The following is a 144,179-nucleotide window of genomic DNA, read 5'->3' as shown; positions in this document are numbered from 1 at the left end:
AGTGCCTCATTTGCATGCCTTACTCCTTATTCTGCCCTTAGTTTAACCTGAAGACAAAACAAAAGGTTCCTCAAAATTCAGAGGCTGAATTGAAGAGCTAATCTTTCATTAGCATTCTGGAGGCAGTAATTCCTTTGTGATCTGGTTGTGCTTAGACTTCCTATAACACTGCCTGATTAAAGCTGTGTGTTTGACAAAATAGATTAAGCATGACATCTGCCAGGTGTATAACCCCAGAGGTAAACACCCCAATCTTTGGGAATTTTCATCCAAAAATCTGCCTTTGGCCAAATTTGCAGTTAAATTAGGATCCTGCTGCTTAAACGATATCTGATTTATATTTCAGGGATGAAAACACACATTTTTTTCAATCTACTGCCTACCTAACTTCTACCATGATTAATGCTCACTCCATTTGGGAGTAAGCACAAAAACAAGTGGAAGCTGCAGAAGTTTTTCATGCCACTATTTTTCTCTGGGACTCAATCCCAATGAATCTGTCTCTGCAGAACCCCTGTGACTGGTGTCAGGGCAGACAGGGAGCTGGAGCACGCCAAGAGTGAAGGGATTGCTGCAAGGCACAGGCAGTGCCAATGGTCAGGAAGGAAATTCAGCCCTCTTGCATCTTAACCCAGTGCCTAAGCCACAAATCTGTTGTGTTCTTCATGTGGATTTCGTTTCTTCAGGATGCAAAGCTGTTTGCCTGCAGTCTCCTGTGCCGACTGTCAGAGCAGGGTTGACTTTTTCTTACCAGCCATGTACATGAAGTCCTGTGAGTTGTGCACAGCCTGCTTTACTTTGAGAAAAAGATAATGGAAGAAACTATGTGCAGCCAGTGAAAAAAAATCCTGTCCCTCTCACATACCTGAGTGAGATTTCCACTGGGAAAGACCAAACCATTCTGGGGTTATCTGCCTGTCCAGCCCCTGTAATGTAAAGCTTTTAGATGTTAGATTCAGCAAAGTAAGCAAGATGCCACATTTATCATCAGTAACACCCTCTTGGGAAGCAGAGACAAACAAATTGTCAGGTGTCTCTTCAGGCCACACTGACCACTGTAATAGCTGTGAAAAATAGAATGCTTCTAAAATACCCACATGGAGTGTGTGCTTTCACACAGAAAGAATAAATCAGCCTTTCTTTTCCTGGGCTTTCATTCTGCAGTAATTTTTCACACTTCCTCACACTAAGCCATGACTGCTAAAGTTCATCCTGGAGTAGTTTTGAAACCAGTGGGAATGCTTAATGAAGCACTATCAGTCTAAATACCAGTCCCCACTGCTTTGGTTTGTTGTTGGATTCCTTGCTGGTTTAGCAGCTTGGACACAAGTGTTCTCAGGAGCTGATGCTGCCAGTGTCCTGGAGGCTGCTGGGAGGAAAAAACTTAATTTTGTTCTGGCAGTCCCAGCATTTCAGGAAATCTAACTCAGTTGTGGCAGCATGCAGGGACACTCAGAGATGCAAACAAGCCGCTGTGAAGTGCAGGGTCTGTGCTGGTCCCTGTTGAAGCCTGACAGCTCCAGCCAGGCACGGGCCCGGGTCTGCCTGAGCCAGCAGGGATGGGGCAGGGCTGCCAGCTGAAGGGGAGCAGAGGATGGCCCTGCCTCCTCGGCTCTGGTGTTTTGCTGGGGGCCATTCACTTGAGTATCTGCCCACTTCTTACACAAAGGCAACAATCGCATCTCGTAGGGGTTTCATGGAGTTTGTGCCTTTCTCTTTTTTTTTCCTTGTTCAAGGATCTGCTAGGATTAGTTACTTTTCTTTTGTGGTTGGAAGGAAGAACAGGTTGGATTATTTTCTCTCTTTTGCTGTCAATGGCATGAGGGCTTTCGGTTTCAATCCAGCGGACTGGGGATAGCTCATGGAAAGAGGAAGGTGCTGCAAATTCTCTTCAAGCTGGGCTGTGACTCCACTCACCCATAGTCCTTGAGAGAAATGCCTCCCCTTTTCCTAGCCATGGCCACTGCAGCGGGCTCTGACTCGTGGGCACACTGACCCCAAAGGCAAGAGCTTTTCTCATGGATTGTTAAGCCAAATGACAACTCTCTCTTGGTCTTATCATAGGAATTGGTGTCATTCACTGTGCAGGGAAAGTGTTCTGGAGCCAGCAGCAGAAACCACCTGTGTGTGAGGGGACAAGGTGTGGGTGCCCCACGGGAGCAGGCTGCTGCCAGGGCTCCCTGCTCTCACCACGGCAGCAGTGAGTGCAAACACAAGGCCTGGAGAAGGGGACTGGAGATGGCAGTGCTGGTGTCTCCTCACATCCCCCTCTTCTGTGGAAACAGTGTGAGATACTGGGGAGCTGCTGCTGGGTTTTGGGGTGGGAGCCCCTGCAGACTGTGACCAGAGCAAAGACAGACTTTGGTCTGACAGAAGGAAAAGGGAAATGTGGAGCTGCGTTTACACCAGCTGCTACTCTTGCTGTTGGAAGCTTATTATTATTTTTTTTTTAAAGATGCTTGATGAAAATGCTTCTGGGTAATTTACATTTCTATCCTTTGTGCTCTATAATAAGTAACTCATCTGCATGTAGAGAAGAGACAATTCTTACACACAATTGTCTGCTTGGCATATGATCTGCAAAGTGAATGTAATGGTTTTCTGCTTCTGTGAGCTTTTATTAACAAATAGAGGAAGAAGAGCAGAAAAAAAGAAATTTGGGGAAAATTGCATAGCTATTATGAATATTTAGTTTTTGGTTGCTGGGATTTGGACGTAACTTAGGCCAAAGCTTACTGTTTCAAAAGCTGTAACAATAGTGACTACTCTCGTTTCCAGCAGTTTGAGTTTATTATCTTTCATTATTTTTTTGGAAGCAAAATTAAACAGTTTATTTTTGCTTCCACAGAACCACGATTTTGGCAAAGTGTAGACAACTTGCTGTCTAAACTTTGTTCAAATAAACACTGTCATTTTTTTGCCTCTTAAAACTCACTTGCTGATACGCTCCAGAGTAATTTCATAAGCTCCAAATGACAAAATGAGGAAAATGATGTACATGTTTCCTCAATTGTATCCCAGTGCTGTCTTCATCTGTAGGATTTGCAAGCAAATTGACTTTCAGTCCTATCCTTTTCTGGTATCTTCTCTGCAGCTGACGAGAGATTTGCAAGCAAATGGACCTTTTTGAAAATTTAAAGCAGATTTGCCATTTCACAGTTTGTATCTCTTGCATAAATACATTTTTTCCAGAAGGGTTATAGGAAGTATTATCTGACAGTCCCACTGGCCAGCTTCCTAAAGATTTTGTTTGTTTCCCAGTGTTTAAAAGCATCTATAGTCTTCCTATCTATAGTCTTCCATCTGCCTCGCCATCTCCACCCTCCCCAGAAGCCTCACTTGTCTCACTTCACATGTTTATGATGTCTCTATCATGTAAGCAGGGTGTTTAAAGGGGAGTGAAGTGTATTTAAATCGAATTGTTTTCCCATGGGCGTCATGCTCTATTATCATTAGGGCCGTTGTCACAGCTAAATTTACCAGATACTTTGCAGTAGGAAAACCCAATTCAGTTACTTACAGTCTGGAAGGCTTCAGCAGTTTGGGATAAACTCTGCTCTGCAGAAATCTGTGGTTTAACTCCATGTCACTCCTTTGTTACATCCAATATGTTCAAGGAAAGAGATGGAAGTTCTTTGCAAAGTCTAGGATGTAATTAAAGACTTTATAATAAAGAACGTGCAGAAAGGAGCAAAATAAAGTTTTAAATGGGCCATTTAATGCCAGCATCTTCTAGCATTAGAGAATTTGCCTTTGAAGGAGGGCACCAGTCTCCTCTCCCAGGTAACAAGTGACAGGATGAGAGGAAAAGGCCACAAGTTGTGTCAGGGAAGGTTTAGATTGAACATTATGATTTTTTTTTTTCCCAGATGGGGTTATCAAGCATTGGAACAAGCTGCCCAGGGAAGTGGTGAAGTCATCATGCCTGGGAGTGGTCAAAAAACACATGGATATGGCACTTGAGGACATGGTTTAGTGGTGAGCATGGCAGTGGTAATAGGCTGGCAGCTGAATTTGATGATCCTGGAGGCCTTTTCTCTCCTCAACAATTCTATGATTCTGCTAGATTGACTTAAGACAGATTGTAGGGAAATGGAATTTTTCCAGGATTGTTTTTATTAGTAGCTAGGCCCAGCTCTTTAGCTTATCACATACCCAACACTGAACAATTGTGCTTGCAGGCAACTCCTGTAGGTAAGGACAGGAGTTTTCTTGTTGTCTACAGTCTCCAGCAGTGAAATTTGCAGAGAGGTGATCCAGTTGTAGCTGGAGTGGGAAAATGAAGCATTCCCAATGGAAAGCTTCAAAGGTAGTAGGAAGGCTAGGGAAAATATTCCTGTTTGAAAGCTTTCATGGCGTGTCTCATTTTGGGACAAAACACAGTTCCTTCTTCTTTTCTTATGCCTTCATGTGTTTGTAAAGCTTGTGTCTCTACCTCAGTGCTGTGGCCCCACACTGGACAACTTTGGGATTTTTTCTTATAAGAGAGTAGACAGAGGTTTCCAGACAGGCTGGATTTTCCATGTTATGGACAGGTGGATCTTTCCTGCCTCTGCCCTGGTAGTGTCTCACTATCCCAGCACAGTGCTTGAGGATCCCCATTGCTGCTCAGCCCTGCATTTCCCATCTCAGGCAGCAGGGAGGAAGAGATCACAGCTTCTCAGAGAAGCAAAGAAGTGAAAGATGCATGAAGAAACTATTTTTGTGCAAATTTCATTGATTGCTGCAATAGTTCTGCCTAGGAAAAATATCAGAATCTCATACCAGATCAGTCTTAAAAACTCAAACTGAAATATATCAAGTGAGAGGAATGAGTTTGACCTGACACCCTGACCTGAGCACAGACCAAGTCTTCTTCTTCTGGGTTGTTTTTCTGGACTACAGCTGCAGATATGGAAAGCTGATATTGCAAACACATTGTGTTTATTGATAACCTGCAAGGAATCTTTTTGAGCAACAGAATAAGTGGTCATGCAAATACCAGCCATGGGCAATTGATACACAAATCTACCTGCTGGCTTGATTTTAGTTTCAAACCTGTATGCCTCCCTTCCCCAGCTGGTAAAAATTAAACCTCAGAGCTGCATAGATGTGTTTAGGGAGTATTATCCATTGTCGCAGAGACTGAGCAATCCTTTTCAAGAGTGTTTTCCTGCTGAACACTAGAAAAGAGAACTGGAGGAATTCAAGCTCTTTTTTCCTGTATTGTTGTTGCTTACTGCTAATATGCTTAACAAGGCAAGTGGAACCTGTTTCCCAGTGAGCGGGTGTTGGGCACTGAACCTCCCCACCATCAGCAGGGGCTGGGGCTGCTCAGACTGGTGCAGTGTCTCCAATGTAGCGTGGGGCTCATCCTCTGTCTCACTGGAAGGATCCTCCTAGGGATATGCCAAACTCAGCCCAGCAGGAGCTTGCAATGACACTGAAGAGGAAACACCTAGGAAGGCTCTGTGCTAATTCCAGTTGTGATTATAGCTAGGGGAGTAAATTGCATATGGGGAACATGTTTGTAATGAAATGGGTGGGAGTGGTAAATCAGCACCACCTCTCCTGATGAGGAATGGGCCTTGCAGGCTAATCCAACAAATGCAGTAGGAATAACAGATTACAGAAAGATGAAAGATAGCTCTGGAGTCCTCTACCTTTAATTTGTGTCCCTCATGTCTGCAGAACAGCTTTAATGGAAACAACAGCCATGTATGTCAGGGCTGACTTTGTCCGCAGGGTAAGTCAGGTAAGTGATGGGAAGAGTTATGTGTTCAGGAAGGTGCCAGACTGCTCTCCACACTTGCTTTGCCCTGTGCAACAACAGCAGTACATGACTGGCACTGCCCATATCAGCATGAGAACTCTGCTGGAGGAGGGAGGAAATGGGTTTAAAATAATTTGTTTGAAGAGAGATACTTAATGTGCTGCTCACTTTATTCACTTCCTTCTCTGCAAGAGCTGTCAGACAAGGCTTTCCACCAGTGTGGCTTGGTAGGCTTTCAAAAAGTGTCTCATTCTTTGAGAAAGCACATCTGAGGTTGGTGACAAACAGCTGCAGTTGGGAAATGTTGTAATTGCTGAGAGATGAAACATGTGAAAGGATGGCTTTGTGCTGAATACGTGATTTGCTGAAAATAGTCAAGTCTGTTCTGGTTGCCGGCACATCACCCTCTCTAGGTCACTGTATCTGCACAGAGTACCTTTGGGGGCCCAGAACTGAAACAGAGTCTAAGGTCTGTGCTGGACCTTTGCTAGGTGATGAAATCAGGAAAACTGAGCTGTGCCAATAACCACATGCTCTGTTATGTGACCCACAAGTTGTCCTTCTCAGTCCTGCCAAGTTAAAGCCTTGTCCCTTTAACAGTCCATTTTGGAAAAATCATCCTATGACAATAATCATGTTTCTGGATGGAGATCATCTAAATACAAATATTTTTGCTTTCCAAGTGCTCTGTTTAACTGCAGTGCCTCCTTGACACTGCAGAGCTCTGCAAAGTCACTTTTCTTACTGCTTTCCTAAGACAGTTGCTGACAACATGGGAATGGCCATTCCCATCACTCAGTGGTCCTTCAGTTGTGACCGTACCTGCAAAAGACAGAAGGCATCTGACACAGATTCACACAGCACATGAGGGGACTTCCTAACATTTCAGAGACCAGCACACCTAGCTTTTAGGGACAGATGCAGCTGGAGGGCAGAAACAAGCATATAAGAAAACGTTCTGATTTTACCCTTACAAGGGGCAAACAGAGCAGATGTTTACATCTGGAGGTCAAACTATAAGCACATCAATTCTCCAGCTGAGAAATATCTAACACTCTTATGGAGAGCAGGGGAATGGCTTATAAATCCTATCTTCAGAGTGACTTCACTAACCAACACAAAGCAGAAATGCAAAGACTGACATAAGTGAGCATTCAAAACATGCCATTTTTCTTGGGATGTTCTTCTGAGTGAGATGCACTAATATGGCCAACTGAGCAACCCAGCTAAATTAGGCAATTTCCCTTCTACTCAGTAAGAGGAAGAAAGGGAGGAGGAAGAACAGAAGCCTTAAAAATAAGCCCCCACTATAAACAACATTCAAAAATAATCTTACAGGTTTTATTATTTGAAGTGCCTAATTCCTTCCCTTTGTGAACAAACACAGAGAAAATACTTAACATAGGCAGAATTCTCTTTCCCTGCATTTCACTTTCTGCACGTAAAAGGAAACCAGTTCTCCGAAATAGTTATATTTTTGACATTTGACTAAGCACCCAGAGATGCTAAGAAAAATACATGCAGGGTTTTATGACTAGCCCTTCCATAATGCAGTGTCTGAGGAACAAGTGATGGGGCAAACCAGCAAACAAGGAAAAAAAAAAAAAGGAAAGTCCAAAGCTGCATGCTGCTGTGAACACACTGTCACAGCACACTACTGGCCCCTGTGCTCACAGCTCTGTGTCTGACCCGGGTCAAGTCTCTGCAGCCTCCCAAAAAGACCAGAGAAGCACCAGCAAACACAAAACACACAGGCTTGGCTGGGGGAGCTGAGGAAAAGGCAGTAAATGATTCAGATGGCAGAACCGTCCCTTTGGGAATCACTGGAGGGGACAGTGGGCAGCAGCCGTGCCTGGGGAGGGGCAAGGGGGAGTGGCAGGGAGAAAGGACTGATCAAAACATCCCTGGGGGAGATGAGTGAGCAACTGCCACATCCCGCTGCCCGGTGTCACAGCAGGGAAAGCAGGGCAGGCTCACCCACCGGGCAGCCGGGCCCTGGCACAGCCGTCTGCACTCTGTCCCTGCCTGCTGCCCGGCCACCACCTCTGTGCCACCTGCCTGGCCCACATCCCCTCTGCTGCCTCACTCAGAGGACAGGGTGGAAAAGGGGCTTGCCCATGACTGTGTGTGGCCTTGCTTCTGGCCACCAATGTTTCATTACCGTTCTCTGGTTCTGGAGTGTCCTGTCCATCACTGGGTGGCACTGGGAGGTCACTCTGAGCTGTGGCTCAGAGGTTATTTGATGGGTGCTGTGCATCCTAATGTGCTTCAGCCCCTCAGCAGCACCTTCCCAGCTCTGAAAGTGAGACAGAGAAGCCCCTGGTTTCACTCACAGGCAGGCATTTGGCAAATATAAAGAATCTCATTGGTCCTCTTTGAAGCAACAACTGAATTCCTTTCTTGTTGGTAAAATGCTTTCTCATGAACTTTCCTTTAACTGTAGAGGAAGGTCCCTTTAAAGCTATTAAATAAAGGACAGAAAGTGTTATTTGTGCAAAACTGAACAAGAAACTTTACTAGGATAAAAAAAAAATGGAATTCTTCTTTGCTGTTTGTGTGAGTTATAAAGTCTCTTTTCTGGCTTTTGATAATCCGTTTTCTTTTTGCTGGTGTTTTTCATGTGGACTTAGAGAAATATTACCATTATCTATGCATCCCACAAAGTCAGTTTATATTTATTCACTTTGCCTCTTCCACATCCTTTCTAGCAGAAACAGCACAGTAGCCACAGGGGAGAAAATTACCCAGGCAGATTCTCCATCTGTCTCTTTTTCTATTTCCCAGGGTTATTTGACTGTGCATATTTTTGTGAGTCTTGGTGGATCATTTTTGAATGATGCAATTTGAAACAAAAGAACCCAAACCCACATCTTCATTTAGACAACTATCCAGATGGTCTTAACAAGGCTAACCTTGGCTGTGGCTCTGTTGGGTTGCGTGCCACGGTTTGCTTTGTCTGAGGGAAGACACCGCAGGCTCTGACATTTTTTCCTCATGGTGTTTGAATTCCTGAGTCTGTCCCTTAGAGGTAGAATGGCAGAGTAACCTGAGTTGAAAGGGACCCACAGGGATCAGAGTTGACTCTTCACAGCATAACCCCAAACTCCACACCTTGTCCCTGAGAGCCATGTCCAAACACTCCTTGAACTCTGGCAGACTTAATGCCGTGGACAGGGCTTCCAGGTGATCACGTCACAGAAAAAAGAGCATTGTGAGGAGCCTGAGTAGACACTGGCCAGAGAAATAAAGCAGGAAAATGCAAGATCATGTAGATAGAGGAAGATAAAAATTGGTAATAAAAAAGACAGAGAGTTTGCAGAAATTTGGAACAGAAAAATCCAGGTCAGGAAGAGGTTATGTGAGGAGAAGGCAGAGATCTGAGAGACCATGTGTGTGAAGACAATAAGGGACAGGAGTGAAAAGAAAACCCCAAGTTGGAGGGTCTGTAAGGCTGCAGGACCCTTGCTTTTGGCTGCATTTTTTCTGTGAGGACTCTTACTTGCTTCATTATGAATGAGTTAGATGTATGTTCTCTCTACAAACACTTTGTGAAGTATTGGCTTGGAAACAGTTTTCACAAAGTTACACTCATGGCACTACAAGGGCTCTGGTTGGGCTCCTATTTCCCTCTCCCAGTTCATCAATTTTACCTCTTCTCTTTGACTCTTGTTGCCAAGGTCACAGGTTTGCCAAGCCCAACCCCAAACATCCAGTATCTTTTCCAACTCAAAGCTCTTAGCTCCTCTGAGTCAGTGTGCTCCTGTCAAGAGCAACCTAAAAGAGATATGGAAGTGCCAAAGTCACTGCCATAAATCATGGGTGTCCTAATGCCATTTTCATCTCTGAGAGTGGTCTGCCCTTCGCATCATGTCCTGCCAACATTCCCAAGTGCTGGTCATTTGTTGGTAAAGTACACGCTCTCGAGAGCCCACCCAACACCAGGGGTATTGTGTGCTCATACTGACAACCTGGCACAACTCATCTCCATCACTCCGTCCCGGGGAAAGAAAATGAGCCTGAAACTGAATCAAAGGGATTGCAGTTTGCTGCTGGGGAATGCCACTTGAAATTTTACTCATGCTTGATGTTAGATACTTTTCTCTGGTTGCAGTTGCAGCATATTGCAGAGCTGATTAATTTGGCCACTGTGAGTGATACTCATAAATTTAGCCTGTTTTTCTCTGGTTGAGCTGTGCATGAAATGATCTGGGTTTCTTCAAACGTATTTGTTATTCATAGGGATTCTCAGAATAGTTTGGACCAAGACTTTTCAGTTTGCAACAAGCTCAGGCTGATGATTTGCAATCCACTTTCCACTTTCCATGGTTTATGATTTGTCTTCCAAGTCAAACGCCATTACCTCTGTTTGCCAGGGAGTGACAGAAGCTTTATAAATAGAATAGTAATAAGTATTGAATAATGATTTTGTTTTGTATGGGGTTTTGGCACTACTCCATATAGATCTGGGCATTCTAGAATGCTTTTATGAATACCTTATTTTCCTCATAGTACCGGGACAAGTTCTGGTGTAAATTTGCAAAGCCAGCTGTCTTCAATCCACTTGTCCCTGGAGAATATCTTAATAGCGATGTACTGAATTATGACAAGTTGCCTTGGCCTGTGCCAGCTGCACGTTAATCACTGTTAATGTTTTATGTTCCAAAAGCTGAAAATATGTCAAAGGACAGAGCAAACTAAGACTTTCTGTATAGTTTGCCAACTTGAGACATCAATTTTGCTTCCCTTCAATCTGATAGGAAATTTCCCAAATCATCCAAAGGCTGGGTTCTTAGCTGACTCTTGTCTGGAAGGTGTTGTGACACCTCAGGTCTTGAAAGGTTGTTTTTCTGTTTTAAGAGCTTAGCAAAGTAAATTTCCAATGCCATAACCCAGGCCGAATCCAGGCCATGCCTGGGGCTGCTGCACCATTCCTTTCTCCTGACCTGCAGCAGTGTGTATGAGAGTCATTTCACCCCAGCCTCTTTCAATCCTTGTGACTCTGCAGGCACAAAGAATATATACATTTTAAAATACCTCCAAGCTGACGTGAGTGACTTTATTTAGATTGATGTTGGGGTTTGCCATTGGTTTCCCTGGACTCCTCACAGAGACATCTTAACTCTGTTCCCACTGACTGAAGGACATGACACATTTCTAAGTTTGTGGTTCCCGTGTTCCTGGGAAAGTCCAGAAAGAGATGATCCCTGTTAAGAGTTTGAGAAAGAGAAAAGGGAAAAAAAAGAGATATGGCTCATTTTCCACAACCATGGCTTTCCCTAGTTCATTTCTTCATCCACTTTCCATATGGAGCCAGTAGCAGAAGTCCTTAGTCAGAAAAAATGTTTTCTCTGGTGTGGCTGTTATTCTGCTTATTAAGTTGTTAGTGACATACAGCAAAAACAATGGGAGAAATCAGTGCAGGGGTAACCAGGGCTCTATCTATCCTTTAGTGGCATCAGGTGTTGAATGAATTAATTGCTTGGGTTGAAAGATATTCTGTCTTTTGTTACTATTTTAATGGCATGAACTGGTGTAACAGTATAAATTGGCTGTAATGATGTGGCAAGCCCTTTTTCCCAAAACTCAGTCAGCTTTAGTGGGTTCAATGAAAATACCTGCTTCTGACAAAGGAGTTGGCAACACCCTTCCTTTTGCAAGACCTCCTCTTTGTTTCAGCTGCCATGCTTTGAGTATTTTTTGCTTTCCTGTAGCATTTAAAGACCCCAGGTTTCTGTGTGAGTGCCCCATGCAAGGCATGTTGCTCACACAGTGCCACGGCTGAAATGTGAAGCCCTCCTGAAAGGACATGAACTGGCACCTCTGGAAAGGGTTGCACTCCCCCAGAGGACAGAACCAGCTTGAGTCTGGTCTAATCTGGGGTTCTCACCATCCTGGTTCTCTGTGGGGCATTAATATGCTCTCATCATGACAAGGAATTTATGGATATTGTGGATGTTATGGATGTTATAGAACAGTGTGGGACAGATGCAGAACAACTTTTTCTCTTCCGGGTACCCTCTAACTATGCTTAGGCAAATAATTTCCTTGTGTTCCTTTCCTTAAAACGAAGGCTGAGATAACGCAGTCATTTTGTGGAGTCCTTGGAGATGTGCTGGTGCTTGCCATGGATGAACTGGGTGGGGTTTTTGTAACAGGTGGATCTGGCAGCATTAATGTTTATTTTGCCTCAGCTTCTCTGTGCATTGCTCCTGGCCACAGCAAGGTCCCTCCCTGCACCTCTGTGTTTGTTCTTCTGCTGGAGTAATGCAGTTTTGAGACAGCTCTCAGATCAAAGTTTGCTGGTTAGGTTGCCTTACCCAGTCACTAAAGGCATTAGCTCCAACTTTCTCAAGTCTTGTGAAATCACCACAGCTTTTCCTTTGAACGTGCTGCAGTCAGAGAATGGGAATCCTTCTCATCAAGAGCCTTTGGACATGCTCAGAGTACTTCCAGCACCCCCACAATTCACTATTTTTTAAAAAATATCTTCATTTTTCTGTTTAAAATTATTTTAAAGTGGAGGAACCTCCTACAAGATAAAATACAGGCATTGTCCAGATTCTGCAATAAGGATAAATTATAATCAATAATAGATAATAGATTGCAAGTATTGCAATATTACACAACGTAGATTTACAAGATTTTTCCATATATTTTGAAACAACCACTTTCTCTGCATGATTCAAGAAACAGCTATCCAAGAATGTAATTGGGTTGCTTTAGAGTTAATGTCAGGTATTTGGGTGAGTCAGGTATTTTGGGTGTTCATTCTAGAGTTTGCTCATTCTGTAGCTAAGGCAGGCTGTTGCTGTGTTGGTACAATTCCACGTGGTAAGACAGGAAAGATGGCAGCACCACTGGAAAGGAGTGAAGTAACTTGGATAAAGCAGGAGACAGCTCACTCTGGGACTTTCATTCAACCTCAGCATTTTTCAAGGCTTAGGATCATCATCTAGTTTCTATTTCATGTTAGTAGCAAAGACCTAGAGTCAAACAAATCATAGTTATAACAAAGCACTTATAACCACTGGTTTCCACCTGGAGTCAGTCTGAAAACACAAGTTTTAGGTTGTTTTGAATAGAAGGGTCTCCCAAACCCTCTTTGACGTCTTGTATCCAACCATTCCTGGGCTGGGACAAAGCTTAGAGTCGCATATAATTTTTACTGATCAAAGGTATTTTATTTGTCAAATTACCATTTTCCCTGAACAAGGGTGTATCTTGTTTTGCTCAGAAACCCCCAAAATTCAGAAATCTTGCAAAGCAGAGGATTTCCAAAACATTTTGAAACTTGATGTGCCCTTGGTGAGTGACAGGTGACCTGTGGTTCCATGTATGCTGCTATTTCCTTACAAATTTCCTTCCACTTCTAAGAATGAGCTCAGAGGGAGAGAGAGAACAAACACGGTGTGTGCCTTTAAATGCAAAGCAAGACAGTCTCCAATGTATTTTCTCCTCAGAAGAGGTGATAGGACTGTTGCCCTGGTTTTTCTGAGATTTTTTTAAAGCCTTCTACTTGCTTATAAGATGGAGTCAGTTCTTTAGTTACTGTAGAATATTAAGGGTCAGTTTTTCACTTTCTCACACTTTGGAACATAAACAGCCTTTCTTGTTTTTGTTCACTGTCCTTTGCTTACGTATTTCCAGCCTGAAAATAATGTTGGTTGACAGCTGGTCTGGCCAGTGGGGTGAAGGGGTAGTAACCCCAGAAGCCAATCTGCTACCAGACACACAAAATTATAAAAGGGAAAGAAATAAACAGGCTGGCCCCCTTTTTGGTGGGGAGCAGCTTTTCACTGAAGACCTCTGCCTCTGTGTTGTTGATTTTGCGTTCCAGGCAACAATAGGACCTCTGTACTTTGCAAGGAAAACTTCACAGAGAGGGGAAGGATGAGCAAGGAAGAGAGAAACTTCTTCATCAGGACCTTTATTTTAGATTAACCCATTGCTAGAACTGGGAATAAATGTCTGTTTGTCAAGGTGGCTAGTCAGGATTTAAATCCTGGGTTTGGACATGCTGAGCTGATTATTCAGCTCTGGTCTGCTGTGCATGGCAAATGGTCTTCACCCTGCACTCACACGTGTTTTCCAAGGCAATCTGCTTGCTGGCACTCAGCCTCACAGAGCCATCGTAAATGGCTCTGAGTTGTCATTGTGAATCAGGATAAAAGTGATCCAGCTCCTGCACAGAAAATGGAGATGTGCATTTTGTCCTGATGCGTGTGGTAAGCTTTTCTTGGGCTCGGGCTCACGGTAGCTTTTATCCTTCAAACTGTTCATTATCAGCGTGCTGCAGCAAACCGAATGGGCAGGGATTATGCAACCACCGCCGCCCATTATCTTTTCCCATCTTCTTCTGTCCCTTCAGAAGCAGTAGTGCAGAATTAATTATCATTCCTTTGAAAAGATATCTGAGAACATCATGTGGAACCTCCTCCCGCACAGCTTGCTTTCTGGTCAAAAGTGATTATGTAAAAACATAATTCCATTGTTTCAACTTTGATTGATTCAGACACACTAGGCTTACAGCAATTAAGCTAATATAATGAACAAATCATCAGCAGTTATATGGCAAGTTAACAGGCTATAGCCAAATTGTTAAACTGCAAATGCATAATGCTAAACCTTTTGCTTTTTGAGGACCTGCTAGTTTAAAATCACACCTGGAACCAGATCACTTGTGCCCTTGCAACTGATTTAATTCATGTCTCTTTGCTCTGACACCATCCTGCCCCTCAGCTTTGAATACCAAGACAGAAAACCAGCCTGACTGTGGATGCCTTTCCATCAGGCTTTCTTGTGCTCATGGTAGCCCCTCCTGATGGGGAGTGCTCAGGTTGCAAGCTGGTCTCCTGCCTTCCCATCCTTGTCACTGTCTCATCTGGAACAGAAACTCCAACTCAGTCAAAGCACCCACAGGAGCACAATTCTGTGAGAACACTTGAGAACAGCTGAGCCTAAGGCTATGCTGAAGGAATAGGCATGAAGTGGTAAGTCTATAAATTTTGGCCTTTTGTTTTCACACCATCAAGCAGGGCAGTCAAGCACAGACATATTTATATGTAACAAAACTAGGTAGAAATGCAGGTTCCTAAATTATAACCTTGACTTTTCCCAGCAATCACCTGGAGACACATCTTGAATATATACTCTAGTGATGCAACTTTAAATGCTGGACACAGTTGCTAACACTGGATGCATCCATGGGAAGTTCTCTTTCCTCACCTGCGAACAAAGGTGTTTTGTTACACCCACACATACATCAGCTGATCTTGACAAACAGATGACCTCAACAAAGAGATACTGTCAAGCTTGAGATCTTAATTGTGTATTTCATCCTTGTTGGATATTAGAAAAATACAGATGACAGCTGTAGATCAAAGATTTTTAGTTACCTTCTCAGATTTCTTCCCTGGCAACTATTGCTCTTTTGGGATCTACCCGATTACTCACCAACACTCTCTAGATGCACTTTGGATTTTTGCTCAGAATTTGTCTACTTAGTTGTTCCCTTCCACCAGCTTCCCTTCATTTCTTGATAGTTCATGCCATTTTACAGATGGGGGTGAGAGTTATTTTGATTATCCAGAAAGGACTTCTGCTTTGACCTCCTCACTTCCAAAGGCACACTGGAGGCACTCGGAGCCAAAATGTGTGTGTTTCAGTCCACCTTCTTTCCAGAAAAAGCTATGCTTTGTTTTCAGGAATTTGATAAAACTAGCTTGTATCACCAAGCACTTTAATCCTTAATTTAGTTAGGGTAAAATAAAACAACAATGGCAGGTCATTTAAATTAAACATTTGGAATAAAAAGGAATCCTTACTTTCAAAGGCACTTTGGCAAAGTTACACATTTCCCTGGTCACACTGGGTTTGACCACAGTTTGTCCAGCAAGCAGAATCTCAAAGTGTAATGGGCTTTCCATCCTGTCCCGTCTCAGCTCGTGCCATGCCTGGCTGTCCTTGGGAATTAGTGGATTTGTACTGGAAGATGCAGAGGACTCTGAAAGAGGTTGAATAACACCATCATGCCTGATCAGGTTTTTTGTGTGGTTTTTTTTTTTGTTGTTGTTGTTGTTTTGGTTTTTTGTTTTTTTGTTTTTTTGTTTTTTGGGGTTTTTTTTAATGAACCATAACATTTGGTGAACAATGAAATTATTACTTGCAATTGCTGTGGACTACACACAAGAGCCAATGTGAACTTCTTTCCCTGCCCCATTACTCATTTTGGGGAAAACCTGTGAGTTTGATAAACAGCAGTGACACTTCTGGGGTTGATGGCTTTGTGTCACTGCTCTGGATTCACAGGCCCACTGCACATGGAAGTTTAATGATCACATAAATCCCAGGTGCTGTCTCACCCTTGCTACAGAACCCACCAAATAAATTTATCTCGATGCTCTACTGGCTCCATAGGCATGCTGCAGGCTTTTCCATGATGCTTTTTTCCCCCTCTCCTTTACTACTTTGTTTAAATCAGTGCTCACACCCACAGGTGAAAAAGGGAGGTCATGTGTCCAAGCACAAGTAACGAAAGGGGTTTGCTGCCACTGGACACCAGAGTTTACCCTTACTGAGATGGTGCTGTGACACTAAACTGCTCTGCTAGAGGCACCCAAAGCCAGGCTGCAGAAAGACTGCCTGGGCATGGATGAGCAGGTTCTGTGATGTCCTTCCTTCACTCTCCTTACCTGTCTGCCACCATTTCAACAGCCTGCTTAAAAAGCATCAGCTGAGGAGGTGAGCACCTGCTCAGTCACTTTAGGTGGAAAACATCCTAAAGCCTGATTCAAACAAAACCCCGAGGGCAAATTGATTTATTTCATAGTCAGTGTTTGGGTCAGTGTGAGCAGTATCCATGCTGCTAGTCAGGTAGCGTTCCCAGCATACATCTATGTTTTTCCCAAACCTTGCTTGATTGTTCTGCCACACCTGACTGACCACTCTTTCCCTGGGCTGAGCCTCAGCCCTAGTGCAGAGGATAGCAGGAGACTCCCTGTTTCAGCACTTTGATGGAAAACAGAGATACTCTAGACTTGCCTTAGGTTGCAAGACAAGACCTGACACCCACGAAACATCAGTGGTTTGTCTGGCCTTCCTTATAGCAAACCCAAAGCACTTTACTGGCCCACCCTGCTCCTTGTCCTGCCATCTGTAGCCGGTGCCTGAGGAGAGCAACACCCTGACAGACATACCCACCTCAGAAGCGCCCCTCTGGGTCCCCACTGGGAGGTGTAGATGGATCAAATGGGGGAAATTAACATCTAAGACTGCCTTGCAGCCCCCAGTGTGCAAGGAGGCTCTGAAGAACCCTGGTTGTAGCTGGAAGGGCAGAAGCAACACTGTAGTTGTGGTTAAAGGGCAACACACCCTTGCCTTCTGTGGTCAGGGGACAGGTTTGCTTTCCAAAGAGAACACTGCCTGCAAGTTGAGCAGCAGGAACTTAGTCCCTGCAAAGCATCAGAAAGCAAAGGGAAGAGGCAAGTGCTGCAGCACAAGGGGATAAACAGCACAAAGGTACATGGGGATGGGGAGCAGGTTCAGGAAGCAGAATTCCTCCTTCCCGAGGTCAGGATGTCCTGGAGCATGACAGGAGGGTGTTGGTGACAGCAGAACAAGGTCTGATCAGCTCTACCTGTAATGACTGTTGCTCTCAGCCCTCATGGCCATGAAGTAGTGAGGATGTGTGATCCCTCCTCTGCTCTGGGATAACAGCTCTTGTGAAAACTAGAATTGCCAGTTGTTTGTTTTTTCAGATCATCCAGGACGGTGTTGTCGGGGAACATGGAACTGGGCGGTACAATGCCACCTCTTTCTCTTCAGGGGAGGGACTTCTAAGAAAAAAATATCTTGAAACAGCCCCTGAACATCTGTGCTGCAGGGGACTGAGGGAACAGAGACAAAAGTCACAGAAACAGGGAGCACAGATGAGAATTTGATGGACAAATCCTGTTTCTAGGACAGAAAAAATGCATCAAAACTGACCATCTGTGCAGGAGTTTCTAGCATTTGGTTTGCTGTGGAAGAAGGCAAAGTAACTGCCACCTTTAAAACATCATAATAATAAAATCCCACTGTGCCTCTCTCATTGCAAACATTTTTAATAGCTTTTACATAACCTCCAGACTTGGCCCATTCAAGCAGCCTTGGTTTTCATGAGGGAAGGTAGTCAGGGACAAACTGTGCTCACCAAGTTGATGAACTGTGTAAAAGGCTCCTGAGACATTTTCGCTCCTAACTGATCTCAGAAAGCTTCTGTGACATGTGTCACTACCCACCTTGAGGAGAGCTTGACCCAGGGGGAATGTGAAACAGCAAACTGTGCAACCCCTTGAAAAATCGGTTTGCTTAGGGATAACACAAAATCCCCAAGTGCTGCTCTCCCTCCTCACCTTTCTGCCTCCCAAGTGCTTTGTAAGAGGACACTGCAAGAAGAGTACAGCATCTCAAATGTAGCTGAATTATTCACAGGTTCTGGAGCAAAAGGCTTTCTAGCTATGTAACCATCCTAGAGGACTTCCAGCAAATTCTTCCTGGTTGTTACAGGACAGCTCTGATCTCAGCATGCAGCCGTCTCTTGAGCATCCCTCTTGGTCTGAGTGGATCTTGGGCATTCTTTGAGAAATATGGGGATACAGCCTTCATCAAAGGCCCTGTGAATTCCTCTGTGCCTGACCTGTGTCCTTTTTCATCCTGAATTTTTCAGAACTTGTTTTAACATTTCAGCTGGATCATTTTCCCATTGATTTACTATAATGTGAAAGACCATGTCAGCATTTTCCCATTGGTACTGGTAAAAGTCGTGGTCATTCTCCTAGGAAGTCCTCACCAGCTGTGGCACTGCTGAGGAGCAGCAAGGGAAGAAGTAGATTTTCTTTTCTTTTTCCCCTCAGCACTCTGTTTTGCTCTCCTCCCTAGCTTTGGATGGCATTGATGTTACATCACTGCTCAGTGCACAAGAGCAGCTGCAGGTGCCAGACCTGCCTATTGCCATCTCCAAGAGAGAGTGGCAGGAGTGAGAAGAGGTGGAGTGAGGAAATGTTTGATCACTGTGCTCAGTCTCACAGGGTCTCAGATGTAGGCCTGTTTCTCTTTTTGACTGCCAAGATCTGTCTTGAGAGAGGACATCTGAAACAAAGACAGAAAAGCAGCAGGTCTGAACTCTGCACTGCACTTTGCAAAGGCTTTGAAACATAAGTGGGAAAAAAGTATGGGAAAGGGTTTTTCTTTTCTGTCTTGTTCTTTAATCTGCCCCTGCTATTCTTTTATTTTGATTTTGTCCCTGTTTGCTATATCAGTTCTTGTTATCACGCCCACAGAACTGGATTCTGGACAGAAGCTCTTCACACAGCTCCTGCTTCATGTCAAACTATCAGCATATAAATGTGGCCAAAGCCACCCATCTTGCTAAGGCATGGTCACAGCCCCATGTGTCTAATGCACTAAGGTCAGGCAGTTCCTGATGGACCATGGCCCCATTCAGGCACAGGAGTAAGTCAGCTGCAGTAATCCCAAGCATTGGTACTCATTGCCAGAGCTTCCAAGAGGCACAGAATTGTATATCCAAGACCACTGTGCCATCAGCCAATTGGTTCAGGGGTTAGGCACAGAAAACCCTCTCTGTCTGCAGCCCCACAAACTGCATGTGCAGGTCAAGTCCCGTCCTCCAGCTCTGAGAACTTTCCTCCATCACACCCTAGAACATGGACCCTGTGCTAAACAGGGTGAGAGGCTGTGTCACACACCCACATCTCAGAAGATACTTGGGGAATGAGGGGTGACTTCTGCTTGCCTTGATATTAAGGGAAAATAATCTATATACTTATGTTTTTTCTAGTGTTGTAACCAAGTGACACTGGAAGGGATCATTTCTGCTAGATAAACTTGATTTCTTCTTAATGTTTTCTGATCCTCTGGTGGTCAGGGAGACCAGTGCAGCCTCAGCAATGCTCTGAGATTATGATGTTGGCTACAGCCTACTCCAATGATAGGTGTTTTCCTTTTTCAGTGACCATCCTCAGCTTCCAACGATTTGCTTTGTTCTCCTTGCTGGCTTCCCACCAGGCAGCTGTCCTCAAAATTGCTTCCAAAGTGCCAGTTCTTGGAGCTGGCTCCTTGAAGAAGATCGGGCTGTGCAAACAAGTATTTGCCAGGCAGTCTTAATATATTGTGAATAAGTATGGACAACAGACCTCTTTAGAACTGACGTCCTTTATTTCACTCCTAAGGACAGGTGGCCTTTTTGATGCTACACCTTGCAAAAAACAGCTGTGAAAGCCTGTCTTTTGTTGCTGCTGGGTTGGAGCAGGATTTTGAAGCTTGGTCACAGGCATCAAGGGGCCAGACCTCACCTTTCACTGTAATGTAATTAAATACATGGCATCTGCCTTCCAGATTTACATACAACTGTCTCTGCTGTCAGCTTGTGCTCGAGGGGCTGCCTCTAGAAGACCATGTTTGAGGGAGATGGAGCCTTTCTGATAAAATACTGAGGTGCTCTGCTCCAGTGCCGGTACTCAAGCCAACTCAGCCTAGCACAAATGGGAGATGACTTCAAATGTCATCTCAGTAGCTGGTCAAGATGCACATGAAAATATTTATTGGAACCCTGTTCTGCATTGGTTTTATGGAAATACATACCCACTCTAAAATAACTTTGTTTTCATTATGATCTGCTCCCCTGTTCCCAAATGCTTGTAGCAGGTAGTACATCATTAAAGCCAGAAGCTGATAGAGCTTTCAAGTAATTACTAGTGACAAGTTTAAATAGATAAAATAGAATTTGGTTTCCAATACGGAAAGCTTGCTTTCAAGAGGATTGCTAAGCAGCTCCTCTGTAGATTTCTCGTCTGACTGTAGAAAGCCTTTTACTTGAAAGCTGATTATTCAGTCAGAAAGCAAGCCCCAGTTAGCGTGTAGCTAATGTTTAACTCAAGATGTGCTTTATATTCAAAGGTATTAGCCTGGGAGGGATGCAGTGCCCGAGGAGAGTGATATAAGCACTGATGGATGCACGGGGGAGAAAGTCGATGAGCAGCACAAAGGGATGAATCACAAACATGCCTCCTTGTTCCAGACTGCTCACTCCTCTGGCGATTGTAGTACTAGAACTGTGAGTGTTGGGAGAGGGCAGGTACGGCACACGCTGGGGAGCTGGAGCGTGAGTCAGGGACAGAAGGGAATGGGAGCTCCTGCTGAAGGCTCTCCCAGTAATGTACTGCTGGTAATTTAAGAAATGCCTTCCTTAGAAATGTCCTCGCTGTGAACTCTGAGCTCTATGAACAGGCTTGGGCAGCTTTGTTAATTTGTGTCTTTTACATGAAAAAGCTTTTAATTCCTTTTCCTTGAGGAAGAGCACCATTTAGCAAACAATATGTACCACATATTTTAGCAGGGCTTAGCAGCTGTATACAGGGGGAAAAGGTTTTGATAGGAAATTTTGAAGTTTAATTGTGCAGTCTGGATTGTGCTTTTGCTGTGAATTATTTGGAACTTCTTTATATGATCTCTGGGACAAGCCAGTACATCCCAGACTGAATCAGCACTGGGAACTGCTGTGGGATCTGAAGGGGAACTGGTTTTGGCAGAGAGTTCATCTGGGACCTGTGATGCCATGGAACTCCCCTCAGCTGAACAAGCCTATTCATGAAGTCTTCCCAGGTACCCCCTTCCAGCTCATCATCATTTTTCCTCTAGCTTTCTCTTCATGACACTGCAGCTTGTTTGCAGCAGTGTGTGTTAGTGTGACACATGGAGCCCCAAAATAGCTGTAAATGTTCACATAGGGAAGAAAAGAAGGGGGAATGCAAGGTCTTGTCTTTCTTGTCTTCTTTCTTGGGGGAATCTCCTGCAGATTGTGAAAGAAGAGAGGATCTAGCAAAAGAGCAATAAAAGGCAGAGAAATCAGAGTGCTGACTGCATTGCTGGCATGGTACGTGGTCTTTAAAGCTTTCTCTGTCCATAGTGTGTCTTTCCAGGATGTTGTGAGACGGATGGGACCCACAAAATGTTTTATGTGTCTGTCTCAGGAGGCAACACTAAAGTTTCCCAACAGATGGTGACAGTTTCATGGATGTGACTTGTCAAGTGGACTAGAGCATGCAATGAGAGGAAAGGGAAAGTGAGAGGAATGGTCTAGCTGACTTCTGCCTCTCCTGACCGTGCTGCACTCCTCATCTGCCCTGGTGTAAAATTGAAATGGAGTTTACTGCAATCCAAATAAGTCCAAACAAGAAACACAGAGTATGTCTTTTCCTCACACTCATTAAACTTTCAAGATATATTGAAAAACAAGATAACAAACTCCAAGAATCCTGGGCAGAGAAACTGGGTGTGTGTTAATAAAGTAATGAAGCCAATCTCTAAATTTTGTTGTACTTGTAGCTTTGAGAATCCAGTCTGGTTTATGTTCAGTATATGGGGAAGAAAGGAGAAAATAGACAGCTTTATTTATTTTATCAATAAATGAAATTGTTTTGGGTGGGACTTATAAGTGCTTGGACTAGAGTAAGGAGGGGATATCTTTAGACTTACAGAAGTGAAGGAGTAACATTTTCTAATGATGTTCTTATAGTGTGTTGCAGAGACTTGCTGGAAGCAACCCAGAATCAAATAGGCTTGTTTAATATGTCTATTTTTCTGTTTGCTCCAATCCATCACTCCCGAATTAGTACCAGTGTAGTGAGGATTTGTGAAACTTTTTAATCCGTTAATGTTGTAAGAAAACAAATGCTTTCCTGACTGTTGTACTTCAGCTAGGAAAATGTGAATAAGTCAGTTTAGTTTCTCTTGTTCCTCTCTTCTCCTTTCTTACCCATCTTTGTTCATATTTTCTCTGATTCCCATGCTGGGGCATATGCATTTCTATACATGCAGTGTGTTTCCATGAGTTTTTGTCCAAAGGAAGGTGTTCCATAGTTCCCTTAGGTAATCTTTGAAAGAAGCCTGTGGGATGGTCTTGGGATAAGTGGTCACAAAGTCATGAAGTTCCTGGACCTGCACCCTTCTCCTGCTGGAGAGCAGGACTTGGGGACAACTCAGACACTGATGCTGACCATGGCAAGGTTTTCCAAGGGGTGCTACAGTGCCTGGTTGCCTGGTGCTAGAAGCAAAGCTCTGAAGAAAGGAGAGGAGTGCTGTAAAACCCTCACCTGTCAGTCCTCAGCCATGGCATCAGCTGCCCCTGTCCTCTTCTGGCTCTCCTGAGGCTCTCTCTTCCTCAGCTTCTCTCTTCTCTTTCTGATCTCTCCTAAACCTTCTTTTCCTTGCCTAGTTTGTTTGAATCCCACTTGGAGAGAATATTGGGGGAAGCGGAATATATTGAAAATTAATATCTTGTGGCAGAGACTTCCTATTGTCTTGAAATTTTTTTAACATTCTCTCAGGTATTTGCCTCATTCAAATCCTGAAGGACTGCTCCACCTCTAGGTAAAACAATTCAATGCACGTATCTCCAGGCTCCTTGTCTTTCTGCTAAAGAATAACCTTCAATCCATTCTGTCCAATGATTAGTTGTTATATAAGGGTGGAGAAATGGAAGGATGCACAGCAAGCTTACACAAATAGTACAGAATCTTCTCAGGTTCTCTGTACAGTGAGCAAGGCTCTACATGGTGCCAGGGTTTTCTCTTTCCTCTCACAATACCCTGGCCATTTCACCCTGAGCAGTGGGGCAAGAGGGAAGGAGTGAGAAACTGCTTAGTTTAGCTGTACGAAATGGGGCCTCTTCCATGATTCATTTCTTCAAGATGCAAAAGCTTCCAGAGAGAATTAGGATGATGTAGACATTTCCATCTGTGCATACTGAGCTTGAGATATCCTATGGAAGTCAGTTTATTAAAAGTTCCCAATATTTTCCATTCTGCCAGGTGATCTCCATAAGGATGTCTCTGTGTGTACCCCAAAGTCACTGTGGGGAGCACTCACTGCCAGTGCACATTCCACAGCCTGTGCACAACCAGGTCTTTCCCTTCAGAACACCTTTCCAACAGCATAAAAAGCTTGGGTGTTTTTGTTTTGTAATCCAGAGGCTCCAGTCTGATGTTTAACACAGGCCTGTTAAAATCTGGTGGAAATTGCCTGGGAGTTATTGTTCCTTTTTATTAAAAAAGGTAAACAAACCCTGAGAGATGTAAGTGAGGTAGCACCATGCGTGACTATTTGATAAGAAGGTTTGTGAGGTTGTAATTCCCATGGCACCACCCAGCTTCTGCCTGCTATTGGTGGTTAATTATAGCATCCACAGGGCTCCCAGCAGTGGAGCAGAGGGACACAGCATGGCCTCTTTCTGTTAGACTTTTCCCCTGCCTCAGCCTCCACTTCCCCTCCTGCCTGGAAGATAAAGAAGCAAATCCCAATTTAGTCATCAAGGTCTGAGACGTGCAATGAATAATTCAATTCCTCATCTTCACACATGGACTCAGCTGTATAAACAAACTCAGCTGTTTCTGCAAAGCAGGCAAATATATTTCCCGGTGTTTTTTGGGAATGGGATATATTGCTGTAGTTGGAAGGTGTGAGACTTACAGAGGGAGGGGTCAGGAAAGCTTTGCTGGTGAAGCAGCAGGGTGAAAAGCCAGAGAGCCCTGGCTGCCAGACCTGGAGCTGGGGCACCAGGAGACCCCCAGCCTATCGATCAGGACATCATGCCAGCAGGAACTCTGAGCTGCGCGGCTGAGGCGCATGTGGGACCGAGGGAAATGCTGACATTTGCCTCCCACAGTTCTTCCTGACACTCTGTTCGACATGTCTGCTTTGTGAAAGCCACCAGACCCCAAAAGGTATGAAATTAGTCAGGTTTGTGCACAAAGGTACAGCTCCAAGAGCCTCTTGGCCACAACAGACATGCGGAGGTTTCAGTAGGTGTGAGAATGTTGCCGGACCCCTGAGTCAGCACAGCTGCAAACTGGGGTGAGAATGAACTTTTATTTCCAGCAAAGCAGATGAGACTCGGTGTGCAGAGGCTGGCTGATCAGCAAGGGCAGTCACAGTGTCACTTACAGGCTGTTGGCTGACTCAGCTGTGACAGTGGGTGAGTGCAGAAATGCCTTAGCACTTCCCTGTGCCTCGGGAAGGGGTCTTTGGGTGAGGGTGCTCTCTTTGTGGAGTTAATCCATTCGTGCCTGCAGTGTTGCCTGGGACGTGTGCACACACTCGAATTTGGCTCTAACATGGCCTCTGATGAACCTTTTCTCTATTATTGCCATTCATCTGTCACACACTGGTATGTGTGTCTTGATGCTGCCTACATTTATCAGATACTAAGTGCTGTGAATCATCTTCCATCTCCTGAACAGAAAACTGCAATATTAATGGAGGGCAGCATCCCCTGTGAAATCATAAGTGAGCTGGAAGGAATGACCATCCCATGGGTATCAAACAGTGGAATTAAAATTTACACAGGCTAAGTACACATCTCCAGGCTCTGCTGGGTCTAACCTGCCAGCTCTTGTGGATTTTAAATTTAATCGTTATTCTGGATACTGTGAGATTTCTTCTTGGCTTGAAATCTGGAGAACAATGTAACCAGCAAGATGAGCCAAGATCTTGATACAAAAGGGAGATGCTGTCTCCCTCTACTTATTTAATTTTGAGAAGTAGGACTTGGTTCTTAGTATCAACACACCCTGTGGATCTTGTTACAAGGTTTTGGAAAAAAAAGGCTCTGAATGCATAATCAAAATTGGAAGTTTGAGTTTCTGGCTGGGTAGGTTGCCACTTTTCCTGGCTTGGGGTTTCCTTGTGCTGTCTTTCATTGCTTGTTGCAAAACATGTCAACTCATTGCCTGGCAGACACCAAGAGCGGAGCTGTGTCAAAGCATTAGCCTGCAAGGTCAGGAAGCCTCTACTACAGGAGTTTATTTGCAGTGTACAAACATGCAAGAACCAATTCCTAAGCAGAGATAGACTCAAGGGACAATCAGTCACAGCCAGAAATGGATCTCAGGCCTGGGGAGTGCAGTAGCAGATGGGTTTGGTGTGGTGATGGGGATATTTCTGCAGGAGAGCTGTGTCACACCACCTGAGGCAGCGAGCCCCAGGCAGGACAGTCGTGACACCCAGTGGTCCTGGGCTCTCAGATGGTCACAGCTCAGAGTGGCTCCTCTGCCTGTCATTCACGGGCAGATGTGTCCCACGGCATCCTTGCAGCATGCACAGCCTGGCTGCACCAGGCAGTCGGCTCAGTGAGCTCCTTGGCATGTCCGGCTGCAGGGACAAGCTTCAGCAGCCACCAACAGGGACCTCTGGGAGCATCTCACACCTCCTTCCCTGCCTATGCATCTTCCTCTGGGAGCATCTCACACCTCCTTCCCTGCCTATGCATCTTCCATGGGAGCTGGGCAAATCCAAAGTGTGCAGCCAGGCTGCAGCCAGCATCTCAAGGCCCTCGTCACCAGTCCCACAGGTACCACCTGTGAGTGTCTCAGGGTGTCTCCTATATTTTCCACAGTATTTTCCTGCTCACTGCACTTGGGAGGGGAATCCTTTGTGTCTGGCTGAAAATCACTCAGAGGACAAGTCCTCTGAAGGTGCAAAACAGGAGTTATCAGTGGATGCTGATAATCTCCCGGTTAATGTCCCAGGGGTAAAGGTCTGGGACGGGCACTTGAAATCTCCTGCGCTTGGTTAAATTGCTCTGAGCTTTGGGGGCTGAGAAACTGGGTTGGCTGTCCCCTGGGAAGTGTCTCACATTAGTGTCCTGTAACTGCTCTGGAAATAAAACTGGGTGTTTGCACAAGGCTGAGGCCAGGGGGGCACGAATGGGTTAACCCACAGCAGCTCAAAAGTCGTTCCAGTTTCCAAAAGTTGTGAATACACAATTCAATTTCCAGAAGCCATTAAGCCCACCCAGCAACAACAGATTTACTCCTGGCCTCCATGTGGGCCGTTCTCTCACATGATGAAACACCTACCCTTTTGATACACAGCCTGCTCCTTTCTCACACCTCTCGGTGAAGGCTCTGCTTCCTGGGCTGCTCCTGCTGCTGTGCACTTTGCTCCAAGGTTTTACCTCAAGCTCAGAGTCTCCCTGTGTGTGGCAAAAGCCTTTGCTGTGCATGGTGCACGTAAAGGTAAAAGCCACCCACCCAGCTGAAAGGCAAATGTCACCTGGTGTTACGTGTTCATTGCACAAAAAAAGACAGAGTCCTTATGCCTGGCGTCTCCCTCTGAAATAAATGTGTCTTTCTTCTCCACTTTCCTTAAACTGAAGGAAGGTGTATGGCTTGCTATATGTATAGGGAGAGACAACAGATGAAAGAGGGCTCTCATGGCAGTGCTGGGTCATGCTTAGGCAAGGTTTTCCTTCTCCTTATGAACTGGAAGAGCAGAGAAATAGAGCAATGTGATAGTCATTCACTTACTCTTGGCCCCCCTTCATGTTCTATGGCCCAAATTTGCCCCTTCTTGCCCCAGTCTCCCCACTCCTCGTGGGCATTACTGCCAGCGTGGGAAGGGAGGGCCAAGCCACTGTACACTGCATGCTGGTGGCAGCCTCTCCCACATCACCTGGCACAGGATCCTGCTGCTGGGTCTCCCAGCCCTGCTCCATTCTGGTGATTTGGAAGTATTTGCTAACAGCAGTGACAAACTTCCTGGTCCAGCCCTAAGCACTATTTCCCAAACAATTATTCTGCACCATATCAGCTCTTCACAGCCCTGATTTTCCTGACTGAGAGACAGCTAATTAAAGCAACAGGCACAGCATAGATTTGTTGCTGAACAGGTAAAACTTAATAAACAGCAATGACATTGATTCATTAGTATCTCCCTCTGTTATGTTTCTCTTTTCTTCACTGAAACTAGGGGGAACAGGAAAGAAAGACTGAGAAGGAGGGAATTAAGGAGACAAGGAAGCCATTCAAAGCAGGTGGGATCCTCGTCCTGTGGAGGCAGTAGCTCAGCTGAACCAAGGACCTCCAGCAGCATCCCACTCATGTGGCCCTGATGATGCTTGGCCATGGTGGGACCTGGCAGATGCAGCCATTGCCTTCCCCACTTCTTCCTGCATCCTCTGCCCACCCCTCCTAGGAGAGAGCTGCTGCTTTTCATCCCTGGAGCCAGCCCTGAATGTAGGTAGATGGAAATTGCCCAGACAGTGGTGTGTGGGCTGTGAGCCCTTCCCCAGCGTGGGCTGGCTGGAGCCAGTGACCCGTTTGGCGGCTCCGAGTGCGAGCTGGCTGTGGCAGGCAAGGGAGAGACCTTTTCCCACACAGGGTGCTGCCCTGCATTTTTTTCTCCTTCCCTCATCCCAGCTGTCATCACCTTCCTCTGCAAAAAGGAACATCTTGTTGTAAGCAGGATTTTCCCCCCTCCCCCACTAGCAGGCAGGAGTGCTGGGTCTTTTCCAAAGGTCTTGTGCCACATCTGCTCCCTTGAAGGATATTCATCCTTGTATCAGAGTCCTTCTCCTACCACATCACCCATTAAAGTCTGGGATTCCTGATCTCTTTGGGAGGCTGAAGGTTCCTTTCTGAAGCGCCATAATCTCCATGTGTGGGTAGCCCAGAGATGTTCCTGCCTGGCTAAACCCATTTGTATGAATAATTATGTCTGTGGAAGCATGAACAATGTCAAGAGTCTGATCTCCAGAACCAGAGGACTGGTGTCTGACTAGGTCAGAGAGCTCCAGATGAGCTCACAGACTCATTTGAGTGGCAAATTTTTAGTGTGAGAAGGATGTAAGTTCATCTCCCACTCAGCTGATGAACTCAAAGACTGCAGGGATAGTGGTGGTCCAGGGGGCATCTCAGAGGCCTTCGACCAAGCTTCACCACAAGTGGTCTATCCCAGGGATACCACACCCTCATTTTTGGGCAGGATACTGCTTTCAGGCTTTGTTCCCCATCCCATCATAGGGAAAATAGCTCTTATTTCAGGAAGGAAAAGAGAAACATATGGAGTCCCAGCACCCAAGAGAAGTCTACCAATACCAAATGGAGGCGTGGTGTGTTTGTGGGGACAGACAGTGCATGTACAGAGAGAGACCACCCAGTGCCTTTCACACAAGTCTCACACCTTAACTGTTACCAACACACAGTAGTGTGGGGAAAATGTGGGCTTTTTTCAAATAGCTTTAGTGGGAGGGGACTTAAGAGATCATTTTGTTCCTAAGAAAGTCATCCCACACTTGCAGTGCTATCAGAGAGATGCCATGAGGACATGCTTCTCATGGAGAGGGAAGAAGAAGACCCATTCCATAGGTAAAATCAGGAAAAAGCTTAAGGTAGAAAGGTACAGCTATTTGGAGAGGGAAGCCAGCTGGATGTTATCACATGGGTCACAAGATAGAGGTAGGTGTGTCCTAAACAAAACACCTGAGAGAAAACTGATGCTATAAGAGGATGGCTGGTTGCTGCTGTTTCCTTTTCACTGCTGTTCAGGAGGTTTTTCAGGCTCCTGAGATTCACAGAGTTGGTCTCTTGTGTCTTTCTTTGGAGAAGCTGTCCCTCATTGTAGAGTTTGGAGAAGGAGTACTGTTTATCAGGTTTGGCTTTTAGTAGAGAAGTTGTACTTCCCCACTAAGGGTGGAGAAGAATGGAACAAGTGGAACTCCACTTTAGGGTGGAGTACGATGTAATAATCATCATTTTATTTTATAGACTCATTTTATAGACTATAATTAGGACGTCATCTTGTTTTTTCTGCTATTATAAAGGGAAATTATTAAGTTACTTACAGTCCAAAAGAGTGTTAACTTGACTTTTATACCCAAAAGGTATTAGGTGGTGGCTGGAAGGAAGTGGTTGCTATCAAATCAAACTGTTCAGGATAACTTTGGGATCTATGTGGATGGGCTAGAAGAGTACCCTTGTGGCTCTTTCTGGCTGGCTAACAGTAACCAGAGCTCAGTCAGGGTTTAAGGCAAGTTAAAAGTGGAACTTTTTAAACTTGTGCTGTGCAGGGAATCAGGGAAGGCTGTGACAGTTCATACTCATGCTCCCCTCTAGTCTTGAAAAATATGGTTTCAAAGCTGTTAATGACAAGATGATCTTGTTAAAAATTAAAAAAGACTGTGTTGTTTTCAAGCTCCCCAAGAATGTGAGCAAAAGAATACAGAACTTATGAAAAATTAAGCAAAACTATGAGATGACACCTTTAAAACGTGCTTGTACTCTCCATTTATTGGCGTGGACAAATATAAGAAAGTCTGAAAACACAGAAATGTGTACTAGCATTAGTCTTCTCTTGGATATTTTTTTAAGCCAGCAATTTTTTAATACCAGATTCCCATAAAGGAGGTAGAAACCTCCAAAGAAAATGTTTTAACTGCCACTAATGATAATAATATTTAAAAATTCATCAAAATCCATAGTTATTGCCTAGACAAGTGAAAGAGTTAAAATATGATATCAATATTTAGTGTGCAAAACATGGCGAGTTAGGGGTTCTGGAGCACTAATACTCACCAATTGTCCTTCACTGGACCATAATCTGCTCCCTGAGTTATTCTGTCCAGTGCAGTAATACTTTTCTGAGGGGTGAGGCAGCTTTGTGACCTCCACTTCTTTAAAAATTGCAGGGGGAACCTGTCCAGGAGAGAAGAAAGTGATCTTCGTCTGCAAGGGAACCCCATCAAGTTGAGGAGTCCATAAACCCTCTGAGATGAGGTAAGCACTTGTGTTTGGGCTGGTTCCTGGTTGTTTGGTGTTTCAGGTGGTGACTTGTGCCCGAGCAGAACCTGCAAAACCAGCAAATCCCGGCGAGGATGCTGCTGCTACTGCCGCACTGAGCAGCGCTCCACGGCTGCATGAGCAATGTCTTGCTCTAATTATAGTTTAGGGACCAGGAGGAGATGTTTCCATGTGTATTCACACAGTGCTTGCTTGCTTGTCTAACACAGCAGCTCTTCAGGGAAGATCATTTCAGTGGTTGTTTTTTTGCCAGCTCAGAAGTTCTTGAGTTATCAAATAGTAAATAATTTCAATGAATAATGGCACAAATGAGAGAAATCTAAAGACATGAAAAGAAAAAAGCTGTGAATTTGTACCATCTGTCCCTGGAAATGGAGAATGATAGGGACAGATACAAAGCTATCTGCAGATGAGATCCTAATTTACTTCAAGGAAAATTCTGTATCTTTTGTGGTCTTAAATGCGTATGAAAAGATGAAAAAGAGTTTTGCTTCAGTGCGCAGCATTTTCTGCTTGGTTCAGAGACAGGCTCTTCAAAAAGAGAGCAGAAAACTAACCAAGCCGACACAACTATCTCTCAAAACCTTTTATTTTTTTTCCTTTAACAATGGTTTTTTCAAATACTGGAATCGCTGGGTGCCACTCAGGTGCGAATCGCTGCTGTCCAGGGGCTGTAGTGACAAAATTTTAACAAACACTGTCACCTTCTGGGCACGCCGCAGCAGTGCAGCTTCCGACCCGGCATCCTGCAAGGAAGGCTGCTTCCCCCTGCCCGGGAGAGCCACTGCCCCTCCTGACTCGGAAACTTTTCTGATGTTCCACCAAGCCTAGATCCACTGGCTTGATCACTCTAGAAAAAGGAGCTTTGTGTCTTCGGGTGAATTTAGTACTGAGCGGCTTTGGTTTCTGTTTGTTTGTAGTTTCATGCTTAGAAACCCTGTCTGAGTGGGATTTGCGCAAAACCTTTGCGGGTTTTTTTTTTGTTTTTTTTTTTTTCACTTCTTGGTACATTTTGCTACTTAAAAATGTAAGCAATATGTGGTGCCCAGGGTGTTGAGCTCACAGCTAATCCTACATCCTGCCTTTGTCATGCTCCCTGGGCAGGAAGATCCATTGTTTCAGCCCCACTGGACCCACTGGAGATGCTTGGGATGCAGTGGGAGGGTAACCCTCTGCTATGGGATGACACCTCCCATCAGTTCAGCCAGTGTCATACATGGCTGAGCTTGGCCACGGGTCAGAGCTGGTTTAAAAACCCACTAGAATTCCGTTTTCATTCTCCTCCCTCACCTAGGCTATAATTTGGAGGTTTAGCAGAACCTAAGTATTCATTTATAAGACTCTTGAAGGCTTTCAGTCCTCTTGTGGCCATCTGGTTTCTCAGTGGCTGGTTGGTGAACAAGCAGGATATTGGCACACTGGGCATTCCCTCTGTGGAGCAGAGCTCCTTGGTATCTGTAGCTGTGTTTACCAGTTTATAAATAATTCTTTGTATTGTGGTTGACTTGCCCAGCCTTGTGTTGTCTAAAGCCAAGCCAAATGGGCAGTGGGAGGAACGGCTTTCCTCCTCCTTGGGCCAAAGGGAGTTGCTGAATGCTCTTTTGTTTAATAATTATCACAATAATAGAGTTTGGTGCCGAAAAGATGGACCTTCAGGACCTGGCTGACCAGGAAAGGCTTTGCTGGGACTCCTGGGGTGAGTGAATGTCAGGACACTCTCTGTGATGTCTGTTTTGAGGAAATAGCAGCAGCAGCCTACAGCTAAGAGAGGATGAGGGAAAATGGTGTGGCAATGTGCGTGGGTTTGTCTTTCATTCTTTTGACCCTTGGTTTGTCAAACATCGGACATTTGTACTTCCTTGGATGCAATAGTGTCTTGGAAAGACACACATTTGCAAATCTGATTTTATTCTCCTGATTGGAAGACCCCCCCAGTGTTTTGAGTTTAGGCTGACTGCTGACTCCAGAAGGGATAGGAGAGGGTAGCAAGAAACTGGTCAGGGAAACTGGTCTTGCCTCTGTGCTGCTCCAGGCACTTGGTTTGTATCTTTACTCAGCATGCTCTTCCTTGTGCAGGGATTTTTTTGCCTGCGTTCCTGTGGTGCTGGTGTTTATCACCAGCTACACTGCAGTGGTACAGGGGGAAAGGTCTGGATCTTCTGTATGAGCACCTATTTTCACAGAACCGTGCCTCTGGCAAGAATGTTGAGCCTATTTCAGCAATGCTATGTTTTTCCTCTCTCTTCCCAACAACACTTTATTTAAATCATGGCCTACTTTTGAAAGATATGTAGAAGACATTCCTGGTTTTATAAGGAGTCTAGCTGAAAGCCAGTTTAGAGCACTTAAGAGCCTCATTTTCCACAACTGTATGGAGCCTCATAGGACTACTCAAACTCGTGGGCTCCTCCTATTCAGAAACACTAGAAACAGCTCCTGGCCCAAAGCAGTACTTCACAGAGCACTTGCATGTATTTTTTTCCTCCTTGTCCCCACAAAGATTGTTTTACCTGATCTAAGAGCCCAGATCAAGCAGCCACCCCTCTGTGTGGGGCTACCTCCCCGTGTGACCACCCAGCACCAGGCTGATTATGTTTGGCAGCTTAAATGGCTATAAACCCCCTCCAGGGGTAGCAGAGGTGTGATGGGCAGCAAAGCTGCCAGATTTGGGGGTTGACATCTGGGAGCCTTGAGGAGCTGTTTTATGGATGCAGTTTGGATCTGAGTAAGGGAATTTTGGCCATCTCCACTGTACTGGGGGTGCTGCAGTGGAACCAGGTGGTGTGACCCCATGCCTGCCTGTCCCTCCCCTGCCCAGCAGTGGTCCCCCACCCTTGTCCTCTGCCAGTCTGGAGCAATCCCTCCTGGTCTTGTGGAGCAATCCTGCTGTCCAGTGCTCACTCTGTGACCAAATCATAAGGTATTTTTCTACCTCTAGAGGACACTGTGTCCTTCCATATGCTCACTTCTCTGCTGTGCTCTGGAGGCATCAGCTCTGATCAGTGGCAGCCTGCCAGGGGTTGCACAAGTTTGTGGTGGGCCGGGACCATCATACCCAGATTGGGAAGGGTGGTCATGAAGGCTTGATTGGCTCTGTCACCAGCTGCTGTGTGTCAGGGACACTTATCCCTCTTCACCTGCTCTGTTCATAGTTCTACAGGCCCTGCTGGCTTCTGGGCTTGGACAGAGTGAGGCAGGGACTTGAAAGGGCTTTGTAGGTGTGGGAAAGCATCTTGCTCTCAGCACACATCTGTCCAGAGGTCACCTGGATTTTGCTTTTGCAGTACAATGTGGGGACTTCCTTCCTTGTGGGGCTTTCTTCATTATGGGTCTGTGATTTTGATCCCACTTCTGTTCCCCACACCCATGATAGCTGGCAAATGGGGAGCTGTCAGGCTGAACAGAAGCCTAGGGAGGACATCTCTTACTGGAAGACTGCACATATTTTCATCTGCTTTCTTGTCTGTTCATAAGCCTTGCTGGCTTGGACTTGACTTTTTTTTCCAGTCTTAACTAATTCTGATATTTTGCATTACAGTAGGGAAACTTCACTGTAAAGATGCCTTGTGCTAGTCAAAAAACTTATGGAGTTAGCAGAATGATCTTTGAAATGCATTGGTGGTCGATCAGGAGATGTTAGTTTCCTTGGAAGCAGCCAGTGAGGTGTGCCATAATACAGCTGCAGTGCTGCTGAGAGAGGTGCTAAACACAGCTTCAAGTTTTTGGTGCCATGGGTCTCATGGGGTCACTTTGCCCCTGCTTGCAAGTCCCAGATGGTTTTTTTCTGTCAGACTCCTCTGAAGGACTCACCAGCAGAGCCAGACTGTGATGTTCTGGGCTGGACACATTGGGGTGTCCCCTCTGCCGTGATGATAAGCTCCAGCAGCAGTTTTGGAGATAACAGTGGTCCCCTCTCAGCAGGTGTATAAGCAACATTGGATGCCCAGATGCAGGGTTCATATTTTTGAGTCTTGTGGAGCCTCTTGCAGCTGAAGACATGTCCTGGCTTTGAATCTGAAGACATGACATACCTGACAGTAGAGCAAGGTTGTTTCATTTTAATTGAATCAGAAATGAGGCTGTTTTGGAGAAGGAGGATTCCTCTTCCAATCCAAAGCTTGGGCATGGTTTGTGTATCCATGGATAAAAAAGGGTTGGGTTCTTCCCACCAACTGCCCTTCCTATGAAGTACATTTCCAGCTTTAAGTGAAATCTGAACTGTTTCAGGTCTTTTCCAGAAATCCATTGAAACCTGCCACTGAAAGGAAAATCAGACAAGATTCAAAGGTTGAGTCCTGATAGGCCCTCAGGCTGCTACTGAATTTTGTGTTTGGCATGTTGCTGGTGTCAATCCATAGGCTGCAGAGCAGGAAAGTAGATGGGAGGTTGAGGGTGAGAGATCATACAAGGGGAATGATTTTTTTATATACAAGGGAGGATGAAAATTTTCTTCAAATCATCCAGCTTTTCTTTCTGTGGAGAAAGTGGAAAGAGGTGAATGTGGAAAGCAATGGATTGCTGTGTCCAAGTGCCTTTTGTAATTACCACAGTTGGGTAAATTTTTATTTTCCAAGCATTTTATGAGGAGCAGGAGTGTAAAAACTGTGCAAGTGGTAAACCTATACAAGACAGCAGTGGTGAAGGTAGAAACTGATTGTATTGCTCCAGCTTTGGAGGTACAAAAGCCATCTGCAGGAGTCCTTAAGGAGTAGGAAGGGATGGGGGTCACTGTTTCCTACTAAATGCAGACACTCAGGTGTATTAGTGTGTTGTTGCAGACATGCCCCGTTTTCCAGTGCTATTTTGCTACCCTGTGCCCCTGATCCCCCCTTCTGCCTCCCAGGGGGGTGGAGGTGGTGTGGAGGCAGCAGCCTGGGTGTGGAATGCAGGCACTGACCTTTCCCACAAACGCTTTTCTCTGCAGCCCTCGGGACATCTGCTGGCCCTGGAGAGCCTTGGAACAATGAGGGTTTCCTGGCCCTCTGTGTGGTTTTTCCTCTTATAGGAAAATATATGCTAGAATATTTGTTTTCCAGTGGGTCTTTTTCCCCAGTGTTAGCATGTGTGTCTTGTCTGTGAGGGTGCCTGCAAGGCTGGACAGTCATGGTGAAAATAAGACCACTCAGACAGGGATTTGTAGGGACAAGCTCTCTTGTTTCAAGGGCAATGCCCTGCATGGAGGGAGTCCCTGCACAGCTGGAGTTTGCCCAGCTGTGCTTCTCACATGAGTTGGGCAGGTTTCTCTCACCAGTGGGATTCCTCAGGGTGTTTTTTTTTCTTCTCTTGCTGTTCTCTGTCCTTGTACCATACCCAGTCCAATGCCACTCATAGTTTGACTTGCTGCAGAATCATTGCCTTCCATCCACATCTTTCCCTGAGCTAGATAACTTATTTGGTGAAACCATATCTCTGAGACAGACATCTGTTTTGAAAACGATGCTGGCAGAGCTATTGCTTTGCTTTTTAGCATGTGCCCATCATGGTATACCCTGAGTCAGCCTGGCTCGAGTGTCATGGGTAATTTTTTACTGCTGCTCATCACATTTTTTAGACCACTTTCCTCCTGTGAAGACATACGTATTCTGTGATCTTGTTGCTTCTTACTAAACTAAGCAAATAAACCACTTTAAATTCCACTATAAGGCAGCTGCTGAAACACATTTGTGGGTTGTGGGATTTTTTACACCCTCTCCATTTTTTTTTCAAAAGCTTTTTTTTTTTCAAAGTGTAAACCAGGACTGGGCAAAACGTTTCAGTATTTTGACTTGCCAAAACTCTGTACAGAGTCAAACTAATGATAAGATGTTTTTTAATTGTTTTTAATACTCACATTATGAATGTGAGTGTTATGAATGATAACACTTAGCATTCTTTTAAGTATGGTTCCTAACTCAAGTACACTGATTAAATCCTTTCCCCAAAAATATCATTGCCTAAGGTTTGATTAAAGCTGTGAGGAATGTGTGTGAAAGCGTTTCTGGTAAGTCATTGTTCATGGGAGCTGGGAATCATCACTGTTTACATTTTTTTAAATTTTCCCAAAAGATCCGAGGTGCAGTATGGAGAACTTCAGTTTCTACGGGAGCCAGCTGAGTCAAGCAGCTGTGGGGAGGAGGGACAGCGTGGATTTTTGGAGCAGTGCTCTCTAGAACTGCAAGAGGGAATATTTTTAAATGCAGACTCCTGTCCATGCACTGATGCTCCCCCATACAAGTAACAGAGGTAGAACCCAGCCACGCTGCTTCTCTGTGGCTGCCGTCTCATGGGGCATCCTCTGGCTGGCATTTGATTGACTGGGAGGAAGCAGGATTTCGTGTTCACTACGAGAAGCCCATTCATTTGGTAACACTATCTGTGGTCCTCTTTGAAATCCCCCAAGCAACTGCTGGTAGCCGGGTCCCAGGAAAAGCGATCCGGCAGGAGCGGCCCGTGGGGAGGCCAGTTGCCTAGCGCTGGGCTCCGTGTTGGGAAACAGTTGGCCCAGCCATCAGACTGGCTCAGCTAAATGAATTAAGTAATTGCACAGCCCTGCCGAGAATATTAGTGAGGAATTTCCATATTGCAGCTCTTGGTATTCCCGCCTCACGGCCCCGTTACCACAAATACAAGGCCTTGGCTGAGCAGGCAGTAATTTGATATTAAATGAGGTTCTTATTAAGCAGATGCAATGAAACAGGGCAGAGTTTTATGTTGCGTTAGTCATCAAAACGCTTTTTATTAGCATTCATTAGGATGAGGCATAACTGAGTGCAGGGTATTCTTTAGCCAAGGCCTGACCCTCCGAAAGGAGGGTAATTAAGGAGCTAAAAGCTTGGGAATAGGAGCTAGGGCCACACACAGCATGAGTACATCGGCTCAATCTCTCCCTCTTCTGGGAACCGCCTCTGCAAAGAGGCCGTGAGGAAACTTGGGGCATGGCCCACTCTGCCTGGGGATGGAACTCCTCCTTGTCTCATTCTCCAGGTGTTAATTTGACAAATCACAAAGCCCTCTTGGAAAGCAAACCATACGCACAGGCACACGTTGCTCTTTCCTTTGGACTGAGTGTATCAGGCCATGGGAATAATGTTGAGGGTTTTGTTATCTTGTTTTTAGGGGATCATGGAGCTTCATAGGAAAGGTGGTATAAAAGAAGGTAAAATGTCTGACTCTTAATTTTGACCACTTAATAAATGTGTACAAATGTGTGTGATTGTCAAAGCTGGCTCCACCAAGGTGGCAGTAGCCATGTTAGTGGCTTCCCTACAGGGATGCTTTTGCTTCATCAGGGAAACAGATTCTAGAACTGGTGGAAAAGCCACCCAGAAGTCAGAAGTGCCTCTCTGCCAGCCCAGGCTCATTTTGTAACAGTAAACTGTGGACTGTGTTATCCAGCTTGCTTTTGTCCTGTTTAGGTTTCTCTGTTTTAGGCTTTGTCTCCATTTCTCCTGAGCCTGTGCACTGTGATCAATCAATTGTTCTGCCTCCTCTCTGCACAATTTAGTCCTCCCTCTGTATTAAATGCCCTAGGCCTTTTACTCATGAGATGCTCCCTCAAGCTGCATTTTTTTCTCTTGGTTTTCTATCATCTGGCAGGATTCAGCAAAAAGTAAAGTGATAATTTTATTAGAATTCCCAATGCTTGGTGTGCACTTGAGTTTGTGGTGGGTGGCTTGTGTCTCATTTGCAGTGAGCTGAGCACTTGTGCCCTCTGTCCTGAACATGCTCTGGTCCTCTTGGGTTTGAAAACATCCCCAAAGCCTAATTGGTTTGGACGGGATAGAATTTGGCTGGTTCTGAGGCCTTGGCAAAGCTCCTCTCCTAAATAAATGTGGTGATAAGTGACCACTGCAAGCTCTTGTGAGTCATCATGAAGACTCAGGGGTACCCTCTTGTCTAGACCACTCCCTAGCTCTGTGAAGGCAGACACTGGGGTCCTCTGCCTCTCCAAAACTGAAGTGTGGGTTTCACCTGTGAAAGGAGACTAGGGATCTGGGTATATTCCCTGTTTTAAAAAAGGAGAAGCGAAAGCTTTGTGTTGAGCAAACTGCACTAACAAGCTGCTGGGTCTGCCTGTAACACTGGTTCTTGCAACAGCATCCACTGGGCAGCTGTCACTTTGGGGGAGGAGAGGAATGAGAGGGGAAAAAATCATTCAGTGAGAGGTGCCTTTTTGGTTGGAGTAGAAGCAGCCCATTCTTTTCCCAAACTATGGGAAAGGAAATGTCTTGATATTGAAGATGAAGAAAGGCTGCACCTGCAGCGGGAATGTGACAGGAGTTGAATGAGGTCAAAACAAAACAACCCCCTCAGTAACCTTGGCACTTGGAGGAGTCCCTGGGCTTTATTTTGCACTTCTGCTGCTCACGAACCTCTTGCAGCTGCCGGGACCTGGCAGTGGTGGCTGCCTGCATCCCGACAGCCAGCATAAGGGAACCTGGAGCAGCTCTGGCTTTCCACAGCCCTAGTTCTGCTTCCAGCAGTGTGTGTAGGACTGGCTGTGTCTCTCTGGCACCAAATGTACAGACACTGATCTGGGAACAGAGATATTTGAAGACTATTTCCTAGAGGGAAAGGGTTTCTTTATTTTTTCTGCTCTAATACACTAATGAAAATCAAACAAGACTGTACTTACAGGGGCAGCTTGGAGTGTGCACAAAGATCTGAGGGTAGGTGTAAGAGGGGCAGTGAACCAAATCCAAGCATGGAAAACTAAGTCTTTAGGGGTAAATTACTAAAACCATACAGTATGCTGGCTGCAAGGGTTTTCTTGGATTGCAGTAGTCTTAGTTCTGGCAGATGCAAGGAGCAGTTCAAATATTTCCTTTTTATTCCTCTTCAGCAATTGTTCTTCAAGCCCTGTGTTGTTAAAATCTCCTAGTACCACTGTTATCTTTGGATAAAATAAACAAATTTTATCCAGTGTGAGGTGTTTGCTATTGGACATTTATGTTTGAGCTGTGCTGGTTGACTTGTTGGTGACATGTGGTCAGTTGTCTTCATGTTGAACCTTATAACCCATAATCAATATAACCCTCGTAATCAAGAGGTACTTGCAGACACCAAGCCTTTCCAGAGGGAAAGGAGCAAAAAAGTAGCAGATGAACCTGGAAGGATAGTCTTGAAAAACAAACAGGGAGAAGTTACTTCTTAAGCCATGGAGCTTTTGTAGGTGATGAGCATTCCTAGGAAACTTGGGCATATGGTTACTATCTTATAGTTAAATAAGTGAGGAACATTTCAGTTTAATCTTCAGTTGTGTTCAACTCTCTGTGAAGCTTGAGACAGATTGTTTGATTGTACCTGTCTGAGGCCTCTGATTCCCCATCATCTTCATTTTCATTGCTTAAAAAATTTATTGATCTCAAAGCAGCCATGGACAGTTTCAAGTGTTATCACAGCAAATAGCACAGGGCAGAAACATATTTGGGAAACCCCATGGGTATGGTTCCCATTACAAACTTGTGTGATATGCTTCATTTGGTCCAGAGCTGAAAGACTCCTTATCAAACTTCAAAACAAATAAATTTTAAAAATACCATTTTTCTGGCATCAATACTCCAGAGCAGGAGGTTAAAATTTATTTTCCCCAGTTATGTGTGCCAATGAATATTTGACTTCTGAAAGTTCACAGAGAGTGAAAACCAAAGGTCAGGATCACATCTGAACTGAATTCTGTCTTAAAGGTGGATGGTTATCCATGGAAATAAGTTTGTGGTATTTTCCTAGCTCCTAGAATAATAATAATAGAAAAAATCTTAAATTCGTCATCAATTTGCTTTTTAATATTTCTCTTTCTGCGTGTGATTGCTTTACTGCCTTTCTCCTTGGTACCTCTCCTAAAGCTTCATCCTCATCTGTGACAGTGGTGCTAAAATACTGAGGTGACAAAACTGGACAGCCCTTGATTTTCCACTTCCAAGTGCTCTCTGTGGGCAGCGCAGCCTGTGGCATTTCCCTGTTTGGATAGCTGTTAGATCACATTACCTGCCTGTCCTCTGGCATTGTAGCAGTAACCTGGCACGGCAGCTCTTTCAGTGCTATTTCCCTTCGCTACCTGGCACCAGTCACACAACATTTTTATATACTGAATTATTTATGGACTCATAATTATTTAGCATCAATATGTCAATGTTACAATGCCCCTGTTGGCTATAAAGGAGCAAAATCTTTCTTTAATTAAAATTACATGGTCTGTGTCAACTTTCCTTGGACCTAACCCTTTAAAACTGAGTTGGGAGTTTGAATTCCATCCTACCAAATACCTGTGTTTTAAGCAAAGACTACATACAGAGCTTTCTTTCAGTGAGACTGCTCTTGGAAGCCAATAATTTTATGTGTTTTAGGGAGGTTTATGTTATACTGGGGAGTTTACAATGGACTTCATTGAACTGTAGACCACAGTGGCAGTATTTTTTTTATAAGTAACTTCTAATAAGGAGGAAGCAGTGTATAATTCAGACTGTCAGTGCTCCTGTCTAAAGACAAAAGCTTAAGAGGCCTCAGTGATGGTTTGAAAATCTGCTGAATATTGAGGGCAAACTGGTGATGAAGATAATCAATTGGTTTGTTTTAAATAATGCAGAGTGGTCCTTTTTGAAAAAATATTGCATCATTTGGCATTGTAGAAATACATTGAACCACCATGTAATTTAATTACACGACCACCCTGCAAGCTCCGTGAGCCATATTCAGTCCTGGCATAAGCGGGTGCAAATCCCTCTGGGAATTGCACCCGCTCATGCCAAAGCTAAATATGATCCAGTGTTGTTTTCCCTCCTCCCTGAGAGCTGGAAGGTATGGAGATCCACTTCATACTGTGCTGTTCTTGGAGGTATTAACTTTTTTCCACATGCAGAGCAACTCTATAGTTGATGTTGAACTGACTTTTGCTGCAATTGTCAGGAGAAAACCAAAAAAGGCTCCTGAGCACGGTATACAAAGGCAGTTGATGAGTATTAAGGTTATCATAACCAGAAAGCAAAGTCCATCATTTCCTAAGTCACGTCTGCTATGGAAACAGCACTGACCCTTTGCAGAGAGGGACCAGAAGAGAGCAACCATTACATATTATCAAGACTGCTCCCTTGATGTCATGCTTGTGATGCACAGCTTTCATCTGATGCTCAAAGAAGTAAATAATTTGTAAATTAATTGTAATTGTAAAACTAATTCTGTATTTGCCCAGGATCTTTGCTTCATTCAAGGTATGAGGCTGCCACTCTCACTTCAAGCTGACTTTTACTTCTTGAGCAGTCTCCTCAAACGGAATGAAAAAAGTTTTTTAAGAAAATTTCCATGTGCTCCATGCCTGTGCCACCCAGCTCCCCCTTAACTTTTTTCTTCCTACCTTGTAATACATGCAGGTTAATTAGCACTTTTAGATTTATCTTCAAATCCAGAGGCCTTCTTTCCAGATGGAGAAAAAGACATTTCAGAACGGATAAGAATATTTGGGAGATGGCTCTTCTGAGGGGGAATACTTTTTTCAGCTTTATTTTAAAGTAAAACCTTTTACCTGCTCCAAGTTAACCTCTTGCTGTACAGGTGTGATGTGTGAAACCCCACAGAGCCCAGAGGTGGCACAGAGCAGTGTAGAAGGTACAGGGAAGGTGGCTCAAAGTTTTCAGTCTTGCAGGACATCTTGAATAGCTTGATCAGCCACAGTGAGCCAACATGTGCATGCCAGGCAGAGGGACAGAGCCCTGGACCTTTCCACTTCTAGAACTTGATTTTAAACATTTGACTGAGATGGAAATCAAGTAAGAATTACATATGATGTATTCTGTGAGGAATGGCTAGTGTCAGGAGAAGCCTTGTTCTTTCCAAACATTGAGAAACGAGAATCTCTATTGAGTGCAGAGACAATGAAAGGCAAAAAACACATCAAACAAGTACCCAAAGTTTATAAAATAGGCACGTAGTCATGACCTTCCTCCAGTTACAAAGGCATGTGCACGCACACACCAGCCTTTAACTTCAACAGGAGTTGCTCACATGTGTCTTTGGACAGATCTTGTCCCTAAACTGATTTATGCCAAAGGAAACTTGGGCTCTGATTCAGGTTCAAATCAGGTTCAGCGTGGAAAATCTTGAACTTGGAGTCAGACCCTAAAGCAGCCCTTTAGAGAGGCAAACAAACAGACCAGACCAGCTTTTCTCCCTAGCTGGAGCTCTAGCCTTGTGCTCGGGTCTAGCACGCCCTTCTGCCTCCCTCCTCACTGAAACACAATTATTTTTAAAGAGATCTTGATTCCACCCAGGAGAATACAGCACAGGCAATTGGCTAGCAATGGTGCCTTGGAGCTCAGCCACCTGGGGCAAGTGTGAGACTGCACATGGAGGGAAAAGGAGAGAGCAGCAAGTGACAGAGAGACCCTTTTGCTGCAAGAGCCTGGGAGACTGAGCCCAGAGACTCCCAGAGGCTCAAATCTCATCTCCTTAAAGGGGCCAACACCATGATATTTAAACTAAACAGGCTGCTGTCGCTGTTTAATTTGGGGGAATTTTGTTTATTTTGTTTTGCTATTTTTAACACAAGTAGATGTCATCATGCACTTATTTCTGTATTGTCTCTTGCTGACAGTGAAGAATGGATTTCTGTGATGATTATGCATGACTGGGCAAAGACTGGACTTTGACCTTTTATTCCCAAACAATGGTGACCTGTCCTTTTCCTGACAAAACAGGGAAGGTACTTAAATTAGATTTATCTGCTTCTCTTCCTACAGCATGTTGCTCGCTCTTGGTGAAAGCTTCTAAGTAACCAAATTAAAATGTAGTGCGCTGTTACAGCTAAGGACATCCAGTTAAAATTCACTCTAGAGTAAATCCCAGCCCAGTCAGTTTAGGAGTGGCCCAAGCAAATATCTGTAAGCAGTTCAACCCACTGCCTGTCACTGAGAAGTAGTGGGCACCCCAAACCTGGGTTCACAGAGTTGCACTTGTGTTTCAGAGCCCACCCTGCCCCAGCACAATGACCAGACTGACGTCCTCATCAGGGTATTGGCAAATGCAATCTCATTTTGGATAATATATTTTTGTATTTATTGAGAAAAGTCTTGTAAGACTTCTACTAAACTGTTTGCTGGGGCTTTGTTTTGATTTAGTTTTGTTTTTTACTTTTTCACTTCTCCTGATAAGCACTGTGCAGGCTGAAAACCAGTTTTGGGAACTCACCCCAAAAGTCCTTTCTTTTCAACAGATTTGGATTCACATCAAATATAGATGTGTGTCTCATTTGGGAGCATATCCGTCCTGTGCTTCTCAATGCAGCTAGAATCAGTCTATCTCTTGATTTCCAAACACTTACACCCCTCAAAACTGACCCGTTTTCAAAGAGGACAACCACCTGTAATACTTATTTGACAACAGGTCTTGAAGGATTTCTTACTGCTTTTCTCAGGTGCTAGCAATGCCATGGAGCCAAATATTTGTTAAGGATCACTCTCTCTAGCATAGTTGTGTTTTTTAAAAGGCTCTCAGTTCATCTGTGAAAAGCATATGAGCAGCTTGACTAAATATTACTTTTGAATTTTCCATGTTCCTGTCATGTTGCAGAGGCATTTGCCATCAACTCCTCTCTTGGGTTTCCATGTCTCTATACCCTTATTTAAGCTAAAATCTGATCACCACCCATTATGCAGGAATGTATTCAGGTGAATCCTAAATAAGGAATTCTTTTCTTCTTGCACATCTTATTCTATATTTTCTCAATTTCAAGGGGTAGATGACCATTAAAAATTTAGAAGTGAGTGCTTCCAGGAAGCTGCTCATTTTTGTTTTTATTTCCTCTCTGTTCACTCTGCAAATAAAGTCCAGAAGTTCAATGAGGAAAATCAAGCATATAAGTGTATAGTCTGTGCAATAGATAGCACCATTGTAATCTGTCCCAAGAAAGAGTTGCCTATTGCTGTGTTTCTGCAGGACCTGCCCCACTCATTTTCCTCTGCCAGGAAACGTAGCTGTTGTTCTTGCTGTATCCTGCCTTGGACAAGAGTTGAAACTTCTTGCAATTTCTCTTGAGCAAATTACATTCACAGATTTACAAATGACTTCGTATATCAACCCTGAATACTGTCATGAAGAAAGTGGAAGATATGAAATCAGGGAAGAAAGGTGAATCCAAGTTAATATGAAAAGCTTCCCATGAATACGTGGTGATTTGAAAATGTGCTTGTTTCTTGTTGATTTTCTGTCTGGCCTCATTATCCCTACCATATTCCATTTCTCTGTTTCCTGTTCTGAGCCTTGCTTGTTACATCCTTTTGAGGTCAACATGACAGGTTTTTGAAGAACAAGGTGGTGAGTTAACACAGCACTTTTTGTAGCATTCAGAGAGATGTCAGGCGTCATAATTTCCAAATAAATTTTTTAGACTTGCACGCCAACTGACTTTACTGCAGTATCTGTGAGCTTCAGTGTCTAGAGATGATAGAGTCAGAGGAAAACTCAGGCATGGACCTTTCTTCAGGGACCTTTCTTCAGGGAGGTACTGCCAGAAAGGTTCTAAAGAGAGCCAGTGGTAAGGGACTGAGTTGTGATGCTGGCGTCCACCCATCAGGAATGATGACAGATCCATCAACTTGTTTTATTTCAGCCATTAACAGGAAGAGCGCCTTCTTTAAATAGCCCTATAGTAGCAATTAAAACTATTGCCTAAATCAAAAGCAATCACCCAAGTGTTTATTTATACAGCTGGAATACTTAGTGTCAGTGCTGTATAGCTCTGCAACCAGCGAACTTTATCTTTAATCAGTGGGTGAGCAGGAATGACTTGGTGAAAATAGTAGGGAAAACTCAAGCTGTAGAGTAGCACAGGATCATTAATTTCATCGGGTCAAGCAGTCAGTGTCTTCAGCTGAATCTGTTTGTTTTAACTTCACTGGATTTAGCTCTTGGTGTCTTCAGCTGAAAACCATTTGTGTACTGTAACAATCATGTTCTTTATCCTGGAGCCTTGTCTACTGGCTGCTTTCTACTGCTGTGGTAGGATTCACCTGAAAGCAGAGCTCTACCAAGGCTGACGTTGTCCAGAAATATAAGAAGGTGTTATCCTTAAGCCAAAGTGTTTGCAGTCCAAATATTTGGCAGGGAAATGAGAGGTAAATAGTCCTCCTGCAGGTAATACCCAGCTAAAAGTGGGGCTGGGGTGAAAGCTGTAACCTCTGACTCCCAGCCCTGTGTCTTATCTGCTTGCACAGTCAGCTTCTAAGGCAGTGTGCCAACTTTTTCTTGAGAACTATTGCAAGGAGGGCTAAGTGTTCAAATAGAAAATGCTCATTCCCATTTAAAAGCTGAGGGAAGAGAGGAAAAGAAACGCTAGGCATTTGCAGTCAACCCATGGGAAGTTCTGGGCAACATGGAGAAAAGGGATGTTGGAGCTCGTTCTAGACCTTATTGCAGGAGATCCTCTAAGAGAGGACGGGCTGAAGTCTTCTGGTAGCTGCCCACACATGGTGCAAAGCTGTCTCAGCCTGACAACATGCCCAGAAAAGTGTGTGGATGCAGGCAGGGAGCTCCTGGCACCGCGTTTAGTCTTAAATATTTAACCAGGGCGCCACTTTGCCTGAGCAGTGTAAGGGGGCTGGACCTGTGAACTGCTTCATAAGGGAGAAGAGGTTTTCAAAAGCACTAAAGGGGCATTTAAGCTGTTACCTTTCAGCAACACCTTTGAAATCTCTCCTAACTAAGCCCTAACTTCACAGAAGCACAAGGTGATTTTCGGTTTGGGATCTGCCCCTTGTTCAGCAGCAAAGGGTGTTTGCTAAAAAACCACCCACCATTCCAGGCATGATGCTGCAACCTCCCAGCAGGATGAATAATGTTTAACAGTGTGAATTTTATTAATTTTGGCTTTGAGGGCCCCACAAGTCTCCAAGTTCATAGACAAAACCTCCCAAAATACCCAGTGAAAGTGCAAAACCAGAATTATCTTTGCATTCAGTGCACCCCTGAAATTTACTGGCTGTTTATTTTGCAAGCTGCTACTGCTGGGAGAAGTCCTATAAATAACCTTGACAATGTGTGGGTTCTAGGAAGAAAATCATTGTGTAGATAATGATCCATTTGTAGCCTAGAGGCTATGTGAGATCTCTGCTTGCTATTTCTTCCTGTGTTTATCCAGGAGAAGCTACCTCTGAGAGTTGGGTAAAAGAAAGTGGGGTATGTTCTTGCTAATGTTGAGGTGACGGATAGTCAAATTTTTTTCTTACATAGGCAAGGGCTGAATGTAAATCAATTTTATGTAAATAAACAATAAATGTAAATAAATCATCCAAACCAGCAAACTTCAGTCCTAAACCCCTGGAAGATTATTTTGGAGGAATATAGCAGAGAGAGACACCAATTTGTCGATGTACAGTAGATCCTTCACTCCAGCAGCTCACATAGTTCCCTGAAATAGTCCCATGTGGTTTTGATTATACTTGTGTTACTCCTGGTTAAAGACTCGCTTGTCAACATGACCAGGCCACCTCAAACAGATCTTACTGATTTTTTTTTTTTCTGGTAAGAGAGGCTGCCAAGGGAGAAAAAAGATGATACAGAGGAATATTGTGGGTTTTTTGCTGCACCTTTGAGAAGAGAGACCAGAGTAAGGAAGACAACCTGAAGTTAAAATAAAATACAGATGGAAAATTAAAGGATTCCCTACTGAATTCACATACTTTTAACTGCTTAAAAAAAAACCCCAACATATTCAGTCTTTTTGTAGTGGAACGTCATTCATCTCCATTTCTCAAACCCCAGATTGTTGTTTTTTTTATCAGGCACAAAATACATTTTTAAACCCTTTTAGCAGAACTACCAGTGATGTATATAGCAAGATTTTGTGCTTCTGATATCTCAGGATTTACAGGCATGATCTCAGTGAACACTGAAGTGGGATGAGTGACTTGAAGGTGCAGTCATGGAGTGAGCACATGCCCATATTGCCACAATATCTCTTCTGGGGGTTTGGTTGGTTCAGTTCACCGTGAGGTTTAGTTGCAGACATTTCCAGCTGTTTCCCAGGGTTATTCTCCATTAATGAGTTATTTTTATGTAGAAAAGTTGCTCAGAAACATTTTTTTTCCAATAAAACAGCTTCCTCTAACCACAAGCATGTAATACGATGGCTTACAAGAGCTGAGCCAAACAATGTGTTTATCCCTTTTCTTTCACGTGCTTCCAGTGATCTCCTGCCTCATTCCAGATTCTTGTTTGTTTATGGAAATGGACTCAAGGAATCTGACTTGCCTAGAAGACTGTTGTGACTGCAGTCCTAGGCCACCTTTTGATTTTTCAGGTCCAGTATCAGCCAGGTTTTCACCCCTTGAAATACTGCAGCCAGAGATAACTTACCCATCAAATCCTGCCAAGTGCTAATAGGAGAAGTGACTGCCAAAAGGGCAGGGAGACCTTTTGTATCCCCACAGCCATGCAGTCAGTTCTGACTGATGGGGAGAGGAGGGACATGCAAATGAAAACAAAACACTGTTGACCCTAATTCACCTTCTGGCTCCATCACAGTGCATGGAGCACCTGCAAAGCTGCCTGCTGAGTTCTGGCTGTGTATTCACCCTTTTTGCTGTTGACAAAGAGTTGGGCAGTGCTCCACAGGAGATCTTTGTTGGAAACTGCCCTGATGCTGTGGATATCCCTGAACAGCACAAAAGGAATGGTTGGTTGGCCATGGGTGTTCTGGCCTCTGTATCTCATGCACATGATGGGATTGGAGGGTCCCAGAATGTAGGGGATGCTCTGCCTTTAAATGTTGAGCAACCACTGAAAAGCCATCACACACTGGCCTGTCTTATTTCTTCCTGCTGCTGAAATAGGAGTGCTTATTACAGTCCAGGCTCTGGATCCACTGGGGAGCCTGAGAAGGATCCCAGAGCCTGGGAAGCTGGATGTTGAACGTCTTTGCAGCCCAAATCCTATTTTAAGTTACTTCCTTTTTATAGCATTATTTCCAGGTGGGGGGATGTATTTCTGTGCATTGAGTCTCCTGTTTTTCTTCCTTGATAGGAGTTTTAAATAGCATGCAAGAATTGTCAGGGGGTAGGTCATTTAACTATTTAGAAGTTATTTTTAACGTAACTTGCAGAATTTGTGACCTGGCGGGGCCACAGGCTGAGCTGGGTAGTGACACTTGGTCCCAGCCCCATGGTGCCCCCCTGGTCCCTTGCTGTTCCCTTGTTCTAATGCCATGTCCCCATGCTTTCCCATGCTAGAGGGAGGTGCCTTCAAGGGTGGTCTCATGGGTACAATCAAGCAAACCTGAGCAGAAGGCTGGGCCACTGCACTTCCCCATGAGGATAATAGTGATCTCTTCCCTACCTCTTGTTTTCAAAACATTAAGAAGGACTGGGAGTTTACAAGAGTTGTGCTGAGGCAAAAGACAATCTGTATGGTTGGATTAAGTCCTCTCTTTCCTCGCCTTTGGAAAGGAAAGCTTGCAATGTGTTATTTCACCTTAGACTTCAATACTGTCAGGTCTTTACAAAGAAGTAAAGCTGCAGTGGAGAATAGGCTGGGCTCTGATTTTGGCCTGATGCAGACCATATCATCTCCCTCAGGCTGTTGAGATGATGGTGTCATTTGACTTGGTCTATGCTGTGTCTCACTGTTGTCTCCATCAGTGCATCCATCTCTTAATCATCACCACCTTTTCTGTCTTGGAAAGATTTTTTATCTAATGACACTGCCAGCTAAAGCTCATTGCTTCTTCTGCCGTGTCCACCTAGAGGCCTAGCACAAACAGGCAAGTAATGTCTTTTTGCTTTCTCTCTGTTTTTACTCTTACCGAAATTTGCCTTTTTTTCTGTTTCACCACAGATGCGTGAATAAGCAGCAGATTTAGTTTAGAAGGTCTTTACTCTGCTCTACTTATTGGCTACTTTGGGCAGTGTCCTTATTATTTAGACTCTTTTTCAAGATGTATTCCACACTTCATCCAAGTCCAATGGTTGATTTAATTGTTGAGGGTTTTTTAATTTTTTTTTTAACTTTTTTTTTGACAAACATTTCCTTTTCCAGTTTTCAACACAGATGTCATAGGTATTTGATAGAACCATGGAACCATCTAATATTTTGAGTTGGATGGAGTTGGTTGGAAGTGACCTTAAAGATTATCTAATTCCAACCTCTGCCATGGGCAGAGATTTCTGTGTATCTCTGTGTTTTCACTGTGTGTGTTGGTTACCCATTTGACTGGCTGTACTTCAACCCAAAAGTTGTAACTTTTACACGAAGGTAATTTGTGAAGTCAGCATGGAAAGCAGCCCTGAACTTGGTCTTTGCTGAGGAACAGATTCTCATGGTTGCCTTTTCTTTTTTTTGCCAAAGACAACCACAAGATCTGTGCCTGCAGTGCATTTCCCCTTTCCCCCCTTCTCTTTTTAGCTCCACAGTGAGACTTTTGTGAGCCAAAAACTTCTGGTAAGAGTGGCTCCGCTGAACATTTTAATGAGAAATGTCGTTTGCCCTGCCAGGAACTAATGAAGCAAATTAAGCATGATCAGTTGCCAGAAAAGCACTGGAGATAGTGGTGGTCCTTTGCAAGGTGGCACACCAGAAGAGCTCCTCTGCCAAGCAAAGTAGGTTACATACTGCTGCAGACCTACAGAGCTGGAGGCTGGCTCTTCGTAGGGCATTACAGAACTCAAGTTATATGTAATTTATCTGGGGTGTTGTCTTGAGTGGTTTGTTTTGGTAAAGAAGCTGACTATATGCTTTGCATGTGCTATGGGGCTTTGTGTTTATTGTGCACACGTGAATTGTGGCAGATGGACACTGGGCATCTTTGCATTAGTTGTTGCTACTTGTCTTTGACCTACAGGTTAATAAATGGGTGCTGAAAAAGTCCTAGTATGTGTGGGTGTCTGGGAGCCATAAAGCAGCTTTTCTGTTCTTGAATGCACCCTCTTCTTAGCATCTTTTTGCAATGTGCTGAGGAAATACTTTACACTATTCTTTAATGTGCTTGTCAGTACTACCAGTTGGGATGGAGGAAGAGAAATCAGCTACAAGCCCAAGAGCCATGTTTGAAGCCCTTTCATTTGGCATCTTCTGAAACACCAGCTGACCCCTACATGCCCTGGCAGGTTGGTCTTCCATGAGACCCAAGTGACAGTCATGATCAGCTGAAAAGGACAGAGAAAAGGCAATTCTGGCTTTAAAGCAGGACGTAAGTGGGACAAGGACACAGAAGTATCCCTCCTGGAGAGCTGAGCCAAGCTCACCACCATGTGAGCTGTGAGATGGGCAGCCACCCTCTTCCCTCTCTTCCCTCCCTAGACTGTGAAGAAGAGGTTGATGGCGGCTCTGGGAGTTTTCTTCCCCCAACTTTTGGCCACCCATGGCAAGCCAGACTTGCTTGTGAGCAAGGCCGTGAGGAAGACTCCTGTCTACTGCCTTTTGTGAGATGTGGAGGTGGGAGGAGCTCTCAGTGCCTGCTTTGCATCTACAGTGCTTCTCCATCCTATTGGACACACGATGAGCCCAGTCCCTGGGGTTTTGCATGGGAAGGGAAACTGTTCCTTGCAATTGCTGTCTTGCCCAGGTGAGGGGTATGGACAGCCCATCAGTGGGCACAGGATGCAGAGAAGATGCTTTTTCCCTCTGACCAGCTGTGTGTGTCTCCATAGGGGGAGGGTGAGTGCTTTGATCAGATGCCAGGCAGTGGGGTGATGGGGGGAAGGTCTCCTGGCAGGATCCATGAGGACATTAGTTTGATTTAATGTCAGTGAGAATGGGTCAGATCCTGTTTGCCACTGTGATCTGTGGTGTTGTTATGGGTTGTGTCTTGCAGCAGAGACGTTTCATGTGATTTTATTCAGGCTCTACCCTCAGGGTCTCAGTCATCTCAGTGCTGTGTTCTCTTCTTTCCTTTGCAGCTATGACAGCAGCAATCAAATACTACCAACCAAATTTCTCAGTGCAAAATATCTCTAATCCAGGACACTATATAATTTTTTTTTCTTATTTTTTTACTATTTCTCTTGGGAAGAGAAAGATGAAGGTTTTATTGTGGGTTTTCCATTTTTATGTATGATGAATTAAAATAATATTATAGAAACTTTCTATAAAGAATAGGAAAAAAGTTTGAGAGTGGAAAATACCAATTGCTGAACCAAGACAGGGGATATGGGAGGAAAAATTGCAAGTATAGTAGTCTGACTATTTCTTTGAAGTCTGACACATATCTGTGACAAAAAATGATCACAGGAAAATATTTCAGCTGTATTAAAATAGCCATGCAAGAAAAGAAATGCAGCAGACAAGACTTATTGCTTGGAATATGGAAGAAACTGCCAAAGTCATAAAGCCAAGAAAGGTACATGAATTCTGCAGGGGCTGAAAAATTCTTTTATGGTAGCATTAGTAAGCTCTAGGTAGGGTCATATTTCCTGAGTGTGCCTCTGCAGGTCCTGTAGGTGATGTGGTTTTTCCTTTGAGCTGGGCAGAGATTAGTTTTCTTGTCCCACAGAACTTTGAGATTTCAGAACATGTTCCTTTTCTACACAGGGAAAAAAAGCTGCAACCTTTCCACATGCTTTGTTGAGAATAAAAATAAAAGAGAGATGGAGATAGAGAGAAAAGAGATAAATGCTCTCTGATATAATTTCTTCCCCACCAACCCTTTCTAAGGACTGCCAATAGTACCACAAGAATTCCTTGTACTTGCAGGGTCTCAAGCCTGCCTCTTCCCTGCCTTTCTTCCACCATTTATGGGAATACCTCAAAATGCTGCTTGATTCTTCAACATCAAGTCTCTCATTGAGATGGAGCCTAAAGGGAGCCCCTTCTGTCCCTGGTTAGTGCCCAAAACCTTGGTTCTCTTCTTTTTACTTGCTGTTCTGCTCTAGGAAATAAGATGGTTTTGCTGACAATATTGATTTGAAACTGCTACTCAGATGTAAAAATGTTAAGGTTTCAATGATTTCCCTTTTTTCTTTAAAAAAAAAATTAAAATCACATTTTAAAATAATTATCTGGACCTGTTTCAATTTTTTTCTTTTTGATATTTCCCTCTGTACCTTTTTTTGAGTGGCTCACATGAAAAGAGGAGATTCCAGATGTGTGTGGTCCACTTTGAGCAAGAGTAGTTTTTTCGTTGAAGGAGTCAAGGACAGGTCATAAAAGAATTCTTGCTATGTAGGTGTGATTTATACCTTTTATACCTCTTGAGCCAAGGTTGCTTTTGTGCTGTGTAGCAATACACAACAAAACAACCACCTTCCTTCCCTCTTCTTTTTTGAATGCTAAATCTCACTGTCTGATGGCCAAGTGCAGAAACCAGTCTAAGTCATTGGGAAGACCTGTGGCAAGTACTTTTTTGGATCAAGAGCCACCAGTCTGGTGTTGCATTGGTTCCGGTGACATCTTAATCATTCTCTGGTTTCTTCCAAGCTTTTACTATGACCTTGCTGCTGTGTCCTTGTTTCTCAGAGCTGTGGGCTTTTTACAGTCACAGAGGGTCTTCTGTGCAGGTGGATGAGTGTGTGATCACAGGCTGGCCACCAGAGCACCACCCAGGAAACACCTCTGTGTGACTTTTCACCTATGATCCCAAGGGGTTTTCTTCCCATGTCACTGTCTTCTCATCTCCTAGAGTTCTCTTTCTGTATGTATGATTTTTTTTGGTGGTTTTTTTTTTGTTTGTTTGGTGGGTTTTTTGTTTTGTTTTGTGGGTTGTTTGTTTGTAGTTGTTGTTGTTTTGGGGGGTTTTTTGGGGTTGGTTTTTTTTGGGTTTTTTTGCCATGGGAAATACTGGAGGTGGTAAAGATTCACAATTTTGTTACCAGCCACTTGAATTTGACTATAGGCTAGTGTGTGGCTATGTTTTAAAGAGTCACTGCTCTCCGTAGTCTTGCAACCTGCTTATCCCACTTTATATCCTGTTACATGACCCTGCTCCAATATTCTTCCCCCATCTTCTTTCTTCTCCAAGGATTTTCTAAATGACTCTAATCAGAGATGACTATAGAAGAAGGGAAAGGTCATCTGCCTGAAATGCAGCCGAGGTGGTGGTGCTGGGGTGTGCACAAGAGTAATGGGATCAGTAGGAAACTGCTGTAATTGTCTGCCAGGGTTTGAAGTGTGTCTTACAAGTGATTCCTTCTGGTCAGGAGAAGAGAGGACCACAGGAGGAATGATTAGTTAGGGGGGACAGGGTGTTTGAGGGCAGACTTTGAAGACTGGTCTTAATGGATGGTTTAAGTGGTTTTAATGGATTTTGAGGATTTGCTTCAGAGGAGAAGGATTACAAGTGACATTAACTGTGAGTCCAACCGTGTGCTTGGTATGGCTCATTTTGGGGAGTCATTGAGGAGTTTTATTTAAGTATGTAAATACAGGGAAGTGTCAAGAAGGGAGACATTTGCCATAGGTCTATCATATAAATATTTGCACTGAGAGGATGAACTTCACTAGCTGCTGTGTAAATGATGACATTCACTGCTGCAAGAGCACTCTGATAACTGATTTTGGCACTGGGCTCGGGCTGCAAACACCTCTTTCTCTGCTTTTCATTGTCTTGGTAGCAAAAACCTGGGATGTAGGCTCAGGACCTGGGAATGCTGGACAGGATGCCAAAGCAGTCTAGGCTGTGCAAGCAGATGAAACCAAGGGGAGTTTCACTGGTGATGCTTGGGCCATGTGCTGCTTGTTGCTGGTGACTGCATGTGGCTTAAGCGTCCTCTTCTGGCGTGTCTTGAGGCATTTCACTGCACCTGCCTGGTTTTGGTGCTGCCCTGGGCACAGGCTGGTGAGAGGCACGGTCAGAGAGGTGCTGTGCAGATGAGGTGGACACCTCTGTACCATCTCTGCCTATGGATACTCTGAGGTGCATCAGCAGCTGGCTCACAGCACCAGGAGACCCCAAAAGGCAGCACAGAGGACGGCAGAGGAGCTTCAAGAGGGAGAGAGGACTCTGTCTTATGCAGAGACCAGGTCATTCATGGTCATCTCAGGCAAAGGTGGCACAAGGATGACACCTGGACACCACCATCAGGCACACGTGAGAGCCGAGCTGCTCGGGCATCCAGCACCAGCCTCACAACCCTGCTGGCCGGGGGGTTCTGGCCACACCAGTGGGGAGGACATCCCAGTGCCCATGGCCAAACCCAAGTGTCACTGCAGGCACCCAGAGGAGCCAGGCAGTGAGGGCACAGCACCTGGGGGAATTGCAAACAAAACAGCTGGGGCTGCTGGGAAGCAGTGGCTGCTGCTCTCATTCCTCTGCTGAATTTGAAAGCTGAATTGTGGTCCTCGTGTGACAAAGAACCGTGAAGGCTCCGGCTGTCACAACACTTGTGGTGCAGATGGGAGGAGCAGTTACATAGTAAAACTGCCTTGTATTTGCTCTTACTCTTTTTTTAGTAGCTATTTCATAAACAGATTTAGGTTAAGGCTTTCATTTTTATTAAGCTTTAAAACTGTAGTTTTCTTTTAAACACTGTTTCATGTTGTCATGTGAGTAAATTAGGGTTACTTTTGGAAACACCTGAACTTCTACAGTGAAGAATCATAACCCAGGAGCACACCCTGACTTTGCCCGAAAGGTGGCCAGAGACATGGTGGCTTACCTGGTTTTGTCAGCAGATGGCCACAAAATGAGATGATTTGCGTGCACAGGAAATTTTAGGCTCCTCTGGGTATAAATCACCAAACTACTGACCAAAAGTTAACATGTCCTTTTGGTGATAAATGAATTGTCTTGAAGCTGGACTGACAGCCAGTCTGAATGCTGCCACAGGCCTCCTTCTGGATTCCCCAGGAAGCTCCCTGGTAGGCTGAAGAAGTTAAAAAATGTGAATTAACACTATAGTTGCCATAGCTTTTCAAGCAGAGATGGAAAAGACTGTTTATTCCCTCAAAAATGTGCTGGCCTCCAAAATAGAAGCAACAGTGTCTATGACATTGCATTATTCTTCCACTAATTTGTACCTTTACCTACTCCAAGAGAGACAAATTTAAGTCGTGACTTGCATTTTTTCTTTTCTATTTCTGCAAATATGAGTAATTAATGGCTCAGAGTAATGAAAATAATATCACTTAATCATCTGACATTGAATATTTTTTTCCTAATGACTTGGCTAGTCTGTGCTTAAGAATATCCTGTGGATCATTTCTGACTCAGTCCCCGCATGTTTTCCGTCATGGTGCTGTAAAGGCAGGCAGAACTCCTATGAGCAAATCAGCAGGAAAAAGCCAGGCTGTCTGAAAGGAAGCAGAATCGAGGAGTGCAATCATTAAGCTTCAGAAAAGACTGTCAGGCACGTGCAGTGTGACTTGCTCCAAATGCATTTCATAACAATTTTGTTACTCACCTAATTCAGGAGACATGTGAGTGACTCTTGCAAAACTATAAAACCACCACCCTTTGTTTTTTTCCTGTTACCTGCAAGAGAAAACCTGTGCATTATTAATGTGATAAATCAAAGGTACTTCCATCAGTTTTTATTCTTTTTTCATGTATTCCATTAGGAACCTATGTTGATCTGATACTGTGGAACAAATTACTATTTTCTGGGCAAGCAAGTAATGTGTATAAGCCTGAAAAGAGGACACAGTATAGAGTATAATGTGAGGAAATGTTTTCTCTTTGGCATATTTAGTGTTGAACTCAGATGACTATGTGTTAGGTTCCTGCATAGCCTCAGAGAAAGGCATATATTTGCTCAAGGGGAAAAAAAAGCCACCATGAATGAACTTAGGTATCCAACAAACCGTGTTTCTTCTCTTTCTGCTCTGTAAATGGAAAACCTTTCCTCTGATTTTGCCTCATGCAGGTAAATAGACCAGGCTTTTGCTGAGCTGGGTTGTCCTTTGACAAGGTGTCTGGATCTGTTAATCCTCTTCCTATACCTCACAGTGCCGCTTAGAGTCCCTCAAAAATGTCCTGTATTGCTCCAGTGGATGATGCAGTATTTCTGGAATACCTAAAGCTGAGCAGAACAGCCAGTCCCATCCTGAGCACGTGCAGAGCAGCCATAGGGCCAGCAATTACTTTGTTTTCCTGCTCCAGCAACCTCTGCCTGTAATGCTTTTACAAAGGGCCAGCTGTGAAAATGAGATTCTTTGATAAATGATGTTATTCGTCATTTTTTTCTCTCGACAACTGGTTAACTGGGTGTCTTTTTTTCCCTTAAACTTTTCCACTTGAGAAGGCTTTGCCAGGGCACAGGAAGGTGCTCTTGGCTTAGTGTCAGAAGTGTGAGCAAACTTCCCTACAGATTTTTTTCTTCTCACTAGGCTTCTTAATATTTAGATGCATCACTCATTCATTCTCTGCTTTGTGGCAAAGTCTGGAAATACATTAAAGCAACTGAATATTTTCTGGGAAATTATTAGTTCTGGAATGAATGTGACAGATTTCATCATGTGTTTGGCTGAACTCTGCCTGAGTGACTAACTGCTCTGGGAGAATTTTCCAATTGTCCTCCGTGAAAGTCAACCTCTTTGAATTAATTCAGCATCCTCTATTTTGATTAAGTATGTGTCAGCTCATTGTTAGTGTGGCAGAGATATGGGGCTGCTTGTTTTCCTTTTATTATTATACAAACAAACTAATTATGAGTCACGAACAATACATGCCCTCAGGGCGTGATAAGGGACGTGAATGATAAAGCATTAACTGCTCTATGTGCAGGTTTCTCTTGTGAGTTAAGCAAGCAGGGACCCAGTAAATGAAATAAAATACTTTCTTTCTCCAATATCTTAACAATTCCTCCTTTCCAAGGGAAACTGTGATCTTTCAAACCCTTGTTGTACTGAAATAGGAGGTGAAAGAGAAAGAGGAGTCCTCTGCGCAGTAGGCATTACAAGCTCAGTCTGTTATCTCATCCTGACTGTGATGTCTTCCTTCAGATTCCCTGTTTTCAATTTATTTGCAGTGTGGTTCCTTCCTGTCCTCAGTACTAAGATTTATTTGACAGCATTTGGAACAAATGTGTGTTCATGCTACCCTACCACCCTGAAACATGCTGCCATGGCTCTTTCTAATGGGCCAGAAGTTGAGCCTTTCCTGCTGTACCCTCGTAAAAGAGAAAACATCAAGACACACGATACATAGAATATCTTGGGAGCCACAAAAGCATATGTTTTCTGTTCTGGAAAAAGTGTTGTTATTTGGTGCTAATTTCTCTGCTTTTTCTTGCATCTGTTGGACAAACACTTTGTCCATGGCAATCCGTGTAAGATAACAAACTCGCTGCAGGGTGTCTGAGTATATGGAAGAAAAATAACACAGGAACTTGCAGAAAGAGCAACCAGGTGCAGATGGAGCTGAAGCAGAAATATTGGTGACAGATGTTCTTCCTGGCCCACTGGAGGAGTATGCACCAGACAGCATCTTCATCATGCTGTGTGACATCTCCTGCCTCGGAGAAGTGAGACGTTACATGATGACTTTTACAACTGCCTGAGGCTGCCAGAGGAGGGGAAGGGCTGCAGCACCTCTGCCTGTAAACACCTTCTCCCGAGCCACTCATAAAGAGAGGGAAGGCTCTTTGGAGAAAGCATGCACCAGCAGATTACACTGTTGACTTGAGAAGCCTGGCAACACCCTCCTTACAAACACCTTCCTCACCAGGCAGGACACTGTAAATAATGGAGGAACCCATGGTTATATTTGACCAGAACAGAAAATGAGACAGATGTCCACACCTCCAGAAAAAGAGCTCTTCTATTTCACATGAGGTTGTACATGGTGGGCTTTACCTTTCTAGAGAGTCAGGACTTGGAGCATTTCTCTACATCTTCATTAGTAAATGGTGTAAATGCCTTAAGAAATGGGTGAAATGGGTAACATGCAACTTCCTAAGCTCAGAAACCTTTCTTCCTCACTTCCAAATTGATAATAAATCCTCCTTCTAACTCCTCCGAGGGTCTAAGGTAGCTCAGTCCTTCTCAGGCTCTGGAGGAATATATCAAAAGACAGGAAAGGGATCCAAAGGAGGCTCTAACCCTTAGCTGCAGTAAGAAGTTTATTTCAGGTGGTGTCCAGAGGGCATGCACAGAGGAACAGGGTCTTTTCTCAGCACTTGGGAGGGTGGGGCAATTGGCACACGGCCAATGGGGCCAGAAAGGGAAGGAATGGTCAAACTACATGGCACAAGCTCTAGGGGTCCCCGAGGGGGGAGAAACCATTCCCACAGGGGAATGTAACACCAAATCTCTCCGGAGGAGAAGCCAAGAGAAGGAAAGCCTTAGGCTGTAAGACATTTTGCTGCCCTAATTACCTTAGATTTTCCATTCCCTGTTAAGTTATTACAAGATATGTACAGAATACTTTGGTGGGTCCTGAAGACAAAACAAAGATTTATTTTGTTTTTTGGTGTAAAAAAGAAGAGTCTGACTTTACAGATTGAAAGTTAGCATTTTGAGCATTTGTATCATTTGACCCTCTGTTCTTCTATGGATCTAAATATTAGATGAAGTCTTTTCAAATGATGATTGTAAAATAATATTTGCATTAGCAATCAAGAGGCAGAGCTCCATCCTACATGCGTTTTCTCTTCTTGCCTCAAAATTCCTCTCTTACTGTGGAAAATCTCCTTTCACTAATGACCCCTCAGTTATTTTGCAGGGAACTGACTGCAGAATGGGTGGGTGGACCCTCTATAAGAAAAAAAGTAAAAAGTAAAAAATTAAGATTAAATTTACAAAAGTTAGCAATGGAGAAGGCAACATGATTCAGACTGACTTTGCTTAGAGCTTGAGCTGAGAACCAAACAAGAAGCTGATGCTTCCACCTCTTCCTATTGCTATTTCAGAACAGGAAAGCGTTTATCAGTGTGCAGCCCTTTGCAGAGCAGCCTCCACCACAAAGACTGTATTCGGAGTTTTCATTTTTCATTGGGGTTTTCCCTTTTTAATTTTTCAAATTTTAAATATAATAAGAAAGCAGGCTTCATGCATCTAAAAACAAGGTGCTGAGGGTTTTCTTACACTTCTCAGAAGTGTTTTTTAAAAATCCAACTGTAGTTTTTAAAAGGAAATATTAACAGGATTGTGAGAAATTGACAACACGTTTAATAAATGTCAGAGAGAAACATGAAATAGCTTGTCACTGGTTTTGGACATTTTTGCAAAATTGCTTCTCTAGACCAAGAAACCTCAGGTTAGGTTAAAAGCTCCTTGGTTAAAGAATGAAAAACAGTTTTCCTTGCTCCAAAACAAAAGCATCATGATAATCAAAATGTTGCCATTTCACCTCACTGTTAAAAAGGTCACATTTTTGGCTGCAGGCTGTGCTGCAAAGCAATCTGCTTGGTCACTTGAGTGGGTTGGCTTGGATCAGGAAAAATCCTGAACTGGGACAGTAGAGAGAGAAAGGGAAAGAGCATTGCTGCCTGAGGAAGGAACAGAGATTTAATAACACTCACTGCTCATTTGTACAGCATTAAGGCAAGAAGGAGAAAACAAAGCCCCTTCCAGGATCCCCACAATAGTTTGGAAGGCATTTTGAAGAGGCTGATTGTTCTTTTTCATATCACCAGTTGTGACCAGCGTGAACCGTGGTCACAACTGTGGGGTGACGCAATGGCGTCACCCCCACTTGCCAAGAACAATGGAAGGGATGTGCAAGACCATACTAAAATTTACACCAGGATGGCAGACACATTCATGCTTGGCTGTTCTTTGAGGGCCGTCCATGCAGTTAAGTTCTGTTTTACTAAAAAAACCCCCAAACAACCCAAAACACAAAACAAACTCTTTGATGGGTGAAGGGAGGTGACAGGAGCACAGAGCAAGAAATGTGTGTGTGAGTATCAGTGTGTGGAGCAGAAGGGAATAGTCTCTGGTGTGCTTAGTCATATGTAGCTGCAGCTGAGGGAGGAGGAAAGTGTTATTTCTGAGCTGGAAACTGCTGGCATTTGCCTTGCATATGACTTTACCTGCCTCTGTTGGTGGTGGCCAGGCTGGCGGTGGTGGTGACCTGGTGACCTGCCAGGTCTAGGTGGTGACAGAGCCGCATGGAGCTCAACTCACCTCCACCTTTTTGGGAAAGAGAATGAGAGGCTGTGCCTCCTCTTATAAGCAGAGGTGTGCCAGAGGAGGGAGACGGACCCAGATCTGCAGTGGGCAGGTGCCCTGGATAGATGAGCAGGGTGCACTGTCATCCACATCATTTCTTCACACATGAACTCTAAGCTGGGGAACAACAACAACAACAACAAAAGATTGCAATTGGCCTGAGAGAAGGGCTGTGAAAAATTGGAACTTCGAGGAAGAAAGAAGATTTCCACTGTCATGGTTGTGCCAGACTCCTGGTGCTCTGGTTCAATCAGCACCAGTTTTTTCTTGAGCCACGAGTACTCACTGTCCTGAGCAAGGAGAATTGTGCTTGAAAGGGGCCTCCAACCGCCAGAGCTGAGGGGACCGATTGGGAATGTACAAGGACTGGGAACAATGTGACCCCCTCCAGCTGGGAGTCATCAGGTGGGGGCAAGGGGAAAAGGACAGATCCACACGTGAAGGGAAAAGAGAAAGAATAGACCAAGGGCTGGTTGTTGCAGGTGGGAGAAGGAATTCTGATAGTGGGATTCAAAAGTGTGAGTGGTTCTCATGTCAGCTGTTTTCTAAGGGTATTGCATTTTCTTGGACACATTTGTTCACATCTCTTCTTTACGTAGGGATCTCCTAGGGTTCTGTAGTCCAAGCAAATCTGGAAAGTTGATGGGGTTTTTTCACCAGGTAAAGAGAGACCGTTCTTGGGTTTTACCTTGATGTTTGTCTTCAGGGAAAATACGAGGCTTTTTTTTCTTTGCATTCCTCCTCTGAAATGTACTAGGCTTTTCCTCCTGTTCTGTAAGCAGCTGCCCCTTGGGATAGAAAAAGGAAATTAAACAGCTAATGGTTATACTTTAATTAGGCTTTATTGGAGTTAGTGCAGCTTATGCTCTGCATATGTGCTGCAGAGAGTTAGACACTTTAAAAATCCTGTCCTTGCTATTATGAGTTTATGAGAAAGGAAGCCCAAGGAAGATCAATACATCCTCTGTGTAGATTACAAATGGTTCATGACGTATGTCCACAGGAGCTGTTTTTAGTGAGGGTAGTCTAGTTATTATGGATTTGACATGAACTTGGCCTGGTGCCCTGAGGGAATGCAATGTAGGCATAATTTGGTCTTCCTGTAATTGTCTATTTAACTTGGCAATCCAGAGTAATTTTTTCCTGTGAAATGAGACCGAGACGTCACTAAAGCGGCGCTCAGATTAATTAATGAGACATAATAATGCTCCTAATAAAAGCTCATGAGCTGAGTCCTCTTCCCTCCCCTTTCCTGCCCTTCCCTGCTATCCTCCCCCTGCTGAGAGTGCAGCTTCCCAGGAATCCATGAGTCACACTTCGTAAAGGAGTTTCTTCTTTAGTTGACGCAAACAATACAGCGGAGAAAAATAATAAGTGCAGAACCATCTGTTTGATGAAGTCCTTGACATTTTATTTCATTTCCCCCTATTGCATATTAAAGGAAGTAAATAGAAAAACATTTGCTAATTATACCACTGTTTACTGATTGCTGGGGCGGCTTTTATCATATTTATCAGAAGTGCTAGCTTGTTGTGCAGTCCCAGCTTCAGCATTCTCCTTTCTGCTTTGGGCAAGAGGAGCACAACAGGAGTCCTGGGTGCTCAGCCAGGTTTTTGAGTCCTTCACCTCTGAGCAGTTCACAAAGGAGTGGAAATGTGCTGCTTCCCTGCAGGCTGGAAACCTGGGAAAGGTAGTGGAACCTGCTGGTTTAAGGTAATTTGCTGCGTTAATGAAAGAGCCTGAAGCCAAAACTCTGCCTCTGAGGTTGGATATTGGGAGGGAATGGTTGCCATTTCCTTTCTTGGGCCCAGGATTTTGTGCTAAATGCCCTGACTTTGTGTTAGTGCTCAGTAAAGCTTGCCAGGGAGGCCAAATGGCAGCCCTTTGCTATGACTTTGATAGGGTGAGGAGCAGCTGCCATCTGATACTATGAAGGAAATCTCCAGAACGTGTTGTTCCCCCTGTCTCCTTCCCAATACTTTGGATCATGCTCTTGTTACCCCATCTGGGTCCCTTTGTAAGGTATAATTTTATGGCTTAAGAGTGGTCCATGGACAGTACAAGGTCTGAACACTAAAATACAAAGCCTCATCCCTCCTTCAGCTGGGATTTGGATTTGGCTAATGGACAAAGCAAGCCAACGCTGTTTGAAAACAAACTGGAGGCCAAAGGCCAGTTATACTGTGTAGCTATTTCCTCTGCAAAATCTAAGCTATTAGCACTCATTAAAAGTGACAACAATGAATCAAATCTCTGAACCAAAGCACTTTTTCTCCCACCATGCCATGTAAGGCCAGCACAAGAGCTACTTGGCCTAGCCCATTGGTGGGAAGGGAAAATTTGCAGGGCCAAGGAGGACACGGTGACCTTATCTAGGGATGAGGACACCAGGATATTCAAAACCACCACTTTGGATGAGAATTCAGAGATGATGAAAGAATCTATTTCTGGATTTTGACTTGGGTACAACAGACCTGATGAATTTTCCAGTCCACCATTTGGACAGATTTAAGGGATTTTATAACTTACAATTCCATGAAGATTCTATCAGTAATGCTGGTCATCCTGATGGGCTGGATGTTTTGACTCTCCTCTCTAACATCAGCTCATTCAGACAGGTTTATATTCCTAGTGCCATAAAACTCTCAGTTTAGAGCACAAACAGTGGAAGATATATTTCTCCATGACTACTACCCATGGTAACACACATGCTAGCTTGACTCCAAGGGGTGCGTGTTGCATGTTGGATGGCCTCTCAAATGTCACTGTGAAAGGAGTCATTTTAAAGCTAGAGGAAGATGGCTGTCTGATTGTGAAGGAGATATCAGGATTCACACCACTGCTTGAAGCAACCAGCACATGAAAATTGTTTGCTATAGGAGGTTCCAAGTAAGAGTCATCTTCCAATCTCCAGGGTAACAAATCTGGGAAAGTTCAAAACTGGCCCACTGACTGGAATTCATTTGTTGATAATTGACTACACAAAGTATCCTATACAGATAACTTCATAAAGCACTTAGATCTTCAGAGAAGTAGAATTCTGCAGTACTGTGGGGCCTCTGGCTCTCTGCTCATCTTATTTGAAGAAATCTTGGTGCTTGCAGTAATGGCCTTAGCTGTTAGGTAAAAGTGCCTGTGTGTTTCCTCATTTGTGGTATCACTCACTTTGTCTGGTGATCTTTGCACCCCTCTGTCTGCAGTGATCACCCCCTGCAGTGCTGCAGGCGGGGGCAGAGTGGCTGGAAAGCTGCCTTTCCACCTGAAAGTGGAAAAGGATGTGGGGGTGCTGGTTGACAGTGGCTGAGCCATGTGCCCAGGTGGCCAAGGAAGCCACTATTGACAACAGTGTGTCCAGGAAGACCAGGGCAGAGATTTATGCCAGCAAGGGTGGATGAGACAGATGATCCCTTATTTTTGTCATCCGTCCCTTACTGTTCTAGTTGTGAAAGAGCTGTGTGCCTCTGGCTGACCATCAGCTTATTCAGAGGCAAGATTTTGTAGAGAGAAGCACAAGGCTGAGGTGCAGCCCTGGGCCATGGGACAGGCAGAGCTGCAGGGGCTGCAGGAGAGGCGAGGAGGACACGCTGACAGCTTCCCCACCAGTTGATTAGTGGTGCTGGCATGCCTTCAGAGGAGGTCAGCTCCTGTGCCCACTGGAGGAGATCCACAGCTGCTCCCAGCAGAAGGAAGAGGAGGAAGGAAGGGGGCTTTATGCAGCCACAGTAACTCCTCAGGCGCTCTGCACACCAGCTGGATCCCACTCGCCGATGGAGAAGGGCTATATCACTCCTGCAAAAAATGCTTCCCTTGCATGGGCTTGACTTGGATGCATTGGTGTAATTCCTGGGTTTGACATTCCTCTGTTTGGGAGCTAACATAAGCAAATACACCCTTTTGATCCTCCATGCAGCTTTGTGATACTATACACGCAGCTCCAAGCTTTCTTTCACAGATGTCAGATTCAGCTGCCACAGGGGATCTCCGGGAGAAACTGTATTGTGTGTTTTTAAAGGAAAATTACCCAATTATTTTGATGGAGTTAATGTGGAGATGGTGACCTTTACATTCAAAACTGTAGTGCTGCAAATGTTCCAAATGCATTATGTGCTCTGCTAACACTGCTGACAGGTTCTGCATGATTAATAGTGTTTATAAAGCGTGTACAAGAGTTTGGGAAGCCTAGGATGGAAGACCTGGTATGGGATTTATTTTGCACTGAACATGATAAATATACAGTTGGCCTTGGAATATTTTTTTTTCTTTCGAGAAATTACTTAATGATGGAAGAGAAAATCACTAATTCATTACATGAACTGCTTAATTTTTCTTGTAAGAAAAATAAAAGCAGAACATTGGTAATGGCTGGTCCAATATGTACATTTAGATTGATCACTTTCAAAGGAAGACTGATGTTTTTAATACATGTTTTTTGCTTCAAGACTGGCCTGGTTTCTACTTCTCTGGAAGGAACACTTCTGTCAACTGCACCATGTTGTGGTGTTGCCAGGAACCACACACAGCTTGGAGGAAATTTCAGGGTGAGCCTGACATATAGGTAAGAGAGGCAGGTGTTTGAATAGAGGGAAAAGGGCTAAGGTTTCCCATTTGTGCTACTGTGGGGATGTTTTTCAACAAATAGACAAACAAGTTACTGTGCCTCAAGAGACATCTAGGAAAGACTCACTCTCAGCTTGATTTCCTAACAAAACATCATGGCTTGTTCTTGAACTGCTTTCTTTTTCTTGTGCTATTCTCTCAGCACATCTAAGCTCTGGATTCTCCTTTTCCCCACCTGGTGCTGTGGCAGGGATCCTTGCCCCTGCCCACATGGCACACTGCTCTGCACAAAGCCGTGGCCCTGCATCATGGTTCTAGTTTAAAAAGGCTGTGTAACTCAGAAGACTGCTGAGGAGCCTTTTCTCGTTCCCAGCAGCCTGAGCTGAGAGAAGCAGCCTCTGTAGGCCAACCTATAGGGCAGTGCAGAGGGAAAGGGGGGCTCTGAGTTCCCATGCAGGCACCCACAGAGCTCCACATGGAGGGCTTCTGCATGGGTGGATGGACTGACACACTAGTTGGACTTCAAATTGTGATAATGTAATGTTTACAGCTGCAAATTTTCAGGTCAGGAAGCCAGATAATTTCTACATCACTTTGTGGCTAATACTGCACCAGCATAGATACACTTCATTGAATCCAATGATTTCGTATTTACAGGCTTAGACAGTGACTAACACTAAAGATCCTTTATGCCATTCTGGCAAGGGAAAGGTTGGTCAGGAAAAAGTGCAAATTTGGAGGACTCTGGATATGTGTTAGGGGTGGTGGTGGTGCTGCTGCATTGACAATTGGACTAGAAGATCTGGAAAGCCTCTTCCAAGTTTTACCCAGTGCAGGCATAGTCAGGACTTAAATTTAACCTCCTTTCTTTTCCTTCTGAAACAAGAATTTCCCATCAGCACTCTGCCCATTGCCTCACTGGAATGGGATCCATAGTTTGGACATGCTGACATTGTTGGTGATCTGGGCTCTCCTCCCTCAGTCAGCAGCTACAAGTGTCTCTTGGTGTAGGGATCCAGGGATTGCTAAGAAGATCAGGGAGCAGGAGATGTTTTCTCTCCTTGCCAGTGGAACTGGCTGCTCAGTTGGGTTCAGCAGGTCCTGTTAGAGGAAATGTTCCAAAAGGCTGTTTCTCAGAACAGGGATAGGACAGTTTTCTTTCCAGTGCCAATATTCTTCAGGAACACTGGGAGACAAGAACAAGAACAGATAAGAACAGAGGCAAGGGATTTGAAAGCCTTTGTTGTCTGCTGGAACTCCCTTTCAATGCATCTCTTGAGAATGTGGCACAGTGGTTTGACTGGAGCTCCTGTGTTTCCTCTATGCTGGAACCATCTTCCATGCTGATGGAAGTCACCGTTTTAAAACACCAGTGCCACGTACCTGAAACTCCATTATTTGCATTCCCACAGAGCAGAGAAAGGCACCAAGCACTTGTGAAGACCTTTTCATACCTTTGAGAGAGGTCTGCAGCAAAGCAGAAATAGGAGCTCTGCTTTGTGTCTTTGGTGGCTGTCAGATTTCATAGGGAAAAGAAGAATTGTAGACAACAACAAAAAAAAGGAGCAGAGATAAAAAAATGGGAAGGCTCAGAGGAAAAAAGAATATTTGGAAGAGAATAGGAATTAGAGATCTGGCAGTTATCTATAGTATCACAAGCTAAGACCCTGATAATGCCTGTAAGGTCTCTAATATCATAAGATGTGGCTTTGTGCTTCTAACTTGATTGTCTGGCTTTAGAACAGGTACTGCCCAAGAATGGACCCAAACCTTCCTCTGTGTTTTTAACCTTACTTCTTTCTACTTCACTGTCAAGGTAGCCAAAAAGGGAGCTGTTTGGAAAAAGTGCAAATTTTCTTCACACTCACTGTGTAGTTTCTTAGAGCTGTTGGAGAAGGATGAAGAGACTTTTATGTAAATTAGCAAAGTATGAGCATTAATCTTGTTCTTTTAATTTTACCACACACATTAAAAATAATAATAATCCACAAATGTTTTCTGCTTTAACTTTTCACTGAGCCAGAACTTGCCAGAGGTACTCAATACTTTGACTGTTAGCTCTGCATTAGCTGCCATACTGATTTTAGAAGGCTCAGGGGAAAAACAAAAGCATCTATAAAGGCATTCTAATTTTTAACATAAGCTTGGGCTTTGATTGTAAAATGTATCTCATTTGGTCATCTTGTTTTTTAAACTTCATACCATTCCCTAAATTCATCACTTGCTGCAGCTGCTCAGCACTTAGCACCTGTACGTTTACCCCTGAGAGACTCCAGACTGAACCAGAAGATTTTATTGGTGTTGAGGCTAATGGCTGAACTTTCAAGATTTGTTTTTCAAATAAATGCACTTTTTTCCACATTATACTTTCAGCAAGCTGAAATGGTTAAGAGGTTGCTTATGAGAAACCCACCATAAGGTCTTTTAACATAGGGATCTAAAGAGAACCAGATTGAATTCCCTTTACAGAGTGAGAGTTTTTAAAGAACAAACATTTAATGAGTATCTCATTTCTGTATTAAATAGTGAGGGTCTTTTGACTGATCTTAATGAAGAAAGCAAGGGAGGGGTTCTTCTTTGTGCTGTACTGCAAAAGAGTGGGAATTGAATTTGCCTCTGTGGTTCTTTTTTATTTTTGAGGGCACTTGGAATTTCCATTTTTTCTGTCCGTATGCACTGTTTTTATAAACTTTCTTATCCTTAGAGTCTAGGAGTGTTTAGATCCTACTCTGTCACATACACAGATATTCTGCTTGTGCTTGAGGGTATGATTATTGTTATTAATAAAGAAAAGCCATTAGGAGAAGAGTACCAGTCTGAAACACTGCTTGTTCCAAATGTTAAGAGCAGTTTGAGGATAGATCTGGAGCAGAAGCTCTATGGAGCTGATGTGGGTGAGGAACTGGATCCCAAATGCCTGTATAAGATGAAAAATGGCTGGAAGCCTGGGCCCCAAAGCTGTTCTCATCCCTCTTTACTCTCTGCCTTGGCAGCTCACTGAAGAAGGCGGGGATAAATACGGTGGCTCTCTAAACACAAGCAAGGGTGGCCTAAATGTCACAGCCAAATGAGCTCTGGTAACATGGGACCTGCCACTCTTTCAGTCTTCCTAGTGTTCAGCACAAATGGCCCACAGCAAGGCAATTTGGTATTTCTTTGTAGTGGGACTCTAAACTAGAACTATAGATCCCAAACATTTTTTCAGATGGTCTTCTGCAAAGACAAGTTTACAGGGTAGATATTTTCCAGCTAACCAAAATCCTGCTCACAGGAAAAATCACACATCATGAACAAGCAAAATCAGAGCTAATAATGGTTCAGGCTCTTGGGTAATATGCAGGTATGGCTTTAGAATCCATCCAGTTTTGAACAGCTGCACTTTAGCCATAATGTAAGCAGTGGTAATAGTTTTTCACCAATTATGTGACATTTGTATTTGATTTGCCCAGATCTAATCAAACCTGTCATTACCTTCTCAAATGGTAACTGCATTTAGTGAGTTTCCCTGTCTTGTTTGACTAAAATCTGATACAAGATAAAGACTACATGCCTAAAGTTAATATATATTACCTTTCTGATGTTGCTACATGCAGCTGCAATAAATAGTAATTTTTCCACAATACAAATCTTTTATCTATGATGTTTTATTATTTACAGCCCTTTCCCCCTCTGGTTTCAATATTTTTCACCTATATATATCTTCTTCTGCAGAGAACAGTACTTACAAAATATTGACATATTTATTATTTATGTTATTAGGTCCTTCTTGCATTTGAGCCAGAACAATAAACAGTACTAACATCTTTGACTGTTACTTGGAGATTTTTGGATGACTTCATCATGTAGTATGAATCCATCATGAATCACTTCACCTGAAGGGAGCATGAGGGAAGAGGAAACTATTATTAGGCAATATATTATCAAATGAACTGTAACGATTTCCAAGATCTCTTCAGAGAATATTCTGCCTGAACAGTACTTTCCTCTCAAAGAATTATGATAAACAATTTTTTTTTTTTTTTTTTTTTTACAATCACACTGTAAACCATTGCTGGAATATTTTATTGAAAGTACTATTAGTCTTTATTCCTGGTACAGCTGAAAATCTGCTCTCTCAGCTTTCATTCCAGGGAGAAAGCATCTCTCCCTGTCCTGATGTGACTGTGAGATGACCTATTCCAAATCCACCCCATTTCAGACTTCTGGATGCGTTTGTTCAGTATAGCTATATTTGAATTTCCTTCTCACTTCCCAGAGCGCCTGCCATGCCCTGAGGGAAATACCTTAGCTGTCTTTCTCACAGAAAGCCATACATGTTTTGGCTTCCTCTAGACACAGAAAGTGCTTAGCATACTTGTGGAAAATAAGTGCAGGTTAGGGATGTGTGTGCAAGATTAGATAACAAGATCCACTGCCTCCCAGGGGAGTTAATTAAAGAATGCTCCATAACAAGTGCATTAGTCACCATTAGTCCCACCTCAATCCCAGCAGCAAGTATTCCTTCTTTTCTTAAGTCTTTATGTTTACCCAGTTGATGTGAACATGGAAAGGCCTTTGAATCCTGTGTGGGATGGTTAATTTACTGATGTTGTGTATCCTGTATTTGGGATCCTGTGATAGATTTTTCTCAACTGCTGTCCACAAGAGAGCTCATCTGGAAATACTTTTAACCCTTCCTTACTGGTGGACTATTCACTTGTGACTGCTGTGGGGAGATTTCTGTGAAGTAAGGAAAAGCCCTTTTTCTAGTGTGAGGAAAAAGCAGATTGCGTAGTGGCTCAGAGAAAGGCAGTTTTTATGGGATATAAGGATTTACTTGGAAAATGCCTTGGATTCTTACTCAAATGATTGCCTCTTCTTGCGTACTGAGAAACAAAAATCCCCAATCATTAGATAAGCTTACCTTTTGCAAAGATTTTGCAAGGCTGTTTTTTTTGTGTGTGTGTTGTTTTGTTCTGGTTTTTTAGGTCAGTATAGATGAGGTCTGATGCCAGTGAAGCCAACTGAATGTAAAAAACTCAGTGCAAAACTGGTGCAAATGGGAGTTCAACAGTGTTTTTTTCCTGAGGCGTCCTTGTTCCCTATGGAATTAGCCAATACTTCTAGAAAGAAATCTGTTCTCACTGTGAATGGGGAAAGAAGGCAGAAGACAGCTGCCAAAAGCTGTGAAATCCTATCCCACACTTCCCACTGCCCTGCTTCTAAAAGATCTCTTAAATACTCTGTTTTAGAAGAAACAGCAAACATTCACTTTTTTTTTGTCTTTCTTTCTGTCTGTAAAAACAAACTTTTCCAGGGCAAGACCTAAATCCTCTTTGACCTCTCCCATCTTCAGATTCCACATTTCAGTGGTGTTTTGAATTTTGGGTCTGAATGTTTTTATTTTCCCTCCCTGGAATGCACTTTTTAATGATGACCTAGTGCTGATGTTTTTTCTTTTTTCATCTTTAGTTGATAGAAATGAGAATTTAAATCTTTATTTGGGTTTTATTTACTGTTGTCTCTCCTCTCTCCTCTTTATTTTTTGGAGATGCTTGGTTGTGTTTGCAAGTGGGCTCTTTGCATGTGCCTCTCTCTCTCTCTGTTGGTACTGACTTTTTAAATTATATGCTATGTACTAAAGCACTCTAGGACCTTATAGAAGGTCATAATTCAAGTTAGGGCTCCTTCAGACCAGGACACCAACTTAAGCAAAGGATTCATGTGCAGCACATGAATAATACTCTGTGAATGGGGCAAGAGATATTTCTCTTACGAGAAGACTTTGATTACATGTGAATTAATGTCACAGTACAAACTCTGAGCCTGCACCTGCAGTGCTGGCAGGTTGTCAGGATCCTCAGTGCTACAGCCTACTGGTAAATTATGGCTGTGCTATTGCCAGGTGTGTTATCACCTTTATCCATCCACTTACTGCCTTAATGCTGCAAATGTTACCCTGCCGATGCTCTTCTGCTGGCATCCTCTAGGAACCAGCAGTAAATCTCCTATTTGCTCTGTCACTTTTCTGTTTCAAAGTATTGCCCTGCTGTCCCCTGACTTTCTAGGTGTTTTCCTTGCAAAGGTGTTTTCCTTGCTCGTTTCTCCTCACACCTTTTGCTGCCTTGGATTGGGAGCTTGCAGAGCTCCACTTGCACCTTCTGAAATCAAAACCTGGGCCGGTTTGGACCAACACAGGGGTTAAAACAGCCACTCTGGATTCTGGGGCACTGCTTTGACCACAGGCAATTATCTGAAGGAGATGTTTATCTTTCAGAAGTCTTGGCATTACATTCTTCTTCGTCAATAAATTAGGTTTGTGCCTTAAAAACTTTGAATCACTCCACAAATAGAAAAATCATAAGCTATGTTTTGCAGGGATTTTAGTTTAATCAGAGTTGCTGGTGGAATGAATGTTGTTTGCTTGCTACGTGTGGTTTCTGGGATGGGATTTTTCAGTGGTTTTACCATTGTAGGGCAGGCTGTATCATCTTCTCATGGTGTCAGACTTCATCAGGATGAATATCACCCTTTTCCATTTGACTTTTCTGGTAAATTCATTATTGGCCTACTCACAGTAAGAAAAGCTAAGGGAAGGCTCTACCATAATCTCTGTAAAATGAATGCTGCCTCTATTTTGCAGTCTTTGGCAATCTGACAAAGGGAGATTGAGTATTAACTTTTTTTTTCTTTAGTATTTCATATTCAGGTGATGATCCCAAAGCTGAGGAAACTCAAACATTGCTATGGTATACAAACTGAGATATACCTCTTGCATGCAACAGGACTTTGCAGGCACAATATGATTTCACTATTGTTTTCTGGAATAGACAGATTAATATATTTTTAGGTTACAGTAAACCCTTTTGATTACCTAGTCTGATCCATTTTATTACAAAAGCCAGAGATTTCAAGCAGTGATTCTGGCCTTTCGCCCAACAAATTCTTTTCAATCGGAAATTTTAAATTGGAGGTACATTTGCTTTTCAGTTAGAGACTCCAAAAAATAGAAAATTTCCCATTATAATACGTTCCAAGGAACTTATTCACATCATTAAAAGCTTACAGTTTACCTCCCACTGAAAGGTTTGCCAGCTCCCAAATTCCAACCAGTGCATCTTCATTTTCAACTACTGAAGAAGAGGCTTTTATTAGATCTCTTTTCTTCACAGAGGTATTGGGAGCAAGGCAGACGGCAAAATATCTCTTAGCTTCTTCTTTCCTATGCCCCATATATTGCCTTCATTGTGGTTCTCATGGTAAAGGTGGGTTTAAATGGTGACCACATTGCATTGTGGCCTGGGCAGAGTACAGCCCATGACATGCTGTGTATGGGTCTGCAAAGCTGGGAAATACGTGGCCTGGGCTGAGTTCCATGATTTCATGGTTGCACCAGTGGCTCAAGCTAAACCCAGTATGTTTTCAAGAAATTCCTTTAATGGAAGTGGAGATAAAACCTCATTCTTGTGACTCTTTCTACTTTGCATTGTCAAGAGGCTTTGTAAAGCACAAGCACCCCTCTCCTGCAGGCAGGCAGGAGGCTGGACTACAGCAATCCCCATCCTTCCCAGCTTAGGTGTGTGCTTCTGTGCCTCTGGCAAATCAAAGGCCAGCACCACTGGGAAGGTGACCTCCTGTGCTGAAAGGGACAGTGTCCCTGCAGCATCCCATGGGGAGCAGGGGAAAACGTGTGCTCTTTATGCCCAGGAGCTGACTCGTGGGCCAGCTGTGCTCTGAAGCAGAGCAGAGATGAGGTACAGCATGGATCAGGAGAGAATGGGATTGGTGTGATGAGAAGGGAGGCAGGAAATCAAGTGCTTTGTGTGTTCCAGAAAGCGGGTGCAGAGTGTGAAGCTGACGACAGGGTGGGAAACTGGGAAGACAAGGGTTGTAGGTCTTGAGAAAAGGGAATACTAATGGGGAAAAAGAAAAAGCAGCGGGAAAGAAGGGAAGGCAAAGCCTGCACAATTACTGAGACCACCATGAGGTTCAGCAGATGGTGCTGCTGGTGGGTCTCTGCCACGTCTTAGCAGAATGGGGGTTTTGTCCTCCCTGCTGTGTTTTCTTTTAATTGAAAGGCTACCTACCACCATGTCCTGCATAAACAATGGCATGTTACCAGAAAAATATCCTTTCATAGGGATTTTACCTCTCCCATCTAAGCTGCCATGTGTGTTTGATGCACAAGTTAGCAGGTCTCTCCCCAGAAGTAGCTCCATTTTGGGAATGGGCAAAGTGATTTTGGTATAGGGCCCCACTGTCCCTTTGCAGTGCCTTGGCAACCCATGAGATAAAAGGCAGTGTGTATGAGTAGAATGAGTATGAAAGCTTGTTTTCTGCATGGGCTATTGGCTGGCTACAGCATGTGCAGAGGCATGCTCACCATTTCTCTTGCTGTCTCACTTACTTTGACATAAAGCACAGATAGACTCTGCTTTAAGGACTAACAGAGAGCTGTTAGGTGATCTGGCATTTTCAATTCCTTCTGAGTGCCAAGAACCCTGTTCCAAGTTGCTTAAGATAACCAGATGTTTAAGTGACCCAAACGCTTTTATAAGTGGTACTGCAGTTTGTTCAGAGCTGTGTGACGTTTTGGGTGTCCTTTATTCTGCTTTGGCTCTTTTCCCTGGAGATTTCCCATGAACTTCAAAAAAAGATCTGGTCAATTGCCATTTGAAAAATTAAGTTTTATTCCTTAACCTAATAAATGGAAGGCCGATTGGCCAATGTGATTTATGGTAATTTATTTTCCATTCAGCACTTCCCAGCTTTCTTGTATGTGACTCAATGGCGTGCTCTTCTTGATAAAATGTTTTGGGCAAAGACAAATAAGAAGGGGAAAGGAGGGAGAGAGGGAAGGTGCTTGAAAAGTGCTAGAAGATTTGGAGGAATTCCTCTGTGGGGAAAAACAACAAAGAAAGGTACCAGGAAACCAAGTATTAATTTCCCGCACCACCATTAGCCTGACACCTGTTAGCCCTGACCATTACCCAGAGCTGAGGGGGAAAAGGCTAATCTCTACCACATTTATATCAACAAACTCAAACAAAAAGGCTGCCTAATTATCCCATTGAACCTGTGTCAGCTTTAAGGCCGGCTCAGTTTCCCAGGCTGGCTGCCTGCCAGCACCAGCAAGCTGGGGTTCATAAGCTGCATGCTAATGACAACATCCTTTCATTCCAGCAGCAGCATAATTGCCAAAAGCAGTTTACAGGCTCATTATTTTTATGGTCATATTTCAGAAGATGAAGTCAAAGGTCAGCCCAGGGTTTACTTGGCAATGCATTGGAAATAGTTGGTTTAGCAGGGATTGCATCTCAGTGATAACAGTGGGACACCTAAAATAGCTGCCAGTTTTTTCTGAGCTGTTAAGGAGAGGATAACTGAGGAAGGAAGCAAAAATGACAAAGATGGACAGAATATGGCTAAATATTTAGTGGCTCTGCTATGCCTCTTTTGCTTCTGCTGCTGGTGGTACTTGCTTCGCAGTAGTCAGACTGACTTGATGCTATGACATTCAAAGCCAAAGGATTCATTTGCCTATGCAAGACGCAAAGTTAAATTCATAGATATTGGTCTGAAGATTAATTTCTCTCAAGCATTTCAGCTGAAAGGAGTGAAGGGAATGGTTGTTGCAGAGTTTTTATCTTCCTTTTTATGCAGGAGCTTGATATTTGGCTTTGAATTTGCCTGCACCTAAAACTTCTCTGGGTTTTGAGTTCTTTGCTCACATTTGATCAGTGATAGAGCTGGTTTCAGTGGCAGACATTGGATTTGGACCAGAGCTTTCCTACAATAGCACTGACTGCTCAGGTCAACTGTCTTTGTTCAAAACAAAGTCAGCTCAGTTTCCTCTGGCCACACATTGCACTGGCAATAAATGACATCACGTACAATTTAAAAACAACAACAACAACTCCCACTTTTCTTTGTTAATTTTAAAAACAAACAAACAAAAAACAACAGTAAAAAAATGTGTTGTATTTCAAATCTTTGGTTTTTTGGCCAGTGATAAAATTTGACAGTGACAGCTTTAGGGAGTAATAGTGAGGAGAACAGGTAAGTCAACCCTCAACTATTATCCAAATGCCTTTGGAGCAGTGCACAAGGAATTAAAGACACTCTTGGATTTCTGGCTCTTTGTGCTGGGATTTCCTTGCCAAGCTGTGAATGTTTGAGTAGGAAACCCAAGCAGACTCTCTCCCATGCTCTCCAGGGCATGTCCTGTGGCAGGATGAGGGGTGTGTGGTGTCTGTGGTGCTCCTGGACCACAGGCAGCTGCTGTGAATTGCTGCTGGAGAATAGGGAGACCCAACATGTGATACTAAACTTTACTGACTCCTTTAAATGCCCACGTGAATGCACCAGCTTGAATGAGTGTCACGGGCCTGGGTTTTATTGTAATATTCCTTGGCTGCAGGGGCTGACTACTGAGATGTATATTCACATGTAAAGCAGTAAGAATACAATTAACAGTGACACATGGAGAAAATCACTGTCAGTTGGCATTAGTTTGATGATTAATGTGATTTTTTTTATTAACATGCTTTCTCCCCATCCATGCTGGAGTTGTCTCATCCTAACCTCTGGGAGTAGGAAAGTAAGATCTACATATTTTTCTGTTTCTGTGGTTTCTATGACTGTCAGTCTGGCACCAGCACATAATTCTCAGAGAATATCACACTGCTGCTCTCTGGGTGGGTGGAAAGGAAAGAAAGCAAGCACAGAGGGAAAGAGCTGTGTGTACAAATATAACATCATAAGGAAAACCAGGCATCCCTTACAACTCATCCTTCTGTTTCTAAGTATACTGACTTCCAGGTGGACCAAATGACCACTACCCAGTAATATATGTCTCTCATACAGAAACTTCAAAATGAGAATTGGGCAAAATACCTTGCGTTTCAAATGCAGAAACCACCATATCTGTCTGAATGTGGAATCCAAATGGTGTCACTCCTCTGTCTCAAATATCAAACCCTTGTACTTCCAACAAACACTGAAGACAACTTCCCATTTCACAGAAAGCACAAACAAAATGCAAAATAGTCAGAAACAGAAACCACACATTCAAACACAAAGTTAAGGAAAAAGTACATGAAAGGCACAGAAGAAGTGTTACAAAAGCACTTCTCCCAGCTTTACTGTGTGTATTAAAAAAAGCAAATGAAAACAACATCTCTCTTTAAACTACGGTTGAATTGTATTTACTACAGTAAAACTACAGCAGCTTGGTGCATTATATAATAAAAAATCCAGTTTATTAAGTCGAATAGTAAAACTATAGTCAGTCTTTGCTCTAACACAGTAATGTGGCAAATCATGCTGACTGCAGCTTTATAGTTTCTTTAGCATCTGCAGTTAGTTACAGCAGTTTTACTATCTACATTTCAATATACTCTTCTGATTAAAACTCCTCATAGTTTTTTTATTAGGTTTTCGGTCTACATATGTTTGATTTACCCCGACATTGTGAAATAGAGAATGTTGCTTTGAAAGTTCCCTTGATGTTTTGAATTGTGGGTAAAACACAGAAATAGGAATAGGACAACGTGAGGAAGTGAAAATCCTCTTGAACCTCCACTGTAGTATATCAATCCATGGGGGTAACTTATGGTAGGTACGACGGCTTATGGTAGAAACCAGTTTTCCTCCCAGGCAGCTGGGTCTGGTCACTGAGAGACAAAGAAGCCAGATGAGGCTTGGCAGGGGCCAGCTGGCTAATTCTTGTACCTTGGTGTTGCAACTTGCATAGTCCTGTGAGTGTTGTAAGAAGATATGGAGCAATTCTGTTGGGATTAATGGCTAGAAAATTCTACTGATTTCTCTGTCAAGACAGTTGACTTATGTTTGAGCTGAACATGGAATTCTGGCTCAAAAACTAGAGGCATGGGTTAGCCTGGGAGATAAGGGACCAAAAGTATCTAGACATTTTAGATCCCTTGGCTACAGCATTGGAGATTCCAGTGAGGATCACTCATCTCTTCCAAAATCAATACCGGGACCTCAGTGTTGCACTGCCTATACTTAGGTAAGGCCTTGAGAAGGAAGAGCCAGTGGATATTAGGAACTTATTACTGTGTTTATTAAATTCCAATTTCCTGCCTTTCACCAAGTTTTCCCTTCTCTTGGTTGCTGGCTAGCTGTCCTCATCCATAATATATTTAATGTTCCTGTTTAAGTGTCCTCCACTTAAAAAAGAAACAGCTTGGCTTCAGAGAAGTAAGTGGAAAATATCCTGTAGATGTGGCTTGGGGAAAGAAATGGGGCAAATATCAGCTTGTAAAGATGCTCTCTATGAAGTGGCCCTGACAGGGAAGCTTCCTGTGGTTCATGGAGATTGCCATGGAGAGCACAGAGGGGTCTGCACAACCACAGTGTCACAGAGTCATATTTTGGGAGCAGGGATACCATCCCAGCCTTCATGTGAATTCACCTCCCACGGGACAGCACAAAAGCCCAGAAGCAGAGGCCAGTCGTGTCTGCTTCCAGAGACCCTTCATGACTGGGTAGAGCATGCCAGGTTTACAGCCTTCTGCTTGATCCACATGAACTGCACCCATTCCTCACTGCCCAGCAGGGAGCAGCAATTATGGGGCCCTCCTCTGTTTTGTATTCCCATCTTTGTCACCGATGGTCCCCAGGGTGGCTGAAAGGCGATGAGACACCTTGTGTCTGTCAGCCCTCTCCTAATGGACACCACAAAGGCTACAGGAAGCTCTTTTGAGGAGCAGGATGTGGACAATACATTTCAGCAGACACAAGAACCTGAATGCCATCCACCTGGAGGAGGGGATAACAGCCAAACTGAAAACTCTCAGGATGCCCTGTCTCTAAGAGGCTATCAATCCAGAATTAGCGGAAACAACAGTTGTACAGTTTAGATACTCACTTGTTTCAAATCAGAGAGCCATGCCAGGGACCTCTGTGCCTTTCTTTGTTACCTTTTCTCTGGGGACCTTCTGGTTTTGGCAAAAATAATAAACAAGGGGTTTTATGGGTCATGCTGTAGCTTTAGAAAAGGCAAGACGTGCTTTCTAGCAGTCGTGTGACAGTTGTGAGTGATCTAAAACTTTTTCCCTTGTTCTCTGTCTGAAGAACTTAGACAAAGAAGAAAATCTCATTTATATTCTTCCTTTCTGCCTCACTGTAAAGCTTCTGACCCGCAGTGAGTCCTCCCCTCTGCATTGCTGCATTGAGCTTGAAAAAACCACTATGTGGTGCCTTTGGTCTCCCTCTAACCAGGACAAAGAATGCCAGCGGAGGTCCTGTCACAAGTTTTCTGCAAATAAACAGAAAACAACATCAGGACAATGTAGGATCTTTTCCTTTACCTGTAGTACAAGCTCTGATAAAATATTTTAAGTGGTCTTTCCTATACTTTAACTAAAACATTAATTCTTTTTAGAAGTTGACTGGTTTGGGGTTTTTTTATGCATCTGTTTTTTTCATTCTCATCTGAAAGATCATTAATCATGCAGCTGTGTTCAGGTCAAACTTTTTCTAGTTTTGGACCCATTTTTGTGTTATTGCAGTACAGCTTTTAGCAGTGCTATATGTCAGGCTTTAAGGCAAATAATGAAGAATTATTATAATTATAAATAAGAGAATTCTAAGTTAAAGATACTGTCCCCATCCTAAGCCAGCTCAGAGTGAAGGCTAACACCACTCACTGGCATAGACACAAAAGCCAGTTTAGTCGCTCTTAGACAACAAGTGAATTTTTGAATGCATTTTAGAGTTTTTTGGTGGGTTTTTTGTGGTTTTTTGTTGGGTTTTTTTTTTTTTTTCCAAAGACAAGGGTGGTTTTTTCTGATCCTTCAGTCATTCCACAGACAGATGATAACACCACAAATCTTCTCTGGATCTTCTCTTGAAATTTCACTAAGACTTACAAAATATCATAGGTTGGCAATGTCCCAAGAGCTACTTTTCAGATTAGAGTTGTGTTTTTTAAAATTATAATAAAGACCTTAAATTGAACATTCCAGGGGCAGAGGATCCAATTTGCTAAACAGAGAAATGAAACAGCCTAAGATGGAACTAAAGCTCATTTTGTTGCTTCAGATACTGATGATGTAAGGAAACCTGGCTGCCAGGTTTTATTTGAAATGATTGTGCTACACGTCCCTCTTCCTCTCCATCTTTGAGGAATGTTTACAAGTGTCTCATGTAAAATTCAAGTCCCAAAGTTTATCTGCAACTGAATCTTTTGTTTGCAACTGCTTTAAAATGGAGGTGGAGTCCTGTGCGTTGACACCAGTAAAACCATTAGATAAACAAACCTTTATTTCCTACATTTCCTTAAGACTTAAGATCCTGCCTTATTTTTTCTTCCTCCTAATGCTCCACTCATTAACAGGTTCATTTGATTCTTTCCTTGGGAATTCACCAGAGTTTGCCCTCAATCTCAGGGCAAATAGTTTATAAGTGACCTGCCGGATGGTGTTCGTTAACTGCCTCAGTCCCAATGGGACACTGATATCCCCTTAATTAGGATGTGAAGGGAAAAACCTCCAAGTGCTCCAAGATGATTTGGGAAAGCTAACTGAGAAAGCCTAGCTGTTTGTCTTCCAAGGTTCAGGGCAAAAGTGGAAAGGGAACAGGAAAAAATCCCACATCAGGAGTGAAAAGGAAAAACAGAAACATTGGGATGACAGCTGTGCATTCTGCCATGGTTTTTTCTGTTGATCACAGGGGTATTTTGTGTGTGCTGTAATAGAAATGATGAGTTGAACTCTCCTAAGAGTTATATTGGGGTACAGCATGAAAGCACTTTCACATCTTTTCCATTCCCCCCTGATGCAGAAACCCAACAGCGGGGCTCAGCAGAGCAGCAATGCTCCTTGCCTTGTAGAAAGTACTTGTTTATTCAGACTGGTCCTCTTGAAAGATAAAAGCAATGAGGGGCTGTACATGGTCAGTTGGACACCAGTTTGCTGAATCAGCTGCAGTTTGGTGAGGCACAGGAGATCAAGCCCTAATATCCTTTGCCTGTGGAAAGCTGGAGAATTGGGGCAGGAGAATTTTACTTTGAAGTCATAGCTTAAGAAAATCAGTCCGTTCAGCACCTCCACTGGGAATGTGTTTACCTTTAAGCACCTCTAACAAGCCCTGCATTCCCACAGAAGCTTTTCTGAGCCGTGTTTGTTGTTCCAGCCACAGGTGATATTACATGTGTCTCTTGTGCTTGGTACATTTGGTTGAGATTTAACACACTACTGTATATTAATAATCCTGTACTGTAGTAACATCCAGGTTATTCCCCATAACACAGAACAGATGGTTACACCTTGGAAAATAGTGCTTTATCATGCAGTTCTGGGAAGGATTGATTTTTGATCTTATTCCTCTTCATTAGGAAAATGTCTTCACCTTTCAGTACTTTCTGATGACTGTGACATGATCCATTAATGTCCTGTTTATGCATTTCCCATTTTTCAGCCCTCCCTGAAAGGAGAGGTGTGTGTGGATCCTCTCTCTCTCCCACTCTATAGTACCAGGCTGCTGAGCCATGGTCCCTCCTGGCCCAGGCAGGGAAATTGCAGAACACCCTGTTCAGAGATTCCAGCCAACAGCAGTACCATGCAAGGGCACTGCTCTTCTCAGCCTGGGGAGATGGAGTCTATACAGGAGCTGGAATGAACTGACAAATATCTGTGCCTGGCACTATGGACTGCCAAAGGTGCCCATGAAATGGGGTTGACTACAGTTTCAAGGATGTCTCTTCAAGGTTTCTTAAGGTCCTCATTATGGTGGAGTGTGCCCCAGCCAGCAGTGTGTGAGCAGCTCAGGAGGCAGGGTAGTGTTGTGAGCAGGGGGCTCTGCAGGGTGTGTTACTTGCTGGCTTTGTTTTTATTCTGCATAAAACTTTGCTTGATTCTTCACACCTGGGGTATCTCTGGGTCTCTAGCCCACACAGAATGGCTTTAGCCCACCCTTAAACAACTGCCCAAGCCCCACTGAAATGGCTCTGAATTCCTGCAGACCTGAGCCAAGCAGATCTCAACCCCACACGTCTGCTAAGCAGGGAAAATGAGTGTGCTTTGGCTTCACCTGCTCAGTTCTCACCAGCACTAAGCTTTGCAGATATAATCCTTAAATATCAACACTGGGCAGTTGGAGATAATCTATTATTTAAGGCCTTTCATGTGTTTCTTGAACACTGATTTAACTGCTTAGCTTCCTGTACCCAGCATGTTTCTAAGGGCTTGTCCTGATTGCTTGTATTCTTTACAAGCACATTGCAGACCTGACTGGGTGCTGTGTGTTACTTTTGAGGACAAATTGACATATATTAGATCTGCTTGCTCTCTATTTTTACTATCACAAGTTTCCCAAAGAGGCAAAAGTAGCCCACCCTACAACCTTTGCACCTTCAACCTCTCCAGCTATTACTAATGGTCCTCTTTCTCCTTCCTCTGCTTGAGCCTGGTCTTCCTGGATGGGAATTACCTCCCCTCCACCCCCACCTCTTTTATTATTTCCAAGACACACTATGCATGAAACTGCAAACACCTGGCAGACATTCCAGGGAGCGATCTGTAGTGCTGCCTGCCCTGCACAGGCATCTGAGCTGAACCTCGTTTTAGGGATCCCAGAGGTCCTCTCAATCAATAATCCATGTATTTTTATGAGAGCTAGATTATGGGGATTTGCAAAGGGGTTGATTAAGTAATGCTTCAAAGAGCAGTTACTACTAACACCTGCAGCATTAATAGGGATCTATTAATAGAAAGTGCACGATTTAGTAATAATCCCTTATTCATACAAATGCCCCTTGATTTATGCCTGTCAGAAAAGACAATACTTTCCATATATCCAGCTGGATTTAGATAGATGTGACTTCAACATCTGGCTAAGTGATGACATTTCAACTGTGCAGACGTCATGCAGGGGGCCCAGAACAGTTAGCTAGAAAAGGGATAATAATCATGCTCCTTGCATTGCTCACCACCTGCACGTTCACACTGTGTGGAAATGGTTTCCTGTGCTGATCTGTCTCAGGTGGTTATCTGCAGGTGCCCCAGTGAGACAGTCTGAGCACTGTCAATCACTGCCCAGGCACCAGGGAAACCAGCACTGACTCTTTTGTTGGCTGGATGAGGCTGGACACAGACTCAATGTCTGGCTATAGCCTATCGTACCAGAGTCCTGGAAATGTAGAGCTGATGGGTTTCCTCCACAAAAAAAAAAAAAATTAGACTTTTGACCTAATATAGGATGTGCATAGAGATCTCTTTTCAGAACAAGAAAAGAGCTTCACATAACTGACTGCAAACTCTGAAAGGCAGGTCTCTCAAGCTAGTACTAACATCTTGTACTTAGCCAGTACCTCTGCCTAAATCTGTGCTACCATTTGAAGCATGAAGGGCCATCAGGGGGTGAAATTAACCCATTGCACTTGTGTGATACTGAATTTTGTCTCTGTTGCTTGTCTTCCTCATACTAGTTAATTGGAGATTGTGTAAAGCTCTTCCTCACAATAATTTTGCTCTTTCTTAAGGTGACTGCGCTCTGCTGGATTGCTCTCTGTTGCACAAATGGAACAGGACCAGAAAACACATTCATACATAGATGGCTTGCAGTTTTTCCAAAGGCAAATTCTTAGTGCTGCAAGGAAATAAAAGGGATAGATACATTCCAGATGAGTCTGTCACCCTCCATGAACAAGGTTCTCTGGTTTCCAATGGATTTTGACAGTGTTACTTTCTCCTAGTTCTAGAAATAATCTCTCCCACTCCCATTAGGACCTGTACTTTTCACTTCTTTATGCTTGCTCTGGATTTATGCCATTATCCCTAAGAGCAGACTGGATACTCTACAGTTTCTGGACAGCTTAATTAAGGGCTGGATCTCAGCATAAATCCACGCAAAACTCTTTATTGTTTGCTTTTGTTTTGCTTTCAAGGCAGAGATCATGATGACAGGTCACTCCTGGATACTCTATAAATTATCTAGGGGGAAAAAAGTAATTTTTCAATGACATGTAGCTGTTACTCCAAAACAAACTTTGATATACTCTGGGTAAAGTCTGTAGGGAATGTCCAGGCACTTCAAAATCCTGTCGTTTTTCTTGTCTGTTTGAGTGGGAAGCAGTTTTGTTTTGTTTCGTGACGTTCCCCATTCCAGCACACGGCACAATTCCTGCCTCCACAAGGCACCAGGCCAGGGCTGCCTTTCTCCAGCTTCAGTGCTCCCAGAAATGCTGAATGTCACCTGGCTGTGGCTAAGGCAGCCAGTGGTGGGTGAAGGTTCACACTGATTCATGCTGGACTCAGAATAGCTCTTCTGTCACTATCTATAAGCTCTGCTTTTTCTCCATGCATGGGAACAGTCATCATGAGTGGTTCTGCTCACCTGACACCCTATACACTTTCAAAAGCAGAGCTTTGCTTGGGGCATATGGACCCAGTGCCCAGATTTCAACCATCAAAAGAAGGGAAATCATGTTAGTGTGAAAATGGAGGCATAATTCAGTGGTTGAAATGAAAAAAAGTTAGCCTGGGTTTAACTGTCCTGCTCTCCAGGTGAAAGAGACTTTTTAAGGAGGCTTTTAAAGTCAATAAACTTTGACTTTATGTCAGGTTTAAACATAGGTAAAATGGGCTTATTTCTTTCTCATCACCCCCTTTGGGCAACAAAGGGAGCAAATTTATCCACTTCTTCCTCCCACATGCCTTGCAGCACAACACTTTTAGACATCTAACATTATCAGAGGAAAGCCTACTCTACCACATATTCCACAATAATTCATTGTGTTAAAAAGGAGAGACAACAAAAATGTCCTGTTCATTAGTAAGGACTCACTGACAAATATCATTGTACTCAAAATAATGGTGTGAGGGGCTCTAGGAAAAGATCTGGTCTTTCTCCTGAGCATAGAAAACTCAAGCATACCTAGACCACTTCTGTCCTTTGTTGCATCACATCCTGAGCAGGGTGTATCCCATACTCCATGGAGGGGCCATAATGAGATAGAATAGATCAAATTAGCATGGAATGTATGTACCCATGGGATTGGGATCCTGTAACATGCAAGAAACAGGCAAACAAGTAACACAGAAGAAAGATACTCCTATTCTTCGATACACGTCCTGCTTTATTAATGAGTAAGGAAAAGCTATCCTTACCCTTTGGAATGCGTAACATAGGCTAAGGCCTTGTATCTTCATCAAGCAGAATTTGCTGATGGCTGCTGAGACAGCTTTTTTGATGGGGTTTCTTAAGTATGGGTTGTCTCTTTCTTCCTGCTGGACTGTGCTCTTAGCAAGTGACTTGTTGGTAGTTTAAGAATTTCTGTCATGGGGCAACTGAGCCACAAAAATTCTACTGCTACAAAGCAGGTAAAGCATAAGGGTTTTTTTGGGGTGGGTGGTTTGTTGTTGTTCTTGTTTTTGTTGTTGCTTTTGTTGTTGGGGGGGGTTGGCTTTTTTTTTTTTTTTTTTTTTTTTTTTTGAAATCCTTTAATGGTTCTACTTTTTTTTTTTAATGATTTATGTCCAGACTCTGCATTCCCTGCAGGTCATGAGAGATGCAATGTGTTCAGCAGTGATGCCTGCTGGAGGAGTTTCTGTCTGCTGCTTGTCACCATAAGTGATGTGCTGCTAAGCAAAGAGCCACAATTAGTCTGGATGGTGTTTGTCACTGCCTTCAAGAGGAAATCTCTTATCTAGAAGCTGGGGGAGAGCTTTCCAAATTCACTGGCTTACGCAAGCCAGCTAGAGCTTATCGCTTCCCATGTGTCCTGCTCTGTCTGTGGAACACATCCATCCAGGCTCTGAGATCTTCCTTCATGCAAAGTATTTCAAAAAGTCTCTTTTTTACCAAAAAACCCAAACAAACAAAACAAGCAAATACACAAACAAACAAACATCCCCTGAGGGTTCTGGGGTTTGTTCTTTAGTGCATTGCATCCTGAGCAGGGTATATCCCAGACTCCATAGAAGGGCCATAGAGAGCAAGGAGGCCAAATGGATGAAGTTAGGCTGGAATGTATGCAATCATGAGATTAAGATCCTGTACTATGCAAGAAATGTGCAAACAAGAAACATAGAAGAAAGATGCTCCTGAAAACCTGAGGGGCTTTTTGGTGTGGGAAAGAGACACCTATCTTTTGCACTCTTCTTTTTATCAGACCTTTCAAATTCCAACAGGAATTGAACAATTACTACTAGGAAAACCTTAAAATAAATAGGATGGTAACTTCCCCTACAATCTCCTACCCTTCATTCAGGCAGGGTATAAATGTCCAGGAGAGATGACTTTTGGGTGTAGAGATTTGAACCAGTCTGTTTTTAAACACTTTCCACTCTGGAAGGTGGCAGTGGGTTCCCCATGGGTACAGCTGGCATCACACAGGTGGGAGGGAGAGCTGCAGCCTGGCAAACACACCTTGGACATCCATGCCCTGAAGGTGGTAAGTGGGAGAAGAACAAAGGCAGCAATCTTGGCCCTGCATGAGGAAAAGCTTCTCTGTGCTGCACTTGAGTAATTGATTCTCCTTACCTGAGCCCAGCCCTCCCCCCGAAAAACCACACATAAATGGAGAGGAAACAGGATCCAGCCCTCCCCAGGGTCAGCAAGCATCCTTGTAAAACAGGGACTTTATGGGATGAAGGAGAGCAAGTTGTAGGGACTCCATCTGTGCAATAAAATACTTAAATATGCTCTGGGACCAAATCAATAACTCTTCATTTAAGCCAGGCTTGCTTCTGTTTTCATTTTTATTAATATTGCCCAGTATTATGAAGACCAAAAGTTAGTAATCCAGCCAGCTTCTCTGGCTTTCTACCCACTGACCATCAATGCAATCGGTTTTAAACCTCCTCCCCACAGCAGGTTTTGCCTCAGTTTGCCTGTCCACAGCCAGGACAAAACCCTTGTCTGACTAAACAATAGTGACTGCAAAAGAGCTCTGGACAGCAGGAGACCATACACTGGAAGGACACTGGAAAAGGACTGTAACTTTGAGTCCAGAGAGGTATGGTGATTAAGGCAAACTGAAAATCTGTTCTTGAGGACTGTAACATCAATTATATTGCATCCATTTAGACAGGATTTTAAACTCTGCTGGTCATTGATAGATCAGAGCTCTCCCTGCTGTAAAGAAGCACAGCTCTGTTGGCTTTCTTCTCTATGAGATGAAAATGCTTCCAGAGTAGATGAGAACAAGGTTTAAGTGTGTTGTGTTGTAGAATGAAGGCAAAAGGTGGATTACAAGTTATAGGATTGCTCCAAGGGAAATATGTCCATTTCAGGAAGATTTCTGTTGGCTTAGAAGCCACCATTTCTTGCTAGGAATGTGTTTACAGGAAAATATCTTGTTATGTTTTATGTTTATGTCTTGAAGACTCCTGAGTGTATCTGATTTTGTTCAAATTTTCAAAATGTGAGTACAGTCTTTCCACTTGCATCAGTTTTGGTTATTTTGTTGGGCTTTTTTTCCTTTTACCTGCTTTGTTTTAAAAGCTGGCTTTCCTGGGAGGCAGCATAGAAGGTCAAATTCCAAACATGTCAATTCCTATGATTCAAAGTTTGAAACATTCTCTGGCAGTTATTGCAGGAGAACCATGCTCAAGTCACATGCTTTTAAGAGATGCGTTGTGCTCACTGCTCAGCTCCTTTGTGGATGATTGTGACCTCTCAAAAATTTCATTTTAATCTCTGACTGAAGTTACAGGGACAGCACCCCATGGGAGGTTCCTTTTTATGACCCTTGCACAGCAAGAAGCTGCTGCTGAAGAGCTCAAAACAAGAGGAGGCTACAGACTGCAACATTCTGCTTCGAATTTCTAATATCCTGAAGCTTGAGGGGGATTCAGTTCCTAGGTTTTATTCATCTCAGTCTCTCTTTAGAGCTACAAACAAAATTCAGGGTGGTTTTTTTTCTGTTGCTGTAGTCTTTTACTGAAGCATCAAGAACTCCAGGGACTGATGTTTCTCTGTACACAGGGTTTCCAGTAACATGATGTGAGGGGGTCTTTCTGTTAAAGGAGCACAAGTTGCCTGATCTAAAGATACTCTGCTGTTCTGCTGCTGTTCCGGGTGTGCAGTCTGCACAAAAGAGGATTCTCAGCAATGAGCTGAGGTAAACACTGCTGCCAGCATCTCCCCTTCCTCCTCCCCTTGTTTCTTCGATTAGGCCAAGCCTTCCGAGCCCTATGGTTTTTTATGTGTATTTACATATCCCTCTATTTGCAATGCTGTCTGGAATGTGTTAGAGTTGTTACTCCAGACACGGGTGAGATGAACGAAGCCATCAGAAAGTTGTACCAGATTCCTGCCAGCTCTCACAGCACAGGTGGGCACGTGAATGGCTCAGTTGGGCCCTGGAGCATGAAAAAGTTTACTGGTTTGATTCTCCCCTTTTATCTGAAGGAGCATTTTCTAAATTAAAATGTTTATATTACTGAGCTCTTTAGAGTATAAAATAGACTTGGCCAACAGAACTTAGTAATGCTGCGTGTTTATAAATTTACTCAGCTGTGTACTGAGCCATGTCCCTTCTAAAATAAAAAAAACAAAAAGTTAGGCAGTTGCTTACTAACCCCTAACGCATTTTAATATTAAGGAACCCAACCTATTTCTTTGGCTGCTGCTGTATAAAATGAGATCACTGCTGGCTGCCGATGCACAGTAGAGCAGGACTGTTGAAGAGTGTCTGCTGATAATAAGCATATCTATTCACAGCTGATAATACCAGTTAGCGCTTCTGTAGCACTTTGGTGCACACTCTCAAAGCACTTCTCATTTCAGTAATACTCTTCAATCCCCTCACCATGCCAGGAGAGCTGAAAGAAACCTTGTTTGAGTCACACATGTAAGAGGCCACACAGTGAAGAAGCCAAGGAGAAAATTCCCTGACATTGATTGGAATACACTATTAATTTTAAGCTTTTATTGCAGTCCTTCCAAACCATCTCCAGCACTTTCAGGGTATCTTATTTTACAACATTTTGCACAGATCTGCCTGCTAGAATAGAATAGGACCACTTTCAGAGATTCAGTTCAGTGGAAAGTTATGTTCCACCTCCAGGACATTAATCAGTGTGTTTATTTAAGCTTAAATGCTTGAGATGTACTTGCCTTATCAAAAGTGTGCTGACTACACTAACAAATGCCTTCTTCTGGAACTGCAGCTCTGTATCACCTGCCAGCACTCCCTATTCTTTGCACTAATTACAGGCTCCTCTCTAGGGGTTGGAAGTTGCCTTTGGTCTGCTTCAGGGTCCAGCGTTTCAGATGTTAAATCAAACCACCTGTGTCTGTAAAATGGATAGAGATCTCAGGCAAGCTGGTCATCTTTCATGCTCTTTCCATTCCTTCCGCTTTGGGCAGAAACACAAAGCTTTTATCCTCTCTTGTGCTATCGTGATGCCTCTAGCCCTGGAAGGAGAGAGGCATTTCAGCCTTGAAGGATGAACTGAGGGGAAATGCAATTGAAAACCTGTTTTCGTTTTGACTCATTTAAATAATCGTTTGGGCTCTGGCAAAATTGTGCAGAATTATTTTATTTTGTTCAACCCATTCCCCTGAGTCTGTCACTTGTGGATAAGGACTGCTCTCTTTCCAGCTGATAGAAGGAACCCAACGCTGTGCTAAATACAGCATTTCTGTGATAATGCTGTCAGAAAGGTACGGCTAATGGGGATTTTTTTGTTGTTGTTGATGTTTTGCCTTTTGTTCCTTTTTTTTTTTTTTGAAAATGGTTGATTGCCTAAAGAAGACTTTTGCAGGAATACACTGATCTTGGCAGATGTGTGTCATTGGAAAGGCTTCTTAGGAACACGGTGGAATTTTTATCTGGAGCCACTCACAGAACAATGAACTTATACTTCCCATATACTCAGAAGGTGCTCTGACAAATCAGCCTTTTACATCCCTGTGTAAGTGCCCTATAACTGACCTACCATACCTCATCTTCTGCTTCTCATGTAGCTTTTTGAATGCTTTTGTTTCCTATTCCACAGTAGGATTAAATCTCCTAGGGAGAGAAAAGCACTTGCAAGCTAATTCTGCTTCAGTGGGCTGTACAAGACCTTCTAGCCAGCTCAAGACCTCAAATCCCAGCTCTTTTAGGGCATACCAAGCATGCCCATGGAGTACAGTAATTTTGGTTTGCAGCTTCACTGTGCTTGCTTCACCACCATGTCAGTGTCTTTTCACTCCAAGCTTCATGGAGCCTTCTCTTCATGCTCCCACTATGCTGCTGCAGCAAAGAGTGGGAATTCTGGCCCACAACCAATGTTTTTCTCATGAAAAGTGTTGAGAGATCGTTAGGGACCATCCAGACCAGACAAAACTCTCATTTTTAGAGCTTCATCTAAAACACCCACCCACTGTGAAGTGAATGGGGCTGAATTTATCTTGAGGAAGATAAAGGCTGAGTCAGCCCAGCTGGGACTTGGACCTGTGGTTAGAGAAAAGTTAGGCACACCACATTTGAAGGTTAAACCACTAAGACATCCCCATGAGCTAAGGTAAACATACCATCATTTACCCTTCCTATCTTTTGCTGGCCAAGCTATGCATTATGCGCATAGCAAAATATGCCTATAACTGAACTGCTGGGACAAACATGGGAGACTTGAACAAAGCTGAAGTGCACTCTGGCTGGTTGCATGTACAGAAGTTCTCATTAAAGGCACAGGAATTCATTCCTGGAGGGGTCTTCCACCTCCACCACAGACTGAGTCTGAGGCTCTGCCCCAAACCCGCTCTTGGGGCAGAGCAGATTCTTTTCACCTTGGCAATGCCAAAGCACTTCAAGCTGCTGCTTTGTCTGAATCCACTGATGGGGAAGGCAAATCAGGGCTGGGAAGATTGTTCTGAAGGGAATACAAGTCAGCTACACTTAAGACTGCAGAAGAGAAGCTGTTCAGGCTTAGTGCCTAACATAACAGGAGGAGAAACCGGGTCAGGAGCCATTGCCCTCCAGAAGCTCAGTCCTCCTGCTGAAGTCAAGAGGGAAATTATCATTGACTGCAGTGGGACAGGAACTAAGCCTTGGAGAGTAAAAAGGAGAAGTGCTGTTAGTGGGGCTGGCTTATAAAAGCCTTCACCTCCTGCTTTCTCCATGTTGTTTCTCCAAGCAGCGCTCCCCGCCAGCAGCTGTGTTTGCTCTGTCGAGACTCACCCATCCAGAGTAATTCACCTTGATCTCCTCACTGAGGAACTGATGGGAAAAAGAGGTCAGGCGCTGAGAACCATGAAAAGAAACAGTATCCGCAGATGGGACTGCATTCCCGTTTTTTCCATCTGCTTTCTGGTACCCGGGTCTTTCATTCGGGAGCCAGTGGTGGTGATGTTCTGCTACAGAACACTTTGCATGCCCACCTTTACCCCCGTCCCCTCAACTCCTCCATCCACTGCACCATGCTGCCTTCTGTAATTTATTGTCTGTGCATCAGATTCAAAGCACTTCAGCTGAGGAGTATCAAACATGTGCTGGATAATTTAATTCTTGTTTAACACTAAAAACAAAACGTTCATTATTTTTTAGACAAATTATTAAGTTCCAGGCTTTGTTTTGTTTTTGCAAGACATTAATATCCATTAAAACTCAGTATGCTTTCCAGGTGCATGGTTTCCTCTCTGAAAATGATTTCTTCTTTGAGTATGTGTTTAAGAAAAGTCTGTACCTCTAGCTCTGCTCACAGGATCCTTTCTCTTTAAATGTACATGAATATGTTTGCCTTGGCTGTAGAGACCAGGCAGTACACAAAACGTATTCTATACCCTGTGCTTTGCCAGGTGAACTTCAGCAAGTTCATCCTTATCCCAAGCTTCATTTTTCTGAATGTGAAATGGGGATAATGTGGAAAAAACTATCCCACCTCATGTGAAAGCTCTAGATGAGGGTGTTAGAGTGCACATTATCCCCAGTTCTCCACCGTGTCAGTGGCTGTGATGTAACACACAGGAGAGGCTTCCTGTTTTTTCAAGGTATGCATGTTTTCTTCAGGACTGATGTAGTCTCTCCCTACAAGCCCCACATTTGGTCTATCTTCATATACTAGCATGAAGCAGGAGATCATAGTGAGGACAAAATTCATTTCTAATTAATGAGAAATCCATCTCAAAAGACCACAACCCCATCTTCCCTTCCCTGAGCATGCAGACTTTGTTGCACAGGAATGCCAGATCCAGGCAACAGGTAGACCAGGATGATCCCTTGGGACAAGGCAGGCTCTCTGCTCACAAAGATGGATATGTTGCCCGATTCCATATCCCTCTTTCTTATCCTGCAGACCTGTTTGGAGGAGGGCTGTGGGTAAGCAGCACAGAGGTTGCTCCGTGGCAGCCCTGGTCCCCATTTCCCTGCAGTGATGTCTCTGTGGCTGGGTCCTGCTGTCCGCCACCCTCTGGGTATGAAAGGCGAGAGCTCCGCTCGCCCACTCGGTGCTAAGTTGTTGATGTGCAGCAGAGAGCTGTTAACAGAGCAAAGGCCATCCTGGGCAGCCCCTGAGGAGCAAATGTGCTGCCCGGCCAGCAGCTGCTGGAGGTCAGGTTTCAGAATCACCTGTTCTGGCTGCAAATGCAGGAACTTGCCTGTCAGCCACTGTCTTGTAATTACACCAGACTCATCTGCACTCTCCTTGGCTGCATCCTAATTGAGGTTTAACAGGTTTTGTCCTGGGTGTTTGAAAAACAGTCTCCCCTCAGTTAAGAATCAAGGCAATTAACATAGTACTCGGGTTGATTTATAACAGCAAATGCTTTACACTCAGCTGTAAAGTCACACGTACAGTACAAATTGCTGCAGGAGCTTGACACCGCCTTGTTCCACTGGCAGTGGAGCTGCAAAGGGCAGTTCCTCCCAGGTCACTAAAAGTAGCTGTGAGATCAAAGAGCATTCCTGGTGCAGCCTCCAATACCTCCAGCCCATGGCAAACCCAAATGGAGCAAATGCAGAAATTGAAAGTTGTCTCTGACAGATTGTTGATCAAGCTTTAGCCCTTCTTTAACTATATTTATCTTTAACAAGCCCATGATATACATTCAGAACAAAATGGGTGAGGGATACTCTCCTCATTGCTTGCTACTAATAAGAAAAAGATTTCCTAAATATGAAAAGCATTAGTCTCAGCATAATGTTTCTTTTATGCAAGCATCTGTGATTGCAATGGAACTATGGAGTAATGCTAACACAGAAGCAATGACCAGAACAAACTTTCAGAATAATGGCTCCAAAGACTTTTCATGGCTTACTGTAAAGTATTTATTAATTTGGTTAAGAGATGGCCTTGTGCCATATCCTGAATCTGACTGTGTGTAAGAGTTTCTCTGGATACTCCCTGGAAAGATTTACCATTCCCATTAAATGATAATGGGAAATTTCAAAAAGCAGATCAAAAGATGGGCATATTCAGAGAAGAAAATGCTATCTGAGACTGCTGTCTTCCTTCCTTAGTTATGGTCACGTACAACAGATTTAACTCTGGCCTTAATGTTGCAGTTGGGACTTTGTTTTTTCTGGAGCCATTTGCAATCTGAAAAGACATCCAATTTGCTAAGCAGAGGCTGTTTGTAACTGTGGGAAGCAAAGCTCATTTCTCCACTGAGGCCAATTTTTCTGTGCCTTCACTCTAACCACTTCTTGGTTTGCTGCTATTTTTAATTGCAATGTAGCTAAAATAAATAAAATGCTTGCCTACATGAGGAAAAGGAACAGCTTCAACTTCCAAAATGGAGAAGGGTAATGACATTGTAATTTGCTCATCTGTGGGAGGCTGAGATGACAGTTCCTTATCCTCCTGGCTTCCTTTGACCAGAAGATCCTCCCCTTTATGCCCACATATGCCTGCTCATAACCAGACACCTCAAAGAAGCACACCAGAAAGAGATGCCTTAAATGCAACACTCCTGTGAATTTACAGCACCAGACCTCTTGGACAACTTGGACCAGGCCCATCAGTCTCTGAACTATCATCCTCCCTAAAGAGACTGCACAGAAAACATTAAGTACTCAGCAATACATCAGCAAGGCTAGAACAGCTTCAGTGTAATAACATGAATCACTCTTTGGCCATACGCTCCAGTGTCTGCTCCTTTCCTGAGGAGCCTGTTGGAATATTGTGGTATTTAGAGCACTGGGAGATAGAGCTAGGTTTGTGCCGTGACTACTGGATGATAAATGATTAATTACAAACTTGCTGAGCTGTGCACCCCAGCAATACTACACATTGACTTCTATGTTGGCGGTTTTTCCAGACAACTGCCAATGCCCCAGTGAAATCCTGTAATACGAGGTACCAGCAGAGCCTGAATGTCAGTAAGGCATCAATGCTTCTGCGAAGAAACTCTTTTTCCCCTCCTAAATCTACTATTTTGTTATTTTGCTCTAAATCAAAGCTGTGACCAACAAGGTCTGGCAAGGTCTGGTCAACCAAGTATTGGTTATTTTTCATATTCCTGCTATCCACTGAATATTTATTTGTTATCTGTTTTGTTTCTGGTTTGTTGCAATAACAGCTAACCTCTAGCACTTGTTTTGGAAAGGTGGAGGAATCTCCCATTTAGGCTTTACTGAGCTGATCCTAGCCTGCATCTGAAGTAAGCAAGCCAAGACATTGGCTACATTTTTATTAGTGTTGTTTTTGTCATTACTGATAGCACTGCTGAAAAACAAGGCAGAGTTAAATGACCACTGAGGAATGTTTTCTTTTTCCTAATATAACACCAGCCTACAGGGACTTGGAAAAAGATTTAGATGAGTAGTGTCCAGTAACACTGAGCACCTTCCAAACAGAGTATTTTGGTGAAAGTTGTTCGTTACTTATTTAATAAAGATCATGTGCCCTGTTATAAGCATCAGAATGGCAGTCCATTAATCTTGGAAGAAATTTTCCCTCCAATTCGGATCTTGACTTGAGGTGGAGGGAAAGGGGGCAGGGAATAGCCGTTGAGGGTTTTTTCCACTTTCAGGAGAATGGCATGTTCCTCAGGGAGACAGTAAATTGAAATTAAGGCTGTTTCAGTTGGCCTACAGGATATGCCTGCAAATGTAGACATATCGAAATGGTGAAAAAGTCTGTCTGTGCCCATTCATATAAAGTGAATGGGTTGTAATGTTCTCTAGCCCTTGGGAACGGTGGCTAGATTGAGGAAAGAAGGCAGGAAGAATGAGATGGATTTGACATAAGTATATTTAAGTGCACTGAAGGCTTTCTCTCCTCCCTGTGGTTTAATGGTATATTCCGCTGGGGTCTACAAGGAAGAAAGAGAGTGAATCCCTACAGCTTTTCTTTTTAAGGATAACAAATCTTAAAACAGGTGTGAGCACAGAAAGATCCTCTTACTTGTTGTTTTTAAGCCCTTCTCAGCCAGCAGGCACTCTGTGTGTATTATTATCATTCCACAGAGTGATTGCTGGGGAGAGGGGACTTGGAGTGGAAGAGGAGCTGGAAAAAATAAATGACTGCAAATGAATAATATGAACTAAGTATGCTGGTCATGCTCTATGAAATTTATTATACTGTGGTTACCAAGAAGACATATTAGCCAGACTAAAAAGAGCAGAAAATAAAAGGTTGCAGTGTAGGGAAATACCTTCTTGCCTCTTGGCAACGTGCGAAACAAGGGAATAAGCGTGACGGGAGCTCAGGCTGCTGAGCAACTTCCCTGGATGAGGGGGCAGGCTTAGGCTGACTGAGCACAGAAAGGTGTGCTCTGAATTTGCTTTCAGTAAAATATCAAGTGTGTGGATATGGGCAGAGAGGGCTCTGTTAGATGCTTTGTCTGTGGCCAGCGAAGAGGCAGCTTTTCCTGGTGGTTGCTGGTCCTGCCACTGCCACCTCCCTGTGGGACACAGGAGAGGTGGCAGCACTACCTCAGCTGGCATTTCTAGAAACCACTAAATGAAGTCCTCAGGGTGCTCCCTCCAGGAAGACCCAAAACGGCACACTCACTGACCAGAACCCTCTTTGCATGACTCGCGCTTGCAGTGCACCCTGAGGATTTCAAAATATGTTCTGGGGATTTCAAAATAGATGCCTCAGTGAGGACACACTGATATCTCTCTCATCTTCCCCTTCCCCTCCCCTCTGGGGAAGACTTGGGCAAAGAGAGCCAGCTCCAGTTGTCTCTTTAAGAGTCCTAACAAGGCTTATGCGTCTTTCTCACCTGTGGGAGGAATGTTGTCTAAAGTTAGGACAAAAACCTTAAGGGGTATTAAAAGCAAAGTACATGTCACTGACTCTCTGAGTTTTTTGAAAATGTTTCCTGGGTGATTTTGCCATGGTTCTCGTTATCCTGGTGAGGATTAAACAGTCAGTAACTTTTAGGACAGTGATCAGCTGAACTTCAGGAGTTCACAGTATGGTAACTCTTAATAAACAGGAAATAAAATTAACTTCCTTACTTCCATTCCAAAATGTTTACCAAAATGAAGAGAATAAATCTCTAACTCCAGAACAGACTGCCCCAAGTAGTTGGACCTTTGAAACTTGGAAGGCAACTTTACAACCTTTGCCCATATATTTCTGCCCCCCTTCAAAAGTCTGGCAAGTTTGCAGAGGTTTCCCCTTATAGTTGTGAATTTCACATGGAAATGTAATGGTTTCATCAGGAGTTTTGTATTTCAGCTGTAATAAAAGAAGAGATAGGAATCAAAGACAGTTGTTCCAAGGGAGTGGAGTCTGTAGTGTATAATTACAAGTCCCTCAGCCAAGGGCAGATGCTTGAACTATTTCAATTCTTTTATTACTCTCCTGAATGCAGCCAGCGAAATGTTCCTAACATACAAGGCTGTGATTGCCTTTCTTGTTTTCTTTCTCTTTTTTCCTTTTGTTTGTCCTTTGGACAGGCAGGGAGAAAACAATACTCTCGCCCTGGACAGTACCCAGCAACATTATTCTTCAGTGAAAGGAATTCCCACCTCTAGAAAGTTAACACCATTTTAATTCCAGGCAAAATTTCGTGGTTTTGCCATGAGCTACCTGAGAAGTTTTTTTGGCTATGAACGAGGGGGACCACCATGATTACCTTCAGTCAGTCTTAAGTGCAAACCCTAGAAAGTATGGCACAGAAGTTTAAAACATCAGGGTTTGGATGCAACGCTGTTTTACTGCACATAATCTCTGCTTAATTAGTTGGTCTCTGTGCTACCATTGACACAAATGTAAAACAGTCCCACCGTTTAAATTTCATTGTTGTTGACACAAGTGGGAAGGGTATTCTGAGTCTGTATTTCTAATGAGGATTTGTCTTAGGCCAGCTAAAGTGGACCTGGATTTCCTTTCTCTGGTTTGTATCAGCAGTTGTCTCCATTACATGCTATAACTCTTGCATGTAGCTTTTTCAGCCTGGCATAAGGACAATGGGTAACCCAAATATCTATATTGTCCCTGCACCCTATAATGGTATTACAATGACAATTTTATTACTCTCATAAAATTTTTTGCAACTTCCCCACAGCACATTGTAATTTCACCAATGGTTGTAAAAGGTCTTAAATTATATTTGTAGAAAATTGAGATGAATGGGTTTTAGTATTAATGCATTTCTCATTGTGTAATAAGAATTTTTGTCCCTTTCCTTTTGCCAAGTGCAGAGAAAAAGCAACTCAGTTCAAGTATTTGTCAACTCCCATTAGAAACATTTAATACTAATAAAATTTATGGATTTAGTTTCCAAAGGATACTGCCAGCGAAGTTCATGATTACTAAATCAGTACTTAAATACAACCATTGTTCACCTTATAAATTTATGTATGTTGTTTGACATATATAAAGTGCAGCTTTGGAGGCTGAGTCAGCAGTGGAGGAGCTGTTTGCTTAATTCGAGCTTATAAATGAAAGGAAAATTTATTACTAATAAAGCAGCAGCAATATGTAAGACCTTCCATAAATGTTTCCTAGGTATGGTGGGCAAAATACATCCTGAACCAAAGAGCAGGTGGAGCTTCCAAGTTAAGCCACAGGTACTGAGAGCAAGCAGAGCTTCATAGATTTTGCTCTGTTGCCTCTTCCCAATGTGAGAGAAATCAGCCTATATAAGGATAAGGCTGTGAGGTGTGAGATGTGAGGTATGGGCATCCTGGGGTGTGCAGTTACCAGTGTGAAGTTTCAGACTGTCTGCTCACTTATCTATGTTAAAAGCTCTTGTCAAAGTGAAGAGAGTGCAGTGGAGTCCCAAGCAGTGAAGTGCGAAGGTACAGTTTGAGTTGGCTGCAGTCCATGCAGCTGTGATGAAACAGGAGAGGGAAAAAAAAGATGGCATCAAGGGAAGGGTAAATTCTGCTCTTGACATCTTCAGCACTGAAAAAATATTGCAGAGGGAGAGAGGAAGAAAGATGAACATCTTGATTTTTATTACACATAAACGCAGCACCATTTCCGAAGCAAGAGTATGAAAACAAGTTTCTGTTCGTGCTCTATTTTTGCTTGTCATTTTAGTCCTTTCTGAAGTTTTCAAATTCAGGCAAATCCACCTGCAAGGCACTAATGAATTTATCATTTGAAATACAGTCAAAGAAAAGTCACTAAAGAAGACCAACTTTGGGAGAAAAATAATTGGCTCGGGCAGGACAGGACATTGCTAAAAATACAGAGGGAGCAGAGCCCATTGTATTTGCAGAAGAATCTTCTGCAGACTTTATGTTTTCAATTTTGACTACATTTATTCAGCTGGCTGCAGCTTTTTATTTCTGTATGTTTTGATACTCTTTTATTATTATTTTGGATAATAATTCTAACTTCTCTGGCTAGGACACTCAGGTTTTTTTCTCTATTTTGTTCCACATATGGGGAGAAAAATAATTGATGCTGTAACTCCCTGAGGCTCACTGAGTGCCTGGGAGAAAAACGGCAACTGCATTTCATCTGAAAAAATGTTGCTTGAATGAAAAACAAAAAGCTGAAGCCCCATGTTTGGAGCAAATGTGCTTTAACTAATGGATCCCAGTGTATTATTAACTCACAGTAACTCATAAATATGACAAGTGTTTTTTTCTTTTTACACCAGCGTCCAATTAGAGCCAAATGACGCCGCGTCGCTTGCGGCTGAGCGGATGTCCCTGAAGGGTGCTTATCTCCTGAAGGATTGTCCTCAGCCGTGAGCCTGGGTGGGGAGGCAAGAGGGGAAGAGGGTGGCGGGAGCAAGCCGTGAACACGAGGAGACATCGGAGCAGAGCTCCGGCGCACGCGGTGCGGAGCCCAGCGCCGTCCATCGCCACGCCCGGAGCTGGGACCCGCGGCCGTAAAGATGACAGCAAGGAGGAGAAAACCAGGCCTGCAGGGCTGCAGTGGGAGCAGGGAAGGGTGGGAGAGGAAGGGCTGAAGAGGGAAATATGGAAGGAAAGTTTCCTGACAAATGACTTTGTATTTTCTGGTTTCGTTTCTGGCACGCGGAAGGAAATGCTCTGTGTTTTCTTAAGGAAGTGCAAATTTCTCCACTTCATCCATTTTAAATCCTCGCCCTTAGGCCTTTTGTACTGAAGCATAAAGTTTGGAGGCCTTAAATGCTCATAACGTTTCCCTGTAGAATTTAGCCTCAGAAACCTACTAACAATTCTGGAGAGCTCAAAAGGAAAACCATTTTACAGCAATTTGGCAAGATCCATTTATAGGGGGGTTCATATGGAGCATCAATTTATTCTCATGGTTTCTTTACCATATTTGATGAAATATAAGATGCAATTGGAACAAGCGGCTAAAGAAAAAAGGCCATAAACTTTGAAATGGTGTTGTAAAACACACAGTGTGTTAACGTGAAATAAGTTACAGACTTAAAAGAATTTACAATGGCTTGCTCATATAATAGTTGTACAATAGACTTGAAAGTTGCAGATGTTTTCTTGTAGATCTGGTATTTTAATACACGTTCTCCTTCAGTGAAACTGTGAGATTTGTATCTGGATAATAATAACTTAGTGACACTGGAAAACAGAGTTAAGGAAAACTAGTAAAAGGGGGAGGGGGAGAAACCAAACAAAAATAGAGATCTCAATGATTGTTCCCTTTAGTGATACTCTATTTGTGCATGGAAAAAGCACTAAGTTTGCAAGTCAGTCGAACAATCAGGTTTCTTCCGCTTTCCCAGATCACTCAGTGGCCCTCATCCTGCAAGTGGGATGTGTTTCCCAGGACTCTTCACTTTTAGGATGGGACTAGAGCAGGAAACAGAGAGAAGCTAGGAGAGGAGACAAATCCTGAGACCCAGTGCTAACATGTAGTCCTCTCCTGCACAGGTCCCACAGCAACCAAAGCCTGTTGCAAACTGCCAGGGGGCATTTTCATCTCAAAGGGCATTTTCCAAGCCCACAGGACTCTTTTTGATGAAACCATTGCAATTTTTATTTATATTTGGGATCCTCAATTAAAGCATGGTCTTTTAGTATATCACTGTATAACAACAAAGATTTAAATTTTAATCTGCAGAGCAGTGGCATGGAGAAAAACCAGCAGCATCTCGTTTTCAGCTGTGCTGTGTCAGCCTCACGGACCAGTACATGATCCTAATGCTCCCACCTCCCTGTGGAGTTGCTGTGACCTTTGCAACTTCATGCCTAGAGGAATCAAACCCAGCTCTTAGTGCTGGCTATCATTTGCTCCTGAGTGTGGACACATCTTTCTGCGATTGGAAAGGATTGCAGGAGGGCTGATGAGCCCTGTGACTGACAGCATCTTTGCCAGGCAGTGCTGGTTCAGAGCAGAAAGGTAATGTTTAGTTGTTAGCTTCCCTAGAAAAAAGGACTTAGCCAGGATTTGTGTACAAAAATTTGGAAGAGAGAAGGATGTGCAGCATGGTCCCTGAGTGATGATGAAATTCTCTCTGAGGGCTGTATCAGTGTAGAACCTGCACAACGGGGCTTGAGCTGTTCTACTTCTGTGCATATTTATACTATTCACTAACAAAATAGGGATGTACTGCTTAAAAAAACCACCAAAACCCCAAAAAATGAAGAAAAGATTTGTGCTTAGTTCTTTGCTGACATTTCAAAATTTGTCATCAGTTCTTCCCTGACACCTAGTCTGGGTGCAGTGTAGATGTGGGACACATTGTGCAATGTGGATGCATCAAAAGGAGAGAGAACAAGGGAGAGGAAGGGGAAGCAGGCAGACTTCTCCTAGTCTAGTTCTAGTTCTTGAAGAACACCTTGCCCAAATTTCCTCTGCCATCAGTGGAGGTACTTAGAGAATCCAGTTCCCTACTTTGGCCACAGGTTGAGGTTTCTAATGTGAGGGAGACAGGTCTAATCCAACAGCAGGACTTCTGCTCCAAGGCCTAGTTCCTGTCACATAAAGGCCAAAAGAAGGATCTGGAAGCAAAATCAGGGCAGCTCCCTGTCTTATTCCTTGAGGACAAAGCAAGCTTTTGATGGAGAGAAGGAAATGAGTTGCAGTTCTCTCAGCTCCACCCTAGGTACTAACCTAGGTTGTCAGGCTTCTGCTAATAACTGCAGGCTGGGCTTCGGAGCATATTGGGTGACTAATTCCTGCAAAGAAGACAGTGCAAGGAGCCTTGGTGCACTATTTTGCTTAATAGCTCTATTGAGTAAGTTTTCTTGTACAGGGAAACCCTTACATAGTGGAGAAAAACTACTTTTTCAAGTAGGAAGAAAATAGCGGAAGCTGCTGAAATTAAACTGTGCAGAAAAACATTCCCCATTATTTTCTTCAACCACATTGTTTTGCTTTTTAATAGACATTTGGAAATGTTCTGTTTCTAGAGAGAACATTCATATGAATCTGCTACCGGAAGCAAATGTCACAGAAAATCTACCACAGGATTAGAGAAGTCAGGAAAAGGGAAATCAGTCAAGTCAATATTGATAGGCACAAATCTCTGTTTAGTTTAGTTTTATGTCCCACAAAGAAGGGGAAGGGAGGAGAGAGTGCCAGAGAGTCTTTCTGCATGCAGTGTTTGCTTTTATTGGTAAGGATTTCCAGGATTTAAGTTCCCATCCTGATTCCTGAAAGAGAGAGAAGTTAAAAAAAAAAGTGGTCCATAAACTTCTTGTCACAAACACTCTGAAAGGCAACCACCCACTGGAGTCATGTGTTATGAGTGTTTGAAAAGATTAAGCAATTTCAGCCACCTGATTGTCTTGCAAATACCCTTTTATTATAGTTGTGAGCTTAGGGAGAGGAATACCAGGAGAAACCTCATACACCAGAGCAGAGCAGGTTTTAACACCACATAGCTGCTCCTGATTTGCATCCTAGGATGAGAACTGGTCATTACATTTAAACCCACAACATCAGTAATAAATGTATCGTGTGTGTGTGCTCTGCTTTTCACACTCCCTCTATAATCTGATTCAAGCACATGTGTGCTCTATTCAGCAGAGACCTATTTTTTTCCCTTGTATAGTTCAGGCCTGAGGTCACCTACAATATGAGACAATGCCAGTACAATATTTCTTTGTATCAGACTTGCCAAAACACCACAACTCTCCACTGTGTTTAAAAAGAGGGAAAAAAAAGAGAAAGAAACCACAAAGAATTTTTATTTTCTACAACTCCAATCAGGAGGCAGAAGAAGCTGCCAAATTATATGATAGAAACTCCTACGCACAGAACCCAGTAGAGTTGTAAACTGAACTTCTGTAGCTTTTCAATTGTAAATCCAGATGCTTTTATCCACAATTCTTCTCAATGACCTTTCACTTGAAAGTCAATTTGTCAGTCTACTTACAGTGTCTGAAGAAATCATCAAAGCCACAACACCGAGTCATTCTGAAGATGTTCCCTGCGCAACTGCGAGGTTGCTACACTTGTTTCCTGAGCTGGGGTGCTCACAGCTTGCCTCTGCCTGCAGGATTTGAACACGCTGCTCGCTTCAACCAACAGCAGCACCATACAGCCTCACCCCTCCTAATCTAAAGAGAGCAAGAAGGGAAGGAAAATGATCCCGAAGCACAAAATCAAAGCCATTTCTAGTCCCTACAGCGACCTCCATCGAGGGAACTCCCTTAGTTAAATGTGGGTCCTTTATGCAGTTAAACAACTTGGGTTACTCTGAAAGCAAACATAGCAAACATGCAGTGGAAATCATTAGGTAAATTTAATAAATCTCTAACACAGATGAACTTGGCCTCTGGCTGCAGGGATGGGTGCACAGCCTAGTGCTGGGCTTGGACCCCCCCCAGCTGAGAGCACTGACACTGAATTCCCCACCCAGGTGGAGGAGCAGCACAAGGGATACTGCTGTCAGCATCCAGTCCCAGTCACTGCAGCACTCCCTGGCAGAGAAAACACAGAAACATCCACTTGGAAGAAGAATCCAAGAGCTCAGATATGCTTCCTTCTTCCTCTCTTGGGCTTGAAAAACAGTTTTCAGAATTTCCAAAGTTCAGGCTTAGTTGTGTTTCTGGGGTTTTCTAGGTCTGGATGAGCCAGAAATATGTGAAAGCAATATTTGGTGAGGGTTGGATACTCTTACTTTGTTTTTGTGGTCTACACAGGACCTTCCACACTGTGAGGATATAAAAAAGAACAAGGAAAGTTGCTTGCTGTGGGAGAGTATTTTAATGTGTGGTTTCTAATACGGAGGAAGTTTACATGTAAGTTTTGAGAAAAAGCTTCTGGCTGGTTCTAATTATCACCTACCAGCTGATTCCATCAATTCTAAGGGTGGTTACACTCCCAAGTGTTGATTAATTTTACTGTTATTAATTCCTGTTTATTTTAAGTGCTGACAATGTAATCAGGCTGATGAAGAAAACAGAACTAAAACTCCTGCACTGCTGAGGTCACAGGCTACAGGACAGGAATCAGCAAACAGATGACATGACTGGGTTTGAAGAAAGTGCTGATATTTTCAGAAGATATTTCCCTCTTCCTCTTTTAGCAATGGTGGGGGTAAACACATGTAACTGGTGGGAGCTTCTGTTCATGAGTCATGAGGAGAAAGGATTCAGGGGCACAGAAAAAGGAGCAAAAGATACAAAGAGCAAGAAAAGCTGGCTGGCAGTCTCCAAATGAGGAAGACTAGGAGAGAAAGAATGAAAAAATTTTACAGCATCAGGTGGTGCAGAGCTGCCCAGGGTGAGGGCCACCAGAGCCGTGCATTTCTGGTGGGAAGAACAAGACTTGATCTTTGGGAAACGAAATCTCTGTCTTTGGACTAATTGTCCAGTTACTAATGAAAATATTTAACACTGGATGGGAAAAAGGCCAGTAAAGATGATAGTTATTCCCAGAGATGAGAAAATCAGTCAGGATAGAGCTGAACTTGCCCTCAGCTAACACCCAAACCTTATATGGAATAGAATGAAAAATGCCTCAGGTTTTGAAAAGAAAAAGAAACTGAGTGAGTTTGGAAGTAGAAGTACAGGAGTATCATGAAGAAATCTTCTATGACTGGCTCAGTCAAAAACAAGCAGTATTGGAAAGCTCACTAGAGAGTCTGTGTTTGTGTGATTCCAGTCTGATTTCTACAAGAAAAAGGGGTCAAAAGTTTATCCAAAGTTTAACCAGTATCTGAACTTTCCAGAGCTGAGCTGAAGTGAACCTCTAACCCAAATCACTCCTCCAAATGTGATGCTATTTAGACCCATTTTTTCAGTTAACCCACTTCATGCTCAGCTAATGCCTTCACCCTGTCTGCTCTTGCTTACTGACTTGCACCTTTGGAGTTAATATCTCTGCTGTGGGAATGCAGAGACTGAGGCCAAAGTCATCGTGAAAGGCATTAAAACACACTCTCCTCCCACTTGCTTTCCTTGTACTCTTTCCACTCGCTACTTTGACGTGCACATGAAATTATTTTGTCTGTCCTTTGCAGTCAGGTACGTGGTCCAGCAGGGTGGATGTGGGCTGGACAGCTGCACTCACCCAGGCTGTTGTGGCTGCTTCTTTCCCCGGCAGTCCTTTGATCTCAGTGCTATGTGGTGCTTTCTTGCCTTGCTCTTGGGTCCTAACCAGTGCCTTTGCTTTTTTACTGCCCGGCCTCAGGGGCACGGTGCTCTCTTTGTATCCCTCCACTTCAAGGAAAGCCCAGCATGAGAAAGCCGTGGCTGGAAAAGCACACAGGCACGGTGCCTGCTGAACAGAGGAGGAAGTGCAGGGTCCAAGGGGCAGACTGAGATGGGGACATCACTGCTTTTACCCCAGAGTGCCTCCACTGTCATCCATAGGTTCTACCCAGGGCTCCTCTGCAACACCTGTACCTCACCAAAATAAGAAGAGCAGTACATTCCACCTCTTGCATGTCTCAGTGCAAGGTGCAGTTTGAAATAGCAGAACCGTGTTTCAAACCAGACAGGCCAGCCTAAGAAACAAAATAAGTTCTTGTGAAGCAATCCTCACACAATTTAACAGTTATATCTGCAGAGGTGCTGCTTCTTCACAGCCATGAGTCACATATCCTGCAGCAAAAATATTGTGGGCTTCCACATAGACATGAGATTAAATCATCAAAATTATTTGCCTCTGAGAGAGAAAAACCTGAAAAGTGAAGTCCAAAGCTGTATAAATTTAGGATCCCAAACTCAGCTCAGAATTTAATCCTTATGTTTAATCTGTAGATTGAAAAATATATTAAAAGCAGGAAGGCTCTGAATTTTATTCCAACATATACTGGAAATGTATCCCCCCAAAAAATTGCTCAGATTCCCTTAGGCTATTGTATTTTTCTAGCTGACTTTCCTGTTTCAATAGCAAGAAGAGATGCAACTTATAAAAAGATGCCACTTCTGTTCTGTCAAATACTGCACATTCCAGAGAGCTTGCTCATGCAACATCCTTCCCTGTGGAGCTGCTGCCTAACTTTCCCAAAGCCGATATTAATATCACAGACCATTATAATACTGTTATTTTCATGGAAGCCTGGGAGGAAGTCACGTGGCATTAATTGGTCCCTGGTGCCCATAAGGTCTCCATTTAGTTTGTTGTTTTTACTTGCATAAGCAGCAATGAAGTGAAAAGCTGAGGAAGTAGCAGTAATTGTCTTAAATGAGTAATATTTTAGTACCTGATTTTTTAATGAATAATTGTTCCTCTTAATTGGAAGAATGTATTTATTAGGCGGTTTGAGGGGACACACACACCCATTCTCCAACAGCCAAACTGTGTTTTCACACCTTCTCTGCACTGCAAGGGCTGGACTTCAAGGGTACCAGTGACAGTGTCCTCTGTCTGATGCCTTTGGGCCAGGCATTATCCCAGCTCCCCTGTCAGGGAGGAGCAGGGTGTGGTGGCTGTGCAGGCATCTTCCTCTGCCTGTGTGCTTTGCTGACAAACTGAACACAGTATTAAAACACACACACACACGCACACAAGACCAGCACAAGGGGCCTTTCTTGCCAAATATTTCTGCTCCTCTCACCTGCCAGTTCAAAGCAAGCTCCACTCTTCCCCTGGTGCTGCTGCCTATTAACCAGATGTGCCCAGTTTTGAGACAGCCAGAGCCAAGAGTGTCAAACTGCTCTGGCTAAAAGCTTGGCAGCACGAGTGCCTGTGTGTGCTCGGGAAACAGGGCGCCCTGTGTCCCACTGTGAGCAGCACCAGTGCAGCAGAGAGGTGGGGGAAAGCACAATCCTGCAGGCAAAGGGCCTTTCATTTATTCGCAGAACTGTTTAAAAAGATTGTTCCTGCCAAACATTATTTTCAGCAGCAGATTTCACATTAAACTTTTTTTTTTCTTTGTCACAATGCATACTTTCTGGTAAATGTTTTAACTTTTCCTAAGAAATGTTACTGTCAGCTCACAGGAACAGGAATTTGCTTGCCTCAATCTCCTCAGTGATTTAGAAGTCCCAGCTAAACACTTCCCCCAATATCATCCTCAGGGAGGACTGCCACAATGCACCATGACCTTCCTTCAACACAGGGACTGCTTGCAGGTTAGGAGGAATGCACAATGTCAGTCAGCTGGGAATGTGCTCATCCATTCACATGAATCCATACCTGAGGCAACTAATCCCCACAAAATATCATAGCAGCATTTCCTAATTGAAACTTTCTTCTTTCCAACACCCCCCAACCCCAAAGTATTTACAAGTGGTGGTATTTTGGATAAAACCCCAGGCTTTCAACTGTCTGTGAGAAAAAAGGTATTTTGCCACATTTTTTAATGGAAAAATGGTATTTGTATATTTTTGTACCTACATTTCTCAGTCTACAATTGATATAAAAGAAAACCTCTGGTGGAGTGAGTAAAAGACTGCATCCCTCTAATCTACTGAATCCTGAAACTGTCCTGATGGTTTTGACCACTGACATTGTGAGACATTCAGTGCTGGACATTTTAGCAATAGCCCCCAGCTTTTCCTATGTTTACTTCAGCTGCTTTCAGAGCTCTCCTCTTGCCAAAATGCTCAGCTTCTCCTCTTCCCATCAGAAAAGGGTTCCTGTCTCATCCTCTACTTGCATACTACAGTCATGCCTAATCAATATAAAAAAAATCTTAGTAGTATCAAGAACCAAATATTAGTGCTGATGGAAATGTTTTCAGCAGGTTGACACTTCACTAGGCAATGCTCCTGAGCAATGCTCTCAGAGCCTCTGAGAAGTTACAGACTATCCATGCCCCAGCTCTTCCAGCCTTCTTCCAAGGTCCTGCCCCTTAAAATCATGGAATTGTTTAGATTGGAAAATACTTTTAGGATCATTAGATCCAACCATAAACCCAGCACAGCCAAGGCAACCACCACTAACCATGTCTGTAAGCACCACATCTACACATCCTTTAAATAACTCCAGGGATGGTGAATCCATCTCTTCCCTGGGCAGCCTGTTCCAGTGCTTCACAACTCTTTCAGTCAAGAATTTTTGCAAATATCCAATTAGACTTCCCTGACTGTAATTTGAGACCATTTTCTCCTGTCCTCCTTTGGGTGACCAAGGAACCCATTAGAAGCAAAAAGTCCTTACAAAAGAAAAGGCTGGGGTTTTTATCTGAAATCAGCCATTTCAGTGCAATTCCATTCCATAAAGATCTGAAGGCTTTTTTGTTTTTATTCCAAAGCTGAATGAAAACAATTTTGAACTTCAACAGTTGTTACAAAATGGAATTGTCATCTTGTGGACAGCACCACTGAGCATATGGTGTTACTGTCAAATAAATCTCGTTTAATATCAAAATGAATAACATTGCACTGATTGCATTCTACAGTATATTTTTAACTCACTCAAGCCCTATCTTTTCTCATCTAAATAGACCTTTCAGAGAATCTCAGAGATTTCCTGCAGAGCTGAGTCTATTTTATTGTGCAATGTATTTTGCTAAGCAAGCTATCAACTTTGTTACAGCATTTGCATTGCTTTGCAAGGACAACCACAACAGGAAGCAGTATGTTTTCTTCCTCTTCCTGGGAGCCTTAGACAACTTGCAAGAATGTTTGTCCACCAAACTTGACAATTTGTCATTCAGTTTTGCTGTTCCAAGTAGTTTGGATTATCTGGACAAATATTCTCATTTTCTTTCTTAGGTGCTCAGTCACATCAAAATATCTCTGCATTGTTAATGTGCATTTAAATATTTGCTGAAGAAAGATCCTTAGATATCCAACCTTGGTTGGCTAATTGTGGAAAATTGTGCCTTCACTCCTGCAAATTTCTTACCAATGTGAAATTCTCTGTAGGTTTCAAATCTAAGGTAAAAAAATGTATTTTAACATCTTTGAACTTGATATGACTGTGAGGTATAGCAGTGTAACTATGTCCATTACACCTGAGCAGAGCTAAGGTTCAGGGAGCTGAAAACTCACAGCCCTGAATATTTTGGTGCCTTTAATTTCAAACCTTGTTTGCAGAGCTGAACAAATATAGGTCTTGAAAGTTATCCAGAAAAATCAAGAGCAAACTAGAGAAGTGACCTGAGGCTTCTCAGCACTCAGCTCAGGTGAGGCAAACACCTGCATCAACTGTACCTTCCTCATCCTAAGAATGCCTAGTTGTCTAGTAAGCTATGAAGCTAAAGCACTACACTTCCACCCTGCATTCTTTTATTTTTAAAAGATATAGAATACTTCTTCTGCAGTTTGCTTGCATTCAATTTTATTTTAAAACTTTTTTGTTCTTTCTGAAATAGGAACTGCTTGCATACAGACCAAGCTGAACAAGTCATTTCAGCTTCCTCTGTCTCAATTTCTATTTATGGACAGCGAGAACAATGAATCTTCTGTAAAAGTACTGATTACCTATGGATAAAAAGAGAGTGGTTCAGTCAAATTTTACCTGACACATCCTGGTATAGACCACACGTTTTTTCTCTGTACCTATGTTTTGTGTCAAGAGGTACAGGAAAATTTCCATTCACAACTTTGCATCCTGATTTAAGGAACTACATTTTTATCTGGTATTAACAGGCATAGTTCCATCCACAAAGCTCTAACAACCAGGAGACCTATGACTGTAGAAAGCAGGAAAAGCATGTACAGCACTTCCCAGAGTTTTCTGCTGACTTGAGCTCCTTTTGTCCTATACTTTACAGGAGGCCCAAGCTAAATAGGACACCAGAGGGCAAAGGGCAAAGGAATGATACTAATTCACAGACAACCTCATAAAACTATTCTTTTAGGCCCTATAAGAAGTTTAACTGTCTGCCAAATGGGTGAGGTCACTATGAACAGTCAGCAAGTCTTGCTATACAAGAAAAAGGTGTATTCAAATTTTGCTTAAATCAGTAGAGGGGTAAGTTCAGTAGTGGGGATCACAGCCTGGCCACTGCACACCTATTTCCTGATCAGGCAGTCATCACAAGTGGACTAATTTGTGCCTCAGTCTTAACTTAATGGTGTTCACAGGTTAAGAAAATACACGTGATCTAAAGGTTGTTCCTTAGGATGCTGATTCCCAGTTCAGCAAAACACTTCAGGATGTGAAAGTGTCATAGGTTTAGTTTGTCATTATCTGCTGCTTCATACAGAAAGGACCTGCCTTGCACACAGGGAAAGAGCCTTTTGCACTACTGTGAGTCAGGATGCTCTCAGTGTTTCCTTTTCTTCACATAAGCTATCTCATGAAGTAAATAAAAAGGATTGCTGGAGAACTCCACCAGCTCTTCCCTTTTCAATGGGGAAGAAAACATTGCTTTCCTCCCTACAGCTTCTTGAATCTCATAAATACATCATTTGCATACCAGATTACTGTTTGGTTCCAGATCATAATTTGTTTGAGTATATATTCACTTTTGTATTTTGTCATAACTTCCCCATTCCACATTTATCAAACAAAGCTTAGCTAACAGCTTGGTTTTTGTTTGTTTGGTGTGGCATGGGGGTTTTTTACAACCACAAAGATTATTTATTTATTTATTTGGCAAATGGTAAGATTTTTTTTCTCACATAATTTTCATTGTTCTCTTTTCCAGTTCTCTTCCACTCTTGCTAAATGCATCAGTCCATTAAGCAATGAGCCTGTTACCTCTCCATAGCCTCCCAAACAAGGATCACTTCATCTGTCACAAAGATTCAACAGTGAAGTGGTTAGCATTTTGTACTGCTACTTTGTTACAGGAACAATAAGGATAGTTTTATGAGGTTGTTTGTGAATTATCATCTGTAATTTTCCCTTTGTCATCTGCTCACTCTGTGTGAGACCTTTGGCAAGAGCAGAAGCAAGTGCAACTGAATATAAAACCTCGGGAAATGCTGCGCCTGATTTTGTTTTGCTCAACAGCTGAAAGAAAAGGGAGCAGCTTCAATGATGGTGCTAAGATTATGAATGGCAGGTGAGGATTAAATAATTCAGCCAGATGAGATAATTAGTGTACATATGATCTGATGCAAATAGGGAAAACCAAGCTTACCAAGCTCCTCAGAATCACTGCCTGGTTAAATAGGGTTGATCCGGGATCTGAATGCTCAAGTTTTGATGTGGTAAACCCTCTTGGCTGAGAAAGTGGCTCTGAGAGGTCCAGAATTAATGGAGTCAAGCCCAAGGAGTCCTTGCAAGTGCAAATTTTTTGAATGCCACAACAACTCAGCTCATTAGTTTTTCCTCGATAAGAATATTAGCATGGTCCCTTTAGGCCTTCTGTCCTCCCCAGTTTCTATTGAACTGCCAGATTCAAAAGTAACTGATGAGAAGGACAAGCAAATACTCACTCATGCACTCATACCCACAAACACACACAAAGAACACAATCACATAAACTCCATTTCCTTAGGAAGTAAGACAAAAAGTGAAATCAGTGTTTACATGAGCAGCCAGGCTTTGAAAGGCTTTCAGCCAGGCCCCTGTCTTCTCTAAATCAGTGTGGAGGGCAATGGAGCAGCACCAATTTGCACCAGTTTGGGTCACCTGGCTCTATTCTTGACTAGTCCATTGTATATCCCATCTTCGCAAAATGAAAATGTCAGGGGTTTGAGACTGGGATCAAAGATGTGTTGGAAAGAAGGTTTTCTAGGGAATTGAAAACCCACAAGGGATAGAGCATGAAGGCTAAATAATATTATTTTAAAGTAATGGCTACAACATTTTCAGGAAGTTTGCTTTCCCTGGATACATCCCATTTTAAGGCATCACTGTTCAGTCTCATAAAGAAGGCTATTGCTGACAAAATAACCTCTAGCTCTTTTTTGCTGTTTCAATTACTGCATTGATCAATCTGAAATGTCTGTTTGCTTGACATTTCAGATTGAGACTGAGAGCATAAATTATCTGAAATGTGATACAGCGTTGCAAGATGATTTGAAGCACTCTTTACATCTTTTTTCCTTTCTTCAGAAGGAATTGTGTTGAGCCAAAAAAGAAAATTAAACATGATTCAGGGAAGCACCTACAACTGTTATAGCCTGCCTTGATTCAGTGTCCTAAATAAAACTACTATGTTATGTTCCATTTAATAACAAAACCAAAATAAAAAAAAGGAAAAATAAAGGAACCACCAAGTAAGTTCTTCTGCCCACAGTTTATTAAGCTGCCTTTGTCCCCAAGTGATTTATCTTTCAGACCTTTGCTGTGGAATTTCTGTATATATAATTGTGTTTCCACTGTGTATAAGAATTTTTAGAGCAAACCATTGTCAGGCAGGACCCTGAGACAGACGTGCAAGTTATATTTATTTCTACATTTCATATCCTTCCAGGTAACTGAAAATTTTAGCTAAGGTCTTTGTAAAGAGACAAAAAATGAGGCCCAAAGTGAATTAAGATTCATGCCCTCTATGATGTAAAAATTAGCTCTTAAGAAAAGAATGTAATCTAAAATGGCAAGTAAATGTGTTTGTAGTGTGTTCAGTGTAGCAAAAGTCAGTTATGTGTCCAAGCATTTATTAATTGACTTTACTGCACAGTGACTGAGCACTGGAACAGGTTGCCCAGAGAGGTTGTGGAGTCTCCCTCAGTGGGGATATTCACAAACCATCTGGACACAATCCTGTGCCCTGTGCTCTGAGATGACCCTGCTTGAGCAGGCAGATTGTACCAGATGACCCGCTGTGGTCCCTCCCAACCTGACACACTCTGTGATTGTGTGATTCCATGTTCTGCACAGGTCAAATGTATCTCCTGTAATGCCAAAAACCTCCATAATTCATATGTCAAAGCATGGCATATATGAAAATGATAACGAAATTTTGCTCAAGTTTTTCATTACCTAACAAACTATAGGCTTTTCTCAGTTTGTTCCTACTTTCTTCACTGTTGCAAGAACCACAGTAGAGAAATTAGGATTGTACCTCCTTGGCCATATTTTGATCCAAGAAATCATACTTCCATGTACATGAATTTGTAACCACTTGGTCATTGGTTATGACAAAGCACAAATTATCTTATTCCTTGCCCCACACCCAGATCAAATTCAAGAAACTTCATGTTAAGTCTCTGCACTCTGTTGTTTCTTCTACTGACAGTGTGTGAGTAGAATCTGTCTTTCCAGGAACTCCTGGGAATGTCTTCTAAAGAGACGTTTCATACTCTACAAAATAGTTTTCCTTCAGGAAAACTTGTAAAATAGAGCTGGCATCAGCTCAAAATCCAGATCAATGCACCCTTAGACTCTTGTAGATGTTCAGGCACGTCTTTGAAATCTGGCCACTCTCTCATGTGCTTGATAACAGTAAATTCATGCTGAAAGTGCCTCTGAGGAACTTTATGAAGTGGCTAATGGGCATCATTTCAGCTGTTCCTCCTCCTGCCAACAATGCCAGCACCCTGATGCAGTGTGAAACAGCATGCCCTGTGTTGTTCAACTCTCTCTTCACTGCTGCTTCCTCATGAATCCAAATACCCTTCCAGCATTTCTCACAAGGACACCTTGTTACCCACTGCAATCTGAACATATGTAAGTATGGTTGATACTGAAGAACTCCTTGTGCAGACTGTCTCCTACCTTTCAGAACACTTCCAAAATATCTGCCCCAGTTGTTAAAGAAAATGAAGCAGTGTGGATAGGAAAATTGTCTGCAAAGATGCAATGTTTGGCTTCTTTCCTCAGATCCAGAATGTACTATGTGTTCCTTGGATAATGGACAACGTGTTGGGTAGTTCCAGATAAGGTATCCAATAACTCTATTTTGTGTCCCCACTTTTTTTGCCCTCGTTCCAGAGAAAATTGGAAAATTGCCTGAGAAATAATTTTATTGTGTGGAGAGTTACTATGAAAACGTACTCTGCTATTTTTCATTGACCTCTGAAATGAACTCCCTAATTAAGTGCAAATGGGAAACTGACTTGGAGCAGGTTGTCTCTAATCTTGGACAAGACAGACACAGTAAAGTTTATGAACTTGATAGACTGAAGCTGCCAAAAGTCAATTTTGCTTTTCTTCCATTCACTGCACATAGAATATCTATAACATGTTGCTGAAAAATATAAAAAAGGGGATTCCTTAGACATCTGTTTGCACTGAAAGTATTAAAAATAAAGAGAAAGGCAGATGATATTCCAGATGATAAACATTTGTGAAAATTAATCTTTTATGCAGTAGCTTTTATCTTCTTAAAGAGTCTTTTCTTCTTAATGAGTTGCACCGTTACGTAAGAAATTGCACTCATATAAAAAAATAGTTCTTATATACTGTGAAACTTATTTCTCCTGAACTTGCATATAGGGGAGCAGTAAACAGAGAAAAAGAAGACTAAAATAGACTGTAATATGCAAATTTCAGTTCTTGCTAAAAGTGAACCTTTATGAAAGTTTATGGTGAAGTTATAGGAAAAAATGAGTTCATTACAAACGATATGTGTACGTATGCAGGCAGAGCTACCAGAGATTTGCCGCTTCAAAAATGATGAACAAAAGTTTATGGCACTGTCTCACACGGATACGCCAGGCCAAGAGGGAAGTGATGTAAGAAGAAGGAACCCGCCACAGGGGTGCTCTCCTGTTATGTGGGGCTATTGGTCGGAGGCAGGAATGACAGGATTCACCAAGGGTCATCAACAAACAGCACGATTTATTGTTTGGAACCTTCTTATACAGGGGGTAGGGTAGGTAATCCTATGGGGTGCAGTGCCTCCAGGGGATCCCTGTGTGTGCCCTACACTCATGCAAGGCACCAATGCAGTGAGCAGGTGCTGGAGCTCCTTCAGCTCAGCCTCAGTCACTGCTCCCTTTGCCCAGTCTTGCTTCTGCTCTGTTTATAAACTGACTTGTGCTTCACCCTTGTTTCATGGCCTTGATCTCAAGGCTAAATCCACTCTTGTCATCCCTACAACGTTCTTTCAGCTCTTGTGCTTCAGCAGGGAGAGGGCACTGCCAAGGCAGATCTGCCATCAGGCCAGGGGACTACAGAGGGGTTCTCTTACTACTAAACTGTAGGGCATTAAGAGTAATGGAAAGCAAGAGGAATCCAAATACAACTGTGAAAGCTAAGATAACTGAAATGTGGGCCAGAGAATGAATTTAGCTTCTGTCTGAAATTTTCAGGTTTTTTTTTTCCAGACCTCTGGCTACAGTTATGTGTCTGCGTTTCTGGCAAAAAACAGAAGTAGCTCTGCTCATATCAGTGTGAATCTGATGGAAGATCGGGCTCAGACTCAAGAGATTTATCCATCTGTTTTATCCAAAAGTATGTAGTCATCATAATCTGAAATGCGTTTTTACCCATTCATGTACATTAAAATGCTGTTAAGTAAGAGAGATATGAAGTCTTTTCACCAACCCTCATAGCACATCTGCTGGAAAGATCACCTTTCATCAGAAAGGAACGCTTTCTTTATAAGTGACAAAACTCCTCTGAAATTCTTATTTCCCTGGGATGTATTTTTCCCTAGGAAAAAAAATTACTTTTGCCCCACGGGTCTTTCCTAATAAGACCTTCATTTGGCTCCTTGACTTTACCCTTCATTAGTGACCTGTCAGGCTTCTTGGGAGTAAAAATAAAGGGTCATTTTCCCCTTTTAAATTTGCAAGCAGAGACAATCTAGAAAGTGGATTTACAAATGTGTGAGGAAACTGATGCTTCTCTCACAGACCTTTGTGGTAACTGACAAATTTACACCAATGCAAGTGATGTGAAAAAGAATATCTGCAGTGCTTTAGGATGAAGAAATAGGGCAAGAAATGGCAAGTGACATGAGAAGGGTCATTAAGGGTAGGAATTTACCCCCTCTTCTGCACTGCTGTGGATATGAATATTTACCTCATCCAGCTTTGCATTCAAGAGTTAAGTATCCAAATGTGAGTGCATATTGCATGTAGCATAACTAAGGGCTGATTTCAGAGTTTTTTGAATACAAGGAGAGCAGGGCTTCTTCTCTAGCATAGATTTACTATCTGCCATTTGGCAAAGACCTAACTTTCCACTTTTAGCGCTCTCTCTTACAAAATGCTGAATGGCCTCAATTCTGTTGGTGCCTGGAACCTTGTACCACACAGCCCCAAACCATGGTAACATGATGTGCATAACTAAAGTGGTATCTCACAAAAACACAGATGATTCTTGCACTGAAGATCAGTAGCGGTCACACATAGGCAGGAGTGAGAAGACACTGCTGTAAAAGCTGCATGTAGAAACCATATCTGAATTTTCCTCTGCTACAGAGCTGCTCCCTAAAACTACTTTCAATAACAAGCATCATCATTTGGTCTAGAGGATCAAAACCTGACATGCAAGTCCATCTGTGCCATTCAAAGCCCTCATGCTGGCCAACTTCTTAAATCTACTCTATTTTGGTTTATGTGTATATTAATACTTAGGATTACACCACTTAAGTCTTAGTACATTTCCCCTGTAAGTCAACCTTGGCTTTATTTGTCCTGACTTTTTCTTGATTTTGGCTCTATTGTGCTCTTTCCCTCCAAATTTAATATAAAGGAGTTCCTCACATTTATGGAGCAAACACCTGCTGAAGTCTCTTGGGCATCTTGAGTCCAAGAAGAACAATAAAAAAGGCTTATCTTGAATGTAGGATTTGGTAAACTGATTTCTAGTAATAGGCAGAAGTGCATCATGATTCCAAATCAGGGTTTTCCCCAGAGTGAGCCCCGAATGTGAGGTGCCATGAGAGCGTGAGAACACTTACCTAATAAACAAGAGATCCCTCTGACAGTTTCCCCACTGGTTTTTCACCTCATAAATATGTCACTTTGACTCCATACTTATTTTTAAGAATTTTTCCACCAACTCTGATGAGATGGAACTGTCCTGGAAGTATTTAAAGACTGAGCTAGTCTTCCATTTGTTCTTTTGTTTGAGATAAAAAGTATTAATAAAAAGAATCAGGAGCCGTTTTAGGCTCAGATATATTGGACCATCATGTCCCATCTTCATTTTGTCCTGAAGAGACTGGTTCTATGTTCAGGTGCTGCCATGTGAGAGAGAGAGTGTTATGTTGGAGTTTATCTCTGGGCTTTCAGAGCTGCAAATGCTTTGGAGAAACAGCAAGCAGTGGAATGAAAAGACTGAGAATCTATTTCAGATTCTTGCAGATTTCCTCTGTTGCTCTATAGGCAAACATTCAGGTCCAGGTTTTTAAAAGTCATCTATTAGGTATTTAGCAAATTGATTCTGAAAGAGTGATGGTTTGTACAACATCCAACTGCTAATGTTGCACTCTCTCAGTTCATGGCTCCTACGGGATTCTGCAGCATGCCCTATAAATACTGACTTTCTATACCAAATTAATATATTTTTAGTGTTTTTTAAAATAAATGTTAGCTTTTCTTCACATCATAATAAATCTAAACTTGATGCTGAACATGCATACATTATTCAAAGGAGGACAGTGATTACTGGAAGACTTCCAAATAGGAAGGGCTGAAAAGATTGGAACTGTTCAGTTTAGAGGAAAAAGGCTAATACAAGGAACACAAAGAAGAAATAATAACTAAAAAAAATAATAGAAGGAATAAAGATTATTGGTGCTTTGCATTTCTTTATACTTCAAAAGGGCCAATTGATCATCTTTTAACAATTGGCTAGATTGACTGCCAGACTAAATGAACTTCTTGAATCCCACTGGGTAATTCCTAGACAGACACGGAAATGTGATGTGTGATGCAGGCCAAACTGAGGTCCTACAAATGTCTTCTCAGTCATTACTCATTTTAAGGGAGTGCAATGCACTCTTAAAGATTTGTAAAGTGCTTGATATTCTCTTATACAGGGTCTGAAAAATCATCAGTGTGTGCGAGAGCATGTGTGTTTGCACATGATTCTTTAAGAGGGTTTTAATTTATGGACAGAGACTTTTGCACACAAAAAACCACAACCATACATAGTTTCATGTCCTCCTGAATTAATCCATCTGGCCAGATCTCGGTGTCATGCACTGGATTCATTCTGATAACGAAAGAGGAAAACAGAAGGACTAGCAAAGCAAAATGGAAAGTACAAGTTAATGTGGGGAAGCTGAAGGTGTCTGGAGCCAGTCAAGAGAAAATGTATTTCAGAGGGTCAGATTTTGTCCCAGTATCCACCCAGCAGAACTCCTGACAGAGTTCCGTCAGAGCAGTACCTGCACCATGTGATGGGGAAGCTTGCACACAATCCCTAATAGTCCCCAGGCAGCTATCTTCTGTCTTCTTTGCCTTGTTTTCCCTGCTGTCGCCACAGCAGCAGCTGTGATTATGTGCCATGTGCAATAACAGCTTGATCCTGTCACATTTCTGTCATGCCTTGACATTAGCTTCAAAAGCAGTGATCCTCCATCTTAAACTGAAGTTATAAAACTAGGTCCCTCCCATGGGAATAAGTATGATAAATAGAGGATATTGGTTAAAAAAACAGGGGAAGGTAAGGTTCCTTAAATATTGCTAGCTTGGGAGTTCAGCCCTATAGTTAAAGAGCACTTGACAAAAGTGTTTCTATGCTTAAAACAAGATTTTAGCAAATGAGGCAATATTTCATCAGGGTTTATTTATCATCATATTCAGTATGATTGAGTTTAGTAAAGGAGATAAATACAGGGTCTAATTGTTCAAATATCAACCAGCTGGTACACAGGCAGCCTTTTTAGTGCTGCTTAAACAGCAAAATTTGGTCTCCTTTTACTCAGAGAAAGTCAGAGTTGCTCACAGAAATGGCTGTGGTCACAAAAGCCATCTTACTTACTGCTTGCCAAGGGAACTCATCCCAACCCCCAGGAGTTTTCTGTGCCTGTGCTGTCATTGCCAGCAAGCTGTAGAAAAGCATTAAAAGGAAGATGTGTGGCGAGAAATTGAGAATGGGCTTAAAACTCCTCAAAAAGCAGTTGCTGAGGACCAAACCTGACATCAGATGGCTGCAGATGTGAAAGTTGTCTCACCCCAGTTTTCACTCAAAGCTTTTCTCTTACATGAAATAAATTCATAGATTCAAGCAATACAGAGCTGCAAAGCAAGGGCTGTACCTTACTCAGAAACTCATATAATTTCTTCCATGTCCTTCCCCTTACCTTTCTCTCAGATTTAATAGTCTCTGCCTCCTGAGCACAGTGAAATTCAACGTTGCTGATCATGATTTTAATGCCTCCATCTTCAATCCCCTCAGTTAGATTCCTGCTGACTTCAGCAGCACACATTCAGGCTTCAGTGATGCCTTCTTAAATACCATTTTTTATATGTGCTCATCTGTTAACCTGTTCTTCCTCCTCCCAGTGGCTATTACTGCAACAGAGATTGAATGTAAGGACAAGACCTTGAAAAGGACCATGATATTCTTGGTTTCACTTGTTGGTACATAAAAAATTTGAGAGTGTGGGACTGCTTTCCAGGTACACAAACCACCTGCCAAGGTCTGCGTGGACTTTATCAGGAAAATGGCTCAGTTCTCTGCTTGTGCCTGACTAGTCCAAAGGACTTTTCTCTAGTCCAGATCAAGATCTGCAACCATTTATAGAACTGCTCAGGAAATTAAATTTCTTTTTCTCTGAAAAAATGCATACTTTTTTTATTTCAGCAAACTTAACCCCAAAGACCAGAAAAGGCAGCCTACCAAGCCCTGCTGTTTCCATTACTGAAAGCAAAACAAAAACCTCCAAAAAACCAAAACCATATTTAATTTGCTCGCAACCTAAAATGCTGTTCCTAAATCTGAGTTTGTTTCTTTTAAAGTTCCTCATTGCTAAAAATTTTCATCTAGCTTTTAATGAGCAGGGCCCTGAACCTGTTGTTATGATCAAGTGATCAAAATATTAATTTAACATTTAAGTGATCAAAATATGCATTTCCCCAGACAATCTCTTGTGTAGGAATAATCTACACAAAGCTACAGAAAAAAAAAATAAAAGGGGGAGAGCATAAAAAAGACATTGAATAGCAGACAGCAGATTTTCTCCGCATAGACATCTATAAATCAACAGACTTCCAGTTTAAACAAAGCTTATTAGAAGGAGTCTCTCCTGTTACATACTCTTTTTGGGTTCAAACAGTACAGATAAAGATGCAATACCTGTTTCTTTCCACAGCACCCAGGACAAACAGTGCTGACCTTCCTCAGCATTTTCATGCAGCAGTATTGACCTGTTCCTCTAAAACCACTAATCCTTGACTACTTCTGAATGACATAGAATATTAAAAGAGATTTCCTCCTGAGCCCAGTAAAGAGCTTGAAATCCTTCCAACTCTGCTAGCCTGCTAATCCTTAAATTATATATGTTTTTTTAATCTGGTCTAAGTGGGTGTCTCTGCTTTTAGTCACTGACAGACATGCTTTCATTTTGGTCACTGTTATCCTGGAATTTCTTCAGCTGTACAGTGAGTGGTAAGATACCTCTCTCTGCTCATCATGTGTGGCTACCCTAAAAAAAGTAGACTGAGTTTGATTTTTTTTGAAATGAGTGCTTAGAAACAGTCCTGGGACTGCAGAAAAAGACCTCCCAGAGATTTAGGCTTCAAATAACAATTCTTTGAGTTTTCTAGAACATCCTGGAACTTTATTTAGGCTCAAATTTAGTGCCTAGATTTCCCAAGCTTAGGGATTTACCTGTGGCTTGTAGGGCCAGTACTGGGAACCTGCAGGCATTCAGTCCACTGGAAAATTGAGCCACTTATCTAAATCCAGCCTGCAGAAATCTAATCTTAGCCAGAAGTTTGCACCATTTGTCAGCACACAACTCTTCTTCCTCCTCTCAGAATTTTTCCAGATTGCATGTATCACATTTCATTAGAGACTCCTCTCAATTTTTGTATAGCTTAGCTTTTTTTTTTTTTTTTTTTTTTTTTTTTTTTTTTTTTTTTGGTTGTTGTTGCTGGTTTTGATTGTCTTTGGTTGTTGTTGGTTTTGACCAGCTCTGTCAAGAGATTTCATAAGGTAAGTTCATTAAACTTGAGGAAGTTGCCACACTGACAGTTTTCAGTATGTTGTGAAAGGTGTAGTGACTTGGAAAGTCTGACTCGTTGTCAAAATGAAATGTGCTAGTGCTGTGTGTAAAAACCCACTGGCCCCTCAGGGAAAACAATGAAAATATTCAGCAAAGATACAAGCCTGCCTTTGTATTGTGCATTTTCTGTTTCTCCTCTTCTATCTTTTTGCTGTGGAGGCCCTCTGATAGAAAATTAAGGTTTTATTTTTTTTATTTCCTTGGTAGAGCAGAGCATGGAACTTGTCTCAGTAGCAAAACCAGCCAAACATGGGAGCATAACTGCTCAAAGTAGTTAAGCTTCCCTCACTTACAAGCAATCTGAGGTGTCTAGAGGAGCTGTGTTGCATGGCAGCCTTCTCTGCAGAGTCCAAATCCTGGTCCATGCACTGACTCACACCAGGGCCCTCATGTACTCCTAGGGATTCCCAAGATGTCTGGGACTGAACATCTGTGCTAGAGCAAGTTCCTCCAGGACCTAGGTCTGTGAAAAGGTTCCCTGCCACCATACCTGTTGTAAGGGGTTTCTTACATCAGACACTTAACTACAAGTGTTTATACTGGTTCCTACATCTAAGTGTATTGCACAGGAATGAAAATCACCTTTTATAAGCCAGAGAAACTACCAAGGAGAGAGAGGCAGGGGAATCATCTTGCCTTCCTTGTGTCCACCTTCACCACTGTGGAACAGGAGCAGTTGCTGGTGAACTGTTAACCCTCCCCTGCTCCTGAACAAGATAAAAGCCATTTATCCTTAAGGGCTTGCCTTTTTCTCTAGGTGATTCCCTGAATCTGAGCAATGCACGTGGCTTTGCATAAGACTGAGCTCTACCTGCGTGTGCCTACAAGGTACAGACTACACCAAGCTCCTGAAGGAGGCAGTTACTCCCTCTCCCAGTTTGGTGATCGATTTGCCCATACGAAATCCCTGGCGCTGCTCTTTGTGGGAAGTGCTGTAGGAGGGACCATACACAGTTCTTCAGAGGACAAAACTTCACCTTGACTTGTACCTTAAACCTTTAAGAACAAGCTGAGAGATCCTGCAGCCAAAGAAAGGGGACAGTGCTGCAGAAGCAGCAGCGTACTTCTCCTTCCTTTCAGTCACATTGTTGTCTTGCAAGAAGACTGATCAGTGCCTTCAAAGACCTCAGTGAAACTAATGATAAAGCATTCTTTTTTTTTTAAACTGAACCTGGGTTTCCCCTCTCTGTTTCTATCTAAGTGTACAAGGTACATTGGAATGTCAGAGTGCATTTTGAGGGGAGAAAAACCTTCCTAACTGCAGTGGCTGATCAAGTTGGACCCTAACAAAGATGAGCTTGCTCACTTGACTTTTCTTTCTGAAAAGTTGCCATTATTTTCCCTAATCCATATTAGAAAGTTCCTCAAGATTGTTTATGCCCAGTCTCAGCTACTCTTGTGACAGCTTTCTGGAGATGGGGATGGTGCTGGTTGTACCCAGGGTGAACTGCTGGTCCTTGCACTTTAGCCCAAATGCACCTCTGGGGGATGAACCACTATTAAAAAATGAGTCTGTGCTGACTCCTGAAAGGAAGATTAACAGGTAGAAGTTCAAGATGACTTTGCCTGGCAATGCTTGCCCTGCCCTGCCATTACCAGACAAATAGCAGCACAAAATCTTCAGTGATAAGGCAGTGTGTTCTATGAAGCAGGAAGCATAAATTACACAAACAAACAGTGGACCTTTAAAAGCCAGTATTGTGAAAGACTTTTGCTGACTTCAAAACACATTCTCCTTTGAATTTTTCCTCATCTCTTCAGTTTGTACTCATTGTTCTTAAGAAACCCAAAGAAGCAATACCAATAAAGTTGCATCAGATGACACTAAAACCAGAAGGAAGTCAAAGCCAAATAAGCCTGTTAGAAATGAAATTGGCTTTTTTTTCCTTTTTCTCTGAGGAGCTAGTTATCCTCTATTGCTAAAGCAAGAGGGGCTATTGATAAAGCATCTGGGAGAAGACAGTAGTTTTCTTTCTGTTGCTACCCTGCTGCAGCTCTGACTTTCAGTGCAGCAGGTGCACGTGTCAGCATGGTGTCCTCCCTTTACCCCGAAGGAAACCATAAAGGAAATTTAGGTGGGGGTGGCTGACACAGCTGTCTGTCAATTGCTGCTAATCCACTAGGGGCCATTGTGACACAGAGTAAAGGGTGCTCGGCAGAGCATTGCACTCCAGTGCTGCTCGGGCTGTCCTCTTTGCTCAGCTCACAGTGATGAGTCGAGGAGTTTATTTAGTGGCTGTTCAAGGAGCAGCAGAGCGGAGAAGTGATTCCTCTGGATGCTGGGAAATTTCCTATGAATTATGGAGGAAATTCATATTTATGGAGGAAATTTCCTATGAATTAGGGAGGAAATTCTATTGGGCAGGAGCATTGACTTGTGCACGTAGTTCATGTTCCAGCAACGTGGAGTGTATCTTGCTGTGGCATTTTGGACACCATGTGCAGTACTGGACAATTATTTGAAATCTAGAAATATTCCTGACAACTTCTTTTTTATTTACAGTGTTTTAAAAAAAGTGACGGCCTAAGGATTGTTGAGGAAATACTGTGATAGCTGTTAGAAGTCAACTAGTTTGCACTCTGTCACTCATCTGTAAAAATTGGTGAAGAAAAAGGTGATTTTTGAAGAAAGCTCTGCTGGGATGGATGGTGAGCTGTCGGAAAATTTAAATTTCTTAGTGATGCAAAGAGAATCCTGGCAACTGGAGAAGGGGACAAATATGGCTGTCAGGGGATAAGGCAATAGTCAGAAAGGAAGAAAAAGGGATATCCACAGGGGCAAGGCTTCTTGCCATATAAGCTTGTACATCAGAGGGCAGACAAGTGATGATCTCTAACAACTCCTAGGCCAGCTGTCAGAATAAAGACCTGATGTATTTTGTCATTTCCATTTATCCCTGCAGCTACCTGAAGACACAGAAACAGCACTGAAATGTTTTTAAGTCTGTCAACCCACTCTGGTCTTCCATTGAAGAGGAACAGTGCCAGATTGGCTAATTAACATTAGTGAGATGATTCTTCAATTTTTTTCTGCTATGTACTATACACTGCAAAACACACGCAAGACTTTTCTTAAAAATAAATACATATAAGAGGATATTATTTTAGAAATCAACATAGAAAGCTTTAACAGCTGCATTAAAAAAATACCAGAAGGAGAGAGACAGTGCAGTGTCATTGTGGCAAAGAGATTGTTTCTTGTGGTTGCAATAACATAACCTTTATTGTGCTGGGATTTAGGGAAGAGCAAGCCTAATGAGCCTTTTTCTGATCTTCCTGAGAGTGCATAACTCAGGAACAATTCCACTGTAGTCAACAAACCTGATAATCATGTCAGTTGATGTATGTGGATGTAGGCTCAGGCTCCCTGTCACAGGGAAAACATGGAGATTGCCTTTCTTACCTCTTTTACTTGAAGCACCTGGAAACGAATTCCTGTGTGGAAAATACATCTCTGGAAAACAGGATAGCAGGATGTCTGAAGGGACTGATCCCACTTGTTTTTAAGGTATTGGCTGCTCACTGTGTGAGGGTGTTGGGAAACCTGGTCAGAGAGTGGTTGTCAACATCAAGTTGAAAATTAAGGAAAGCGGAGAAAACTGATTTATTACTCAAAAATTAATTTTCTTATTTATAAAAGTTTACACATATGTGTTTTCAGACAAGAATATTCCAAGGAGTATGAGAGAAAGAGAGTGCAAAGATAGGATTTTTTTTTTGCTAGATAGGCAGGATTTTTTTAAAATAGAAATACATTAACTTAATGAATAAAGCATTGAGTGTGCACTGTAGGCCCTTTGTTTTTAAAGATTTAGAAAGCTAATATACTATGAATCCAGCCATATAATCCTGTGTTCAAAAAATGTGAAATAATAATAACAATATAACCTCATTCTCTGTATTTCCTCATTTCCTTAGGGCCACAGTTTCAAAAGGACTTAAAAAACATAGCAACAACGCATTCCAACACTTCCCTCTGATTATGGGAAAGCACCCTGCCCTCCGAGCCTAGGTAAGTGTTGACATGCTCAATACCTCCAGCCTTTTCCTCCACAAGCTGTCAGAGGAATGGGTCACATGTGTGTGTCACAGGGGTCAGGTCTTTATTTCAGCTTTTGGGCCTGCTCCAGCAAGCTTTGAGAACCAGGCTTGGGCCGTGTTATCTGAAGAGGTTTCATGGGTTTGCACTGAAATACTGTGTGGTACTTTGCCCTGCTACCAATAAGGTCTGAGGAGTTGAACTCCCCTACAAATTTGGATATTGAGCTGTCTGCACAAGAGTCCATTTCCTTTTAAACTCAAAGGCAGAGCCCCAAGTTGGTCTCCTAAGTGACCTTGTCCTGTGGTGACACCACCCCACCTTACCCAGGCAGATTCCTGTATGTGCGTGGCAGCCCTGGGCTCTCCCTGGGCTTAGGGAGGACCTCAGGGATCTATCAGCATGGAGCTGCTGGAAGATGGATGGCTCAGAGAAAAGTGAGGGGAGAGTCAGATTTTGTTGGAAGTGTTCAGCACCTTCTCCTGGGAAAGCTGGAAAAAGCCTGGGTAACTGACAGGAGCAGAAGCAGGCATGGTCAGGCCTCTAATGCAAACTCTGACTAAACTTGAAGGGTCCTATGGACCTCAGTGAATCATTACAAAAATGCTGTCTTTCAGTAATGATTGTGAGCAACTCTGCTTGTGCTGATTATTTTATGCATGATTCGTGGATATATTTATGTTTGTTTGGGGTTGTTTTTTGGGTTTTTTGTTTGTTTGTTTGGTTTTGGTTTTTTTGTTTTGTTTTGGTTTTGGTTTTGTGTGGGTTTTGTTTGTTTTTGTTGTAGTTTTGTTTTGTTTTGTTTTTTGTTTTTTGTTTGGTTTTTTTGTGTGTGTTTTTTGTTTTTTGGTTTTTTGTGACCCTGCTTAAACTGAGGCATTAGGAAGCGTTTGGCAGCTGATTTTGTGCAGATCTGTATCCATAATCTAACAATCCTGATCACTAACTAGACAGCTGCTTCACACTGACTCCAGAGCAAAAAAAAAATAGTCTTTATTTAAGCAGTATAAACTAAACCATGTTTATTGCTTTGGTGGTTTGCTTTATCTGAAGAAATCTGGATCGGTTTTTCTCCTGTCTTTAAATCTTCTAGGGCAGAATCAACTCCTTTCCAATGCCACCTTGTTCTTGAGGACTTCTGGAAATTATTTTAATTCCCTGGTTTTCAAAATTGGGGGATGCAAAATTATTTTGAACTGTTGTTTCATTAACTAATTTCCCTAATCCCCTGAGGGATTTGGCTGTGCTTATGTTTTTGTAATAAATATTTAAAATACTACTCTCAGACAGTCTCTCCCCAGCTAGGACAAAGCCACACCATCACCACCACCACATTTTGGTGACTTCAGCAGCACATGTTATGACAGAAATGCTTCAGTCTTGAGAGTAGCCACTTCCTTATTTTTTAATTGTCTCTTTGTGACAAGAGTGTTTGCCTTTCTTCTTTTTTTATACACATGAAACAAAGTTCTTCATTTCATTGTGCTTCAAATCTGCATTTTCCAGTGCCTGGAAAAGACTTCTTCTCAGCCCACGCTGTAGCCTTCTGGAGTAAAGCTTTTTGTGTGCACTGAGGCATGCATCATGTTTTGGCCATAACTGGAATGTGCACAGCTTTGTGAAGTTTCTCAGAATGACTCAAAGAGTGGAAGCAAATAAAAAACCACAGAGATATTTGTATCTTCAATGTGCTTCAAGTAACTGCATTATTACCACAGCATCTCTGAGGCTTCCCATTTTTGCAGATTGCACATTGTCACCACTTCCTAAATAGCTGTGTTTATTTATTGAAACTCAAGAGTTTTATTTAACAGCTCATGTAAAAAGCACTTCTCCTTACCCATGTCATTTATCTCCAAATTTTGGTGCCCACAGCAACCCAGCATAATCCTTATTAGACATGCATTGCAAGTAGCCTCACTTCTAGAGGAAACCAGCTGAAGCATTTGTGAAAATCATACTTTTAATTTCTCTGGCTGCCTGGGTTTGAAGTTAGGACCTAACTCATGGGCACAGTTAAAATGTCAGGTGATACAGGACTCTGAGGCTGTGGCAGGGACTGCAATCAGACCTTTCATATAACTATAAATAAAGCATAAGCTTGAGTGAAGTGTTTCATTTGAGGTTTTGTTGCCTACAACTGACACACATGGAACTGAGGTGAGATTGCTGTAGGAATGCAAATCATGTAGTCATGTGTCACTGGAGGAGGGAAGTTAAGGGCATAATTCCCTTCAACCTTTCCCAAGATCCCAGCATTGGCACTTAGATTTGGAAATGCTATTGTGGACATTGTCTTGTGCTCAGTCATTTCATTCCAGAGTCAGTGAAGGGAAATGTTTCAGGAGAAGCTGGGAGCTAGTTGGAATTTTGACATGAGAAACACCAGAGATGTCTTTCCTTACAAAAGGAGATGTGTTAAAATTATTTTTTGTCTGTGACAGACCACACACTTGCTGCCATCATCTTGAATGCCATGTAACTGGGTAAGCGGGCTAGGTTCGGAGGAACCACGACAGCAGCTGAAAATCTGCCCGAGGTGGCTGACAGGGAACCACAGCACTCCTGGTATGAGCAATGAACAGCAGTGAGTTGGGGAAGTGGCACATTTTAGGTTTTCATTTTGCAGGTTGAAGCCCCTGCCAAGGCTACAATGTCGGCCGAAACCACAGAATTTCAAAATGTGTCTTAACAGCAAATCGAGAAATCAATGCACCTTTCTCATTTTCCTGGAGCATGACAGAAAGGGCAGTTAATCAATAGGTGTCTGTCTGTCCATTCTAGGGAGCACTGTATGAGATCCTGTGGGTGAAAATAAACAGAGGGAAAATGAGGAATCTAGTCTCATGCAGATGGCACTTCTCTGATAGGAGATCCGTGCCCTGTAAATAGATAAAGCACTGCAGACTTGCACTTCAGACCCCAGAAGAAATGCATGGTAAGGACTATCTACTTGAGCTCATTGTTGTGTGGGAGATTGAGTAAGCAAACACTGAACTGTAAACCTCTGTCTATTTACAAAAGGACACAACAATAAATAAAAGCATAGTAAATAGTGAGAGATTGGATTGACAGCGCTGTAGAAATCTTGGTTGGTAGCTATACTTAGATGGCCAAGGAGCTAAGGGTGCTTCTGCAACAAAACTGTGCTCAAGAAAACATTGGCAGACTGAAGAGAAATGATAAGAGTGTAAATTATTTACACAATTCTTTTCAGCTACCTGTAATGGTGGTTTATAATGAAAATAGGAGGCCACATTTGATCTCTACATGAGCACAACTCCATGGATCTGGCTTAGAAGTTACAAATAATTTATCTGAAGATAAATTACATTGTTTAAATTATTTGTTATTTGCGTGGATTAATGTTAATTCACATATACACACTTTCTTGCACTTTTCACACATTCAACAATGGAAATTTTGCAGACAAAACCAAAACTACAGTCTCTGAGTCAGGCTGCTTCTACCACTGTGTTACTGAAATTTCTAATCATCATCTCATGACAATAGTTTCAAGGGATTTATGAAAAAGTAGCAGAGAATACACTTTTCTGTAATTTACTATTTCCTGTAATTCATCATACCATTTTTTTTCCAAATTGCTTTGACTTTTTTTCAGGAGTATCATATATCACAGTCCAACTACTTGTGACCCTTTTCCAGCTGATATTCTTCTGCCTTTGTGCATTGCTTATTCCTGTTTCACTGCAAAGACAATTATAAAAGGTAAAGCAAGAGGCAACATGGCTGGGTAGGAGAGTTGACTAGAAGGCTCCCTCTGTGGGGCTTTGTTTGGTTTACCAAAAATCCCAAAGATTTTGTGAAGAACTTTGGGTGTCATGGAACTGGTAAGTGAAATTCTGTAGTGCTGGCTGTACAGAAAGTCAGACTAGATAGTCTGCTCATCCTTTTTGCTCTTCTGACACCTCAAATCTACTTCAAATCTATTAAGACCACTGGCAAATATTAAGCACAGCCCCACCTAGTACATTTGGAATGGATTTGCCTTAAAAAAAGCATAGGCAACTATATCAAAGCAAAATAAATATAAAGGTGGCAACACCAAGAAGTAAATGCAAAGTAGAAAGTAATATGAAGGCTGGCTAAGATAGGAGTCTGCATCAACTGCTTCACCTTCAAAGCTGGTGAGTGCCACAAGCTCTCACTTTTTTGAGTGGTTTGTTTAGTAGAGGATGAGAAATAAGAAGGTATTTTCAGGGGGAGGGAGTATTGCTACACATAAATTAAAAACAAGCCACAATTTTATGAGGACAGAAATTGCCATCTACAGAGGACAATCTGAACATACTGAAGGCAGTTCCAGAGTTTTTGGATTCCCACTCATGGGTTTGGATATGTAATGCTAGTACCATTACAACTAGGGCACTTGAACACATAGATGAGGAAATACAGATTAGGGTGCAATGTTTATCACATCTTTTTCAAATCTACTCTTTCCCTATGTATTTATGTGCTCTTGGAAGCATTCAGCATTCCCAGCAGTTATGTGAGGAATGACTGCACTCTCAGTAATCTTCCTATTGTGGCAGAAGATGATAAAATAATAAATGAGCTAGCTGGGAGCTGGAAATTTCACATTCAGTTTCCAGCACTGACACAATCTTCCTGTATGACCCTGGGTAAGTCACGCAATCTTTCTGTCACCCAGTTCCTCATCTGTGCTTTGACTATGTGAAAAAAATTCTGTTTATCTCTCTGAAAAAGCATCTCTACTGCCACACCTGCCAAGTGCATCCCAATCCACAGCACACTTATTAATGTCCCTCTGTGAGTTGCACAGCACAAGTCAGTCTGAGTAACCAGAACTCACCCACCCAAAGTTTTTGAGAAACTTGCAAGTACAATAAAGAACTGGTTTGATTCTGAGCTGCCACTCCATGAGCTCAAGTCCCCACTGGTGAGTGGTAACAACGTCATGAAAGTGATACCAAGTGTATTCCTAGTTTTGTGAAAAGAGATTTACTCTAAACTGGAGCAGTTCTAGGAAATGAGAAGTGTTGTCAGGCATGTAGTAATTACACAGCTTGCCAGAGATAAGTGTAGGGGACCAACAGTGCAGTGCACAGCACTCTGCTGGGTGGAACCAACATGTTGGAGCTGTGCCACAAAAGGTCTTCTCTTTCAGAATGTCTTCTCTTTCAAAAGCTCTTCTCTTTGCCCATATTAAAATGTAGATAATAAACCCAACAGCTGGAGGAGCAATTTGAACCTTCCTTGAAGTCACACCTTTCTCCCAATCATTCTGGGAAACAGCTGGAATAGAAATAAAAATACAAGAGGCCTCAACTGAACAGGCTGTTTGGAGGTAATAATGACATCTGAGAAAGGGAAACTGTCCTTTGTTGTCACACTTTTCCTTTTACGTGTTGTCTCAACACCTCAGCAATAGTAGAGCAACAGTAGACACATGGACCCTCCCTTCATGAAAACCATGAAATTGGAATCAACAGCACACCACTGTTTTTTAAGGACTGCTCAAACCTTTTTTTCTGTATTAAAAGGCAAGAACTAATTTTTCCTTATTTTCACCTCTTCACAGATATCCAAGTTCACTTGCTGGAACCTGGCTTTTCTCCAGGATTATATGACCCACATACAGTGAGCATTTTTTCTTAATTTTTTTTGGTCTAATTTGTGGGATTGCCTAAAGGGTGTTCCCAGTTTCATCATCATTCTTTTGTGTTTTGTTTGTTCTCTGCATTGACTGGAAATGTCCACAATTTTTCCTGCAGTGCTGAGCTGTGACCAGTCATGGATGTCACATGGAGGAAGTGAGGCGCTGATCCTGCAAGCCAGAGTCACTGGGACTTGAGGGTATGCTGGAGATTTTTTCCCTTCACTGATACGACTTCCCAGAGTTGCAGGATGACTGGCTCTGTGGCATTAATCTGGTTGCTCAGTCTTTATCTTCACCCCATGACCTAAGCCTGCTGATGTACACAGCAGTCTCAGAAGACCAGTTATTTCAACTTAAATGTTTAAATGAATTTAACATCTGAATATATATTTATTTTCAATGTATGTTAAAATTTTTTTAATTACTTACTATAATATAATTGTCCTTATCTTTCTTTTTGTTGCCTTATCTCTTTGTCACCATCATTAATAACTTCTCATTGTTGATAACGAGAGTCATATGAGTGACTGAATTTCAAAAGGATTAATTTCACATGCAACCCCTCTGTTAGTATTGTCCCCCTTTCGCCCAGGGATACCCACGACACTTCTATTTTTCTTTTGCTTAAGTTTTCCCTATCCATAAGGGAGCCTTATGCACCTCATGGTGCAATGGGCTATGTTTGCAGCACGTCTTTAAATCCAAGAACCTCCATTCCATGTCTAGCCAAAACCCTAGGAGAGTGTCTAGCACCCCTGAACTCCTGGGAGCAGTATTTTACTATCAGAAGGGCACGTCATATCCAGGGAGACAAATGTGACTTATTGCACTGGAGGACAATTGTCTGCACCCCTGAATGGCCTGGGAAGGCCTTGCAGAGGCATCCTGCTAACTGGAGAAGGGCAGTTGTTATTCTGTCAGCATGTGAGAGCTCCAAAATAAAATACCAGACATATGCTTTTTCAATGTCCTCGGAACTTCAAGGGGCAAAAGCATTCATTTCCTTTCATTTTGCATCCATCTGATTGCTTTTAAGCGTAGTGAGGATCAAATCTTTCCAACACTGATACCTATGGCAAGCCTCCCTCTGACTTCCACGAGACGGGAATTTGGCTCTCAAAAATGAGTGTCTGGGGAGGATGCATTGAAATAAATGGTGATTGTCAAAGCACATTGGAATTTAGAGCACATTTGTTGCAAAGATAGAAGCTCGCTGGGGTATCTGATTGTCAGAGTCAATTTTATTTTCCTTACTGCACATATGCACATATTTGAACCTTGTCATGCTGCAAAGGGAAATACCTCATTAGATTTCACTAGGGTTTCTTCAGAGTTGTTTACACACTACAGTCAATAAAGATATTTTTTGTTTAATAAATGAAATACTGGAAAGGCCTGTTCTATCAGGAAATCGAAGGAAGTGCATTTATCCCTGGTAAAGATGAAGCTCTGTTTTATAGGGTGCAGAAAGCCTGCAATGTGTATTATTTTTCAAATAGTTGAAAGATTTATAGTGGTAAATGGTTTCTTTAAATGGTTTCTTTTTCAGTCTCTTGATCATATTAACTGCAACAAAGCAAATGTTACAAATAAAAACAAGAGTAAACCAAGAGCATTTCTATATTCTGTATTTTCAATTATGATTTTAACAGAAATGAATCACTTGTCCTTTTTTCATTTGGAAACAGTTTTACTTCCCTTTTCCCCACTGGACATATAATTTTGATTTATAAACACAGCAATCTGGAGCAAAGGGAAGTTTTAAGCACTGTACATATTCCTGCTGAGGCCTAGAATTATTTTGCTTAGAATTTTTATCTTCCTTCTTTATATTTTCAGGTCAATTTGGCTCTCTACTTTAGAGCTGAAGAACATGGTTGCAGATGACATTGTTTGCCCATTTCAAATTCACACAGACCTAAGGTTACATCTTGCATGCAAGGCCCCATTTTATAAACATGGTGACGGGTTCTTCCAGTCAAAATGTGCTTTTAACTGGGATAAACCTGTCTCCCCATGTTAAGGCTTATAAATCTTCTCCACAGGGCTATTTACAATCCAGCTACTGCATGCTTACTTTATTGACTTTGAATGAATAAATCAGTTTTCCACATCACCCCATTCTCTTTGCTGATGTTTTGATTTGGTGTCTTTCCAAAAGTCTCTGATCATAGACACATGATTATAAAACCATCTCTCGCACTGAAAACTATTTAAGGAACAAGGGATGGAATTAACTTCTTTTAGATATTGTTTTACACTGCACATTTGAACTTGGGGATATACATTTTTCACAGGGCTCATTTCTGCTGGGCAGAACACTCTGATAAGACTGCAGAAGCCAAGAAATTAAATGAGGGTTTTTTTCATCATTCACTGCTTGGCTTGAGCTTCCACAACACACAATCTATGTCTTTAACTCAAGCTGGGGCTCATTGAGTGGATGCAGGTGTCTCTCCCCTTTAAAGATTTTTAAAACTTTTAAAAGGATTTCATAGGTTTGTTTTGATAAAATTGGGATTTTTTTTCTGCTGCATTGCTCAGGTGGAATTTTGCTGAACTATGAGACAGAAAAGGATTGGTCATCAGAGATTTACAGTAAGGGTTTTTTTCCATCTAGGAAATCTAGGAAAGTGTTTTTATTCACAACTTAGACTTGAAATTTGAAAACCCTTTGTATAAAGGCTGTGGGATCCCTAGGAAAACAATTTGTATACTAAGATCACAGACTGGCTTGTGTCTCAGCAATAGCATCTGTCATTTTCTCTTCATAACTCTAGGAAGAAAGGGGTTGACATGAACATTTCTAGATTTCCACTAGAATCTAATCCTTTTTTTGAATCCTAGGTGGAATTTAAAACTAGAGAGAGCCTGCAGAGCACAAGCAGCATCTACTGATGGAAATAACATGAAGACCAGCCTGGCAAAGCATTTGATTTCACAGGAAAAGAGCCCCTGAGACTGGAGCATGGAGGAGTTCAAACCCCATGTAAAGTCTCTGCTCATTTTCAAAGACAAAATCCAAATCTCAGCCTACAGCTCATCCAGAGGTGAAAGGCCACTACAACGTGACATTTGACAATTCCCCTCACAGAACAGGCACAGCGTGGTTTGTAAATTTTGCCTTTTATAAGGATGTTGTAATCAGAAAAGGACAAGTGTATTTTTTAGTTTGAGAGAACGGTAGACAGCTGAAGGGATTGTGAGATGTGCACAGACCTGCAGATGAGCTGTCTTGGAAGGTCTTGTTGTCATTACTCTCGATGTCTCAAAGATCTGTGATATCAATATTGTCTATTCCAAGCAATGTGTCTTTTTGTTTATACTCAGCTAAGGCCTGTGCATCTAAAAAGTTTGCACTGAACTTCCTGAAACTAAATTTCTTTGTTTTACTATCTAAAACAGAGAAGCACCATACTTGCCCACGTTATTCTTCAGAGAATATAACAATATTCTTTCAAGAGAATCTGATTTTTTCATGCACTGACAACTGTAACTTAATTATATTAAGCCCTTCATAGCATGGTTAGAAAAGAAATCAGTGTCTGTATCACTCACTGAAAGCCCAGGTAATAACTGTGTACATGGCCTGTGCACATCCCAGTGGTTGCACCTAAGATGTCAGGGAATTGCATTGAATTCACCATTTAATTTCAAGTAAAGTCACCGAAAGATAAAGCAGAACTGACTCAAACTGGTGGCGCTGCTGATCCTGGGCTTCCTGCCTTTGTGTTTCCTTGCTCATCCTTCACTGGAATAAAACACAGAGGAGAGATTCCTTGGGAGTCTTGTGCTGATGAGCCCCTCAGTGGCACCCTCGGTAAGGGTTGTATCTTCCCTCTGTGGTTGGACTGACACTCATCTAACTCTAACCCTTTCCTGAGCTGCCCCAGTGAGGAGCACTACAGCCTCACTGTGTAATTTGGTGGTGGCTTATTCAAAAGAGAAGTGAGGACAAATTCACTCACTTAAGATCTCAGTTGTCCTCTTTTTCTCCCCACTGGCTTTATAAAACAATGACAAGGCACTTAGAGAGACAGAATAAATCAGATAAATCTGGGCCTCTGTTTTGCTTACAGTATTTTCCTACAACAGCTGTTAACAAACATCATCAAGACACCAATAATACAGCTAAAAAAGCTAAAAAAACAAGCCAGACAAAGTCTAGCAATTCTCCATTGTAGAGAAAAATAAGAAAATTCAAATTTTTAATCACATTAGCTCTCTGGGACTATTTCAGATGAGAAAATTTAGTCTGGAACAAGATAATAGAACATTAAAACCCCGAAGAGCAGTAACAGACAAGAGATTAACTTAAACACCTCCTAAAATTAAAGAATTTGACTTCGTCCCGGAAAACACTGACACCAGCATGTGACCTGTCACAGAGACAGGGAGATACAGTGCAGAAAGATAGTGGGGATACAGAAAGAATGAGGATACCACAAGTAAAACAACAGCTATGAGGAAAGCTGGAGACAAATAGCAAGACAGCAACAGCAACAGATGTTTTCCCTTAAGGTCATAAATGGAAACAGAAATCCTGATGCACAGGAGCTTTTCCGGAGAAATACATCTGTATCAGAGCATGAAACACCAGCGAGAGAAAAACAGAGCACCAGACACCAAGGGTAAAAGCAAAGCAGTCTCCTGTTTTTGCAAGGAGAATCAGGGCAGATGCCCAGGCAGTGGTGATGGGCTATTGTTTGAGGAGAAACAATCTCATCTCTTCCCACCAAGACGATGGGAGCGGACGCACAGTGCTGGGCTCTGGTCATGTCTGGATGATTCACTGCCCAGAGTACCTGGCACAAGATTTGGCCTGAGATTCTTGTGCCTGGAAGGAGAAGGACAGTACTGCTGATTGCTTGGACTGAGGTAGAGAGCAGGGGCCCCTGTTCAAGGGCAGAAAACTGGGCCCCCTCACCAGGAGGCTGCCAGCTAAAACTGTCCTGGCTGAGCTCACGCTCTGCTGGTGGCATTCCTGGATGGCCTCTGGGCTGCACTTCAGGCCATGAGGTGCCCTTTGGAAGTCAGAGCAAGTTGTGTATGAAGCACCAGAGCGCAGGCTGGGCTCAAGTGAATGTTGGAAGATGTGTTATCTCATTCTAGCAGGCAACACGCTGCGGGCAGCTGTGGCCTCAGCACATCCACAACCCTGACTTTCCACACAGACCTCTGCTCTTTATTTTTTCCCCACAACAACCACATTTGATCTCTGCTCAAGACAAATGCAGGGAAAAGTGCTTTCTCAGACCACCTCTCGCTCAAGACTGACATTATCAGTCTGGAATATTCTCAGGGCTATTGGGTGTCCGGAAGAGGGAATGGCTGGGATCTGAGTGTACCGATCAAGCCTAAACCAAACACCTCCCCAGATTTTGCTCAGACTATCAGGAAAGGTAATTTAGCACCTGGGGAAGATAGGGTTTGGAGCTTGTATTTGGCACGCCAGCCAGCCATCTCAGAATGGACCTACCAGATGAGATATTGTGTCACAAAAAAAGTTTGCGGAGGTGTTAAGTGCAAAAGCATTCCTGAACCAATAGAATATAAAAACCACAAAAAACTCCAACACTTTTGCCAGGAAAGAATAGTGTCTGTGTGTTTTTCAAAATTCTGTTTGCATAAATATCCAGGAAAGAAGGGAAACAGGAATAAGAAAAAGTGCCACTGTGTTTTTCACAGTTCTGATAAATGCAGTGCACATGCAGAAGGGCTCTGGAAGCCATCTGGTTGTACAGCCAGTGTAGGGTGTGCTCTGCTGGCTCGTGGACATACCTGCTCAGTAGCAGAGCTACCAGAGCTTTCTGCTACACAGCCTGACTGCCTGGCAATGGAAAAAAAGAGTATTTGCACGTGTGTGTGTGTTTGGAGCACTGAATGAGGTGGTGGATGCAATTTAAATGAACCTAAAGACTTAGGAGCCTGTGCTCCATTTTTATAAGTGACTCATTGCAAATTCAACACAATGCCATGGCAACACCATAAAGAAGTTGCCATTCCTCCGCCAAAGCACTATAACCAGCTTGGAATGCTTGAGCTGAGAACTCATCCTACTCGTGTGGTGTAACTCTAACCTCAGGATAGCCCCATCCCAGTCACAGTGCACAGGCAGCTCATCAAGGGGTGGGTGGTAAGTTGTTTTGTTGCCATAACTCATCTCTGGATGCCAGCACATAGTGTCCTGCTTTAGTTCTACATGCAGTTTTTGAGAGGATTCCTAAATTACTTAAATAACTTCTGGATTCTTGGAAAAAAAAAGAATATAAAAAAGCTAAACGCTCACAGTTTGAATCAACAGGAGAGCTGACCATGAGCAGATTTGTGAAACATTATAGCACTGTTATTGTGGGTTTCCAATTGCAGAACCAGGAATAAAACTGACACAAGATATAATCAAAGAAGAAGTAAAAGCCTGGAAAAGAAATAATGTTAGCCAACATTGTTTTATGAACATCAGTCTCCTTGGACAGATCTGATTACATCCTCTGGTGAGATTATAACTCGCTTGATAAAAATGACTACATAAATATAAGAGACATTTTAAGGCTTTTGATTACTACTGCATGACATTTAGGCTTTCAAAAATTACACAATATAATAGAGCATGTGATGTACTGAATGGCATAAGGAGCCAAATAAACATCAGAGCCCTGAAAACAGTCACCATCAAGGGCAGGGGCAGGGAGGTGGGGTGCTCTAAAATCCTCTTTTGATTAGTCAGAGGTGGGTGGCTGACTGCAGAAATCTTTGTGTTTCAGGAAAGAGAAAACTAGCCAGGAGTTCAAACAGCCTATTACATATCTACAAAAACATCACCCACCCAGCCCCAAACTCATTAGCCTTCAATGGCAATTAAACTATCCCTTGGATGTTTCTAAATTGACCATTTTGGGGAGACACTGAAAAGACAGTGGGATTCAGTTTCTCATATTAAAAAAAAAAAGGGAAAAGACCTACCTTCCTAGTTTGAGGAATAAATATTAAAGAATTGGTTTGTGTTTGGTTTCTAGAGCCATTCTTTAGATGTGAATTTCTGGAATTCAAATGTAAAATTCAAATTTGAAAACCGTTCTGCAACAATATGTCTTCCTTACCTTTATAATAGTGTTGTACTGATGCTCCCTAATTTTCCTTCAGTGTCCACAGTTATCAGACTTCTCATTTTAATATGCTTCTTTCATGAGACACGAAGAAAATTTCTGTATAAGAGTTTCGCAGAACCTGTGAATCATGAGGTTCTTTCATTATATTTATTGTTGCTTACAATGCAAACAAAATGAGAAGGGTTTTTTGTGGAGGAGGGCATGAGACACCTTGTGTTTTAATTTTAAAATAGCTAAAGGTCCCTTCCATAGGAGAGGGTAAATCACAGGACTCTTGTGAAAATTCTGAGAATGAGTGTAAACAAAAGTGAAAGAGAGTGGACTATTTCCAGCAGACATTATGTAGCAAACTAAAGACAGCAATTAGCAAACTAAAGACGGCAATTTTCTAAAAATAATTAAAAAAAATCCTGAGAAAGTTCTTCATTTTTTTTCTGAGGCTATTTTTACTCAACATTTCTGTAGCAGAAATACTGATTTTGTAATATATTGTGCTAATGTATTATAGATGACATGTAATTAATTGGTTAATAATTTTCCTTGATGTTGTGCATGTCAGTGCATCTTTAACTAGATTTTATTGTAAGTTTAAATCAGGAAATCTGTGTAACAGAGATAAAATATTTACAAATAACTAGAAAATAGCTGTATAGAAATCTTTCTTGGTAGCCCAAGTCTTATAGACAGTGCACATTTTATAGAAGTTTTAGGGGGAGGACCAAACAAGTCCTGGTTGTTATATAATGTGGCACAGAGTGTGTTCAAATCTGCTCACCAGAGAGATTTCCCTTGCTCACTCAGAGCATGGAAGGCCAGTGGCTGGAATAGTGGAGATTTGAGGAGCAGTCTAAGGTGCTACTGGGATGATTATCCATTTGGCTGATACAGGGGCCTGGGAGGGTATAATAACAAGGTAATTTTAAAATTCAAGTTTGCATTCCTGAGAAGACAGGAGGACACTGAAATGAACACTGCTGTTGCATTTCCAAGAGCATCAGTTTCCCTAAAACATCTGCATGACACCACCATTTGTCATCAACTTTGCTGTCTCTTACAGTGAGTATTTCTCTCAAAAAACCTCTCCTTCTCTGTCCTTCTGTACAACACAGACATCCTCAGGTGCTGTGCTGAGCCCCATCAGGTGATACCTCAAAAGAGAATTGAGCAAACCCACTTGGACAAGCAGAGTAACTTCACATTCCCCTGCTGACACCCACGGCACAGACGTAACACCCTCACACTGACTAGCATCAATATGAGAGCCAAATCTTCCTCTGTGCAACTGCTGCTGGAGCTTTAAAGTGTTTCTGCTTTCCCTCTCACATCCCTATGAGCTAACCACATGCCCTTGCTACTGTTGTCCTGTAACTGCCTTGAAAAAGAAAAAAAATAGAAAAGAAAAAAAAAAGTATCAGAAATCCCCTAACTAATTTTAACAGCTAGGGAGCTGGCAAGCAGAAGTGTATGTGCTGTAGAACTGAAACAGGTGTGGTTTGAGCATTTTCCACATTTGGTTTTGGCAAAAACATGAACAGAGGGTATTAATTCCTCCACACTGATAATGGGGTCTTGGAATCCGTTATCTGAAATAAAAATTCTTGGCAGAACTCCTCATGTACTCAAATGTGCAAGAAAACTGAAAACTATGGTTTTCTTTCTTTTTGTTTTCTTTTTTTTCTTTTTTCTGTTTTTTTTCTTTATTGAGAACCAGTTATAAATGCATAATTTTTTATTTTTGTGTGAATTTTACTGAAGCATTTTTTACTTAGAGTGGGTTACATGTGCAGATATCCCCATGCCTCTCCTAAAAGAGTGAGCTGGATCCCCCTCTCAAACAAATGCCCCCCTGATGGATTTGCATCTCTGTGCATGTGTGCATGTGCTTGCATGCCTGCCCATAATCTGTGGCAGATTAGCTCCACCAGGTTTGGTGCACTTGCACAATGAAAATAATCTACTGTCACTAGCATCTCTCCTCAAATATAAGAAGAGGAACATGTCAGGTGGCCCTAATTTTGGGAGAGACTGCAGCTGGCAGGGCTCAAGATTTAACACAGAAAGTGAATGAATGGCTCATTTGGTGTTACACGTGGTAAATTCTGCCTTTCTCCTATTCTCCATTCCCTCTGTTCTGCACAAGCCTCTTAATCCTGGGGAGACACAAAATCTTTGTCAAGGAAATTCCGTGGTGCCTATGCCACCTGTGGATGGTATACATGATGTACTAAATACTGTGATGATGGTATCCCACATGTTTCTGCTCAGTGGAGAGCACAATTTACAGCTTTTCTCAAAACTCCTCCAAAGAGCCCCTCAATACTCATTGCTTCCAAAATGCAGAGAGTGATTTGGCTACTAATAATAGATGGATGACGCTCACGAGCCTGCCTGTAGCACTGCAGTATGAGGGAAGCTTGCACTGGAAAACCTGCAGCCAGCCCTCAGAATGGGGATTAGATTTTTCTCTTATGTGCCTTTGCTCTTGGCCCTTAGTCAGCCCAACTCTTGAACTCCCCCACTCTCACTCTTACAACAAACCTCAGCATCTCTGTTGAAGTTGTTCCCAGGGTTTAGAGAAGGCACAGGTTTGTGTTTTACCCAGGTGAGGAAGGCACTGTTAGAGATCTTCCAGCCTGAGTGCTCTCCACACCAGACCATTGGCTAGAGGAGCAAGACTTGCTTTGGCTATTTTAAAAGAAGAAAAATTGGTCCATTATTCTTAGAAAAGACAAGGTTGTGGCTGGCTCTCAGACACCGAGTCTCAGATGGACAGACAGCCTCTGTGTCATGCCAAGGCAAGGATTCTCCTGCAGGGTCTGTGATCTGTGTGTGGCCTTTCATCAAAGCTGGGGCTTTAGGGCTCACAGAAACCAGTCAAAGCAGCCGGATGTTCATAGATTTACAGATACTCAAGAAACATGGTTCTTCAGACCTAAACTATGTTTCAGTGGTTTCTTCCTGTTAGATTTTTCAGTGAGGAGAAATAATACAACAGTAGTAAATTATCTCTGGGGTTTGGGGTTTAGGTTTGTTTGGGTTTTTTTTATTTCACCAGTCATTCCTTGGTAAAAAGGATCATGTAGTTTCAATAGTCCAATTGAAGTTTATACTCAGTATTATGTTTATCCCAACCTGAAGTCTGAATATTTGAGGCATGGATTTTGTATCTCAATGCATGTCATGACTCTAAGTGCTCTATAAGCATTACCTTTCCATTCTGTTTTAGATGAAACTTCTCAGCTCATTTTAGGAGTTCTTGAAATCCTCACGTTGCAGCTCTCATTTTTCAGCAGGATCATTCATTGTTTTCCCAGTTCCTTCCAGGTCTTCTTTGCATCTTTTGCATAGTTTGGTTAATTTAAGGCTCTCTAGTTTTGCCTTCGGTTTTCCGCTGATTTCGCTGTGCTTGCTCTGGTTGCTCCGGTGGCAGCATTCTCCTCACTGGCTGAATCCACCTCTGTCCATACAACAATCCCTGTCAATCACCTGCACCCAAACTCGGCTTCTTGGTCCCATAGAAAAGCCACTGCAAACGAGGGGAATTCTCCGTGAAAAGCTAGACCGCATTTATTTCTGCACGTACAGGCTTCAGCAACCTTTTTCATTCGTCGACCAAGCAGAATGCCCTGGGAAGCCCCTTATCCCTGGATGGCCAAGGGGCACAGGCTTATTCAAAGGCAGTGCTCAGGAGGGGTGGGGTAATGCCAAAGGCCCAACGTAGCTCTCTGCAGCTCCAAAATCCCAGCAGTTTCTGCCAGCTGCAGCAGGACCGGGCTGTGTGGGTGCCAAGCCGCAGGGCCACACACAGCCTCCGTGGCTCAGCACCCGCACAGCCAGCGCTTTCCTAAAAAAGGGGGAAAAAAATTTAAAATGCTGAATCAGACTCCCAGAGCCTGACCAAAAAACAGGCACATAAACTACAATTTTTATTACAGAAACTCTGGTAGGGAGCAGAGATGCTGTAGAAAAACTGGAGAAGAAGGGAAATATTCCTGGTGTTAAAAGCAAGCTGGAGCTCATGGCGTTTGACCACAATAGTTTTCTTGGCTGCTATGGTTCCATGACTGATTTAAGAGGGTTTAAGGTTAATAAACCATAGTTGCATATTATTATCTCTGCTGCTCTTGCACTCTTGCTAGTAATGCCGTTTATTCATAGATTTATGATGATTACCATAGTACTATAGGGATTATGTGTTTTTTAGGAACATTTGCTGGTGGAGGGAAAAAAATTAGCTGGGGGAGAAAGAGGGACTTGATTTTCTAATCTTTAATGCTCCTACATCCAGGCTATAAAAGTCATTGGTCCATAACTTGGCCTCAAACCCAGAACACAACAAAAACCCCAACAAAACCAACCACCAAATCTGCTCCTTACTGAACCTGCACAAACATAAATTTAAATGTATCAAAAATCATTACTGGTCTCAACACAACTTACTGATGGGTGGGTCACAAAAAGTACAGGGAAGAAGGAAAAAAAGCAACATCAAAATGTTGTCCCTTGAAAAAAGAGGTAGTATTTGCCTTTAATAGATTTCACAAGCTGATTTCTTTTAAGAGGAATAAAATGAGGATTTTCTTTTTCATCTTGCATTGTTTCAGTACTTTAAAACCATACTGTAAAAGCTGAAGGATATTAATCTGTCATAAAAAGCTTAACGCACAATGATATAAATAGCAGGAAAATGATCTACAACATTGTTAAACCACAAAGTAATTTTTAATTATTAAAGCCTGACTTCCAAAATATGCTAAAGGAGTTTTCCTGCTTTCTGTTAGTTCAGGAAAAGAAAAAGTCAGAAAGAAAGAAAAGCCTATAGTCCGCTTCCAGTCTCTCTTGCTTTCTGAGCTGAACTCTGCATACAAATCTATATTTGTAAGACACCCTCATCTACCAGTTAATCAAAGCCCTGGAAATTCAAGGAAACCTGTGTTTATGGAAATCTGGCATTTCTGTAAAGTTTTGAATGAGAGCTAAATAGAGCAGTTCATCTCATTGAAACTAATGGCTTCTGCCAAGTGGTTTTGCAGCACTGGGTCTTCTGGCACAGTCAGCATTTAGGAATTCATTTATGAGCTGGGTTAGCTGGAGACTCTGGAATTCAAATTTATGTCTAAGACTTAGTGGTTTATTCCTGATAGGTCTCTGTAAAGAAATTGTAATCAATTTACCAAACTTGGACTTTGTAATATACAGAATCGAAAGCTGGACTTTTTTTCATGATTTAGGACTTGGGATTTTTTTTCCCCTTTCCCCAGAGGACAATTGCAAACTGTACACATGTATATTGTGTAACTGAAGGGGGCTTTTTAATCACCCATTCATACTTGCTTTTGAAAAAGCTTTGTCCCTGTGCTCTTGACTTCCTACGGGCCTGATCCTGCTCCCGCTGAATTTTCCTGCGGGGGAACAGAATCTTATTTCAGATGAAGTCACATTTGCACATAAAAAGCAGAGAAATGTGTGGCTTGTCACACGAGTTGATCTTATTTCAATCAGCATTTGCATGAACATGCAGTTAGGCTCTATTAAGCTCTTGTTTGATTTGCTTAAAAAAATATATGTCTCCGGGAGCTGGCCAGCATATTTGAATATTGGCTTTTTTTTCTGAGTCATAAAACCCTAGACATTTTTAGCAAGCAATGAACAAGAATTGCTCTACGCTTTCAATGCAACTATAAATTTGCTCCTTTTTTCCCCATTTAGAACTCCTTTGAAGAACTCATTGAATAAATTAACAACTTGGAAAGCTGCCTGCCGTTTTTGTTGGCTTTGGGTTTCAGGGAGTTGCTTGGTAAACAAAAGTCAATGGATTCAAACAGTAACAAAGTAATTTAAATGATTAATCAAGTGTTAAAACTAGCTTAACCTCTCCTGTTTTACAAACTCTATATCACCCTCACTAAACTAATAGAGGAATAAGACACCCATCTGGAAATCTCATCTGAAATATTAGATTGAGAATCAAAAATTCAGCCAAGCAGTGTGGTTTGTAGGGATATCCTGGCGGATAATAAATTGCATTAATCTTACTTAAATTTTCCATCTAAATCATGTCTTGAGACCATATTGCACTGAGGGGAATGTGCCTAGCTTTGAATGCATTGTGCTACTGAAAAGGTTATTAAAAGGGGAAAAAAACAGATAATGACTTTCCTTGTTTTTCTTCTGACTACTTTTTTCCATATTGAGGAACCTATGTTAAATATTCTGGCACTAATGAAGAAAGTCTGCTTTCTCCTGCCAGTGCTCGTGTTTTCTAACAGAAGATAAGAAATTCACATATTCAGAACACTCGAGGCAATTTTTTTTTTCCAACCAGAAATTATATGCGTGGATAAAAATAACCCCAGAATTTTCCCAGCATCGTCAGAGCTAAGTATTTTCTTCATCCTGCTCATTCAGAAGAATTTCATTTTTCCAGTTATACAGAGTATGAAAACAATATTGGAAAAGCTCCCCCAGGATTATCATCAACTTGCAAACCTGAAAGAAGTCCAAAGGTTATGAAGTTCTACCTATCTCTTCTGCTCATGCCAACACCAATGTCATTTGCTAAGTCTTAAATTAAATGAAAGAAGTTACTGTGAAAAGAAGAGTTTAAAACCACAACTCCTTGGAAACTGGGAGCAGTGCTGTCAGCCATGCCAGTGGATGGGAAGTGGAGCTCCACAAGCAGAGGTGTCGCTCCACTCGGTGGATTTGTCCTCAAAAGAGAAGGAGGGGGCCCAGGACCAGTGGATGTCCTGGGTGTGCACAGGCACAACTGGGGCTGTAATGGGCAGGAATGATCCCAGGGCTCCTGCTCAACTCCAGCAAGGGTGAGGGATGATGTTACTGAGGAGACCAAATGGGCTGGTGTCCAGGGGAGGCTGCTTCCACCAGGCTCTGATATTTGCCTGAGGTCCTTACTCTGCTAAAGGATGAGTGAATACACACTGAGGAGGGAACTGCTGCCAGCTGGCTCCAGAGAAGCCGTAGATGTGCTGTAGGTGTGGGACACAGTCAAGGTCGTGTCTCTGTCTGGGGAGGCAGGAAGGGAAGGAGAGATGACGGAAGCCATAAGTCCACAGATATCAGCAGGATGGGGCCTGACATGCTGGTTAGAAGAGGCAGCAGTGTGGCTGTTGCCAGAGCTGTCCACAGAAAGATGTGACTCTCACCAAACACATCAGGAACCACATAATTCAGGCCCAAGAGGAGGTTTCATTCCAAAGAGTGTTGCACAATATTATGCAGTGTCATTATGATGCACAACTTTGTTCTCTTCCTATGAAATTTTGACCTGGAAGCCCTGAAATTTTTCAGTGGTTTGTGTTAATATTTCAGCCCAAACCCCAAGTCCTAGAGCACTGTTGGAGTAGGTGTGTGTCAGGGTGGTCTGAAATGAGAGAGAGGAATGATCCCTCTGATTTCTGCGGGACTCTTCTGGCTGGATGTTCAATGTGTACGGTCAAGCAGGGGCTGAGGTGGATGGAAACACATTTGTTGTCTCCCTACCCATGCCCAAGCTCAACTTCTTCCAGACACGTGCCTGCAGCCCTGGGCTGACCAGCTGTGCAAGAAAGGGCCAGAGTTAGTTCCTCCTGAAAATGTGACTCCTGCTGTTTGTCCCACCATGGGAACTGAGGCGCTTGCCTGCTTTTGCAAATGCTGTCAACTCTGCAAATGCTGCAGTCATCACAGCAAAGGACTGCTAGCTCTTTGAAGCCTCACAAGAATCCCCAAATATGTTTTTCCCTCTTTCTGCAGTATCAAAAGCCCAAGTAAGTCAAATCTATTTTCCATGCAAATTGGTTTTGCACAACTAGGAAAATACTGA

At 42.7% G+C, this 144,179-nt stretch overlaps 1 long non-coding RNA gene across 5 annotated transcripts; it reads left to right on the top strand.

Annotated features, from left to right (window-relative positions):
- Positions 1-30,950: 30,950 nt before the first annotated feature.
- On the top strand, positions 30,951-142,482 carry LOC134547308 (uncharacterized). Of its 5 annotated transcripts, none has more exons than XR_010079439.1 (8): positions 30,951-32,080; positions 122,069-122,214; positions 123,484-123,577; positions 126,049-126,172; positions 126,389-127,333; positions 129,168-129,226; positions 129,361-129,442; positions 132,093-142,482. It is a non-coding gene; the product is annotated as an uncharacterized LOC134547308 (long non-coding RNA). The 5 variants fall into 5 exon arrangements; XR_010079440.1 differs by having other exon boundaries at positions 126,049-126,542; positions 127,227-127,333; XR_010079442.1 differs by adding an exon at positions 122,469-122,571 and having other exon boundaries at positions 126,049-127,333.
- The last annotated feature ends 1,697 nt before the right edge of the window (positions 142,483-144,179 follow it).

Source organism: Prinia subflava, chromosome 2 (assembly GCF_021018805.1).
Source record: "Prinia subflava isolate CZ2003 ecotype Zambia chromosome 2, Cam_Psub_1.2, whole genome shotgun sequence".
Classification (NCBI taxonomy): domain Eukaryota; kingdom Metazoa; phylum Chordata; class Aves; order Passeriformes; family Cisticolidae; genus Prinia; species Prinia subflava.
Note: the sequence above shows the minus strand (reverse complement) of the source record. Positions and strands in the feature narration are given on the sequence as shown.